At 33.8% G+C, this 121,708-nt stretch overlaps 14 protein-coding genes and 2 long non-coding RNA genes across 22 annotated transcripts; 11 read left to right on the forward strand and 5 right to left on the reverse strand.

The window, feature by feature from the left end:
- Window positions 1-816: 816 nt before the first annotated feature.
- Window positions 817-4,423, reverse strand: LOC144552045 (protein STRUBBELIG-RECEPTOR FAMILY 2-like). The gene is made up of 11 exons (XM_078300144.1): window positions 4,276-4,423; window positions 3,680-3,791; window positions 2,990-3,122; window positions 2,802-2,873; window positions 2,532-2,597; window positions 2,379-2,450; window positions 2,213-2,284; window positions 2,048-2,119; window positions 1,896-1,961; window positions 1,739-1,804; window positions 817-1,647 (listed from the first exon to the last, which is right to left on the reverse strand). The coding sequence occupies exons 2-11, from the start codon at window positions 3,780-3,782 to the stop codon at window positions 1,470-1,472; spliced, it is 900 nt and encodes a 299-aa protein (XP_078156270.1). The 5' UTR covers window positions 3,783-3,791; window positions 4,276-4,423; the 3' UTR covers window positions 817-1,469.
- An 11,129-nt stretch (window positions 4,424-15,552) lies between these two features.
- LOC144551222 (uncharacterized) lies at window positions 15,553-16,344 on the forward strand. Its single transcript, XR_013510784.1, has 2 exons — window positions 15,553-15,761; window positions 15,873-16,344. It is a non-coding gene; the product is annotated as an uncharacterized LOC144551222 (long non-coding RNA).
- A 3,233-nt stretch (window positions 16,345-19,577) lies between these two features.
- Window positions 19,578-22,113, forward strand: ABCI1 (non-intrinsic ABC protein 10). The gene is made up of 3 exons (XM_078298990.1): window positions 19,578-19,763; window positions 20,126-20,696; window positions 21,467-22,113. The coding sequence occupies exons 2-3, from the start codon at window positions 20,308-20,310 to the stop codon at window positions 21,750-21,752; spliced, it is 675 nt and encodes a 224-aa protein (XP_078155116.1). The 5' UTR covers window positions 19,578-19,763; window positions 20,126-20,307; the 3' UTR covers window positions 21,753-22,113.
- Window positions 22,114-23,625: 1,512 nt separating this feature from the next.
- On the reverse strand, window positions 23,626-27,121 carry LOC144551146 (Cobalamin biosynthesis CobW-like protein). Its single transcript, XM_078298987.1, has 9 exons — window positions 26,865-27,121; window positions 26,558-26,775; window positions 26,050-26,164; window positions 25,482-25,571; window positions 24,946-25,119; window positions 24,721-24,840; window positions 24,512-24,622; window positions 23,973-24,054; window positions 23,626-23,756 (listed from the first exon to the last, which is right to left on the reverse strand). Exons 1-9 carry the CDS (start codon window positions 27,000-27,002, stop codon window positions 23,695-23,697), a joined length of 1,110 nt encoding a protein of 369 aa, XP_078155113.1. The 5' UTR covers window positions 27,003-27,121; the 3' UTR covers window positions 23,626-23,694.
- Window positions 27,122-27,340: 219 nt separating this feature from the next.
- LOC144551147 (F-box protein At5g39250-like) lies at window positions 27,341-29,800 on the forward strand. Its single transcript, XM_078298988.1, has 4 exons — window positions 27,341-27,508; window positions 27,819-29,001; window positions 29,390-29,456; window positions 29,667-29,800. The coding sequence occupies exon 2, from the start codon at window positions 27,844-27,846 to the stop codon at window positions 28,600-28,602; it is 759 nt and encodes a 252-aa protein (XP_078155114.1). The 5' UTR covers window positions 27,341-27,508; window positions 27,819-27,843; the 3' UTR covers window positions 28,603-29,001; window positions 29,390-29,456; window positions 29,667-29,800.
- On the forward strand, window positions 29,227-32,918 carry LOC144551145 (uncharacterized). Its single transcript, XM_078298986.1, has 10 exons — window positions 29,227-29,456; window positions 29,643-29,891; window positions 30,210-30,414; window positions 30,514-30,604; window positions 30,699-30,844; window positions 31,016-31,259; window positions 31,340-31,444; window positions 31,557-31,739; window positions 31,827-32,031; window positions 32,135-32,918. Exons 2-10 carry the CDS (start codon window positions 29,645-29,647, stop codon window positions 32,620-32,622), a joined length of 1,914 nt encoding a protein of 637 aa, XP_078155112.1. The 5' UTR covers window positions 29,227-29,456; window positions 29,643-29,644; the 3' UTR covers window positions 32,623-32,918.
- Window positions 32,919-36,854: 3,936 nt separating this feature from the next.
- LOC144551148 (biotin carboxyl carrier protein of acetyl-CoA carboxylase, chloroplastic-like) lies at window positions 36,855-40,167 on the reverse strand. Its single transcript, XM_078298989.1, has 7 exons — window positions 39,859-40,167; window positions 38,999-39,046; window positions 38,645-38,799; window positions 37,868-38,207; window positions 37,594-37,665; window positions 37,233-37,298; window positions 36,855-37,113 (listed from the first exon to the last, which is right to left on the reverse strand). Exons 1-7 carry the CDS (start codon window positions 39,961-39,963, stop codon window positions 37,090-37,092), a joined length of 810 nt encoding a protein of 269 aa, XP_078155115.1. The 5' UTR covers window positions 39,964-40,167; the 3' UTR covers window positions 36,855-37,089.
- Window positions 40,168-56,417: 16,250 nt separating this feature from the next.
- Window positions 56,418-57,944, reverse strand: LOC144552042 (uncharacterized). The gene is made up of 3 exons (XR_013510934.1): window positions 57,075-57,944; window positions 56,860-56,964; window positions 56,418-56,663 (listed from the first exon to the last, which is right to left on the reverse strand). It is a non-coding gene; the product is annotated as an uncharacterized LOC144552042 (long non-coding RNA).
- A 7,881-nt stretch (window positions 57,945-65,825) lies between these two features.
- On the forward strand, window positions 65,826-68,911 carry UGD1 (UDP-glucose dehydrogenase 1). The gene is made up of 2 exons (XM_078298994.1): window positions 65,826-66,169; window positions 67,219-68,911. The coding sequence occupies exon 2, from the start codon at window positions 67,225-67,227 to the stop codon at window positions 68,665-68,667; it is 1,443 nt and encodes a 480-aa protein (XP_078155120.1). The 5' UTR covers window positions 65,826-66,169; window positions 67,219-67,224; the 3' UTR covers window positions 68,668-68,911.
- A 5,048-nt stretch (window positions 68,912-73,959) lies between these two features.
- On the forward strand, window positions 73,960-74,922 carry LOC144551152 (DUF1997 family protein, putative (DUF1997)). The gene has a single exon (XM_078298995.1). The coding sequence runs from the start codon at window positions 74,065-74,067 to the stop codon at window positions 74,770-74,772; it is 708 nt and encodes a 235-aa protein (XP_078155121.1). The 5' UTR covers window positions 73,960-74,064; the 3' UTR covers window positions 74,773-74,922.
- A 2,036-nt stretch (window positions 74,923-76,958) lies between these two features.
- Window positions 76,959-79,822, forward strand: LOC144551153 (uncharacterized). 2 transcript variants are annotated; one of them, XM_078298996.1, is made up of 4 exons: window positions 76,959-77,224; window positions 77,973-78,066; window positions 78,159-78,326; window positions 78,436-79,822. In XM_078298996.1, exons 2-4 carry the CDS (start codon window positions 77,979-77,981, stop codon window positions 79,581-79,583), a joined length of 1,404 nt encoding a protein of 467 aa, XP_078155122.1. In that variant the 5' UTR covers window positions 76,959-77,224; window positions 77,973-77,978; the 3' UTR covers window positions 79,584-79,822. The 2 variants fall into 2 exon arrangements, with proteins under 2 accessions (XP_078155122.1, XP_078155123.1); XM_078298997.1 differs by lacking the exon at window positions 76,959-77,224 and having other exon boundaries at window positions 77,848-78,066.
- A 4,493-nt stretch (window positions 79,823-84,315) lies between these two features.
- Window positions 84,316-88,477, forward strand: LOC144551155 (uncharacterized). 5 transcript variants are annotated; one of them, XM_078299003.1, is made up of 8 exons: window positions 84,316-84,546; window positions 84,923-84,970; window positions 85,240-85,342; window positions 85,419-85,923; window positions 86,416-86,551; window positions 87,001-87,168; window positions 87,249-87,442; window positions 87,856-88,164. In XM_078299003.1, exons 2-7 carry the CDS (start codon window positions 84,923-84,925, stop codon window positions 87,405-87,407), a joined length of 1,119 nt encoding a protein of 372 aa, XP_078155129.1. In that variant the 5' UTR covers window positions 84,316-84,546; the 3' UTR covers window positions 87,408-87,442; window positions 87,856-88,164. The 5 variants fall into 5 exon arrangements, with proteins under 5 accessions (XP_078155129.1, XP_078155125.1, XP_078155126.1 ...); XM_078298999.1 differs by lacking the exon at window positions 87,856-88,164 and adding an exon at window positions 88,189-88,477 and having other exon boundaries at window positions 84,318-84,546; window positions 87,249-87,359; XM_078299000.1 differs by lacking the exon at window positions 87,856-88,164 and adding an exon at window positions 88,189-88,477 and having other exon boundaries at window positions 84,318-84,522; window positions 87,249-87,359.
- Window positions 88,478-92,609: 4,132 nt separating this feature from the next.
- Window positions 92,610-97,080, forward strand: GAUT14 (galacturonosyltransferase 14). Its single transcript, XM_078298998.1, has 6 exons — window positions 92,610-93,047; window positions 93,865-93,923; window positions 94,023-94,178; window positions 94,586-95,173; window positions 95,556-95,858; window positions 96,302-97,080. The coding sequence occupies exons 1-6, from the start codon at window positions 92,798-92,800 to the stop codon at window positions 96,587-96,589; spliced, it is 1,644 nt and encodes a 547-aa protein (XP_078155124.1). The 5' UTR covers window positions 92,610-92,797; the 3' UTR covers window positions 96,590-97,080.
- A 4,800-nt stretch (window positions 97,081-101,880) lies between these two features.
- On the forward strand, window positions 101,881-104,262 carry MUB2 (membrane-anchored ubiquitin-fold protein 2). The gene is made up of 3 exons (XM_078299005.1): window positions 101,881-102,722; window positions 103,106-103,267; window positions 103,846-104,262. The coding sequence occupies exons 1-3, from the start codon at window positions 102,443-102,445 to the stop codon at window positions 103,893-103,895; spliced, it is 492 nt and encodes a 163-aa protein (XP_078155131.1). The 5' UTR covers window positions 101,881-102,442; the 3' UTR covers window positions 103,896-104,262.
- Window positions 104,263-105,270: 1,008 nt separating this feature from the next.
- On the forward strand, window positions 105,271-109,195 carry LOC144551815 (heparanase-like protein 1). Its single transcript, XM_078299926.1, has 9 exons — window positions 105,271-105,495; window positions 106,248-106,284; window positions 106,379-106,562; window positions 106,854-107,005; window positions 107,201-107,440; window positions 107,588-107,777; window positions 107,945-108,070; window positions 108,175-108,274; window positions 108,534-109,195. The coding sequence occupies exons 1-9, from the start codon at window positions 105,271-105,273 to the stop codon at window positions 108,858-108,860; spliced, it is 1,581 nt and encodes a 526-aa protein (XP_078156052.1). The 3' UTR covers window positions 108,861-109,195.
- Window positions 109,196-109,248: 53 nt separating this feature from the next.
- Window positions 109,249-119,567, reverse strand: LOC144551157 (SNF2 domain-containing protein / helicase domain-containing protein / HNH endonuclease domain-containing protein). 2 transcript variants are annotated; one of them, XM_078299006.1, is made up of 25 exons: window positions 119,075-119,566; window positions 118,177-118,533; window positions 117,700-117,832; window positions 117,432-117,607; window positions 117,194-117,267; window positions 116,955-116,990; window positions 116,779-116,869; window positions 116,625-116,684; window positions 116,332-116,521; window positions 115,879-116,078; window positions 115,659-115,760; window positions 115,159-115,269; window positions 114,977-115,042; window positions 114,779-114,877; window positions 114,598-114,667; window positions 114,349-114,467; window positions 113,939-114,058; window positions 113,659-113,766; window positions 113,246-113,551; window positions 112,224-112,408; window positions 111,659-111,761; window positions 111,393-111,538; window positions 110,826-110,905; window positions 110,620-110,747; window positions 109,249-109,568 (listed from the first exon to the last, which is right to left on the reverse strand). In XM_078299006.1, the coding sequence occupies exons 1-25, from the start codon at window positions 119,414-119,416 to the stop codon at window positions 109,467-109,469; spliced, it is 3,504 nt and encodes a 1,167-aa protein (XP_078155132.1). In that variant the 5' UTR covers window positions 119,417-119,566; the 3' UTR covers window positions 109,249-109,466. The 2 variants fall into 2 exon arrangements, with proteins under 2 accessions (XP_078155132.1, XP_078155133.1); XM_078299007.1 differs by lacking the exon at window positions 109,249-109,568 and having other exon boundaries at window positions 110,619-110,764; window positions 119,075-119,567.
- Window positions 119,568-121,708: the final 2,141 nt, after the last annotated feature.

Raw genomic sequence — 121,708 nt, forward strand, 5'->3', positions numbered from 1 at the left:
TCTTTTATATGTAAAGAAAAAACGATATATATAAAATCTTACAGTATAATTTGACTAAGATTTGTACCAATAGCTAGCGTTCACTTTCTATCCAGAGAAACATTTCTCCTAATATTAAGTTTCATTAAATCAAATAAAAATAGTTTATTTGAATAATGATAACAAAAGTTAAGATAAAAAAAAAGTACGAACGCATTCTTAAGAATACAAAACTAGAAAAAAAAATGTAAACAATAAAAGCCCTAATTTTTCAAAGAAAAAAGTGTAAATTATTAAAAAAAAAAACGATAAACAGTACCAACGATAGTTGATGAAATGTGAATCAATTATTAAATACTAACATTTAGTATCGAAAAATGAAGTAACAACGCATTAGTAGTGAACAATGTAGTAACATTTTAATTTAATTTTAGTGGGTTTAAATACTTTTATTTTTTGTCTTCATAATATCTTTATTTTTAAAATTATAACAACTTGAAATTAATTTAAACTCAAATTAATATCAAAATAAATTAATTGGGTTCATAAATGAAAAATATCTCTAACTAAGTTCTTTATAAAAGTAACTGCATTTCAAACAAACTCTACAAATAGAAACAGCAAAGCACAATTACAACTATTGCAAATGCAAATACCACCTCCTTCTCTATTCTACCGATCCCCACCGGCTCCCAGCTGACATGACAATAATCATAAATAACAACAAATAAAAACAACATAAAATGCAATAAAAATGAACCAAAAGAATCTTAAATATTTTTTACAAATCGTCTCTACTGTATGTAATTCTGCAATTTTGATGGTGTGAAGAACTATGTTTTTCATTTTTTCTCATTTTCTTTTTTGAGAGCTTGACAGTGGTTGTCAAGGAGTTTTTCATTTTTCTCAATTCAGTGATTCCTTTTTTTTGTTTGAAAAAAGTGGCATCTCAATTTACTGATTCAAAACACAAACCGCAATGTATAGTATGATTAAAGGAAATTAAAGAAATTACTGCTGATTATGGTGTTCCATTTTCAGACAAACACACACAATATTAACTGGAGGAATGGAAACACCCCCTTTTAGATTTCAAACATATTTCTATTTTATAGATTGCAGTTATACAAGAGACCCGTTTTCTATTTTTGATATCAAGCTGAAATATAATTTCAGTAAAAAATGTTAGAAGGGAACGATTTGCTTAATCCTTCTTATCATTATCGTTCATAAAAACATGTTCATTTTTTTCGATGGAATGAAAAAAGAGAAACAGAACCCCTCCTTTAAACTCGTTTTCGATTTTCTTAGCCGAAAAGAAACGGAAATTAAAGAAAATGGAAAATGTTTGCTATTCCGTTTTGTTTGTTTTCCTTTTCATTAGTGAATTTTACATCGATCATTGTTGCGATGCATCTCATTAATCTGGGTTGTAAAAATGTTTGCTATGTCCAACTAGGAATGATCTCGTCACTTGGTTATTGTTGTTCTTATAGTTCTTGTAGTTCTTGTTGTTGTTGTTGCTGTTGTTGTTGTTCATTGCGACCTGGTCGAATAAAGAAGCAAGCAGCATAGGTGGTTGCAAAGCTGACAAAAATAGACCTGAAAGCTGCTCCCTTCTTCGAAGATTTTAGATGAGGGGGGACAGTTTGGCTTCTGTTTAGGATCCTGAAAATATATTTAAATTACATATATTTAGACTATAATTTATGCAGATTGCGACTAACATATAATGTGTTTTAAATGGATTGAAGCAGACCTGAGTTCCGGAATGACCTCAAATTGTTTCGGAACATAACCACTGAAGTTGTTATTTTCGATATTACTATGAAAAATACACATGCTTAGTGAACAAACAAATAAATATTGAAAGAACATAAATATTTACAAATTAAAAGATAATAGAGGCGACATACAGATTTGTTAGAGAGAGATTTGTGATGAAGTTCACCGAGTCCGTGAACTGATTATGTTGCAAGTATCTAAAAGAGAAGGGATAGGAGGAGACAATGTAAGCAGATTAATTATTATTTAATTGAAAATGTAGACTAAAAGAGAAAATACTTACAGAGAATGAAGGTTTTGTAATGAACCAAATGAACTGGGCAGATCTCCTGAGAAGCAATTGAATGATATATCCCTGAAAGTATGTTTTACGAAATAATAGCATTTAGATATTGCAAATGAAAATGTAAAGTCTTTAGTCAATGAATATGTACTTCAAATTTCATACAATATCTCTAAACTTGTCATGTCTGTGAACGCATTGCCAACTACCTCGGACAGATTATTATAGCTCACATTTCTGAAATAAATAAAGATATAGATAAATGCATCTTAATAAAGAATCACATTCCTTCTTTTTTGATTGATACTTGTATTTATTTGATGAATCTTACAGGTATTTGAGATTCTTCAAAGAAGGCAATGACATAGGGATGTTTCCCACAAGCTTATTAGATGCCAAATTTCTACAGAGCAGTAGACTAATTAGAATATTAATTTTGGATGTGAAAATTAATCTACGAATATAACATAGAGCAGAAGCATACATGAAAATTGCATTTGGGGGTAAACCAGAAGGTATCTCCCCAGAAATATTGTTGCAGCTCATGTCCCTGCACCATATATATAAGAAGCACATAACAAATTAAGTTTGTCACATTCTGATTTTCGTTAATCACAACACCTTCAAAGTTTACGTATTTATAAGGAGATCATCCTTATGTTCCAAATGTGTAATGATAGTTTGCAAAACATTAAAGAATCCATATTTTTGGAATTATGTACACAAAATGAAAAATGCATGAAAATAGACTTACAGCTGAGTGAGTGAAAGCAAAGAGGAGAGCTGAGAAGTCATTGTCCCACCAAGTCCAAGCCCACTTATCTCACTGTTCGAGTTTCTCATATATTGAAACAAATCAATCAAAATATCTTAAATTGCTTATGTTGGATTTGAACTATATATCACTAGAGTTAAGTTAAAAGAAGGTATATTAATTATTACATGGAAGTGATAGAAGAACCAGAGCAAGAGACACCTGTCCAGTTCTGACCACATGGGTCCCCTCCAGCTGCCATCCAACCAGTTAACAGAGTTGTCTGGTTCAACAACCCATACAAATCCTCCATTGTTTTCACTAAACACAGCAATTTACAAAATTAGAAGATACACAAAATACTAGTATAGTTATACCTCATGTGTATATAATCTGCTTCTTTAATTGTGAATCTACAAATCAGGCAACAAACCCTTAAATAAACGATGCAGTTAGCTAGGTATAATTGGCTAGAACTTGGATACAATATTTGTACTAAAATATAGAGATTTAAATGAAGGATATGGCAATCTCACATCCTTTCTCATTAATTCACAATTTCATATATAGGTTTAAAAGTGGAAGAAGCTGCAGTCCACATGCATCTGCCTATTACAAGTCTCTAATAAAATACAAGCAATAGATTTTTTTTTTTCCGCAAACTTTCACACCCGTAGGCTTTCATTATCACATAATCAAATAGTTACACCTGATTACACAATGCATATATTTCAGCAAACACTATTTTAAAAATTGAGTTGGATACGAGTACCCAGTATACCCGTCTTCCAATTTACTACCCCCTTTTGCTAAATAATCGGCCATAACATTTTGATTTCGATTGATATGTATACACACAAATAGATATTAATTATTACCATCTAAGGGATCCGTGTAAGAAGATGCACAGGAGAAGAGGAGAACCACATTTGCATACAAGCACAGATATAGAAGATCACTTCTTTTTCTTGTAGACATCATTCCTGGATCCTGATTTTTTTTTTTTAAAAGATTGAATAAAAAATTAGTAAGAATTATCAGAAAATTTGCACCAGGTTTTCATCGAATTCTTAAAGGTAACAATTAATTAGTGTCTTACGGAAAAAGTGAGATAGATTCCCTAAAGAGACTTAGCCAAATAAGTCACAGTTGATAAAGGAAATACGGAGCAAAATAGAAACGAAACTGGATTCGGACAGTCGAGCCCTTTTCAAATCAAAATTAAGTTAATTTTCGTCAATTAACTAACAGGTTGATTAAATAGAACGGCAATCAGTAGAAACTGGATCATGAGCAGCTACAATTAGAAAAAGAACAGAGAAAAACAAGAGAGATTCAAACATTCGCCTCAAACAAAAGCAATTGAACTCAAACACAAACACAAACACAGAATGGTCGAGTTATTAACGCTGAACGGATCAAGATTGAAGACGTACTTCGAAATTAGAATAGATAGAGAGAAGAATAATCGCACCTGTATTATTCTCGGATTTCTCTGGGAGAGTGACGAAGAAATTAAGCTGCTATTTCATATATACTTCTACTTGTAAAGAGACGAATTCATCTCACCTGAGTTAACTCAAATTTTGATATTAGATACGGACCGTCCGATCCGGTACGTGCATTTCACCTCGGGCCTGATTGGCTTGGATTATGATCACGGAGAGTCGATGAATATTCGCTTGGTACGGAGGTGTGGAGGAGCCGTTTGGCAGAGCGGACACGTGGAGGCGAGGAGGCCTAATATTGTTATTTTGTGGGCCTGCCCCGATACTCACAAATATTCGCTTGGAAGTTGGAATGGTGAGTTTAGGAATTCATATCACCTGAGGTAACATAATATTTCTGTTTAGATCTGAACCTTCCAATCAGAATCCGAACGAATATCAAATGAGCGTCTGCATTCCACCTCGGTCCTGATTGATCTGGATTATGTCAGAATTTAAACTCAAAATTTGAGTTACTACAGAGAATTAGAACTCAAAATTTGTACGGCATGGACGTACGGAGAAGGACTCGGTGAAATTCCCCATATGAATCAGTAAAATCGTATTCATAATTTTTAAACATACGAATAAATTCAAAATATAAATATTAACTGGATAAAAATATGAATGTAAATATATTTTGACAAAAGTAAAATTTATTTATATTTTATAAAATCATTAAATTGATTATAAATTAAATGTTTTGATACAAATATTTATAAACAACAAATAATTATTATAAAACAAATGAAATTCATATTATTTATCTAATAATAAGAATGAATAATATATTTTTTATAATAAAATATAAAATTATAATATACATCATTTTAATTGGATATTCATATTAATTTTTAGAGCAAAACTAGGGTGCAATGTGCTCACCCAGAGAGGCCGGTGAGCACACCTCCAAAAGACTATCGGATTCACTTCGAACTACAAATTTAAACCGTTGAAATCCATTTACATCGTGAGTGGTGTGTGTACATGTAAATTTTTTAAAGTTTTGAATTTATTTAGCACATGGTCAAGCGATCAAAATAATGAACATTTTATAAATTATTTTTTTAATCATTTTATGTATTAATTTTTCATCATTTTTTGACCGCTTGACCATGTATTAAATTAATTCGAAACTTTAATTTTTTTTGTATGTACATGCATCACTCACGGAATACTTAAATTTCAACGGTTTAAATTTGTAGTTCTAAATCAATCCGATAATATTTTGAAAGTGTGCTCACCAACCCCTCTTGGTGAGCACATCACACCCAAGTTTTGCTCTTATTTTTAAATGAATGTGAATGATTACTTGTATCATTTTTTTAATTTAAAAATTATATTTAGATTCATTTTCGCTATATAATTTGAATATCAAATAATTGAATTTTAATTTACAGATTATAACTGATGTTTTTATCATTACTCTACGTAAACTTGTTTGATAATTTATATCTCCTAGCATCTTCATTTATGAAATTAATTAGCAATTTTAAACAACGATCAAAGAGTAAAAACAAATTAATTTCACAACTACTAGATCATGTAATTGGTTAGCAATTATTTTGAATGTCAGGGCAGCGAATTTGATTGAATGTGAATGAGTGAAAACGAAGATGAAAGTGTCAAGTGAGATTTAAAAATGCAAATCGAGATTTTGAAAGTGCAAATTAAAATTTTATAATTCAGTTTGCAAGCCATAATATAATATTTTAATTTAAATTCGGACCTCCGATCAGAATCTGTATGCGTATGAAAGGAGCTACGTGTACTCCATCTTAGATTGGATTGATTTAAATTTTAATCAGGTGGTCCAGATCTAAGCAAAATATGGCAAGTGGGTCCGGATCCCCATAAGTATCTCAAAATTTGAGTTTGAATATGGACTGTCCAACTAAAATCAGGATTCAGGATCAATCGAATGATTCTGATCGAATGATTCGGATATAAATTGGTGCATGTTCTGATCATTACTCCGCTGCTCTCTCTTTGTTTCTCCTCTGATTCAACTTGAGGCATCTTTGTATATTACAAAGGTAGAGCTTCTCCTTTAATTATAATCAATTAATCACAATGGTCAGTCTATTATCCATTTTCATTCTTTTTTTAGAATTAGTGGCAGACTTGCAGTAGCTGTCAGAGATTTGCATCCTACTATTCATTTCAGTCCATATATTGTCTCATATTTATCGTTTCAAGTTTGTTGCATTGAATTTGAGTGCAAACTTGGAGTAAATCTCTAACATTTGAGCAAGGCAATGCATAAACAACACCCAAAGTCTTGTTAATAAACTAATAAGTCTCAGTCCTCGAGAACTCAAAGGAGAGATTTTTGGGTAACTCGGAATTTTGCAAATTTCTAGTGAAGGATGCTCACTGGCCACCACGTACCATGCCAACCCCAACCACCCGGCTCCTCTTCTTTATTAATTCTTCTCTTCTCTTTCTCTGACCTCTCTTTATTTATTCATTTACTTACTTTTTTTTCTGGGCGAATCCTTCGAAAGAGCCTCGGTGTAATCGTGAGTGCACTCGCGATAACAGCAAGGAGAGGAAACAGAGAGAACGGGAAAAGCTATGGAAGTCGAGAGAGATAGACTTTTTTTTTTCAAAAATCGAGAGATAGACTCATTTGGAAATGATAGTCGTAGAGGAAGAACAAAAGTTAGAAATGATATGAGTGGAGAGAGAGGAGCGTAAGAAGGCGCTTGATTGTGTTACAACATTTTGTTTCTTATTTTTTCATTTAACTAGATTTTCGCCTACAAATGTGCATAAATTGGCTGTTGATTTTCTATCAAAACTTCCGGCCCAATCTGCATCGGAATAGCCACATATATCATTAGGATTATTATTTTTCATCCAAATACATTTGCCGGGATTATTTTTTAAAAATCTCAAAATTCTATTTACGGTCTCTAAATGTGGTGTTCTTGGTGAGTGCATAAATTTACTAATTTGACTTATGGGAAAAGAAATATATTGACGTGTAACCGTTAGGTATATCAATTTTCCTACAAGTCTTTGAAATTAATTTATGTCTTTTAAAGGTTCACCATCTTCACTATTTAATTTGCATTTGTTGTCAATTGGGGTAGAGGCCGGTTTACATCCTAATTTACCGGTTTCTTTTAACAAGTCAAGTGTGTATTTTCTTTGACAAATAAAAAGTCTTTTATCCGAAGTGGCTACCTCTATTCCTAAAAGATATTTAAGGTATCCTAAATCTTTTATGTCAAATTTTTCCTTGAGTTGTTTCTTAATGTTTTGAATTTGCTCGAGATTATTTTCGGTAATTATGATGTCATCTACATATACTAAAATAATAGTATTGAAATTGTCACATTTTGTAAATAAAGAATGATCGGTGTTACTGATTTTAAATTTACAAGAAATTAAATAAGAGCTAAGCTTGTCATACCATGCCCGTGGAGATTGCTTCAATTCATAAATTGATTTATTAAGCCTACAAGCCAAGTTAGAATTTATTTCTGTAATATTCTGAAATTTGAGTCATTATTATATTAAAATATTTAAATATATTAAACCGAATTAGACATTTAATTCTCTTTTTTCGAATTAGACATTTAATTCTCTCCTTTTTAATATTTTATGAAGAAAAAAAAATATAAAAATTGAAGAGGCGCCAGAAAGGCACGGTTTCAAAGAAGTTTTTATTGCATAACAATTTTTATTTAATAATTATAAGTTACGGTTTTCAGACAGTTTTGTATTTGTCATTAAAGTCCTGATAAATGCACCTCTTCTACTAACGCACCATTTCGATTTACACTTTCATTATATATACATATTAAAGCAATAGAATTGATAGACTTCCCTAGCTTCTCTCTTTGTTTTATATCCGAGGCATTTCCCTTCTCTCAGTTTGATATCCGAGAAAAGAAAAAAAAATAGAAGATATATTTTATTCAAGTTTGGCCATCAATTATCAATATCCGATTTGAATCCTGACTACGTCGCAGTGATTTTGAATTGTTGTTGCAAACCGATATGAAATTTTGAATATCTCGCTATCAGGTAACCGGACTTCTCTATAATTGTGTTTTCGTTTTGTATGGTTGATTTGAATATTGATATTGCATATTGGATTATGATGGCATATTTAACGGGATAGCGAGTCTGAGGTTGGAATTTGATTTATCCGACACACGGGGGGTGCTAGTCGTGGTCGGGACCGATATGCGGGGAATGCTAGTCGCAGTCGGGTTCGATGGTTGAAGATATGATGTGACTTGTTTTATGAATAACCTAGACCGACGTGCTATTGCCGGTTAAATATGCATGCATAATTTGATGTGTATTTGTGTGGATTAATCCGGCCTATTTGAATAGTTATTAAATTAAGTCAATTGTAGAGAAGTGCGTCATTAAATAACTGGTTACTGAGCTTTGTAGCTGACTCCGTTTTGTTATTTTGTTTTTCTTTTTGTTAGCGACGTAGGTTGACGGGCCAAGGAAAAGTGTGAAGATGCTTATATAATCACGTTCCGGATGGTAAAAATCTGGGGTGTGACAGTTTCTAATCTATGACCGGGTGGTAATGTCATATACACCTCTTCTTCAAGTGTTCCTTGAAGGAATGTATTTTTAACATCCATTTGGTAGAGGTCCCAACCATTGTTTACGGCAATAGAAAATAAAATCCTTACGGTATTCATTTTTGCAACCGGTGCAAAGGTTTCGTTATAGTTTATGCCATAGGTTTGGGTAAATCATTTAGCTACAAGTCTTACTTTATACCTTTCTATGGTTCCATCACTATTGTATTTGGTTTTATACACCCATTTACAACCAACTAGTTTTTTTATTTTTTGGTAGGGAAACAATTTTCCAAGTTTCATTTTGTTCTAAGGCTTTTAATTCCTCATCCATAGTCTTACACCATATTGGACTTTTAATTGCTTCTTGGTAATTTTTTGGTTCTAATACTTTTTCAATACTAGTGAGAAATGTATGGTACTCCGTTGAGATGTTGTTATATGAAATAAAATCTTCAATTGGGTATTGCACCGAATATGTCACATAATATCTAAGTCTAGTTGATGGTTGTCGTTCTCTAGATGATATTCTTCTAATCGGTAAATTTTCTTCCGTTTCATTTTCATTTATGTCATCATTAGTTTCATTTTCTTGATTATTTTCAACTTGATGATTATTTTTAGGAATGAAACTCAAATCATCTAAGTAAGGTAAAACTATATTGTCATTTTGATTATTTAAATATGGTTGATGAAGTATTTCTTTTTCTTTGAAATATGGTTCATTTTCAAAAAAAGAAACGTTTTTAGAAAGATATAATTTCTTATTAATTGGATCATAGCATTTATAGCCTTTTTTATAATATGAATATCCTAAGAAAATAGTTTTTTATGATACAAAATTAAGTTTGTCATTCCTTTTGATATGTACGAAACTTGTACAACCAAATACTCTCTTATGGTTATAAGTGATTTTTTGTTGATAAAGAATTCCTAATGGACTTTTGTTTTCTAAATTAACACTAGGTAATCTATTGATTAAATGAGTGGCACAAAGTACGGCATCCGACTAATAAATTTTAGGAACATTATTTTGAAATAGTAAAGATCGTGTCATTTTTAATAAATGTCTATTTTTTTTCTTTCCGATACACCATTTTGTTCAGGAGTATTTATACAAGTTGTTTGATATATAATACATTTTCTCTAAAGAGACTTGAAAACTTTCTATTTATAAATTCGGCTCCATTATCTGATCTAAAGATTTTTAATTTTGCATTAAATTGTGTTTCTATGAGACATAAAAATTCATAAAAACAATCAAATACTTCATCTTTAGATTTAAGTAAATATAACCAAGTTGCTTTTGTAAAATCATCAATAAATAAAAGAAAATATTTGAATCCATTATATGACTCTATTGGAGCCGGTCCCCATACATCGGAATGTATTAAATTAAAAGGAGCTTTACTTTTGCTAGTATAAAGAGAAAAAGTAAGCTTTGTTTGTTTTGCTAACTTGCAAATTTCACAATTAGTACAATTAAAATTTTTAAAATCTAAAATACTATTTAAAATCTTGTCCGAAGGATGTCTAAGTCTCTTATGCCAAAGATCAGAGTTAACGACTTTTGCGGAAGCATAGAAATTTAATTTGGAGTTCAAAAGATAATGTCCATTTTCTAGAAATCCTTCACCAATCTTGACCCCGGTTTCCCGGTCCTGAAATACAACGTTTTTACAAAAAAATATTGCATTACAATTTAATTATTGTGTTAATTTATTTACCGAAATTAAATTTACGGGAAATGTTTCTAAATATAAAACATTTTTAATTTGTTTATTGCATAGATTAATTTCTCCTACGCCATTTATTTTTGCCTTCATTCCGTTTGCAACCAATACAAAATTATTATCATTGGTCGAGTTGAGCTTTGATAGTAGTTGTTTATTCCCAAACATATGATCTGTTGCACCACTATCTATAATAATTTGATTAGAAAATAAATTTTTTGAGTTAGAAGCAATACCACATATGCTGGGAGTATTCTGATTGTTCATCATTGCACAAAACTGCTGAAAATAGTGCTGCATTTGATCTCCAGGCCTTGACCTGCTTGAAAATGACTCATTTGCGCCAAAATTAGCCTCTGACCTGTTCTAGAGTGACCCGTCAGCGCCTGACCCGTTCTAGAGTGACCCGTCAGCGCCTGACCCGTTCTAGAGTGACCCGTCAGCGCCTGACCCGTTCTAGAGTGACCCTCCAGCACTTGAAATGGAGAGTCCATTGGGGGTCTCCTTATTGGGTCCGCCAGGGTGGTAATTGGATCCATTAGTAGTTTGGCTAGTGTTATTGGGTCTGAATCCATTTCCAAACGAACCCACTAGCCCATTAAACCCTTTCTCTTCAACAGAAGCAACAAACCTTCTGTTTTTTCACCGTTTTTTTCAAAATTTTGATTTTGATCATTTCCTTTCTATTTTTTGGGTCTAAGATGGGGATAGAGATGCCAACATCTATCTTGAGTGTGACAATTTTTTTTTACAATGATTACATTTTTCATTTTTTGATTGATTTGGGCGATTTTGAAAGCTAGGGTTTTGATTAAAATTGGAATTTTTTATGGCTAGAACATGGGTCTCGTGTCCCTCATGGCTTACAATCTGACCATTCATGGCAATTCTCCTACTTTCCTCTTATTAAATTAAACTTTTAATTTGAGAATAAGAGGGAAGTGGTACCGTGGTCATGATTTGAGATCTTACGGCTTCATAACTCGGGTTTAGACCCGCGAGATACTGAAAAATATCGTCTTCCTCAACTCGTCTCTGAAGTGTGGCCAAATCTGTTGTAATCGACCGGTAAGATTGAAGCTCATTGCGTTTTTGCTCAAGGGCACTAAGGTACTCAGTATGACTTCTTGACCCTTATTTTTCTTGTTGGATTTTCTGCATAAGTTGATAAATGTCTGAAAAATTATTTTGTTGACCATACATACTCTTTACCGCTTCCCATAGTTCATGTGCGGTTTCAGCCAACGTGAAGAGCTCGGATAAGGCCGGTTCCATGGAGTTGAGTAGTAAGGTAACAATTCTATCATTTGTAGTTCTCCACTTTTTTGTTGCTACTGTTTCTTCGAGTGTTATCTTGCTTGTGTCTGCAATTTCTGGTTTCTTCTCTTCACCCGTAATGAATTCTAACATTTCTCGACCACTCAGGGCCCTGGATGCTGCCCCTCCCCATGACACATAATTTTTGCCATTGAGCAAGTTATTTGTTAGCTTCGAGAAGTTTGATGCTTCTTCTTGAGCTATTTTCTTTTGCTGAAATATGTCGCGCTTTTTTAATTTTTTGGTCACAGAGTTTTGAGCTCTGATACCATGTTAAAATTTGTAAGAGAGAAGAGATGTAAGAAAATAATTTTTATTATTGCAATCTTAATTTGAGTTTTACATGTATTCCTATTTATAGAAGAATTCAAAAACTAGCCATTACACATTAATTACAATTACCAACTACTACCACTAACTTCTATCTCCTAATTTATTTATTACAATACACAATTTTCTCAACTAGCCGTTACACACATCTCCCTAAACTAGCCGTTATAATAATAATTAGTTATTTATTTTCAACAAACAATCATATGAAATGATTATTACCAAACATACGAGATCTAACACTTACTGGTTGACCCTAAATGCCTAGCAGATGGTACGATGATCGATAACAAACAGACAAGATTTAATCATTTAATACCAATAGATAATAATACAAGGTAAAATACAAATAGAAATTAAATCAAGTGCAAGAAGTAATCATAAAATAAACATACTCAATTAAACATCATAGGAATTCAAGCTATAAGCCTTTACCCTAGAGATAAGGGTATTTAGCCCGGACAAATTATCAATCAAAAGAGATAAATGAAACATAATACAACTCAATTGAAGAAGGAAGATGAAAGGAGTACACATTGAGTGCTCCCTTCAGCCTTCAATGAGTTGTACTATGCCCTTTAGTAGATTTCTCTCCTAATTTGACTTATAATAGGCTCTACCCCTGTTCTAAAGAGTTTACTTAGTAAATAATTGAATGATAAGCCTGTCAATTGGACTATTTATAAGCATCCCATACGTTAGTGGCGGTTCTTGCTTCTGATTGGTTCAGAAGAGTAGTGGAGAGAGGAATGAAAGATTTCATGATGCGGCAAGGCGATAAATTCAAAAATTTTGACCCTCTTATAAGCATCTACCGATCTACTTTATTATGCTAATTTTATTCAAACAATTCATATGCACAAATAATTATCTACTCATTCATTCATCACAAATCTATCTACTAAAGGTGATTTGGATATACCTCTACCAAATATCAATTTGGTAAGTAGAGAGAAATCGAATTCTCTTCTAGGTCTCTTGGATACCTTCGTTTGTCGAAACGGCCTCCTAGTGTTCACCTTGAACTAAACAAGGATTAGAAAGACCTTACTAGAGGTCTTAATCTAATATAAACTTAGAACCTAGTTAATAACCCTTCTTGTTCTTCCAATAATTATTCATTAGAAAAATTAATAATATGAGAGGAAAATGGGGGCGGCGGCTAGGAGTGAGAGAAAGAGAAGGAAATAATTTTTCAGAAAATTATTTGCTTAGTGAATACCTTCTGTACCTCTCCTTATATACAAATATACTAGGGTTTCCATTGTGTAACCTTCATAGTATAATTCTCCTTATTAAAACAGCCAACTCTATCCGCTGCTACAGTAACTGCTACAGTATCAGTCTCAACTCATATTAGTTTTGGGTTTTAATAAACTTATGTTATAACAATGTTTTGCACATTATTATATTTATGTGTCATGTATATTATACTATATAATATGCACCATATTATACCAAGTAATATATATGCACACTTCTCATAAATTTATCTTCATTCTAAGCAGTCATGATATTTATTTATCTCATGTATAACAATATACATCATATAAATAAAATATCATTCTTGTTTCTCGTTCAGTTGGTGTGACCTATATGAAAAATCTGTGTTATGTTAACAATGGCATAAAATATTTTATTACCATAAACTATAAGCGATATTCTAGCTATACATTATAGTTACCTAAATAACATAGATGTAAAGTATCACTTTTACAATACACGATCCTTTAAAGTAACGCTACAAATAACATTACCTGTGTCCATTCCTTGCCACATGATATTATGAATAATATACAAAGTCGGACTGTGTCATCTTTGTATTATATTTGTTTCTTGGTCTCTCAAGTAAATTATAAATATATAACTACACTTCAGTTATATTGCATGCATTATAATTATACTTTACCAAGGGGCCCATAAAATATCATTACTCATTATAAATGAGGGGCAATGATACTATTGACATATAACTTTCTCCCGCACAAGTTATATATAAGGAACTAATATTTTTATCACCACTTATGATAAGTAGCTTTTAATACTAATTACATTATATATTTCTCATGTGAAAAAAAAATATATCTCATATCTTAGAATTCTGAGACACAATAAAAATATTAATGACACTAATATAACACATATAATATTTTCATTCGTTATATCTGTTCAATATATGAAACATTTCATATATTCATGTTATTAAATGATAAGCATTTATCAACATTTATAAAACTACAATGTACTTTAATCAACATGACAAACTTATCATGGTATATCAGTGTTCCATGCTAATAACCAAGTTTGTGAACATTTTAGAGATTTATGTTTGTCATCATATAGAGTTTTATGGTTCAAAACCAAGAGCATTTTCTTGAACACTTCTATAGATAAACATAAATTTTATGGAACAAAATGCATGTAACATCCAATTCATAAACATAACATGTAAAAGTGATCAACATAAGATAACTTTTAAAACACATATCTAACATAGAAATCACACAGATGTCGAAAACATGGCTGACAAGAGCTTCTGGAATAAACAACGATTATCTGTGTGACATAATGAAGATGCTGCACGAGGCACCGTATGGCGTGGCCAATGCCATACGTGTTGTGTACTTAGCTGATTTTTAGCTTCTCTTCTCCATGCCGCATGCCATATGCGGTATAAGATGTCCAATTCCATATAGAGAATTCGTTTTCATCGAAATGTGGTGTTTTGCTCTGTTTTTTTTCGTGAAATCACTATTTTTTCAAATCCGTCAAAATCACTAAAAATACAAAAGAATTGAAAACTTATGAAAACAACTAACTAAACTATTTTTTGGGTCATTTTCTAAAATAAAACATGGCTTTTTTTACTATAAAATCAAACCCTATCACAAAACTGTTAGATCACTTTCAAACTTACAAAAACCAAATTACTTAGATTAGTGAAAGAATATAACTTAATATACAACTGTCCCTGCAGATCGACACTTTCTAATGATTTCTGTTCACATACATGATAATACATAATCAAATTTAGACCATAATAGAAGAGTTTTAGATAATGATAAATTAAGTATTAAGAGAGTCAATATTATAATTATTGCTCTCAAATATAGCACCCTCCTATTTATCTATATTTGTAAGGGCAAACTAAAGATATATAATTCTCTTAACTTATAAAATGATTTTCTGATGAAATAGTAATTATCTCATTGATTTGAGAACATTGACAGAAGATTAATTAGGCATTCCCAATAGTTCAATTCTTGTTGTAAGTTTGTAACAGAGATGTGGTTGTGGAGAGAAAATAAGATTCATGCAGATGAACAACCAGATCGTATACCTCAGAAGATATCTTGTCGCGAGGTGATAATTAATATTATATTATACCTTGCAATATTTGCAACAGTATTTGGAGCAGTATCTGGTCCTACGATTTATGATAAGCTCACATCTAATGGGCCAGATAGACAAATTCGCTTCTCCATCATATCCATGCCAGTATCTGGACTTAATCCCAATGCCTCGTCATCTCCGGTACGTACTTTCTTTTTGTCTCCTAAAAGATCATTGTATTCATATATATTCATCATCTTAATTAGTGCCATTAGTTGTTGTTATTACTTTTTTTTTTTTGAAATTAAGTAGGTATTCAACATCATATTTCAAGCTGAGGAAGCATTCGAAAATGGTACAGAAATGTGCCTTGGAATGATATCAACCACCATCTCATATCATGGTATGAAAATTGCAAAAGTTGACGAAGACAAGTCCGGGTGTTACTATATAGAAGACTACCAGATCAACTATGTCATTTCTGTACCAATGCTTGCATCTGTACCGAGATACCTACAGAAGCAATTCTGGAAAGAGAGAGAGATTACCATGTTCGATTTGGAGATGGATTTCCTAGATAACCCCCGGAACTATCATGTCTGGTGCAACAACGTCACGCTTGGAGCTATGGATACTCCGATACCATGCAATGTAACCATGTAGATTATTATACTGGTATTGGAACATACTGAAACTGGATGATACTGACTTTTTTATATATTTTTTTTAACAAAGATATAATAGGAAGGGATATATTATTTTAAGCAATATAACCTTCATTTTTCCCTCTTATTCAATTCAATCTTAACTTTAAGGAACTTCTCCATTAGAAAAGAAGAGATATATTTGTCAATTAACTTTAAATTAACTAAATAACATATTTAATGAATAAAAGGAAATAGAAGAAAAAAGTGTTTAATTTTTATGAGTAAATTAAATATTAAGATGTTTTAATGGAAACACCAGTGACAACAGAGTGGATACGTTGGTCTTAGACGAGAGAGTGAGAGAGAGATGGGTCGGTTTAGGGTTTAGTGCAGGTTTTTCTTTGAGCGAGTGACAGAGGAAGGAGAAAAAGAAGAAAAGAGTGACAGGGGAATAAAACAGTGATCAATGTCTAGTGATTTATGAGAAAGGGGAGGTAGTACAATTGGCTAGGAATAAGTCCTAGAGTTGTTGTATCCAAAGGTCGAGAGTTTGATTCCCCCTCATGACTTCGTAGCTTCTGTGAAGATTTTCAAAAAAATGTCTAGTGATTTATGGATGACATCGATTAAAATTGATTAAATGTGAGGCTGAGATCTTATCTGGACATATAGACTCTTTAGTCTCCTCTATTTTAGCGTGGTTTTATGAGTAAAGATGATATGAAATTGGATTCTCTGCTGTGATGTCCCGTACTTCAACAATACTAACTGATTCTCTTCTTGGGCTTATTTTTTAATTTCTTTTTTTTTCATTCAACCAGAATGAGCTAATATATGTAAAATAATCTCTAATCTAAGTAAATTGTCTTAATTATGCTATGGAAACTAGATGAACGGGAATCCATCCTTTTACACTAGAGGGGTATGAAATGCTCACCAATCTGGAGGAACCGAAAGGCCAAAGCATTTGATATTCCTCTAGAAACTTTGAATTCGACGAGATCCAACCAAACGATTAAAAATATGGAGGACATAGAGAACAAAAAATATGTATACCAATTTACTTGAATTAAATTTATATGTATACCAATTTACATATATCTATATCTATTAGAATGCACATTGTATTCAGTAAATCTTCTTGAATTAAATTTATATGTATACCAATTTACTTTGTCAAAAATATGTTAGGTTGATGAACAAAAAATTTATTTATTTGTAGTAAAATTTCAAAAAAATAATTAATAATTTTCTAAATTGCATATTTTATTAATTTAAAAAGTTATGCCATTTTAAAAAAAATTGTTGATCCTATAATTGATAAAGTTACAAGTTTTTTTATGCTTAAATGGAAACAAAATTAATTGTTTATTTTACATTTCATAAAAAATGATTGAAAATAATACAAACAATGAAAAGTTAGGTCTTATATCAAAATGAAATTAACTACCTGATAAGATGGGTTAGTTTAGACCAATTTAAGCTAACACATAAAAGTCAGGTTATTCTATTTTAAGTATAACCTAAAGCTCTTATTCCATTATTTAGTCCACATAACCGCAAATTATAATTTTATTCATAGTACCTTTTATCAATTTAATTTAAGCATATGTAAAATAGAAAATTTTATAAAATGTCCTTCTTTGATAAATCTTCAAGCAAAATACCCTTCTTCTAAAACCTTTGACAAAATATCTCCGTGCATGGACCTCACTTCTCCATCCCATCCCCCTCCCTCTCCCTCTTGTTCCTACTCTTACTCTTTCTTCTTAAGATGTGTCTTCGATAAACATTTAATCTCCCGCTATTGCCTATTGACTTCTTTAAAAAAAGAAAAAAAAAAAAAACTCCCACTTTTAAAATCTTTTATGTTCAAATAATAATACATGGATTGAACTGTATAAATGTTCTAAACCTCTAATTTCCAAACGCTGGTATATATCGCTATTTTCATGACCCCAATATAACTTTAGAGCATGGCAATAACCTCTGACTTTTCATTTCTAAAAGCTCTACTTGCTCCTCTAATTAAACAATGAGATTTTGATATGCCCATTATTTAGTATCTAATGTGAATGTCGTAAAGCTAAAGAACAATTACCATGTCAAGTATCAATTGTAGAAAGTATATATTATGGCCATTACTAACCACCTGAATTGTGCATTTCTAATTTAACAACAAAAGGGGATAATTTGTCGCTTGTCCTACCTCTTTATATTTAAATTATGAAGTTTTCAAAAGCTATTGTCCTAATTATAGAACATGTTCATTTGGTCTAAATCTAATGTTTCATAGTCTTGTGCATTCTTTTTTATTAACAAACAACGCTCCAAATTTAGAATCATGTTTGCATAGAATAATTAGTTTGTACTGCATTCTGTTTTTGGCATTTTGAACCCTGTTTCAATGCATTTGATTTTAAAAAAAAAAAAAAAAAGGTGCGTAGATTGTAATGTATTGCCTCTGTTTATTGCTCTGCAAATTCGAAGAACAATGAAGCTTAGAACTTATCCAAACTTATAGAAAATATATGATTTCAATACCGGCGTTTCTTCTTCAATTCTTTTTTAATGGTCACGACGTAGGCAGCTAAAAATTGAATTATTAGCTTCGAAGCCCCACGGATTGAATTGAAGTCAAAAGATATTTGATTAGGAGAAATTATATTTACTAATTTTGATTTGGGATGAATTAAGAAATCAGATTGGGAGTAGGAGTAAGGGGGAAGTGTAGGAGGAAGGGGGAAGGGAGGTGAAAGTAGGGTTCACATGGGTATTTTGTCAAAAAAAATTAGGAGGAGGTATTTTGCTTGAAGATTTATTAAAGAATGGTATTTTACAAAGTTTCTCCATGTAAAAGTAAAACACACAAGGAGTGTGTATATGTGAATTTTGGTGATTTTGAGATCACAAATGAAGCCCAAATTTATGTTGTCTTTGGTGCTTTTAGGACTTCAAATGCAATCCTAATTGATTAAAATTATGAATAGACACAGAAAAATGCTTTAACTGCATTCATTAGATTTCATAGCAAAATAGTTTGAAATGATACTGGAAAAGAGAGTTTCGGGGCTGCTTCAACAGTTCAAACTTCAAACTAGCTCAGAAGCTCTCTGTCTTGATTTTTGTTTTTAGGTTTGTACATTTGGATGGTTGTTTTCGAAAAGTGACAGTTTCTGAGGGGTCCTAAATGGACAGAAAAGCCCGTGGACAAACGGACCGAGAAGATAATTAATTGATACTGGACGAGTTGTGATCTGAACAGAGCCCAAAGTTTGATCCATGTTCAAATTAATTTTTACATCCCAAGCAGATCTGATCGATTACTTAAAAGCCCATTGAGCAGTTCTTTCCTGTCCATTGAATTGTCCCGTTTGAGCAACTCAATCAATCTCTCGCTCTCGGACTCTCAGTCCGCCTCTCTGTCTCGCTCGCGCCGGCGCCGCTTCTCGTCCGTGGTGACACCTCTCCTCCGTCACTCCGCCTCTCCTCCGTCACGCCGCCTCTCCTCCGTCACGCCGCCTCTTCTCTGTCGCCACCGCCTCTTCCCCTCAAGGTACAAACTTTCCTTTTGAGTTCGGACATAGTAGACTAGTAGCGATGGTTTTGGTTTGCCTGCTGAGAATACGATGAAATGGATTCTGAATCGATGCTTGGGTATTGAGAATACTAATTCATATCATCAGAAATCAATAAATTTAGATATTTTCTTTGAAATTCCAAATATAGCATGTTAATACCATTTGTTTTACGAGTATTTTTTTGGGCCAATAAAGTTTTATTTTTTTAGATCTGATACAATTTACCTTGACCTGTACTGTTCCCGTTTATCATTTTGCTGATGCGTATTTGCTCCACTCGTTTTGAGAAATAAAAAGTTTGAACTTTTTTTTTTTGTGATTCTGAATGATTTGATAGGTCATGTAGTTTTTTGCGAGAATTCGTTGGATCAATTCTCTTCGAATTGCATCAAAAGAAATCAACTCCTGTCGCCGTGTGCATTCCGATCAGAGGATTTAAAGTTTCATCAATTCTATTTCTTGTTTTAAAGGAGGAATTTGATTTCCGATTTTAAGTAAATCGTGACCAAAACCCTAGAAATGCCACCGCTCAGACCGCCAGCACCTCGCATTCTCTTAAACAATGTTTCGTGCATGCGCAATGCACAAATCGTGCTTCGCAACATAAATGTGTCGATGCACGATGGATCGGCGCTGGTCTTAACTGGTGCTAACGGATCAGGTAAGAGCACCTTTCTGCGCATGCTGGGGGGTTTTTCGCGCCCTTCTGCCGGGGAAATACTGTGGAATGGGCATGATATCCAATCAGGTGGTGTTTTTCAACAGTATAAGTTGCAATTGAATTGGATGTCGTTAAAGGATGCGATAAAGGAGAAATTGACAGTACTGGAGAATGTCCAGTGGTTTGAAGTACTGGAAGGGAAGATCGGCAAATCTGAAGGTGCCATTGAGCTTATGGGTCTTGGCAGGTACTTTTACTTTTACATAATTTTTAATTGAAGTAAAAAAAAAAAACCAAAAAAGAAAAATAAATCGTAAACAGAAGCATTAGAAAATGGAACCTGAAATCTGCAGCAGATAGTTTGGCAAGTGTGGGACCTGGATTAGCTATCAATTTGATGGCCATATACTAGACTAGCTATTGTCAATCAGATTTTAGAAGGCAACCTGGATGTACTGGGCTATATCAGGTTGTACACTTGTACCAGTTTGGTGCTATTTTTATCAACTATTTTCATTTCTGTGTTTTCTGGTACTGCGGGTCCTTGTCTAAATTAATGCTTGGTATTGTGCTCTCAATCTCAGGGAGGTAACTGTAGAGGTGCCAGATGAGTGGCCAGGAGAGTTCAGGTCGGGTTAAATGGAAGCTCAGGTTAATTTCAGGTGGCTGATCTTGTTGATCAGGTCATTTTTCAGTTTGGATTATGCAGGACTGGGTTTGGTCATTGGGATTTTCAAATTCTAGTGTCAATCAGATTTGTTTTTAGGATTTACTAAGATTGGGTTACATTTTCATAGTTTTAGGCTTCAGGTTCTTCCCTGGTACCATTTATTTAGGATTTAGGTATTTTTTGGTGGTCAGTGTTTTTGGACTTGCAGCTGATTGGGTTCAGGTTTGGTTGGGTCTTGTTCAGGATTCAAACTGTTCCCCTTTTAATTTAGGTCAAATTTCCCCACTCTAGGTTCAGTACAAGCTCAGGATCAGTTTACTAAGTGCAGAACCTGTGGATGTTTTTAGGCTTATGAATGAGAAGGCGAGAATGTTGTCAATGGGCCAGAGAAAGAGACTGCAATTGGCACGCTTACTTGCAATTGATAGACCGATTTGGCTGCTTGATGAACCATCTGTTGCGCTTGATGCTGAAGGGGTGCGATTGCTCGAGCACATCATAGCAGAGCATAGGAAAAAAGGAGGTATAGTTTTTGTGGCCACACACTTGCCGATAGAGATAGAAGATGCAATGTCCCTTCGCCTTCCACATAGGTTCCCTCGAAGGAAGACTTTGGTTGATCTTGTCCACTGATTCTCTTTCGTTTTTGTCTACGTGTTGATATTTTGGAAGGTACAAGAAGGAATGATTTTTGTGATCACAAACCATACACTTGGCTTGGTGAGAAATAACAATACTGGTTTGTTCCCGCATTGGGCCGTTTTGGGAGAAAGTTTTGTGGATCTTGCCCATTTATTTAAATTGGCAAAAGAAATTTTTCCCACATTAGTCATGGTTTGTTTAGGTCGCTCATTTATGCGTTTTATATTTGTGAATTGTTTTCTGAAGCTAGAAGGATGCCATGCAAATTCTAGCAATAAACCAAAAAGAAAACTTCAACTATGCACTCCATTGAGGTGCATTAATAAAGCTTCAACTTGTCCTTCTGCTGTTCTGTAGATCATCTCGAGGGAATTGGTAAACGTTTGGTTCTGTTATTGCATTAAATGCTTTTGAAAAAGAAAAAATATGGTGCTCTATCTCAACGAACTTGGCTGTGACTTCTTGTATGAGAAACTGGATTATTTGTAGTTAGGCTTCAAATAACTTTTGTCTGTGGAGTATATCACAGCTGAAAAACGCCTGTAAATGTCTCTCGGGTTTAAACTAAACTCGGAACTTTTTTCTGCAAATCAGGTCGCTCCATTATCTCCATAAAAAAAGAACATGATAATGGAGCGACCTGATTTGCAGAAAAAAGTTCCCTTTCAACAAGTCTTTCACATTCCCTTTCAACATTCTGACCCAAGATAGGCTACAAATCTTTCACATTCCCTTTCAACAAGGTTGCCGCATGTGCAAGAACAGCTTACTCGAAACTGGTGTCCACCTTCTGTTCTTCTGTCCCTATGCACGACAGGTATGGGCATTACTTGCATCAAGGCTGAACCTTTCCATCTTAATCTCGGGTGTCCGAATTGAAGATGTATGGTATTGTTCAAGGGAAGGTAGAGGGAGCAGATCAACCAAAGAATGGTGTCTGTGGTTTTCCTGTGCTCTATAGCATATATGTAATGAATAAAAGATAGTGTTGGTAGCTCGATATTGTTACAGTATTAGCTGCATTGTTGGTTGGTTACAGGAATGATGTAATTTTTACTCTTTTGGGTCCTGTTCTGTAAATACTCTCATCAATAAGAAAACCTTTGGCAGTCACTGCCAATTTCTCAAAAAAAAGAAAAAAAGAACATGATAAAACAAACAAGTATGGAGCAGAATTTTACTGATCACTTGGAAAATTGGTGGGATGCACTAAAAATAAACTATTTCAAATCAAGCCCAAAATTTTACTTAAAAATAGTTTAAAGTTTATAAACATATTGTTTATCTTACTAATTGTATACCGAATTTCATAAAATTTATGATAAATGATCAAACTTACACCAATTTCATTATTTTTCAAGTGCATGATAGAAACACAGTATCAATCATGCTCCAAATATTGGATTTCAAAATTAAATCTTATTTTTAAGGATTGTCAAAATTATTAAGTTAATTCACTTTCAATGTCCCAAGTCCCAGCCCTTAAAAAATTCACCAAAAGTCACATACAAGGAAAAAAGGAAAAAATAAATAATAATATACAGTGTAAAGGCCGTTCAAGAAGCCGCAAGTGCAATATGGAAGGTAGGTATAGGTGTATAGCGCTAACAGGATAATCTCTATCACTGAAAGGAAAATGCAACCTCCAGGATGATAATACCAGGGAAAACATTGCCCCTTATACATGTTAGTAGAATTGTAACTACAATATCGTTGACGGCAATTGCAGAAAGTGGATCCTGGTACAGCTCTAACCATTCCATTTTAACTCCTAGGTCCACATGCTGTATGGCTGGGCAGGATTGTAATTTTAGTTATTGACACCATTACTAGCACAAGAGATCAGTTACATTTTTTTTTTCAAAAACTGCTACAAGCAAACTCAAAACACGTACTATAAACTACTCAGCAGTTGAAGTAGGTGTGCATGAAGTCATATTATGGTGAGGCATCCTCTGAAGCTATCTTCAAGATACTTCAAATCTAGATTCCGGCCTGAAATGAGAAAGAAGATTGAATGCAAGAGTGGATAAAATAGTAGTTGTAAGAGTGTTTCAACTCTAATTTGCAAAATCTTGCATAGTCCACATTTGAATCTAAATATGGACCTGTAAAGCCACATATGTTTGGTCACAGTTTAACGACTAATATAAAGTCAAGTCATTTTTTTATATTTATCCATACACTACTATGATTCATATTCACGTGTACCTATGAAGACAAGCTTATTAATCCGCTCCTCTGCCTCGCGCCACTCTCGTCCTGGCACAACCTCGTACACTTCTCTAACAGCCTGCTTTAGAGGAACAGATCAAAGTCAAAATATTGCCGCACTAATTCAGGAATACTATGGTTCTGAATTTTAAAAACAACACAGGCAGAGTATATGTCACACTTAGATAGCTATACCCCATCTCAACTTGACACTGCCTACATTATGTATTAACTAACAATATAGATACGATTTGACCATTAATAATGTATACATCTTAAACTTATGAAGAATTATAGATAAAATACTTCTTTAACCTAATGCACTCCCTTCCAACCAACCCAACTTCAAAAGTTATTCTAGAAGGAAAAGCCAATATCAACTATTACCCGATTTAAAAGTACCCAATCCAACCGGAACATGAACATCAGCACATCCCTGTGCCAGAACCCAACTGTAGAGTCACAAGCCAATAAAATAATAACAACAACAAAGTTCCTGTGTAAAAAATTGTGAGTTGCACAACACAAAAAATAACCTGTATTGTATGGATCTGATCTGAATTATGTACATCCAAAACACCTTTACAACGGTAGATGTCCATGCTAGATCTATTTTCCCACAAAAGATCTTCAAGCCATCTGTTGACCTGCAACAAAATATTGGACAACTCACTATAAGGTTCATTGCTTTCAACAATAACAAAACCACTTTAATGGAATACAGAAAGAAAGGAAGGAAGAATACTTTATTCAAATCAACTGGGTATGGCTGGTGAATGGACAAGGTGGATACACCAGAGTCATGCCGGCTACTAGATGGTAATAACTTGCTGTTCTCCAAAAGCTCTTCCAAATGAGTGTTACTCTAAAAAAGTAAAAGGAAAAATGCTTAAAAGTGTAAATAGACTGTGCTGTAGTTGGTCTAAGAAAGGGGAAACAAAAAAAAATCAAGTTCTATGGTTTTACTGACCTTACCACCGTAAGACTCACAATTTAGTATTTCATCTAAATCAACTAAACATCTTGTGGTACATATTATGGTTGCAAGAGAGTTAATGCCATGAATTTTCATTTTTAAGTCTTCCAACTCAGTTGTCTCCTTCTCATCAGAGATTAAATCAATTTTGTTCAAAATAACAATGTCCTGCAAAAGAAGGGAAGAGAGCAATCCAGAAAAATTAAAAAAAACAACAACATATCAATAGAAGTTAAAGAGAGAGTAGTTGTCGGTATTGCGAATCTGGTCAGCACCAAATCACATCATTGACTTGGAACTATTATAGTTACAAATGGACTGGTACTAGTACAGAACTGAAATTCTCTATTTTTTACACTTTTGGGACTTAGACAAGGCTCTAAAATTATCTAAAAATCAAACAAAAATAGGAGGATTGCAGTTTGATCCTCTAACCAGCCAGCTGGTAAAAAGTAATTTTCTTTTTCTTTAGATGATGTTATTTTAACTAAGGGCCATAAGAAACAAAATCATAATGGAGAAACACAAACCGCAAATGCAATCTGAAGAAAAGCTTCAGGGAAGGAACCGGAATCAACATGCTTGCTGATTTGAAGCTTTAAGTTCTTTGCATCAACAACCTATTTAGAGAGGTGTAGATATTATGATTATGGTCATGCAACTGAACTAAAGAGGATCTTAGTCAACTGACAGTTACATTTTTTATACACCAATATACCATAAACAGGCCTCGTAAAGGACTGACATTATTGAGTCAGTATTGGAACTTTTTGTTGGTACCTGTCCGGTCATGTGCTTCTCTTTTCATTCAAACAGTGGCAAACCTTGACCACTTTGTTAAGGGGACCCGCTATACAAGCTAAAAGGCTTTCTCAAAGTTTGACCCTGAGTTCTTGTTCTTTGAGTGTGTGTGGGTGGGTGGGGATGTGTGTGTGTGTTGATATAGTAAAATGTCCATGTAATAGTTGTAGAAGTACTTAAGCTTTTTTTAACAAAGAACACATCACCAACATATTTTATTTTATTTTTTGGGAGCGGAGGACCCCCCCCCCCCCCTCCTCCTCCTTTCTTAAGATCTAACCCTGCATAAGGACTCACGGTAATGATAGAATCAAGCTTAATAGCTGACTCTAGTTGATCATCCAGCCATAGAATGGACACAAGAGGAGCTGGGTCGGCTAAACCAGTAGTCTCTAGTAATATGTGATCGAGCCTGCGCAAGTGCAAACAGGATATGAAATTTACAATATTAACCGCAGCAACTTATATTATTAAAGAACACAATAGATAGAAAAAATAAAAAATAATGATCAATGGCAATTCTGGGTGAATTAGCCTTTGTTAAATACTTAAAATAAAGCCAACAAAAATAAATTTGTTCTGATGTATCCAAGTATCCAACTATCAATCTAGCATGGACTGAAATATTGGTCCATAGCCACAGGAATTGCTTCTATTTATGGATCTAGGCACTGGACTAAAAGTAGAAAATTGTTTTGTGAAAATAAAGAAGATAAATTTAGAATGAGACTCAGTATTTTGATAGTCACATAAAATCAGAAATCTGAAAATTGAAGCACAAAAAATACAAGGCCTGAAAACACACTTCTCTTTCCTCTGCACAAGTTGCTCTAGTGCTTGAACAAGGCTATGCTTGACCGTGCAACAAACACACCCATTGGCCAGCTCAACCCACTCTTCAACAAGTGCACCGCCTTGTCCTTCATTGATCATAGCCCTCTCCACTCCAATCTCCTCCCCAAATTCATTCAGTATCACTGCAATCCTTTTCCCGTGCTGTGCATTCAGTATGTAGTTAACCAGCTGGAAAATAAGAGACATTAAAAACCAAAAAGTTTGATTGGATTATTTGAGACTTAACCATGAAAAGTGGAGCTGAGAGAAGAACTTACAGTGGATTTCCCCGCGCCGAGGTAGCCGGTGATGACTGTGACTCCGACCGGAGAGTCGGCGACTGATTCCGGCAGCATTTCGTCAGTAACTTCGTCCATTGGAACAGCAATAGGAGGGTTATCGTCTTCCTCCTCCATGCCTCTTTTAGATTGAGGTGCTCTACGTCTCTACGATGAACTCAAATTTTGAGATGAAATTTAAGAATTCCGGTTTGGCGTACCTCCGTAGTGAGGAGAAGCTCCGTTATTTTCCTACTTTCTTCTTGTCTTGTTTATAATATATTTTGGAAAGTGTATGGGCCGGGCTAACTCTTTGTACAAATTTGTCTGGACAACATCCGGCCTCATATTGAATATCGGAAACGGGCCGGAAAAGGTGTCAGAAACACACAGCAAACACAGTGGCATTTTAGCGCCACATAATATCCGACACCGAAAAATTATGTATCTGTTTGGGTCGAAATTTAGTTCTTTCGTATCTGGCAAGTGGCAATTGATAGTCTCGAAGCCGGTCCCCGGAACAGGGAAGCAATCCAACTTTCTTCGACCAATCAATTCACTTTGTACAAACAGAGAGAAGCTTCTTCTACTAGCAAGAGTACCAAGTAATCTACGCACTTACGATTCCTCTCGACGAAATCGAGGTATGGAAGTTCTCTTCACTGAATAAATAATGGTTGCAAATAAATTCCCATTTGATGCACTACGAGTTCCTCTCTTCACCACAACAGTTGATCTTGTCTGTTCCCATTTGTTCCTTTTCATTCTTTATAAATTTTATTTCTTGTATATATATAGGTAATTGTACCATTCATGCCAAAGCAATTTCAGCGTGCCTTGTTTCTCCAATTGTGATTTGAATTCCTTATATAGATAGCACTAAAGTTCATTAGTCACAATGCGACCTCCCTTTATCTATTATCTTTGGCTAACTCTTCTGTTAATCTTTTTAAGGTTCACCGAGCTTAATCGATCAATTATGGACTATTGGTTCTACAATGAAGCCTTAAAGATTGTGTTCCCTCTTCTAGATGGCAAAGACCTCGCATCATGCCTGCTTGTGTGCCGTCAGTGGAGAGACATAGCATCTGACGATTATATCTGGAAATTAATCTGCACTCAAAAGTGGCCATCAATTGCCAGAAAGCCACCTTCTGGCACAACATACCACCGCCTTTTTACCACCTTCTCCAAGCCACCACTTCAGCTGCCTCTCCCCCTATCCTGCCTCTCCTTCAATGACCTGGTCTTCTACATCGACCTCTGGTCTGACGAAACACTAATTTTCTCAAATGCCATCTCAGCATCTGTGCTCCTTGTTGGGTTGAAAATTATCCCGGAAGGCATCTCTGATGTGCTTAGATCACATTTGGAAAGCACAGACTGCAAGATGCTGTTACAGGTGGAACCTAAAATAACAATCCCACAGGGGGTAACTGTTACTGCATCTGTTTTGGTTGCAAGAACTGACACCGATAAGATGGCATGTATAATGCACAAATCAATGTTTGACTATATAGATTTGACCACTTCTAGAGCAATGTCTTATGACTACTTGAACTTCTCACCAGGGCATCCATTTGTTTCTGACATACGTGCATGGGTGTCTCTGCTGATTTTAACAAAGGGGAGAATTGGTATGGACATGGACATGTTTGGTCTAGAGATAGACTTTTGTGATGCAGTAAACTCCGAGAATGAGATTTTATGGCTTCTGGACATGCTGGATTGGAAATGATACGGCTTTTTATGCTATTTTTTTATAATTTCTTGTGCATATGTTTGGATGGATCATAAATTGGACAGTGGATAAAAATGAGTATGCACTGTTTGTTAATATTTGTTTTTTCTTTTAAGATCTCAATTTGTCCAATATTATTTATTGTCAGCTAGAGCTGACAACAAACTTTTACTTTGTGCATAATAGTAGCAAAACCTTTTCAGATTAACACAGTTTGTCCTTTTTAATTTTTTGGTCGTCTTCAAGACTGTGTTCTACATGACACAGATAAAGAGGAAAGAAACATCCAGCCCTTCAGTTAAAGTTTGCAACCAGAAACAGAAAATTAATAACAATTATAATTTTTGTCCCCTTTAGGATATATTGTTCGGGTCAACCAACCTAGAGGAAAGAAAGGTATTTGCGTGGCAAGCCCTACAGCCAATCCAGCAGCAATAACAGAAGCGACAGAAATCAATGGATTCAGGAATAAAAAGGTGATTGATTTTTTACGAAAAAACAGGAATAAAAACTCATATTCTGTAAAATTCCCATAGCATGCTAGTTTTTTTTTTTATGAAAAATGGATTCAGGAATAAAAAGGTGATTGATTTTTTACGAAAAAACAGGAATAAAAACTCATATTCTGCAAAATTCCCATAGCATGCTAGTTGTTTTTTTATGAAAAAGGAGCACAGCGGTTGTTAAGCTGCATTATGAAATATTTATATTTGTTAGAATGGGGGAAAATGGCACAGGGGATGATAATGGTAATAAGTTGAACTAAAAAAAGTGAAAACAACAGAAGCAGAGAGAAGCTTTTAATATTTGAGCTGGAGCTGGGCCTGCACTTGAAGCCAATTTAAAATTAGGTATGTTTGAATAATCCAACGCAAAATGCGATCTACCTTAATTTATCAAATAAATTCATGTCTGACACTGCCTTCTAATCTTAGACATTGTTACCTAACTTTTGGGAGAGTTATGATCTCTGTTTTTTATTTTATATACATATATATATAAATGCAACCTTAGTTCCCTCCTTAACCATAACTCAGAAATGTCACCTTTGTGCACTACAGGAATGAAGGCTCTTCGCAATATAACAAGCTTTCTGGTAATACTACTATGCTGCTTCGTGCTGTCAAGCTCGGCCGAGTACTTGAAGTACAAGGATCCAAATGCACCACTTAAAGCTCGCATCACTGATCTACTCAGCCGCATGACTCTGGCTGAAAAGATTGGACAAATGTCACAGATTGAGAGGCTAAATGCTACAGCTGACGTACTACAAAACTACTTCATAGGTACAGAGCTTTTGAAATTCCCGTTCAAGGTGTAATAGTTAGTGCACTGGAATTGTACACCATAGGTAGGTCCAGTCCTGATACATACCAGCATGTTCTCAGTTTGGGATTATTTAATTTTAAATTGTACTGTTTGTTTGATGCATCAAGGAGAAAGTTCAACTGACACCCCAACACTGAAGTCTTGTCCAAATTTTGGGATGCCAAAACCAAATATTAGGAATAATACCAGTTTCTTGCTGTTCCTATATGTACTGATGGTATGATAATCTGAGGGTAATGCTTCCTTTCTTTAAGAAAAGATTAATTTTTTTCCAGGTAGTGTATTGAGTGGAGGAGGAAGCACGCCTTCACCTAACGCTGGGGCCAAAGACTGGGCTGAACGCATAGACACCATGCAAAAGGCAGCTCTTTCAACCCGTCTCGGCATCCCAATCATCTATGGTATAGACGCAGTACACGGCCACAACAATGTGTTGAATGCCACCATATTCCCACATAATGTTGGCCTTGGTTGTACCAGGTAAAGTACAATTCTGTATACCATTAAAATTAACAAAGGTCTCAAAAACCTTTTTTTTAAACAAAAGTTATGTTTTTTGTTTTTTGTTTTTTTTGTTAGAGATCCTGACTTGGTGAAAAGAATTGGCCAAGCCACCGCACTTGAAGCTAGGGCTACTGGGATTCCTTACGTGTTTGCTCCGTGCGTTGCGGTAATAAGAAATTACCAATCACTTTAGTTTTCTCAATTATGTGCACCTTAGAAATTGAAGGTAATTTCTTAGTTTTTTATTCTTTGTAACACAGGTTTGCAGAGATCCTCGGTGGGGGCGCTGTTATGAGAGTTACAGCGAGGATACAGAGGTTGTTCGCCATATGACCGAGCTTATCCCCGGTTTGCAAGGAGATGTTCCACCAAATGTCCGCAAGGGTGTACCTTATGTGGCTGGAGGGTATGATGCATCTCAAGCATCTTATTTTTCTCCCTGTAAATCAATTCATTACATACAAAAGTGGGGACGTTTTTAACAGATGTTTCCTTATCCATTGTAATGAAATCTCCCGGGGTTTTATAGCTTTCATTTTTCGAAACTTGACAAATAGCTTACTTTGTGGTGTGCCAGGAGATATGTTGCTGCATGTGCAAAGCACTATGTGGGAGATGGTGGCACACACAATGGAATAAACGAGAATAACACCATCATTGATTTCCAGGGGCTACTACGCACCCACATGGCTCCCTACTATAATGCCATCATTAAGGGTGTTTCAACTGTCATGGTCTCGTACTCGAGTTGGAACGGTGAAAAGATGCATGCTAACCACTTCCTAGTCACTGATTTCCTCAAGAACAGGCTTAAGTTTAGAGTTAGTATTTGCCTTGATTTTTACAATATTTGGTTATTTCCATTGAAATTTATAGAAGTTTTCTGGTTTTGCATGATTAGGGATTTGTGATTTCTGACTGGCAAGGGATTGACAAGATCACCTCCCCCATGGGTGCGAACTACACTTATTCAGTTCAGGCTTCGGTCAGTGCAGGACTCGACATGGTATGTTGCCTGATGTAGTAGTTTTCTTGTATTTTTTTTTTCTTTTTTTTTTGTTTCCTTGCAAGAAGCGGTTCATGATTAAATATTCCAACTACAACTGTATAATTTGCAGATAATGATCCCTTATAACTACTCCGACTTCGCCAACATTCTGACCAACTTTGTGAATACCGGTGTTATCCCCATGAGCCGAATCGACGATGCTGTGAGAAGAATTCTTCGTGTCAAGTTTGCAATGGGTTTGTTCGAGAACCCCTATTCAGATCCTACCCTAGCTGATCAACTAGGAAGCCAGGTTGATCATTTGAACACTTCATTTGATCCTCCGTTAGGCAATTTAAATTTAGTTCTTGTTTGAGACTTTTTGAATAAAATTTTACAGGAGCATCGCGAGTTGGCTAGGGAAGCTGCTAGGAAATCCCTTGTGCTCTTGAAGAATGGTAAATCACCAAGTGAGCCAATGCTTCCCCTTCCTAAGAAATCAAGCAAGATCTTGGTTGCTGGGACCCACGCTGACAATCTAGGATATCAGTGTGGAGGCTGGACCATCGCTTGGCAGGGCCTCAGTGGGAACAACATCACAGCCGGTATGCAAATGCTTAGTCCAAAATGACGAGAAATCTTTAATTTCACAAAGTTTATGACTTTATTCACATTATTTCACTAACAAGTTTGTAAATCTAATAATAGGTACACCAATCCTTCAGGCAATCAAATCGACAGTTGATCCTGCGACCGAGGTTGTTTTCTCTGAGAACCCAAGTGCCGCAGATGTGAAGGCAGCAAATTATGATTATGCCATAGTTGTGGTCGGTGAACAACCTTACGCAGAGACAGCTGGAGATAACACAAACCTTACCATCCCAGCTCCGGGCCCAGACACGATCCAAAATGTATGCACAAGTGTTAAGTGTGTGGTTATGCTCATCTCGGGGCGTCCCTTGGTAGTTGAGCCATATGTTGGTGTGATGGATGCATTCGTGGCAGCATGGCTGCCAGGCAGTGAAGGCCAGGGTGTAGCGGATGTCTTATATGGCGATTACGGGTTTACTGGCAAGCTGTCTAGGACCTGGTTCAAGTCGGTTGATCAGTTGCCGATGAATGTGGGTGATGTGCACTATGACCCTCTCTTCCCTTTTGGGTTTGGGCTCACAACAGAGCCTACTACGCGATCTTAGTTTTCTAATCATAGTTAAACAATTTTGGTGAAGATTAATTGCAATCTAGTAATTGGTTTTTCTAATTATAGTGGCAAAATATTGGTGATGGTTAATGGGGTTTTAGTAACTTTCTTTTTTTTTTGCTATTATTAACGGTAAGAATACAGCATTACAGCCTACTAGTGATTTTAGATTCTTTTAATTATTATTTAATGATGGCTAATTGAGTTAACTTAATTGAGTTAGCTAATTGAAACAAGGGTATTCTATTTCAAATTTTTCTGTAATTCTATTTCATCTCATCAGAAATAAAAGATTAGTGTCAGGGCTCTTAGCTAGGTTGAAAGCAGATAACAAATATTTTCACAGAATTTTGCATCCACAACCAAACAGAGCGGCACATGATTATTCCTTAGCCTCTTTTAAGTCCTGATTCCACCAATTTAATTGAAACAAATATTTGGTACAACACAATTACAATATAAGCTTAAAACTGTTTTTTCCTAGTGTATAGTACTGGCACCTAAACTGTCTCAGAAGCAATAAAATCCAATACAAGCACTCAAAAGTGAGGTTACAGTACTATGCATAGAGCTTATTGGTCCCTACTTTAGTACTTAGGATTAATATCTTAGTTTATAAAGTCCAAATAGTAGATTTGAACCATTCGATATGATCACCGTTTGAAAATCTACCTTTAGATCAACTTCACATTTTTTCCAATTTTTTTTACTATTTATTTAGATAGTACAAAATTACTAATTTTTAATTTTTTAGGTGGCAATCTAAATCCGTTCATGTTATCAATTTCAGTTGTTTAAAAATTTTAACTATTTCAAAAAAGATATTACAAAGGATAAACCTTCAAGGCTTCAAAAAGAAAACAGAGTATATTTAGTTTTTATATTCTCGTCAATTTTCCTCGCGTGCAGCGATTTGTTCGCAAACACATTTACGTGCCATACAGCACCATTATTTTATGAAAAAATAAATAGAAAGATCTGGCGATTTTGAACTGAAGAACTCAATTTTATAAAAACTTTCGCTATCAAAGTAGATGATCATTATTTTTTTATTCTTAGCACGCTGACTGCATCAGTGCATAGAAGTGAAACCCTATTTGCTGATAAAGTTAAATTAGCTAAGAAAAAAGTTCTAAATCTAGAAATGTTGATTACTCAAAGATCGATTCAATTTTTCCTCCCGACTTTACATTATCCGTAAAGATTTTCAAAAAAAAAAAAATATTTGTTTTTACCATTTAATAATTTTTCAAATTTTTAGAGATTGTTGGTTCAAAATCCGAAAGAAATATTTTTTTTTTTGATATTAAATAGTCGAGTGGCTTGACCTCCAATCTTTACTCAAAAAAATTCAAATTTTCATAATATATCTTAATTTTGTATACAAACTTATAGTCACGTTCCTGCGAATACAAAACAGAGAAATTATACCACGGCTGGGATGTGGGGCAGATTGATGTCCGATCGGAGTACTTCAATTCACATCAAAATTCGTGCACACTTGATCCACACAAATCTTGATGCGGATCTGAAGAACTCCCAGATTAGGTACAAGTAATATATGATTCTCGTACAATATATATGGCGGTCTAGAAAATAAAATATCATAATTGGATGGAAATAATAGATAATTATGTAAATATATTGCTGTCTACATCTTTTAGAGCCACTAGACAATAAAATATCGGTATTGAAGTTGCCTACAAAAGATGAGTTGGTCAACTAATCACTACAACCTTCGGTGATTATAGCGCAATTTTAAGTAGGGGAAGAAAGTAAGAAACAGTTGACAACAGCTTATAATAGAATGATTTTCTAATAAAGCACATTATTCATACAATATACCTGGATGTGATTCACAAGCTATGTATTTATTTAACATTCAACTATTCGACTTCCAAAAATAAAATAATAAACCTACTGTTTTTTTTAGTAAAGGTTGGAGGTCAAGCCACTCAACTATTTAATACTCTTGTTATTACAACAAAGGATTTTTCCCATCCGGGTTTCGAACTCATGACCTCTCACATAGAGACCATGTGCCTTAGCCACTAAATCAAAGGCTAGTTCTTATAATAAAGCTACTGTTGTTGAGAACAACAGATAATTGTAATAATTATATCCGAAATTATCCGATGGTTGTTGAAAACAACAGGCAATTATTGTGCGACTTATTTTCATAAAAGAAAAACAAAACATATATATATTGCTACATCGTTGAAAACCAATCCGTGAAAGGTGACGCATTTGAAATTCAAATGAAAATGTTTTATGAATATTAAATAGTTGAGAACTTTGATACTTAACTTTTTCTCAAAAAAAAAAAAAAAATATATATATATATATATGCTGTGGCTAATTTGCTGCCGACAGCATTTCTGCCGGCAGTGCTGCCGCCCATTTTTCTGTTTTGTGATGTCCAAACAACACATCCAAACTATTAGATATTTAATCTATATTATAATCTACTTGGAGACCAAATTTTACATTTTTTGGAATTTTTTTACTATATATTAAGCTGGTTTGAAAACTGCTGATTTCAATGCTGCAGAAATTTACTGAAATCAGCGGTTTTCAAACCAGCTTAATATATAGTAAAAAAATTCCAAAAAATGTAAAATTTGGTCTCCAAGTAGATTATAATATAGATTAAACATCTAACGGTTTGGATTTGTTGTTTGGACATCACACGGCTAAATATAGCCCCGGCAGCACCTCTGCTGAAATGCTGCCAGTAGCAATTTAGACAGACCCTATATATATATATATTTTTTGTTGAACAAGTCAACACTCAACCTTCATGCTATTCAGATTGAAATCAGATCGAAAGGGAAGGGACGAAGAAAGAGATAGAAATCAGATTGAACGACAAATTTTAACGGAAAAAAATAGTTTATTTTTAATTTATTGCTGATGTGGTGTAACATAAACTCTAAATTTAGTTTTAAATATGTGAGAATTTAGAAACTTTCGAAGGCTTTAGTTTTTAAAAAGTAATTAATAGTTATTTAGAAACTCCAAGAGTTTCAGAGATATAATGCTCTAAGAATCAACTCTAGAATTTGATCATTAAGGACTTGTTCGGCAACAAGGGATTAAGCCTCCTTAGGCTTAATCCGCTTTCTTTAGCTTCCTTAACTACTTAATCTTGTCGAACACCGGTTCCTTAGTGCGGATTAAGAATACCTCATTTAACTTCATTTTGCCCGGATCTTAATCCTTTACCCGAACCTTAAGACACCTCTGCTCCTTCCTTTAGCTTTTTTGGCTTTCATCCACAGATTAAGACAACCGAACATTGATTCTTTAGCGCTTCTTAAGTTCTTAATCCTTCACTCTTAATACTTTGTTGCCGAACGGTCCCTAAATGAAAGAGAAGGGAGGCAAGGAGAGAAGCAGTCAGACTAGATCTGACCAGAATTGTTCACCTGCTCTGAACAGAAAAATCAGAGAGGGAGTAGACTTAGAGAAGAGAAGGGACTGTACAAAATTGTTTTGTCACCCTAAATTGAAACGTAGAGAGAATAAATTACGCTGACACCTTCCTTCCCTTTACGTGGTGCTATGGAGCACGCCTCCAAATTTGATATTACCAGCATCTGATCCACTATTCAAGATCAATGAAGATTGTTTGCAAGATGATGTTTTCCTAGTGCTTTAATGTCAGTATTGATTTCTACTTGAGGTCTTGAGCAGAGGTTTCTGATTCAAATGTTCCATAAATTATGAGTGTGAGTTTTGATTTCACGTTCTTGCCTGTTGGTTATATGTCCAAGCATTGGTATCGGCCAAGCGCAAAACCAAGTGAAAACAACCAAAACCGATCGGGCCATTTATGAACGAGTTAAATTACATACAAACAAGCAAATGAATCGTGCAAAACGTAGCATTCACAATATCCTCAGAGATTATAAATACTTGAGGAGCAATATCATATTAGGGAGCGGAGCTATTTTCATAACAATTTTCATTTTTTTTCACTCACGAAAAACAAAGTTCAAATAATGAAGTGAAACTGCTATACTTGGCAAACGCCACATTTCAAGTAACAGAAAAAGTTGGAAGCTTGTTGACACATTCAATGCAAATTTATACAGCACTTAAATTTAATCTATCTCCAAGACCTACGAGATGACGACCCATAATATCATACCAGGAGTCCAGGATAATTGCGCATCTTCACATTGCGGTTGCTGAAGATGAACCAAACGGAAAACAGAGCAAACAGAATCTTAAACTAGTATTTGCATGCTCACAAAGTCACAAGATTACAAAATTAAAGTCCGACAACTCTTAGATTAAGATTACAAGACCTGACTTTCTCTTCCCCACACCAGTCTTATTTCGCAGAATACAAACAATATGGGTATTGTTTAAATAGAAAAATTAAGCAGGCAGAACTTGCAAACGTTAGCCTTCCAAATTTGCCTAGTTATGCATCTCATAGCACAGCTAGTACCTTTCAGGGTTGAATAGTGAGGAGAGGCTGCAAAAGAAAAGAAAAGAAAAGAAAAAAAACAATTTAGGAGAGAGCAGTGAGAAAATCTGCAAAAGGAAAGAAAAACAAAATAGGTCGGGGGAAAATAAATTCAACAAGAGATTTACCTTGCCAAAACCGACTGGTTTAGCATCTTCTACTAGGATTTCCACAACCGTTCCATCTTTGTCAGCCTGAGTAAAGAAAGTACATAATTAATAACTATAAGGGCAATTTTCTTAAAGGATTCAGGAACAATTATATAATCTCAAGGTGTTGTTGGGTTTTCAACTATGTGCAATGAATCGAATTGTAAAATGGTCATAAAATTGACTTTTCAAGAAGCAACTAATTTTGCAAAGCTGCAGTGGCCAGTCTTAATACAATGTATAGCTTTATGGTGCAATACAGCAATAGCAACCAACAGTGACAATATTATAAATATTAAACTGATTTTGTTAAAAGGAATAAAAAAGAAGAGAATTGTGCCTCAATCTCATTCATCAACTTCATGGCTTCAATGATGCACACCGTCTGCCCTTTCTTCACCTTGTCTCCGACCTAAATAAAAATATATTGAATCAGTAACTCCCCTTTTTCATTTTTAATAACATAAAAGATGCTTAAAATTCCAGGAGAAGTCAACGGAAAAGAAGAAAACCAGAGCTTAGAACAGGAAACTATGGCATAGGCCAGGTTTAACCTTTGTTGCAATCCACAAAGAAACTGAAAATAATTTTAAGTTACTTTTTTCCCTTATTACCTTGACAAAAGGAGGGGCATTAGGAGCTGGGCTACGGTAAAAAGTGCCGGCCATGGGAGACTTGAGGGGAGGGAGGGACGACTTGGCTGGACCACTCGGAGCAGGCAGTGCAGGTAGACCCGCAGCAGCAGGTGGTCCTGAAGGAGCACTCGCCACAGGATCACTGGCAGCTGGTGGAGGCGGTGGCGGCATTGCATACTGCGGTGGATAGTAAGGAGGATACTGGACAGGTGCAGGTGGAGGGGGGGTGGGCTGGGCCAAGGCCTCTTTTTTTCTTATCACCAACTCAAAATCGTCATGCTTCAGTTGGAGCTCTGAGACATCGCTAGTGTCAACAAGCCTATTGCAGGGAAAAAGATGCATAAGTAGCACGAACTGTGAGCGATTGCCATGGTGAGGTAGCAGTGAGATATATCAATACCGGTAGAATTTTTGTTAAGCCCCCAATGACGAATTAATTTAGCCACGATCCAACCAAAAATAAATAAATAAACCATAAACGAGAAACAAGAATACTGTTACTGCAGAACAGGACCTGACTTTATGTACTGATATCCAAGAGCCAAGTCCGTAACGTACAGGATAAGTAGTTTGCCAACTTCAATCAAAACTTCATTGGAAAAAAATAGAAAAATCGTGACAGGCTTAAAAATTGACCAATTGAAGAAACAATCTGTCACAGACATTGGATATTTTGAATCGAACATGCAAACATAATTAGCTGACAATAATACAATATAGCACATTAAATACAAACGTCAAAGAAAGAATTCTTACATGATAAGTCGGGTAGCCTCATCCATGAATGCAGATATGGCAGCTTCAGATACAGGCTCTTTAGAGGCCGGTTCCTTTGGGACATCATTTTTGAAAACATCTTCCTCGGTTTTCTTATGATTCGTGGTGGAATTCAATGAACTGTCAGTGGAAAGCTAAAAGCGAACAAATGAAAGATGGTCATGCATAAATCACTGACAAATAAATCGGGCTTAGCATACCACTGTGTACAGCCCCAGTATGGAGCAGTACCTGTTCAACCTCAGTTTGCACAGAGGCCAATTGGTCAAGGCCGAAGACCCATTTCAGTGTATCTTGAACAAATGAGTATAATTGGTGATAGATATGCAGTACCTCTTTTACATGTGCCTTAAGTACAGGAAATCTTCCACCATCACGTGCCTGTATTTAATACAAATGTTAAAATGTGAAATTATCAATTGTTACGAGGTCCTTGTATTACATAAGTTAAACACATAAGTACATAACTATAGGGATATACATGTAAGTTAGCTCTGCAGCTTGCATATTTGGATCACTTTAGCTGCATATGAAACAAAATATGATTATGCGCATTTTGTTCAACTTTCTATTATTATATTTTCAAGGATTATATCCAGCATTGCATCACAACTTGACTTCTGAGAATAGAAATTGGTCGTTTTTTTAGCACATTAGTTGACCCCCTCAACATGTAAATCTCACTACTGGTCCTAAATGAAGTCAATTGTCATAATTAATAGAAATTACAAAGTGACGTGATATGCTTAATAAAGCTTGTGTGATTATCCAAGTTATTTGTGAGGTTTATACAAGGAATTCATTTACATAAACTCTCCTGATATTGTCGATAGCAGTTAAAATAAAATGCAATAGCTGGAGACTAAAATCCATGCATGGGACTGTAGAAATTGGTAATCATTCCAGCACAGGTATTCCTTTTCAAGATAACTTTTGCTGTCTTTTCCAATCAAGATACTAGATTGTGATCAAGCAAATTCATTAGTGTGTTTGTCGAAACAAATGGAACAAACTTATTAAAAAATCCCTACTCATAGCAAGATCAATAAGCTCAAAGCAATGAACTGTTGCATGTGCGAGCTTATACGCAAAAGGTAGTCCCAATTTAACTAAGAGCAAAATCAGATTACAGCGATAGCCTATAACACCATTAACATATAACAAAATATTATCAAAATAAAAATAAAGCTCACCGGGCAGGAAGCGGAAAACCCTACAGATCCAACCAGGCAGGGTCCAGCCTTCAAAATCCGAGGAACGACGGCGCACTTGGGGCAAGGGAGCGAAATGGACGCCATGAGAGAGCAACAAAGGCGTAAGAGTTCTCGCGATATATCGAAGTCGGTACCCCTAATCCGAGCTTAAAACGGAGAGAGAGAGGCCTAGTTAAAGAAGGAGATGTGAGAGAAGGTGATAGGCCACTAGGCGGAGAATACGAAGAAAGGGTGTGAACTGTGTGTTGTTTCTTTTTTTCTTCAACGAGATGACGAGATGACGAGATCATAGCCGTTGATTTTGATAGTAACGGTAGCGGAGAAAGCAACGCACAATCACGTTCACTTCTAAAATGTCACAGTTATTTACGTTCAAGTACGTGGAATTATTTAATTGATAACCTTTTCAATCAGGGGCTGACGTGTAATTTCGTGAAACCTGAAGTGAGTCAAAACGAGGCCAAAAGTACAAGTTTGCACGTGGGTCCCATAATTTAGTGAAATAAGAGCATTCATCGCTCTAAGCAGGGTGCATGTAGAAAATGTTTGTAATGGATGGGATAGGGTCAAAACGGGAAAGGACCCACCCACCTGGCACGACGAACTCCTCCCTCTCAGTTCCTCTTACTGGGAGTCTGGGACTCCGGCTGGGGTGACACGTGCCAATCCAAATCACCAAATGTAAGAACACTGGAGTCCAGTCTCCAGACTCCGAAGACCGGACAAGTCCGCATCGTCTGCATTAACTCAGAAGAGTATCTTCTCAGCGGTATGATTTTAAACGGAGTCAATCCGACCATAGTTTATAATTTAGAGTTCTTATTATTAGTGGGATCTAATCTGTACAGATCTTAAAACGGATCGGACGGTCCAGATATATTAACTCAAAAGATTCTTTTTTGAATTAATGCAGAGGATATCACATCCAATCGGACTGCCGAGTGCCGACTGCAGCTTCTTTTTTTTTTCAATCACATTTTTTTAACTTTTAATCAAATATATCTTATAAAAGATCAATTTGAAGTAAAAAAAAAAAACAATCTAAAATAATTGATCAAATTGCTGTACTTCTACCTTTCTCAAAAACTTTCCTAAACCCCCTTATTTGATTGTAAGTTATGCTTCTTTTTTTCCATTTTTAAAATGTCATTTAAGAATACAGATCACAGTAATTCTTGTAATTATTAATTTTGTTGTATGTCATTTAAGGATATAGATCCACACATAATAACAGTAAGAATTACATATCCACATTAATAGTAGTTGTACAAATTTTCATGCGACAAAACTATAATAGAGTGATAAAATAGTAAAATAACAAATTGCAGTATTTTTGTAATAGAAAATACAACACAAAATCAACGTACTTGTGAATTAAAAGTTCTTCAACTTATGTTCTATAAAATACTGAATTCTAGATATAGTTGCTCTCTTATAATATGTCCACTTTCAAATATATTTTACATTCATTCATAGATTTTGTTGAATAATTATTCTTTTTATTGATGTATTTTTTAATAAAAATATATTATTTTTTATGAAAAAAATATTTTTGTTCTCTTATAACCAAGGTTCTAAATAGCGATTATAGCGGCATAACGGGGAGACAAAAAAAAAAGCTATTGCAAATAGCGTAGCTATAGCGGAAGCTATCACACATAGCGATTTTTCCTTTTCAAACTTTATATTCTATATTTCTACTAATTATCAACATAATTAATATTAGATAATTGATGTAACAACTAAATGACAACTAATCTAAGTCTATACTTTTTATCAATTATGCAAATAAGAAAGAAAAAAAATCTAAAAAGTAACATTATTTAATAGTTTATACTTCATGGTATTACATATTATAATAGACAAAGATCAATTAATTTTATAAGGTAAATGAAGTCAATATACATATTTAAACATTTTATAATTATAATAATAATCAAAATCAGCTTTCAATTGAAACGAACGATAATAATTTTACAAATGAATACTATAAAAAGAGTAATCAAAATAAAGAATTAATATTTGAATATTTCTCGATATAGAATGATAGAATAAATCACAAATAAAAATAGAAGCATATAGTTTGGTTTAGTATACTTATCGTAGAAGACCATGTAGTATTAGAAATAAGAATAGAAGTACAGAAGTTCATATAAATTGCAAAAAAAAAAACCGTGTAGCATAGCGGTAGCTATAGCGGGTCTCATATAGCGGTAATAGCGGTCAGCTATTATAACTATAGCGGTCGTAGCTGAGTTAGCGCAATTTTATCTCATAGCTTAGTGTTTATGGTCCGGAAAAGCTAGCTAGCTATTTAGAACCCTGCTTGTAACATGTGTCCGCTGTAACATATGAATAAGATACTAATTTAAACTATAAAGGTTCATTTTAAAATTTGTGCAAACACTTGTCTGGATTTAATAGGTCAGAATCGGATACCTGAATTGATCTTGCTTTATCCGACTTCCTTGGGGTGATGGGGTCGCCGAGTTGCTACCCATTTTTATATTCTGATCTCAAGTGACAAATTTGAACGGTATTTTTTGGAAATATAGATTGGGATCAAGCAATTTAATATATTTCAAATTCCTATATATTAATATCGTAAATTTCAAATCTATAATCTCTTACATAAAAGTCATGTGTAATAATAAAAGATAAATTCTTAATTTGAATGGTACTTGATTTACCGGACGAGTCAAACATCATACGTTTCAGAATAGTAGCATTTAAAGCTCATTTCGTGTAAGGTCAATATGGAAACTATTGAAACATCAGCATGCCAAAATAATTAATTAATTAACATCTTAACTTTTATACATACAAAAAATCACAAAAAAAAAAAAACTTAGAACGTAAGTATTTGGCTCGTAGGAGTAAATCAACATCTATATTTAAATCTATTGGTTGAAGCGAATTTGATGGTTCGAATTCATGAACTTATAAATTCATACATGTTTTTGTTTGAAACAAATGTTTATACTTTTCTCGTGCGGCAAAGATAAATATATATCAACATTATTGGCGGATTCAGGATTTTCATCAGAGGATAAAAGAAATAGTGAATCGGATTTATGTAACTAATCAGATTCAAACTTATTAACTAATCGGGTACTAAATAAAAACAATGCTTTAACTTAAAATTTTCAATGTTCTGACTTATAATGTATGATGCTCTGACTTATAATTCTAATTATCAATCATAATTAAAAAAATATTTTAATTTTAACTCTAAATTTAACCAATTACAAATCTGAATTCCAGATAGAGCAAAAAAGAATTCAGAGGTGAGAAGGGATGAACAAACTCAGTCGGAACCGGTAAATATCCATAAAAATTCAAAACATAAATCTGCTCCTCCGATCCGATACGAGTCTGCCCCTGATCATACGACAAATTACAAGTATACAATTAACAACAATTCTGCCTACGGGCGTGATCCAAAGAAAAAAATTATTGACAACAATTCAACTGATTGTAAATTAGTAGGGTCATGATATTGAAAATTTATAAAAAGAAAAAAACTAAAATTTATATACTGAAAATTTACAATATCTTATTTTTTAGGTTCAAAGGTATATAGAGTGAATTCAACATACATACTGAAAATTTATATAAAAAAAGTTCTATTTTTAATAGAAAAAAAAACTATTAAAGTTTTCCAGACATTTTCGATGGAAATAATTTTCCATGTTGAAAAATAGTAAAAATAAATAAAAGATGCAAAATTTTGATTCTCAATAAAAAAAAAATAGTTTTTTGTTCGACTGTTTGATGAACTTTTTTCATAAACCATAATTGAAAAATGGATTCTTAGGGAACCAATATGATTACAACTTTTTTTTCAAAAACCATAAGAACCGTGGGAACGTCACGGTCTGGCATTTTTTTTTTCCAGACCGTGTGCTTCTCACGGTCTTGCCAAAATTTTTTTTTTTTTTTTTTTTTTTTTATTTAAAAAAACAGATTTTTTTTTCAGACCGTGGGGTTCCCACGGTCTCAATTTTTTTTATTTTTTTATTTTTATAAAACAGAATTTCTTTTTAATTTTTTAATTTTTTGTATTAAAATATTAGAAATGTTGAATATGTTTCTTTGAAAATAGATGAAATACAATATAATTTGATTTATTAGAAATACTGCAATAAATAACCCGGATCTATATTTTTCAGGTCGGATTTTTTGCGGCTGTAAGAAAAATTAATATATTTATTTATGTGTTATTAGAAAAAAATAAAAATGCTTAGATTCTGAGTTATTGATCCCGGTTCAAAAGTCACTTCTAGGTAATCCAGAAAATATTGTGATCCCTTTAGGACATTTAATTTATAAAAAGTTATATCTATTTTGAGAATTCTTTTTGAATAACAATTATTAAATAACTTAAAAGTTATTATTATTTTCAAAAATATATACAACTTTTCATAAATTAAATTTACTAGAAAGATCACAATATTTTATAGATTACCTAGAAATGACTTTTGAACCGGGATCAATAACTCAGAATCTAAGCATTTTTATTTTTTTCTAATAACACATAAATAAATATATTAATTTTTCTTACAGCCGCGAAAAATCTGACCTGAAAAATATTGATCCGGGTTATTTATTGCAGTATTTCTAATAAATCAAATTATATTGTATTTCATCTATTTTCAAAGAAACATATTCAACATTTCTAATATTTTAATAAAAAAAATTAAAAAAAATTCTGTTTTATAAAAAAAAAAAAAAAAAATTGAGACCGTGGGAACCCCACGGTCTGAAAAAAAAATCTGTTTTTTTAAAAAAAAAAAAAAAAAAAAATGCCAGACCGTGAGGTTCCCACGGTTCTTATGATTTTTGAAAAAAAAGTTGTAATCATATTGGTTCCCTAAGAATCCATTTTTCAATTATGGTTTATGAAAAAAATTCCTGTTTGATGGGGGCGAATCTTGGCATGGACGAGTCCAGGCTTAAATTGAAAAAATAGTTATTAATTTATGGTTTTATTCTAACAGGCCTGTATATATGAAGTCCATAATAAAATTGAGTCTGGGCCTTTTACTTAAACGTTGATGGCTATTTTGTGTCTTAGCTTCCTTTTTTTTCTTTGAACTTTGAATTTAAGGGTTAATTTTTCTTGTGCTCTTTGGTAGTTGTTGAATTTTTTATTTATTCTTTTATTCTTAGTTATATTTTACATGCCTCTCAACTCTTATTTTTCTTTTCTATTTACTCTTTAAATTAATAACTACTATTAAATATTGTCTAATTTATTTGTTTCTCATTATAATCTTATTTTTTTTCTTTGATAAATTTTGCAAAGGTCACTATTGGTGCGCATCGTTAATTCGTCATGACTCTTTATTTCATCAAAAAATTTACTATTGAGTTTTTAGTTTTGACTTATTGATTTGACTCTTTTGTAAATAAAATTATCTCCTGCCCTTGGAAGGATTCATAATTCTGAACCACACTTCCATTGGTCCACTTAATTAAATTTTATTTAAAGCTGACTATTAGTGTTTAATTTCATCTCCGGTTTGTCCAATTAGTAACTACATAAAGCACTAACAGTCAGGGGCAGAATCAGGAGGCATTTATTTGATAAGTTTGGGGATGCCACATAAACATTACTTCTTCGGTGAACAGTATTTTAATTAAGCAAATCAGATTTTATGGGAGGTGTCTGGCCCCTACTCGCACCCCCTTGGTTCCGCCACTGCTAACAGTTATTCACAACCCTTTAAACAAATTTTAGTTAAGTGGACTAATGGAGGCATGGTTCAGGATATATGAATCCTTTAAAGGGCAAGAGATAATTTCATTTATGAAAGAGTCGAATGGAATCAACAAGTCAAAACCTCTAACTCAGTAGTAAAATTTTAGATGAAATGAAGAGTCGCGAGGATGCGCAGCAATGGTTCATTTGTAACATTTAAATCAAAGAGAAAGAATAAGGATATAATGAAAAAAAAATAAATTAGACAATATTTAATTATGGGTTATTAATTCAAATGATAGATAGAAAAGAAAAATAAGAGTAAAAAATATGTAAGATATAACTAAAAATTAAAGGGTAAATAAGAAATTCAATAGCTATTGAAGAGTACATGAGAAATTAATCCTTGAATTTAAACAATTGAGATGTGAAAGATCTGAATAATAAAGACGCGGTATTTTTTTTTTATTCAGATTTTAAACCTACAACCTTCTATATAGAGAGTATTCTCGGCCATTTTTATTAATATCCCTAAAAAAAATCAAAATTTTAAAAATGCCCCTGTCTCCCATTTTTTTTTAAATATGCCCTGACCGCCAGAATTACGGGCGGCCCATTCCTCTAGTGAGGCGCCATCCCCTGGGGCGCCCCACTAGGCCTGTGAGGCGCCACCCCCTGGGGCGCCCCATGCTATTTTTTTTTTTTTTTTTTTTAAGATCTTAGTATTTTGATTTGAATAATTTTGTGAAAAAAAAGTTTTCTTATTTAGAGTGTATGCCAAAAAATAAAATATTTGATATATTTATGAAGTGATGTCGTAAATATTTATAACTTTGAATTTTTTTATTTTTATTTTTTTGGTGAACTTTGATTTTATTTGTCAGTTGGATATTACAAGTCTAAACAGCCGACACTAATACTCAGTTATTAGTGTCGCCTATTTATAAACAGCCGACACTAAAGCTATTCCAATTTCATTTTAAGTCCCGCGCACCTCTTTCAAATGCACGCCTGGGGTTTAAAACATCTCATTCACTTCGCTTCACGCTTCTCTCCGATCTGATCTTCTCAAACCTAGCCGCTTCTTCTAGGCGAATACCAGAAGATATGATGCAATATGGTATTGCGCATGCTTCACGAAAAGGGGCGTAACTTTTGATCCGTCCGTCGGATCGGGCTGAAATTTTGACTGGAACTCCACAGCCCAAAATCCAAGCTAACTTATTTTCCAGCCCGATCCGACCGTCGGATATAGATTTTTCGCCATTTGCGGGCTCAGATTCGCGATCCGAGTCTTCCTTCATGGACTTTTGGACCTTTCTTTATAATTTGTGAGTTTTTAGGGTCTTTTATGTATCTTTTATGTATCTTTTATGTATTTTCTGTTTTAGGGTTTGTATTTAAACAGACGTCATGTCTTTTATGTATTTTCTGTTTTAGGGTTAGCACAAACCATTTATAAGAATAACAATAAATGAGCAATTTGGATGATATTTTATTTAGTGAGCGTCATTTGTAAATTAGTGTCGGCTTTTTAATAAATAGCCGACACTAAAAGTTAGTATTAGTGTCGGTTATTTAATAAATAACCGACACTAATGCCTTACTTTTAGTGTCGGCTATTTACAAAGTATTAGTATCAGCCCGATTAGTGTCACCTAATGTCCGACACTAATACCCATAAACAGCCGACACTAATTCCAAGTTCTCCACTAGTGTATATATATGTGTATGTGTATGTGTGTGTATGTATATGTTTGTGTGTGTATGTTTGTGTGTGTGTGTATGTATATGTGTATATGTGTATATTATACATATATTATAAAAACCTTAATTAGTGTTATATTTAGACTTGTGATATCCAACTGACAAATAAAATCAAAGTTCACTGAAAAAATAAAAAATAAAAAATCATAGTTATAAAGAATTACGACATCACTTCGTAAATATATCAAATATTTTATTTTTTGGCATACACTCTAAATAAGAAAACTTTTTTTTTCACAAAATTATTCAAATCAAAATACTAAAATCTTAAATAAAAAAAAATAAAAAAAAATAAAAAAGCATGGGGCGCCCCAGGGAGTGGCGCCTCACAGGCCTAGTGGGGCGCCCCAGGGGGTGGCGCCTCACTAGAGGAATGGGCCGCCCGTAATTCTGGCGGTCAGGGCATATTTAAAAAAAAATGGGAGACAGGGGCATTTTTAAAATTTTGATTTTTTTTTAGGGATATTAATAAAAATGGCCGGAGTATTCTCTTTGTCAGTAAATAAAAAACTGATTCTCGCAAAGGCGCTCATGAAGATGCAGTATTGTTCAATCAATATTAATCATTCGAGATTAAAAATAGTATTTGATTATTAATAACTAGCAAGCAACAAGCAGAAAATGCATAAATCAGATTATATTACCCGATACCATATTTATATTAAATTAGACCACCAACTAAAGAAATTACATTCATTTGTTATCACTTATCAGTAAGCAATCAACTCCTGGTGTTAGTTAAAGATATTGATATATATAGTTATTTTGACTTTATATAAATTACAATTATGTATTATCAATAAGCAATCAACTTCTGATACAGGGTAAAGATACTGACATCGCTATTTTCATTTTACACAACACATGATTAATATAGACAAAATGAAAAACAGTATATGACTGAAGCTGCATGAAGTCAAACAAGCTCTATTGTCAATAAGGAGGGTTCGTTTTGAGATTTGTGTAAAGTTAAAAACAATCCGAATTTCTTAATTGTACTCCAAATAACTTAAGGGGATACAAATTCAAGCTAATATATAGAGTTAACAGAGAAATTTACCTAAACCGGTTGAAATAGCATAAGAGATTGATTTGATTAAATTAAGAAATGGTTTCGGAGTTTAATTATTAGATCAGGAATTTAATTATTGGTTTAAGAATTTAATTATTAAAATATAGAGATATTAATAAAATAAGTAAGTTTAAATAGAAGAATAACTAATTTGAACATTTTGATGAGTGAATACCTAATATATATAAAATTCTCATGTTTAATAGGCATCTTAATTTCATATCCGCAAATTATTCTTTACATTCTTAATTATTGTTAAGGATCTACTAAATATATGTACAGTCAAAAAATCAAATATGATGGTTATCTGTAGTTGGAAACACATAGTAAGAGCATTACATTGGTAAATTTCAATCCAATTTCAAATTCTATGTGGCAGGATGTATGATGATTTCATAAATAAAAATAGTCTTTTTTTTAATGAAAATTACTTTCAAAACACGATGTTAGCAAAAATATGAATTCTTATTCGTTCATCTATTTCAGAAATTAATTGTTTAGATGTATGAGAATTTCTTTTACAATCTATGAATGCTAAAAGTAATTAAAATTAAACTGTATTACCACAGTTTTTTTAAATTAACTTTAAAATTAATTTTAACAAGTTCAATCATAATTTCATAAATGTAAATGTTCTAAGCAGTGTTGTAAATAATGGTATGCAGTCATTGAACAGATAAGATATTGCTAAGCGGTTAATTGGAAATAATTGGTCATACTCAGGTATAATCGTCTCATTGGTCGAAAAAATCAATGACAGTTTGATCACCGTCAACGACTAATCGGCCAATTAATCGACCTAAACGGACGTTTTTTCCAACACTGGTTCTAAGAACCATCTATAGATGATTATGCAATTATAAAATTTTCGAGGCCTAAAACAACAAAAAGGAGACAAAAAGTTGTTTTAAATATGTAGTCTTCACGCGTCCATCGTGATCATCATGCCTTTTCATTGAGCTCCATCTGCTCTCCAGTTTACGATAATCCAAAAATAAGAATTGATACAACGGCACATCTGGAATTAATTTTTAAAAAAAAATATTACATCAAAAAGATATATAAAGTCTTTTAATCCCGGAGAAAAAAATTTCTATACATTATTACATGCACATTTTTTACAAGGCACATTTTTACAAGGCACGTATACATTACTGGTACTTATGTTTTGCCTATGCAGATCAAATTTAATATTTTTTGAAATTTTTTTACTATTTATTAAGTATTTAACAAAATCGCTATATTCAGACTGTTGAATTTTTGTACCCATCTTAATAATTAGTAAAAAAATTCAGAAAAATATAAAATTTGATCTGCAAGTACATTTTAACATATCCAACAAGTTGAACGGTTTGGATCGACTGTTTGAACTTTGTAAACATAGCGTGTATTCCAGTATCACCAAAAAAGAATGTAATCAGATCCCTCTTCTCATAAACATAGTTGCAAAATTCTCAAATAATATTTATATTATATTTTATGTTATTTTCAGTATTTCTTTAAGAAAAAATTATGTATTTGACAAATTGTACAAACAATGTATTATTTATCTCATACAAGTTTATAGTTCAAGAATTATTCGAGTAACTCTAATGTTCGTGATTAAGATATATGACATAATATTTCGTTATTATTATAATAATACAATTTATTAGTATACGGATATTTTCACAAGTAATGAGTTCATTATTTCATGATAATTTATAAAGAAATAAAGTATATTACAGTCAATTCATAAATAATTCGCAACGGTTGTTAACGGGTCTCGGTGAGATATGTACATGTTCGGAAATGCAAAAAAGAAATTGATCCACTTTACTTTCGTATTTCATGCTAAATTATTGTGCTTCTTAATTCTCGATTCTCGATGAATATTTGATATTCTGAACTCAATTTTTGCAAGATAATACATGTATTGTTCAGCAATTTTGTACTATGCTTATAAGCACTATTGCATTGGAGGTGCTGTGATATTATTTGCTTTTTACGGTATAATAAACACTAAAAACCGAATTATCGGAACTAACTTGAGAAATTCCCAGAATAACCGGAGAGTACCTCCAGTATTTTTAAACTGGAGAGAATATGGTTTCTTTTTATAATTGTTTGTTGTTAGGTGAAGAACAGGTGGCGTTTCACAATCCAGAATTCGGTCTCAAGTTCATTTTAAAAAATTTCCACAAAAAAAAAAAAAGTTCATTAAAAAAAAAAAAAAGAATGATAACATTCCGAGATCCACGGATTCGCTTGCTTTTCACTCAAAACCTTTTTCTTTTGACCGGTAATATTTTGCTCTTTTGGTGCTTCCAATCGTGTAGCGAGTCACCGCGTCATTAACTTTTTGTTAGACTTTTGTTAATGCTTTGTTAATTCGTGATTGTTAGATGATATAGTTCATGACAATAACGTTAAAGCAATCGGCGCAGTTTAATTTGTTATGTATATTTACTTCTTTTTTTCAAGCTAGAATAAATTTGAATATAAGAATTCAAATGTTTTTTAATCACGTACTGTCAAAAGATTCTGATCTGTTAAGACTTTAGTCGTGAATTTTCTGTCGTGATTACTATTTAAGTTCATGCACCAGCGTTAATAGTTTTGCAAACAAAATTTTTAGTGTTAAGATAAAAAAATTTGAGGGATTGAAACATAAAATGCATAATATATATAGTTTTGTAAATAAACTTTATTTCATACTAGATAAATGTCAAATCTATGATAATTAGTTAGATGTGTTTGTATTTTTACTAATTTATCTAATATAAAATGAGCTTCAAAAATCATAAATTGTACGTTGAAGCATTGTTCGCGAAATGAAAATATAAATAAATATGACCAGAAGTTCGGCATTTAGATTTTTAAATTTGAAATACAAATAAAAAAAATTTAAGTTCGTGATATTTGGTAATAGTAATAGCATGTAGCATTAATCTCTCTGATATTTGTTTAATCATAATAAATAAATATAGTTTTTAAGCGCAAAGCACTACATTATTTATCACATGATCTTTAATTGTGTGGTTGGATGTAAATACTGGATAATTAGAAATTAAACTGAGTCGGTCTGGTTCAATTATTTGTTTTTAAATTTCAAAAAGTCGATCTAAATAAATCAACATAATATTAATATGAAAATGTGCTTTGGGATCAAATTTTATATATTTTTTGAATTTTTTTTCTATTTTTTTAAAAGATAAAAAATCACCTAATCTAAAGATGATGGATCATTTAAAAATAATAATTTTCTATATATTTAAAAATAGTAAGAAAATTCTAAAAATATAAAATTTAGTCTCCAAGTACACTTTCAGATGAAGACCGTATTGAGAAGTTCAGATTGACATTTTAAAAACAAAAATATAAATTAAATATGACTTATTCTACATATTACAAAGTAACATAGTCTCACTCATTAAACTTCTACCCTGCCCTGTTCAGCTGCGTTACTGTTTTCGTGGGAAAAAAAAAATTCAGTTGAATTGAATTTTTTTTTTCTCACAAGAACAGTACTTTTCAGTTCAATTTCTGTACCCATACTCATTTCCAATTGGAGGCCGAACAGTCCTATTATAGTTATCATGTTGTTTTGTGCACAAATCGGTAGAACCAACTACCAATCTGCTTTAATTAAATACAACCACTATTCTTAATCATCCATGTCCTGGCATCAATTGACATCAAACAGACAAACAGTCTCAAATAAGCAGTAAAGGTGAGCATCCATGCTTCAACTTTTTTATTTTATTTTAGAAATTGAAAAACTAATTTGTTAGAAAATAAGTTAATTGGCTTTTCTTTAAAAACAATAAATATTGAATAATTGCTTCGGTCATCCCTTACACCTCTGCATGGTCGGGCACACAGATTTGGTTCTCTATTTTGAACCGAACTATTAATTTTATGAATGAGTTTTTGGGTCTAGATTTTGAAATCATATGTGGACCAAAAAAAGTGTGATAGAAGATGGACAAATTATTGATTCAATTATCTTTTAAATTATCTTTTATCGAGTTTGGCTAGTATGACATTAGTGTCATATGACACTAATTTCAAAATTGATTGAATAGACTTCAAATGATTAATTCAAACCGTTCAAACTGATATACTTTATGAGTGATGCGTTTATATGCAAATTTTTTATATTTTCGAGTTATTTTTGTATCAAATCAAGTGGTAAAAATGTTGAAAAATGAATGTATTAAAATTAACTTAAAAACTCACTCATTTGACTGCTTGACTTGATACTAATAAGTTTGAAAATTTATAAATTTGCATATAAACGCACAACTAATAAAGTAGATCGGTTTGAACGGTTTGGATTCACCGTTTGAAGTTGATTCGATAGATTTTGAAATTAGTGTTATATAGGCTTAAAATAACACTCATGTTATACTAGTCATACTCCCTTCTATCTGAACCGAATAAATAGCTTGATTCTTGTTATTTTTGAATTAAAAAAACCATCAATCTGTTTTTTGAGAGATTGATTTTTTAATTTCTAAAATAAAAATGTCCATGCTTGAATCTTGATTGATAGAGTGACATTAACGAATTTAGTGGGCAGCATGTCTCTCTCTCTCTCTCTCTTTATAGTTTTTCATTATTTTTTATTTTCCCCAATTTTCCTAAATTGCTTTAAATGCGCGTATCCTACCAACTTAAAGTCACGACAACATGGCTGTTTAATAATTGGAATCAGATCTCGTGAGGGGTGGGCCCGGTTACTGTTAAAGGATTTAGGATTAAAGTGATTTTGAGTTTAGAGTTATATGGAGGCCCACTCTGCAGTGACTCTGGGGACAAAAATTTCTTGCCCCCAGGGGGCAGATGATTCGGTTCCTTAATAATTGGTGCAGGAAACATGAAGAGAAACATTATTTTTCTAAATTGCTTTTCGGATCCCTGTTAATTAGTCAACTACATCCGGTAAAAGGAGTATCCAGTTGAGATTAACTTCAAATCAGTTAATTAAATAAATATCAATGAGGTTATGATAATATGCATATTTTTTTCGTATATTTATGTGCAAAGTTTATTCAGTCAATCTGAAATGTTAAACATGGTCTCTATATAAAAATGAACTGTTAAACAAAATTTTATATTTTTTATAATTTTTCAACTATTTTAATTAAATAGGAAAATTACTTGATCTAAAAAATTATAAACCATCTATATACAGGTACATTCTCATATATGGAGATCATATTGAGAAGTTTAGGTTTGCTATTTGAACTGTAAAAACCGAGATACAAGCCTGCCACCCCGTAATGTACATTCTCGTCAAACAACACAGGAACCTGTTATTCTAATCTCATCCGTTAATATTGATTTAGATGCGCATATGAAAAAGTTATTTTTTTATTGAAATTCACACTTAAAAAGATATGAACGGATGAAATTGGAATCGCAGGTTCTGTTATTCCTCAAGAATAACAACAGATTAACATATTTGTTTCCGAGATATAGAAATTGAAAGCTAATTAATGATTTCAAAGTTTTCAACGGTGTATTACTATATTAAAAACAAAAGACTTAAGTCGGACGTTAACTAAATATGGAATTAAGACCGTTTGCAATTTTTGTGGTGCTGGTCATGTTTCCTTTTCTAGTGCTTCTTCGGTTCTTCCTCTTCTTTCTAATTTAATATAATTTTAGTTTGGAACCACTAATTTTATTTAGTACGGTCAATACTTCGAATAAAAAAAAAAAAAAAAGGTTTGAATGTTAATATAAATTGTTCCTTGACATTCCATTTCAATAAAAAAAATTGACACTTTATTTAAAAATCACAAAACTAATTTACTTTAAAAATTTAACGAAAATTTAAAATTTTACATGTTTTATACTTTTGGTCATTTCAAACGTCAAAATTATTTAATAATTTATGTCAATTTAAAGTTTGTGAAGACAATTTATTTTCTTTTGGTCAACAATTACTAATGAAGTTGGAAATTCATCAAAACGGTAATTTGAATGGTTATTTTTGTCGCAGGACGAAGTGATTTCATACATGTTTAAAAAATGGAAGCAGTTAATAGTCCCCCAACTCTAGTCTCCCAAAAATCCCCCAGATATTTTCAAAGATCATGTAAACTAATGGAGCAAATTTGGTAAACTTCAATACTAAATCCTGTAAACTAATTCAACGAATCCTGTCAACATAAAAACTTCTCAGTTTTGTGTGGTCCCCAATAACTACTTTAACTTCCCCTTCAACTACCACTTGAACTTCCACTTCAACTACCACTTTAACTTCCACTTCAACCTCCACTTTAACCACTTTAACTTCCACTTCAACCTCCACTTTAACCTCAACTTCAACCTCCATTATTTTTTTCCAAATTTTTTTTAAAAAATTTCTTTTTCAAAAAAAAATTTTCAAAATTTTTTTTAAAAATTTTTTCCAAAATTTTTTTTCCAATTTTTTTTTTCAAATATCCTTCTAGATACTACTTTCAATTATTTTAATTTCTGTAAATCTTATCACATAACTCTGTAGATAGTTTCATTGAATCCTGTAAATTGATAAAAAAAAAATTCAAATTTTAATTTTTTTTCAAATTTTAATTTTTTTTCAAATTTTAATTTTTTTTCAAATTTTAATTTTTTTTTAATTTTACATCTAAATGATACTTTCAATTGTTTTGAATTCTGTAAACATATTCACATAACTCTGTAGATAATTTCGTTGAATACTGTAAACTAGTAAAAGAAATTCAAATTTTTTTGTTTAAATTTGCATCTAGACGCTACTTTCAATTATTTTGAATTCTATAAACCTTATCACATAACTCTGTAGACAGTTTCATTGAATACAGTAAACCACTAGAAAAAATTCAGTTAACAGTCCCCCAACTCTAGTCCCCCAAAAATCCCCGGATATTTTCAACTAATTCTGTAAACATCAATACTAAATCCTGTAAACATCAATACTAAATCCTGTAAACTAATTCAACAAATTCTGTCAACATAAAACTTTCAATTTTGTGTGGTCCCCAATAACTTCCACTTTAACCACCACTTTAATCACCACTTTAACCACTTTAACTACTTTGACTGGGACCACTTTTAGACCTTTGATCAGGACCACATCTAAAAGATCTCTAATAGCTTTTCAAAACTAAAAACTAACCATGACTACATTAAAACTTTTTAAACGGAAATATGTAAAAAATATTCGAATTTTTTTTTCAAATTTTTTTTTTCAAATTTTTTTTCAAAACTTTATTTTCGAAATTTTTATTCGGAATTTTTATTTTCCAAAATTTATTTTCGAAATTTTTATTCGGAATTTTTTTTCAAAATTTTTTTGTCTCCTTCTAAATACTACTTTTAATTATTTTGAATTCTATAAACCTTATCACATGACTATGTAAATAGTTTCATTTAATCCTGTAAACCGGTAAACAAAAAATTTTAATTTTAATTTTTTTCAAAATTTATTTTTTAAAAATGTAAAAAAAAAATTCGAATTTGTTTTTTCAAATCTCATTCTAGATACTACTTTTAATTATTTTGAATTCTGTAAACATGATCACATAACTCTGTAAACAATTTTGTTGAATACTGTAAACCGGTAAAAAAATTTCATATTTTTTTTAAATTTGCATCTAAATGCTACTTTCAATTATTTTGAATTCTATAAACCTTATCACATAACTCTGTAGATAAGTTCATTGAATCCTGTAAATGACAAAAAAAATTCAAATTTTAATTTTTTTTTTAAATTTGCATCTAAATACTACTTTCAAATGTTTTGAATTCTCTAAACCTTATCACATGACTCTGTAGACAATTTCGTTGAATACTATAAACCAGTAAACAAATTCAAATTTTAATTTTTTTCCAATTTTTTTTTTTAAATTTGCATCTAGATACTACTTTTAATTGTTTTGAATTATGTACATCTTATCATATCACTCTATATAAAGTGTTGTTAAATACTGAAAACATAACAACTAATCTCAAAACACACATGCTATTACATCTACCAATGAGACATCATTCTTATCACTAAACAAAATAAATTACCTATAAATAACATAAATGTTTTCCACCAAACATAACATTTCATACAAATCAAAACAAACATGAAGAAGTATAATATAACACTACTTATAAAACATAAATGTTTTCAAATTTTCTCCCTCTTTGATTCTAAGATAGAGTGATCGATGAAGGTGATACACTTTCGACCCTCTGGCATCAACATCATCACCTCCAGATAGCCATCAAGAAATTCTGTAAACATAATACACGAATTCTATAAACCTAAGATAATCTCAAGTTTTTAAAACCCAAAATAACAGGTCAAGAATTCTGTAAACCTAAGTCACCAATACAGTAAACCTAATATATGAATTCTATAAACTTCAAATAAGACAACCTAAGATGAGGCATGCTCAACATGCTTCAACCCCAATTTATAAGTTCATACCCGACAGTGTACCAATGACACTTCTCTTTTGAAATGGGGAACATTTGCTGAGGTAACAAGACTGTAAAGACCCAAGGGTACCATGAGATGTAGTGGCAGCCATTCCTATTTGACAATAAAAGCAAGAGCAAATTAAAGCGGCAAATTCAACTAAGTACTTCAATTTGACATAAACTGATTCAAATCAATAGAAAATATCAATGTAACAAGCTTACATCTGACAAACTGTCTAATCGAAGACCTTCATCAAATCCATGGCTCAAAAGTCGAGAAGACCTTCATAATATTTAAATCATAGAGTTACTCTCTATGAATCCTATAAACCTAATTAAAGAATTATGTACACTGGTAGTTTCCATCCTGTAAAATATAAATCTCACCTCATGGTGCATGCGGTACTGAAACATAAAATACAGGTACATTAGGCACAAAAAATAGCCCCCCTAAATAGCATGTGCACGATCTGTTCAGTCCTAAATAGCCCCCCTATAACTCGAATGAAACACTGAGCCAGCACCCAACTCAAATACAGGTACATTAGGCACAATGCTCATATAAGAAAAAACTCAAAAGACATTCTTTGGAAACCAGAACATGACAGACTGATACAAAAAATCAAATCAAAAATCTAACTCTGCAGTTAAATAAAGGACTAAAAAACAAGCAAGTTAGGATTAAAATTTACATTTGTAGTATTTTTCTATAATTTATTAGCTATTTTTTATAATTCAAAATTTCAAAATACAAAAACTACTATTATTTTTCTGCACAAATTACCATAGATGTCCCTACATTCAAGCATCCGTTAAACATAGCTAAAAAATTATAAAAAATCTAAAAATTAACACGCATATAGCTTTGACTTTCCTCTACATTTCCACAAAAAGAACTAAAAAGTTGGTTCAATGGATCTCTCAGAAATATAATTTGAATTTGGCCTGACAGTAAATAAAGAAAAAAAAAATGGCATTCATCCTTGTAAATAAAATAATGATTAAGAAAAGATTCATCTGTTCACTAAATTAACTTACAGCATGCATTGCCATAATGAATGCACTTACAGTGCTACCATAAGGAAGACGGTAACCTACCATAAGGACGGACAAATCGTGGTTTTAAAAGGGAAAATATACAGCCAAAACAGGCTGCTTCTTGTGTGTGTCTCGTGTGCTTTGTTTAGTTCAATTAATGTTACGCTAGTCATCTACTGTCTACACTAAACATTTTAATATCAACATTCATAACAAGGCCAGTGTATACCAGTTAAGACATACCGTCAGCGAACTGATGGTATTATTTACTGGCAGCAACTTAGAATCAAAACTGATCATGACATCCACTGGTACATTATAGATAAAAAAGAAGGATACAGACAAGGATGGCACGTGAATATATATATGTGTGTGTGTGTGTGTGTGTGTGTGAACTTACCAAATGGACATCAAGACAAGTTATTTTCGTACCAGAAGAAGCATTGACAAGGTCATGATTTCCTAGAAACCAATGCAGGATTAGCAAGTTCACATTAAGACCAGTAAGGGAATAACATGTAACGATTTATAATTAAGGTTCTAATAGCAAAACAATAAGTCTGGATACAAGACCAGAAATCAATGGATATGCTAAGACGCCCTATTTCATCTTCAGATTCAAAATCTAAACAGTTGTACAAGAAACCATCTTCAGATTGAAATTTAGCTTTGCTCTAGTGAAAAACCTCACTGCAGCAGCACATGTTTTGGCCCTGATGCATTTGTACAGACGGGATGGCAGGTCATAGATGAACTGTAATTTTGTAAAAAGGAGGATTTGATATCGGAGTCCACAAAATACTAATGGTGTGGCTTCATCAACTTCTTCCTGACAACCAATAACGCATTTTAACCCCATACGCATTTTAACCTTATGTACTTTAAGCTGTTCCTTAACAACCTATTAGTAGAATATTAGTTCTGAAATATAAAATTTAAATCATAAACTTACTCTCCATGAATCCTATAAATCTAACTAAATAATCCTGTACATTGATAGTTTCAATCCTATAAAATATAAATATCACCTCATGGTTTGGATAAGATTTCTGATAACCTCCCGCAAGGAAACATATACAAAAATCCGATCTAATAATCCCCCGGAAATCCCCTGGAAATCCCCGGACTAATAATCCCCCGTCTAATAAAAAAAAGGAGCATTGGTGGTACTGTATTCTAAGTAGGAGCATTGGTGGTACTGTACTAGTCGGTAAGTTGCAGTATTGGTGGTACCATACCGGTAACCGTAGTTGCAGCATTGGAGTGTACAAGCCAATTAACATGCCAGTACACACAAGTAGCAGGGTTGTATTAAGATAAAAAAGAGAGATTGAAATCATTGATATCCATACTGTAATGTCTCTTTGAGACATTTTATCAAGCAACTTACGTGCACACCCAAAAACCCCAAATTACACATAATCTGTCTGAAATTCACTCACTTAAAGATTCACATACAGTCAAAGGAAATGAACAAGTAAATGCAAAAATCCTCTCATTAATCAATGAAAATGAAACAAAATAACTCACTGCTCCTTTTCCTTCGTGTCGAATCATCACAAATTCATTCTGCTTGTTGTTATGTCGACCATACCTGCATCAGATTTGGACTCATGGGATGCCTACTTGCAAATTTACCTAAAATAACCTGAATTTTCGTCAGTTAATTATTCAACCATGAATTTTGCAATTGACAATCCGTTCAACTCAAATTATGTCCTTTCACTCTCAATTATACAGATTACCTGATCCTTGAGAGCTTGTATTTCTATCTCGATCTCGTGCCTCATCTCTGCACCTTTTATACTACATCTCGTGCCCCATCCTTGAGAGCTTGTATTTCCATCTTGTGCCTCATCTCATCTTGTGTCTCATCCTGGCCAATGCCTCACGGTACTAGTCTAATTCTTCATCCGTACGATCAAGGTCATAGGAATAAGAGAAATTAAACACAGATTGATTAGCGCCAAAGAATTACAGATTGTGCAGTAGAGAAGGGGCCACGAAGAGAGGAGGGAGATCTGATCTTGGAGACCGACTCCCATAAAAGATAGAATCATCGATGAAAATCAGAGATCGTCAAAATTGGAATAGGAGATCGTCAGATTTGGAAAGAACGTATGAGAGATTGAAAACAACGGCAACTCAGAAACTTCGTTTATATAAGGAAAGTGGGAGGAACGGTCGAACCGTTAACATCAGTTGAAACTGCGTCGGCGGACTGTTGAAAACGCGTGAAAATAGAAGGCGGGGATTTTCCGGGGACTGAACGTCGGGGGATAATACCTTTTCTCTTAAAAAATAGCAAATATAGTTTATTTGTATAATATCAAGACCCTTACAAATGAATAATTTTGTCATAGTAAATTTCGATGCATTGATAATTTTCATCATGTATATGAGCTTCAAATTTTTTAATTCTTTTTTTCGTGCATTTCTCCTTGGTGAAATACAACAATTAAGAACATAAATTCAGCCTTTTCAATCTACTCTCAAAAACTTTTAGTGACATTTTCTTTCCAAGTAAGAAGTTTAAGAATGTTATACTCACCTAAATACTTCCGATTGTATTAAAAACAAATAAATAGACAAGTGTTTATTTTTCTATGATTAAATGTACATTATCTTGTAATTAGTTACATGGGTAATAATTAATTGTGTATTTTAAGAACAGCTCGAATAATAATTCAAAATAATAAGTGTGGATTTGCAATAATCAAGTATGCATTTTTTTAATTTTAGATAATAAGTCTTGAAGTTAAAACATGCCAAAATATTTTTTTTGGCTCAATTGATACTAATGATAGATATTAACGACTATATAAAAAATGTAATAAATAGGATGTATTTTATAATGAGGATGGTTAAAATTAAAATGCATAGCTGGTTTTGTGCTACAATCATATCCATATCTTTTATTTTTGTTTTCAAAGTTTAAACAGTTAATTTGAACCGCTCAATATGATCTACATATTAAAATGTAATTAGAGACAAAAAATTTATATTTTCTGAAATTTTATACTATTTTTTTAGATAGGTACAAAATCATTACTTTTGGATCATTCAAAAATAATGATTTTGTACCTATCTAAACAAATAGTAAAAAAAATTAAAGAAATATAAAATTTGATCTCTAAGTATATTTTAATATGTATATCATGTTGAAGAACGGTTCGGATCGACTATTTGAACATTAAAAATTGAGATAGAGATGTGAGATATGGTTGGAACACAAAACTAACAGTGCATTTTAATTCTACTATTTTATAATATTAAGTACACATTTGATAGTTTGTATCAAAGATTTAAATAGTGTATATCACGTCATAGCGGAATGATTAGAAAAACGACACTATGTCCATATAGCGCGAAATAGTGCTAATAGTGTCATAGTTTTTATGGTCTAAAAACGCTATAGCGCCATATTCAAAATCTTGGTTTTTATCAAAAAAAAGAAGAAGAAGAAGATACATATCATATTTTTTAGTGGTCTAGAAGTGTAAATGGATCAGATATTCTTCGATTTAATTCGGATCCGAATCCGAAAAATAATGAATTCGATATCGTCGGATCCGAATAATTTTTGAACGGAAATACAGATACGGTTTCAAATATGAGTTCAGATAATTATCTGCATCCGACTTTTTCTTTTTAATCGGATGATCCAAATTCATCCCCAAAATTTAAGCCGTATCAAGATTATCACGCTGATTCGGAAAAATGATGAATTTGAATATTGTCGGATCCGAATAATTTTTGAACAGATACATATGCGAATACGATTTCAGATTTGGAACCGGATACGAATCCGGTTTCGAATAATTATTTACATCTAAAACCATCTGTATTTATATAATCAGTGTCCGATTTACACCCCCTATTCGGTATCCGATATGCATTTATTTCTCTTCGTATTTATTATTGTTCTGCTTGAGACATAAATTGCACGGAGGATTCTAACTTGTACATTCCATTTATTTCTCTTCGTATTTATTTATTTATTTATTATTCTGCTTCAGACATAAATTGCACGGAAGATCTTACATTTTTTTCAATTAAAAATTGGAGATCAAAACCGCACAACTATTTAATACTTTCATTATAACAACAAAAAATTTTCTCTATTTAAATTTTGAATTCATAACCTCCCACGTAAAAATTATATGTCTTGACCATTAGACTAAATACTAGTTCTTATTTTTTTATAATTGTGTTATCCAGTTTAGTCCAATTTAGCTTGTTTTGCAGCTTTGGAGAACCGAAATTTTAATTTATACCATAATAAAAAAATAAACCAAAACATCCTCATTTGTTCATAATTCGACAAATATCCAGGCTGCTGGGTAGGGGTGCAAACGGGTCGGATATTACCCGTTCGAATCCGAATCTGTATCCGAATTTTTGCGGATTCGGATATTCGGATACGGATAGTTGCGGATTCGGATTCGGATACGGATACGGATTTTTTTTATGCGGATTCGGATACGGATACGGGTTGAGTTTCGGAATCGGATACGGATAATTATCCGGATCCGGATATTTTAATTTTTCGGATATCCGGATATGTTAAGACTTGAGAGAATTTTTTTTGTGTCTATTTACCTTTTGTATTAGAATATCTTTAAAGATGATCTTTTGTGTTGATATTTTTAATTAAAGTTATATTTATGTTGGTGAATTTTAGTTAATTAGATATATATTTTGTAATGGTGTAACAAGTTAATTAGATATATATTTTGAATTAGAAATCCGAATTATATCCATATCTGTATTTGTATCCGAAAATATCCGATCCGTATCTGTATCCATTTACTATCCGATCCGTATCCGTATCCGAAAAAAAAATACGGATACGGATATGGGTTGAGCACTATCCGATCCGTTTGCACCCCTACTGCTGGGTCATTCTGCAGCCTAAAATAATGGGGTTAGCACAACTTTCTACGGTCCCAGTTTGGGGTTCGCACAACTTTCTATGGTCCCAGTTTGGGGTTCGCAAAATGGTTTTGCGGCCCCAACTTTTTCTTTGAGAAAATTTATTAATAAAAAATAAAAGCATATGGGACAACCACTGGCACAAAATGGTTCTGGGTTCCGTATTCCCTCCGCACAAGAACCGTTTTTTTTGTTTTTTAGTTAATAAATTTTCTAAAAAAAAAAGTTGGGGCTGCAGAATTATTTTGCGGACTCAGATTAGAGCCACCTATGCGGACCTCAGTATTTGAGGCCGCAGAATGGCCCAGTGGCCTGGATAATTCTCAAAATACTCAGTATTTGTTTTTTTTTTATATTAGAAATAAAAATTTCGGTCCGGACGATAGAGGAACTTTTTTTTTTTTGTTGTTGCTGAGATCAATGAATTATATCTACTTTATGAGGATTGAGGAGAATTTTGGAATAAAAATAATTGAGGTTTTTTTAATTACTGCGCACACGGTTAATTATCTATTTTTTATTTATTTTCTATCATACGTAATGCTTATACGTAGCATAATTTTATTGACCATCCAATACTGTAATGTCAAATTAATATATATATATATATACATATTAATTATTTGGCGTTTGCTTATAGAAGTGGAATTGAAATCCGATGGTGACATTAGTTATGTTAAAAAAAATATTTATGAATATTTATATTCATTATAATCATTCATGTATCTGAATATCAATAGAATGACAATATGCTAAATTTACATCGTTATATGCATTAATTAATGAAATATTGCAGAGTAAGTGATAGTGCAATCTAGCTAGTTCTCAGAATTGATCCGAGACGCTCAATTCTACACATCAAAATTTTATACGAAATTAAATTTCTACATATATTTTTAACCTTTTCTCTTTTCATGGAATAGGAAGAAATTCTTTAAATTTTGCAAAAAGTTAGACCGTCCGATATAATTAGTCTTTTTTTGTATGAAGATCCTAAAAGTAAAATTTAATTTCTAATAAATTTTTGATATATAGATTAAATTGAGTGGCTCGTAATTAGGGGTGTCAATGACACTCTTTTATTCGTTTATCCGATCCGTATCATATACGAAAATACGGATAAGGGTAAGATTTTTTTTTCGTTAGATTATCGGGTATGAGTAAGAGTAACGATTTTTGTTCGTTATCTTACATATAAGATAATTTTTAAAAATAAAATTATATATATAGATATATATTTGTATGAAGATGATACATGATACAATAAAACTTTATATTTTGTTAAATTTTCATAATACAAATTAGTTGTATTCATTATTTTTTTTTCTTGTTTTGAAAAGTATTATATCGAAAACACAATTTAAGATGTCAATAGTATTTTTTTATCCGTTTATCCGATCCGTACCGTATTCCAAAAGAAGAGTAAGGGTATTTTTTTGTTTTTTTGTTATCATAACGGATATGGGTATGAAAATGCCTCCACCCGACCCGTATTGTACCCGTAGACACCCTACTCGTAAACGTGTGAATATTAAAAATTGAGATTTTGAAGTAATCAAATCAGCTAATTGGTGTTATGGAAATTGATGCTTGGCGCATAAACGAATGAAACTATGCTGATTATGTTCGATAATAGCTACTGAAATTGATGAATTCTTAATAGTATTATACTATTATTTTATTATTTATCATAATATAAGGCAATGAATATATATATCAGTGGTCCTATATGCATTCAAACATCATAAATTTACTAAATAATAATTGTTATCACATGAAGAACACATGATGTCTAACAACTTTATAAGAGAATCTGTTTATAAGAGAGAGACTGATAATGGTTATGTTTGATTGTGGAGCAAGTGATTGAGTAAACTGTCTACTTCACTTTTAAGGAGTCAAAATGAGGAGTAAATTTGAAGGAGTAAGATGGAGTAATATTCGAGTTAATTCGGATTAAGTTACTCCATCTTTTTAGGTGGAGTAACTTACTCTATCTGTGAATTCCGCGGTTAGAGTAACATTATATTATAATTTTCTCTCTTTTCATGAGTTTACTCCACCAAACTCCAATCAAACATGATTTTTTTAATCTACCTTAACTCGGAGTAAGAAATTTCATCTGGATTAACTTTACTCCACAACCAAACATGACCAATATGCATATTGTGGATTAATTCTTACTATGAATTAATATCTTTATTTTTAAAATTTAAACAGTGTTTGAAATTCGGATAAGGGAAATTATTTGTTGTAATAAAGCATACTAACACAATTCGCGAGTTATTCGTGTTTAATTCACGTTTAATTCGTTTATTGATGTTTTCGTACAGAACATCGAATAAAATGCAAAAAAACATATAATACATTTTATTAGCGAATAAAATGCCAAAAAACACGATTTTTTATTTTAATTTTTTTTGGTCTTTTTGGTTTTTTTTTGGCTTCCTTGTGGTACCGAATAATTTCTGAATTATAACTGAATTATTCCTGAATTACGAACTTTTGACCCCACTGAACCAAACCCGAACTATTCATTTGTCACTATGTAATAAAGGGGTATTAAATAGTTGGATAGCTTGACCTCCAACCTTTATTAAAAAAAACTTCAAACAGTCAATCCAAAATGTTACATATGATATCTATATAAAAATATATCTGGAGATCAAATTTTATATGTTTTTAATTTTTTTTATTATTCTAAATAGATAGTCATTTGATTTTTAAAAAAAATAGACCATGCGAAATCAATAATTTTCTACTTATTTAAATTAAAAAAAATGTATTCAAAAAAGTAAAATTTTGTTTTCTAATATATTTCATAGGGAGTTTAAATTAACTGTTTCAACTTTAAAAATAAAAATAAAAATACGTAAACACGGATCAATATTAGGAATAATATTCCAATTCGTAGTACGTATATTAACATACCCTCACTTTTATTTAAAAAAAAAAAATATATATATATATATATACACACACACTAATGTACACGTGTGTCGCGCCATTTTACCATCCAATAAAATAAAGAAAAAAAAGTGGCAGAGAGCCAGAGACACGGTATTTGGTGAGTGAATAAGTCATTGTTACAGAAGAACTAAAAGCATTGGAGCGGATCCAGCTCAGCTCAGCTGTAATGTAACGCCCTCTCTTGACTTTTATTTTGGCTTCGTGAACGGTGCGACGACGGAGCGCAATTTTAGATCTCACACGTTCCTTTTCATTTTTTGTATATAAAGAGTGCCTCCCCCCTCTCCATTTCTCACGACTTGTCTCTCTTTCTCTTTCTCTTTCTCTTTCTGTCTCTCTCTCTCGGGAACCACAAGCGTCAACGCTCTTAGAAGGTAAGCCCTCTGATCAGATCTCAGATCTCGATTTCTTTTCTTCCTTCAACAGTACTGACCTTAAGCAATTTGTTAGAATTAAATTGTCACTGAGGAATTTGATCACATTCAGGAGATTATTGCTAATAGATCTGCTGATTGTTGTTGTATTACGTCGGATCTGATGATTTTTAGTTCGAATTTGAATATATTTGTTCGAGTTTAGATCTTGAGCTATCATTTTATCGTATGATCAAATTGACCTGGCTGTCCCGGCTTCCTAGATTGACGCGACAGCCTCAGTAAAAAAAGATACTAAATTGGATCTTCATGAGTGTTTTTTAAAATTCAACATAGATTGTTTTTAGAGGATAATATGTTAATATTGGTCTGATGAGTTTGTTTATCAGTGTTCTGTGTTACAAACCTGCTGATTTATGTTTATGTATAATTTTATCCTTTTTATAGCCGTTGTTCCAAAAAATTTCTTGACTTCATATCAGAGCAAGATAAACTCATTTGATTAAAAGCCTACGCCTCATGGCATATTCCGGATCTTGCTAGCTATCAAATTGAATCTATTGTTTTTATGTCATGCGAGGGATGTTCTTTTGGATCCTAGCATAGAAATTCATTGGCCCATTAATATCTTACCTTGCTAGTGTAATATTGATATGTGCTGCAATAACCAAAGGGGTAGCGGTTTTCATACTTCTTTATTTGGGAAGTGTGAATTTTATTGGGTAGGTCTGTACTTGAGCCAATAGTTTTTGTTACTCTTAGAAAACAACTATTGAAGAGTCCCAAATCAGTTTAGCTGACCATTCTGGGGCCATATTTCTGAATTGAACAAAAGGACAAATATATCTTTTCTATGAAGTCAGACATTGAATAATTTAATCTTTCAACAGACATTCTAGGTTTGGTCAGAAAGTAGCTACAAAAAATACTTGCAAGTTACACCAGTGGATCAGCAAAATCATAGTTCATGCTGAGATAGTACATCAGAAATTACAACTGGCTCCATTTGTCAATATTTAACAACTCTTTTTCTGCAAATCCACATTCAGGTCAAAATGGTGAAGATCTGCTGTTTGGGTGCCGGTTATGTGGGCGGCCCCACCATGGCTGTGATCGCTTTGAAGTGCCCAGATGTTGAGGTCGTGGTGGTCGACATTACTGCTGCTCGCATTAACGCCTGGAACAGTGATGTGCTCCCGATCTATGAGCCTGGCCTTGATGATGTTGTCAAGCAGTGCCGAGGCCGCAACCTCTTCTTCAGCACTGACATTGAGAAGCACATTGCTGAGGCTGATATCATCTTTGTCTCTGTCAACACCCCCACCAAGACCCGTGGTCTTGGTGCAGGAAAGGCTGCCGATCTGACCTACTGGGAGAGTGCTGCCCGCATGATCGCTGATGTGGCGAAGTCTGACAAGGTCGTGGTGGAGAAGTCCACCGTCCCAGTGAAAACTGCTGAGGCCATCGAGAAAATTCTGACCCACAACAGCAAGGGGATCAAATTTCAGATCTTGTCGAACCCTGAGTTTCTTGCTGAGGGTACAGCTATCAAGGATTTGTTCAACCCTGACAGGGTTTTGATCGGTGGTCGGGAGACCCCTGAGGGACAGGCGGCAGTTCAGAAATTGAAGGCGGTTTATGCACACTGGGTACCAGAAGACAAGATTCTAACCACCAACTTGTGGTCTGCTGAGCTGTCCAAGCTCGCTGCCAATGCCTTCTTGGCTCAGAGGATCTCCTCAGTTAATGCTATTTCAGCTCTTTGCGAGGCCACTGGTGCCAATGTCTCGGAGGTGGCATATGCCGTTGGCACGGACTCTCGTATCGGACCCAAGTTCTTGAATGCTAGTGTTGGGTTCGGAGGGTCTTGCTTCCAGAAGGATATCCTCAATCTGGTTTACATCTGCGAGTGCAATGGCTTGCCAGAGGTGGCTAATTACTGGAAGCAAGTGATCAAGATCAATGACTACCAAAAGAGCCGTTTTGTGAACCGTGTCGTCGCTTCCATGTTCAACACTGTCGCGAATAAGAAGATTGCTGTCCTTGGATTTGCATTTAAGAAGGACACCGGTGACACTCGTGAAACTCCTGCCATTGATGTGTGCAAGGGGCTTTTGGGAGACAAGGCTAAGATCAGCATTTATGACCCTCAGGTCACCGAGGATCAGATTCAGAGGGACTTAGCGATGAACAAGTTTGACTGGGACCACCCGTTGCACCTTCAGCCAATGAGCCCAACAGCTGTGAAGCAGGTGACAGTCACATGGGACGTATATGAGGCCACCAAGGATGCACACGGTATTTGCATCCTGACTGAGTGGGATGAGTTCAAGAACCTCGACTATGCCAAGATCTACAACGGGATGCAGAAACCCGCATTTCTCTTTGACGGCCGTAATGTTGTGGACCCCGAGAAGATGAGAGAGATTGGGTTCATTGTTTACTCGATCGGTAAGCCGCTCGATGCATGGCTCAAGGACATGCCGGCTGTTGCCTAATTTGGAGAGATGATACGAAGGCTCGAGATTCTTTTATAGTTTTTTCTTCTTTGTTTCTTTTAGCTCCAAGGATTTGGTATTTCCAGTAATGTTCTGATATGTTGCTTTTGAAAGCACTTTAGATAAGACTTGAGATCGGTCATTTGTGTCATTTATGTTCTTTTTGGCTGTTTTTACTGTGTTTATACTACTATTTTAGGTACTTGTTTTGTTCGAATTAATAGAGGATTGGATATCTTGTTTATTCTCTTGATTATTTACTCATACGAACACGAGCCAATAATTCAGTTTGTTCATTTAGTAATATCATTGCCTTGTATTGTGTCATCTCACACGCTCCTTTTTTTTTTTTACTGTGTCGTTTCACATACTCCTTTTTTGAATGAATGAAGAAATTCAAATTGTAAACATTATTGTGGTAACGTAATTTTTGCGAGGTTTTTATTCGGATTCCATTGTGCCATTGCTGGATGTTAAGAGATTTGGTTACCCCAAGTACAAAATCTAATTGTACTAAAAATTGAACCTTCTTTTCAGTGTCGACCAGATTTTTATCTGGCTTATTTAAATGTCTAAACCGTATGGTGGGATTTAAATGGTTTTGTTTTGAGAAGTAGGCATGTGCGAATAAAATCTGGTAGAAGTCATTTTCAGGTTGGTTTCAGTAGCTATCTGTTACTTTCTTCAACGAGGATTGATGGTTGGTTTTATAGCATTAATTGCCAACTTTTGTTATTTGAAGTTCCTGCGGTGGTTGTTATATACTTGGTTCAGTGGCGCTCAAACAAAATTTCCCAAATAATAGTGTTCATACAAATCGAAACGGAAAACTGGAATAAAACTCTAGTGATCGGATGATTAAAGTTTCAAAGAGTTGGCATGTTCATTTTTCTTATAACAATTCTCTATCAGTCATCAGATGATGCAATTGTTCCATAACATGGGAGCACATGATTGCATCTCTATCGTTTCATTATTGATGAAGTTGCTAGTTGCAATGTCGGTGCTCTAGTTGAGTGTCATGTGTCATACGTAATTATGCTGTCTCGTATCAGAGCAACCAACTCAGTCTTCTGTCAAATTTTTTTTTTTCTTTAATTGGTGGTTGACTAATTTGAGAGCTGGGAATGAATTTCAGAGTTGGTGTTTCTGTTGTGATGTCCCATACTGTGGTCATGTGGCTCCCATGTTCATTCCAAGTTTTTGAGACTTGTGTATTCCAAGATTGAGTAAGGCTACGGTGCTATGGGTTGCATAGAGGACTACGGTGCTACGGCTCAATATTTGAGTTTTCAAAATTATAACGGTTGATCCGAACCGTTCATTTTGTTCTTCATATTAATATGTGTTTGGAGACCAAATTTTACATTTTTTGGAAATTTTTTATTATTATTTTAGATAGGTAGAAAATCAAATATCTGAATGGTGCAGAATTTTTTAGATCAAATGATTTTCTACCTATCTAAAAAAATAGTAAATTTTTTTCAAAAAATATAAAATTTGGTCTCCAAACACATATTAATATGGAGAACAAGATGAACAGTTCGGATCAACCGTTATAATTTTGAAAACTCAAATATTGAACCATAGCACCGTAGTCCTCTGTGCAACCCATAGCACCGTAGCCTTACTCTCCAAGATTACGCCTCTAGGTGTATAAAGAAGAGGTATAATAATAATATACCCATGTGAGTTGCCTCTCCTGTTGTCTGCCGACAGAAACTAACGAAATGGTCCTTTGTGTGTGTTGTTTTCAGATCAAGCAATTCAACTAGTTGGATGACGAAATTACAAAATTTAAATTGAAATACTGAAAAATCATAAAAAAATCAAATGTAGTGTAATTTCATTTTGAAGAGGGTTCAAATACCTCCATTTTTTATACATCTATCATGCCTCCATTTTTAAAAACTTTAATAACTTAAAATTTAAAATTTAAAAGTCAAAATAAAACCGTTAGATATGATCTACATTATTTTATCTATGCAGTGTAAAAAATCATGACATGTCAACTTTGTTTTGGTTGTCATCAAGAACTTGTAAAAACGTATTAATGTGGATCATTTCTAGACGTTGATTTTTCAACTTATTGATTCACATAAAAAGAAAAGCAAAATGTGATTTCTTTTTTGAGTACATAAATAAAATAACATAGATCACATCTAACGGTTTTATTTTGACTTTTAAATTTTAAATTTTGAGTTATTAAAGTTTTTAAAAATGGAGGTTTGGTGGAGGCACAAAAAATAGAGGTATTTGAACCCTCCTCTTTTATTTTATAAGAAGTTGAAAAATATTAATACATAATACATATAAAATTGAGGAGGGTTCAAACGCCTCCATTTTTTGTGCCTCGATCGTGCCTCGATCGTGCCTCCATTTCTAAATTTTTTAATAACTCAGAATTAAATCTTAAAATTCAAAATAAAACTGTTGGATATGAACTACATCATTTTATCTATGCACATGTAAAAAATTATGGCATTTCAACTTTTGTTTTGGTTGTCATTTTGTGCTTGTAAAAATGTATACTAATGTGGATAATTTCTACACGTTGATTTTTTAACTCATTGATTCACATAAAAGAAAAATCGAAATGTGATAATTATTTATGGGTACATAAATAAAATAGCATAGATCACATCTAACGGTTTTTATTTTGACGTTTAAGTTTAAAACCTTGTGTTATTTAAGTTTTTAAAAATGGAGGCATGATGAAAGTACAAAAAATGGAGGCATTTGAACCCTCTATAAAATTTATAAAATTTAATGAAAATAATTTTGGATTTGTAAGAAGACATGGCATTTTTTTTTTCAAAAAGTATTTTCTGTCTTTGCATTCAACTATTTAATATTTACAGATATCTCATATTCTGATTCAAACATACAACTTCTCATAGCTTCTGTCATATTTAAAAAAAAAAAAAAAAAATTCTCATATGAATGATATTATCTAGATCATCATATCATATCATATCATGTGCATTGCAAAGGATTTTCCATTTTGTGAGTTTTGAACCCAATAAAAGGACCAATGTTTTGAACATGAAATATTCATTCGCATCAATTTTGACAAAGAGTTTGTTTTTTCATTAAAGGGTGCCGGTAACTTTGGCATCTCTCGGGTGTATTTTTGAAAGTCAAATATGCACTTCTTTGCAGAGAGATGAAACTTGTATCATTGTGCTAAATTTATGATTTTTAAGCAAAGATTTTTCATTGTAGTAAAATGATAATTGCTCATCTCTACTGATGAAAAATGAATTTATAAATTATAATTTGGGGTTTCGATTGGAGGATTAAGGGATGACATGAAAGAAATCAAAGAATATATATCGCAGCGAAATCGCAGTGATAGAGTCATGAGTTCCAGCCGAACTATATTTCCGACGAATTTATCTTAGATTTATACACTCTTTTAAAATTTAAAATTTCTGTCAGATTAAAATAAACGGTTCAGATCTCATTATACACCCTACGGTACCTCACTGGACCCGAATTCCTCTTTTATTAGTGAAACTAATAAGGTGATGAATGACATCTTGTAATTTTTTATTTATTTAGTTTAATAAAATTTTGGTAGATCAAACTTATATACTTGAAAAAAAATACAACTTGGTGCTTTTGTATGCCAATGCTTGTTTGTCTACCAAAACAAGATTAATATATGCTGTTCTGAATAAAATGTTGTATAAAAAAAAATACTTTCCCTGTGAAAACCAGCTTGTTCGAAATTCAGTGTTTATATTAAGTGTGATTTGAGGATTTTTTTGTTCTCATATTATAATATTTAATCCATGATGTATATATATAAAAAAAAGAGAAAGCACATTCATAACAGTAGCCTATAGATAAAAATATAAAATATATTTATGCTTTGATAAACATAGTAAAATGACAATCAAATGCTAGTCAGCAACTCAGTATAGCTAATTTCAAAATGCCAGTATGAATTTTCATGCCCTAACGCAAATTTTGATGCATAAAAATAATTTCAAAATATAAATTATACATAAGTACAAATTTGTACATATTTTTCACTTAATAGAAAAATTATATATAAATCATACTTAGTAAACTTTGATCATGTTCAGTCAGATATCAACCAAGCAAAATTCAATCATCCAAGGAACAAAATGTACCTTATAAAAAGAGACGATATCGTTAAGCAACTAACTAAAACGTGCCCAATTAAACGAAACTGTAAGGATTATTATGCATTCCTGATAATTGGATAAATATATTTGTCTCACTTAGTAAGCAATAATGAACTATTACAATGTCATTACACAAAATATAAAAAAAATACGTGAAAGTAAAAATAATTGAAAAGAATCATGAGTTATTATGTATGTACGCAATTAAAGTACCTACTAGCGAATCATACAGATGGAATTTGAACACAAGTTTTCTCACAACTACACAAGCAACTCTAACCACTAGACTATAAACAAATATTTAATATTTTATTAGGGATCTGAACTATATAAAAACTTTAAAAAAAGAATGTTCAATTAAATTTTAATATACATAGTTAAAAAGTTTAGAATCATATGGGTGGCTTATTAGCACCTTTGTAGTACACTAAGATACATCTCTGGTTTAAATGTTTCATGTCTTTCATGTCTTATCGTACTTACGTATTTAATTTTTTTTTTTTTAAATTTAGCCTCCAAGGTTCAAACACATTATAATATGGACATCATGTTGATCAGTTCTTCAGTTTTGTTTAGACTTTGAAAAAAAAATGAAGCAGGATGGGTTACAAATTTCTCTATTAGAGGAGTAATCGCTATTCTATGATATTTGTTAGGAACCTATATCATTCCCAAGACACGGTTCTTAACTCGGGTCTGTTTGTCGGAGTCTTTGGGAAAGAAAAAGGGTATGAGTTGTAAAAAAATTGAACGAACTTTTACTGTTTACGTGAAAAAAAAAATTCAATCCCGCGTAAACAGTAGAGACTGAATTTTTTTTTCTCACGTGAACAATAAAGTTTGGAGCTGTGGCCGAATAGGCCACCTAATGGTTTGAATTTTTAGTTTTAGATCATCTATACTTTTATGAAGCGACTGATTGATTGAATAAATAACTTTAATGGATTAGATTTATTCAGTTATTCCTTTATGTATCTGCAAATTTATCAAAATTCAGACCATTAAAAGTTAGCTGCAATTTGCAACTATCAACAACATCGGGGTCTTTTACAAAAACAGTAACTTATCAGGTCTCATTTTGCATAACAATATTAAAATCCACATGTCAATCCCAATTCCCAGGCTCTCTGCTCTCACATTATCCACACGCGTTTCGCCCCTTCTTCCTCCGTGAGATGAGATCCCAGTAATCCCAGTATCTCTTGTGTGCAGTTTTGGAGGCTGGGAAGGAAGAGATGAAATGAACACCTTGCAATTTCATCAGTGTCGCTCTCATTCATTCCCCCGGTATTTGCCTCTCCGATTCCGACGGCTGAGAGTAAAGGCTGAGAGCAGCGAGGAGAGAAAGCAAGCGAGGATTTTAGCTAGCCGGAGGGAGGCCATGTCTTTCCCAATGGCAACTGATAACAATAGATTAAGCGAATTTTTCAGGGATACAGCTGGTGTTGAAGCTCTCTTGAACACCCGTGCGCTTCATTCCTACCATTCCTTGTCTTCTTCTTCTTCGCCCTCGGCTTGCTTTATGTACAGGTGCACATTATACAAGATCCAGTTCTTCAATTTTGAGGTTACTCCCGTGCTTGACCTGTGCGTAACCCCAACCGATCACGACTGCACCGTTGAATTGCTCTCGTGCAAGTTCCAGGGATCCGATGTAATAGAGCAGCAAAACGAACTCTTCTCAGCTTCTATGAGGAATTATATAACTTGGCAAGAAAATGGCGGCGAGACGCTCTTGGATTTTGATGTCAATTTAGAACTCGTACTGGAGCTGTACACCAGGCCTTTCTCTTTGCTTCCTTTGTCAGCTGTTGAGAAACCTGGGAACCTAGTGATGCAAGGAGTGTTAGATAGACTGGTACCATTGCTCGTTCAGCAGCTACTTCAAGATTACAACTCCTGGTTCCAACTCCAACAGCGCCAAATCCAATCATCTATTGATGATTGATGATTCTTCCTTGTAATTCTGGTTGATTTGCTGCTCTTGTTTTGGGCATGTTCATTGCTTTTGGGGGATGTTGTGATGTGTTGCGATACATTGTAGCCTCTTTATATGTAGTTGCCAAATCACCCCATTGAAAATATTTTCTTGTAGTCAGATTACATATTGTTTGTTAATTCCTCTGATAAGGTACAGCACAGATGCCGAGCTGCTGCAGGAATTCATATCACCTAAGGTAACAGAATATTTCTGCTTAGAACCAGAACGTATGATCTGCACAAATATTGAAGGGGGTTCTGAGCTGAATTGGCCTGGATTTTAAGACGGTTCGCAAGGGTGGATCTAAGGGTTAGTTAAAGGTGGCGAAGCCACCCCTTGCCATCCCTATGATTTTAAAATTTTAATTATACGAATAAAAATTTAATTGAATTTTATCTTTTTTTAAACTTTTTTATAGTCAAGCGACCCTCAATAAATAACATATGTTTAATTGTAATCTAGTGGTTAAAACTCTATTTTATAGTTGAGAGGTCTTGAATTTAAATCCCAACATTTTAATTTTTAACCACCTCCATTAAAATTTTTTAGTTCATAGACATAAATGTTATGTTACCTCATAGGATCGGAGAACAAAAAATTATTCTAGAGACCTTTCCTCTGTGGGCATTTTCTTACAACATGCTTACACAACATTTGACTTGTTTTACTAAACAAAAGAAAAGAATAGCAAAAAGCAGGGGCGGACCCAGTTAAGCCCAGAGGGGGGCAGTTGGCTCCCCCTTCGGATTTTGAAATTATGTGGAGAATTACGGGCCTGGATCAATTCTACTCCTTCCTGGATTTTATTTTGCGCCTCCTCTGAAAAGTCCAAAATTATTTGCTGAAACTCAGTTAAAAAAAAAATAACGGACCAGCATTGAAATCTTCCCTGTAATGTTAACAGGCTTGCTGTTATTTCTCTAACTGTTCTCTCTTTTCTAGCCTGTTTAAAATTTTTATAACTGGCGACTCTTATCTCTCTCTTTCTCTCTCTCTTTGACTCTCCGCTCTAAAAAAAGAAAGAAAGAAAGTCGAACTATCTGACTCGCCTAAACAAAAAGAAAATCCCTCTCGTGCTCTCTGACTATATAATTGCATTTTTGTTCTGAAAGGTGGCAATCCCATGGAGGTATTCTGTCTCTGTTCGAGATCAATTAATTCTTCTTTTTGCTAAATCAAAACTTAAAGACTCAACTCAAGCTTCTTAATTGTGCAACAACAAATGCTCCAACTTTGTAATTGTATGAATTTGATAATTTATTCATCAGATTTTTATTTATATTGATATTTGGTATCAATTTATGGTGTATTCAATTTAGAAACCTAATTTATTTGAATGCTTTCAATTAAGATAAATTTAGGGAAGTAAATTAGAATAATGATCTTTAAGTACCCGATTAGCTAATGAATTTGAATCCGATTCTTGCTCCTTCCTGAAAGAAATCCTGCGTCTGTCCTTGACAAAAAGATGCATAGATGATGAAATATTTTGTTATGGCACCTAAGAACAAGAAGCATAAACTAAACAAGAGAATAAAAATATTATTCCACAGACCATCCGTTGTTGTCATTTCTTACAACAAGCTACGTAACATTGAACTTCTTTTGCCCAAAAAAGAGAGAGAAGAGAATAGAAAAAAGTGCGAAGGTGATGAAACATTTGGTTATGGCCCATTAGAATACAAAGCCCATGGGCCATCTTACCAAATTTGAGCGTCTGAAAGGAATTTCTTCCTTTCAGACCCAACGGGATCAAACGCCGAAACGCGTATTGACTGACTCGAGATCAGAAATTTCCAATATCTCACGTGGTCCACATGTTTCCTTCGTAGCTTAGTCTCAACTCTCAAATGTACCCAGGACATATTCGTATCATATATACCGAGACGAAAAAAAGATTGATTAAGCATATTGGTCCTACTGTCAGTGATATAGATATAATTGTACGATTGTCAACCGGGTGTGATTTAAAATATTCTTATTGCGTGCGCCTACACAATTCGGCCGCCAAGTTGGACAACCAAATGAATCGTGGACATTAAAATTAGATCGAACGGCAGAATTCTAAAATAGGACTCGAGGGACCACTTTTGGTCTCTCCATACAATTAATATAAAATTATATTCCAGTCCTTACTGGATTAAATTTCCAATTTTACCCTCACATGGAATCAATTATTGCTAATATAAAACGCCTTTTCTGAGGTCGCCTCAAATCATCCAGGGATTTATTAGTAATCTGATATACTCTGGCAACCCGACCCTAAAATAAAATTCGAAAGAAAGTCAAATTTAAGGTCGACAGATCTGGTTTTGCCCCCATTCTGGTCGATTTACGATCGAGATTTCCTTCGGATTCTTCTATCAGTTCTTCAAATTAGCTTTCGATTCGTTTCGTTCTCATCTCCTGCTTTCGATTGGTATAGATTTTTTCCCTTATTGTTGCTTCCCTCAAATTCTAGGGTTAGGGTTTCGTACAAATTCATTTACGAGTTTGACCTTGATTTCAATCCCAATCCGTCGAACAGGTTAGGGATAAATATTTCATCGTCGTTTCATTACCTTTCCTTGTGTTGTCTAAGGTCAATTTTATTATATGGCAAACCCTAACCCAGAATCAATTTCCCTCAATTTTTTAGTTTTCTATTTCTCTACTAAATATTCCATGAAGAATGAATTAGGGTTTAGTATATTAAAATTTCATTTTTACATGAATTGTTACAAGGGTTTAATTGCTGTTACATCTTGTCCCCAAATTAATACAAGGGACTTCACTTTTATTAGGTAGAAGTCCTAAGGTTTCCTGTTTACTATTTTAAATATTTTCTGATGCATCTTATGCTATGGTGTCTATATTTTGTGGATGTCTATTTCAAGTCTTCACATAATCTGAGTTATATTGTAAATGATAGCAATGTTTTTTATCCTTAGTACGTCTTGTGACTAAAAACAAATGAAAATACATACTATTAAATTTAATTATGAATTGCCTTGTTTATAATTGACAAATGAAACTATGTTGTACTTACGGATTTATTGAGGTGATTAGTGACATGTGATTGATATCCGTGGAAGTGCATGCTCAGAGTTGTTAATTGATAGGTCTTCTATGACCTATTGCGCTCGCATAGAGGACTCATTTTTATTGGTGTTTGATTTGTTATCCAGGATAATATGGTGAATAACCAAAATGAGCCTTCTTTCGCCCACAATCATACCGTTGGCTATGTGCAAAAGGCTCGTGGCACATCACATGTTTCAGGTAGAGATATACCATTATATTTTTTTGGCCATATTGAATCAGTTGCTATTTGGGTCCTTAGCTCATTTGTTCTTGTCTGAAAAAAAAAAAAGATTGTTCAAGGTGTGATGTCTTTGACACCTCTGGGGAAGAGTTGACATTTGATAATTTTAAAGAGAATGGGAAGCGATTTCCCTGTGATGTCAGCTCTGACAATGCTGGTTGCAAACGCGCAAAACAAATCGATAATATGGATTCATTTCAAGGATCACCTTCTTCAGGTTTGAAACATATCTTTACTCTTTTGCTCTTTTGTTTAGCTTTCATACTGTTAAACATTAGATATATTATACCGAGTACTAACTGCTTCTTTATTGTTTTTTCAATTAGATGAGGTGGCATGTAGTGATTCCTATGACTTGCCTTGGACGAATTTGGGTTCACCCATCTGGGTTCCCACCTTTCCTAATTACTGTGACTATCAGACGGTAACTCGATGTAGTAAGGCAAAAGAATTATCCTCTCCAGTTTGTGAACCCTCTCTAGTTCATGAATACCCTTCCCACAGATCTGTTGTGATTGGGCCCAATCACCAAGCTCTAATTCCTGACTGGAACCCACCTTCAGCAAATGATAATGATGGCGACAGTGAGAAGTGGATTAGGTATTGTGTTTCACCACTGCACAATGTGGACCCTTTTCCAAGTCACAGTATATGTTGTGATTGCCCTGATGAGGGTTCCATGAGATGTGTCAGACAACATATAGCAGAGGCGAGAGAGGATATCAGAAGGGTGTTTGGGCAAGAGAAATTTGAGTTGTTGGGATTTTGTGATATAGGAGAAGAAGTTGTGCTGAAATGGACAGCTGAAGAGGAAAAGTTGTTCCAAGAAGTGGTATCATCAAACCCTAAATCGATGGATAAAAATTTTTGGGATGATCTGCCATGTGCATTCCCAAATAAGTCGAGTAAAGATTTGGTCAGCTATTACTTCAACGTTTTCATTTTGAGGAAGCGGGCTGCGCAGAACAGGTGGGACCCCACCCACATTGACAGTGACGATGATGAGTGGGAAGAACCTGACAGCAAGTCACATGTGGATGAAGAGGAAGAAGAGGAAGAACAAGAAGAAGATGAGCAAGAAAGTGAATCTGCTATTGAGTCTCTGTCAGATCGGGACGACTTCATGTGCAATAACGTTTATGTAAGAGAAGACAGGAGCGAACAATCGGCAGAAGATGAATATTACCGTAGTGCCGTTGTGGGAGACAGGGAGTGCAAGGAGTGGTCTTACTTTGATTTTGGAGTCCTTGGTGAAGATGGAAATACCGACTCGTGCACGTCCTTTGATGAAAGCCTCCATTGTGTGGATGCAAATAGCGGATTCAGTGTGGTATCAAATCATGGAATTTTTGATGATTTGAGAGTCTGCGATATTGATTTTCCAAGTGGAAATGGTGTAGATGATTTTTTATCTACGTATAATGTTGTTGACGGGTTTCTAGGGATGGAGGCTTGGGATAACTACGACATTTGAGGAGATGAGGCCTTCTAATTTCTGTAGCTATAATAACAATATGTAAATTCATCAATTTTACATCATGATTCTCCTTGTAGTTTTAGTATAGCAAATTTGATTTTGTTACAACGTTTTGTTGTAATGGTTCCTTGTAATCTTTTTTGTTATGAATATTGTGAACCCAAAATTAATTGTAATTGTAAATCTTTTCAAAGAGCGGTACAGAGGTCAATTTTTTCTTGTAGCGGATAAGGAAACTAAGCATGCAACTTTTGGTTCGGTTGTGTGACCTGATTGCCCTCATCAAAATGTAAAAAAATTGCTTCGAGTGCTTCATTTATGCAGAACGTGTGGTTAATACAGTATGTTTATTTTTCTTGGAGAACAAATTTGTTGGAGTTTTGTTTTTTTTTGGTCATGTTAAGAAAAACAGAACCTTAAAACAATTATATTTGAACTTTGAAGGCATATGAAGCTAAATATATATAATTTAATCGATACATAGCTCATGAACCTTGTCCTGGGACATGATTTACCAGTATCAGCAAACAAATTTCGAATTCTGTTATGGATTTTTAACTCGGTTCTTATTTGTTTGTTTTTTTCTTTTTATTCAAAGTCTGTGTACTTAATCAATTAATACTTTAGAAAATTAAGCTTAATTTCATTATAGTATCTAAAACATAACATTTATTTGCAAATCAGACTCCAATTTGACTTCGTTCATTGTTTGACCTCGTGTTTGGTAACTTGGTCTTCCTCTCGTATTTGCTTCATATAAGATTTGATCCACCTCAATTAGCAGCCCCACCTGTAAATTGTAATCTCCGATAGTTGGAGAGAGCGTCTGTAAGACAATACGAGCTGATAATAGAACAAGCTTGTCTATTAAGAAAGAGGAGAAGACTATTGTCACATATGCTTTTATCAAAATTTTGTCAAAATCTTTTCCAAAGAGCATGTATTCTGGTACAACATTAATCTATCAGCTCAAAATCATTGTGCTAGAGAGGAATTCGGATCCCCCAGGTACCTGGGGTGCAATAAGTAAATATCGGACCATTCTTTTAACTTGGCACAAATTAAGTAAATTCAGAACCCCTATAATTTCTACAGGCTCCGAATTGAGTTTGGCCCGGCTGGAATTAATCTGAACCATTGATTTCCTGTGCAATAGCCTCAGGTACCTGATGGGATACGGACTCGCTGGAGAGCCCATTATTCTGTCCACTTAAATATTGTAAGCATCAAAAGAGAAGAAAAAATAAGTATCAAACACAATGGTACTCCAAATTAATTTCTGTTGCGAAATTCAGTTTTTTTTTTTTTATATACTTCGATCTCTGAAACTTTTGACTGAGACTTTTCAGTAAATTCTCTTGCAGACCCGTCAAACTCTGCACCCATATCAGTACAATGCGTACCAGTAGTGGCGCACCGGATGATGTCAATGGGGGTACGACAACTAGAGATATGTATGACAAAATGTGTTCTTTAATTGTGCCATCTGAAGGCAAGGTCTGAGAGCCTTGGTTTTCATCAATATTATCAACTTTTATCCTATATACCACTGTCGAAGTTCGGTTTATAAATTATGTCATGTAAGTGCCAGTGGATATGAATCCTTAACATTGATTTGCTCTTTATTTTTGTACAGTTTAAATGCTCAATTTGACTTTTCTTGGTTAAGGCTCATACATTTTACATATTCTAATTCGTTCCATACAACTGCAAGCTTGTAATCTTATTAGGCTAATGTCAAACTCAATCACAATAAAGTGCACTGGTAAAGATCAAGATAAGATAGCATTGTTGGTGCAGCAATGGTATTGATATCAGTAATAAGATCAACAGCTATTGAACCAAAAGAGATCATATGTTTAATTTTTGGGGAAATTGTGAGAACACCACTACAAACTTTGAAATTGTGAGATTGCCACTACAAACTTCAAAATTGTGAGAATGCCACTATAAAACGTTCATAATTGTGAAAATGTCATTAACAGTGTATTTTTATAATATTTTTATCAAAAAATAACTGAAAAATACTGTTTTGATATACATAATTATGTATTCCGATTATACCCTTCATACAAAAAAAGTAACACTCCAGTTGATATCGCCTCTTCAAATTAATTTTTGATAAAAAATATTATAAGAATACACTGTTAATGACATTTTCACAATTATGGACGTTTTATAGTGGCATTCTCACAATTTTGAAGTTTGTAGTGGCAATCTCACAATTTTCCCTTAATTTTTGGGCATCTAAATTAGTTCATTATGGAAGTATAAAAATAATTTTGCACTGAGATTTACAAGAACCTGAAAGAAAATTTTAGCTATTAGGTGTAATTACGAGATGAATATCAAATTGCATTCTCTCTACTTTATTGCCATAAAAATGCTAGCTGCAAATTATCTATCTATATTTTTTCTGCAAATGTACTCTTTTCTGGAAATTTTGTGTTGTCACTTTGATAGCAAGAGTTAACTAGGAATAACAAGATTGCTGATATAACAATAGTTAAGCATATCCAGTATTCCAGTACTGTCTCTTTAGTATAATTTGAATTTGATATTGTTGCCTTTTTGTTCTGCCACTGTTAGTTGTTGCCAAGTTTTCTGAAAAAAAAAATAATAATACAATGCTGCCATGATATATTATTGTAGCTAAATATTTTTCTTGAAATAAAAATGAACTTTGATTCAAATTGATCATAAATTTATGTCCACCATAACATTTTGCTCTATGATGAGCATATAATGTATGAATAGTTATTACCATATCTATCAAAAACTTCTAAACATTCAATGATTCCATCAGATTTTAAAAACCATTACTTATTTTCTCACTAAAACCAAAAACCTTTCTCACTTTTTTTTCTTTAATTTAATTTTAAATTATTATTTGACTTATTATTAGTCTTTCATTTTAAGATCAAAGGATTAATTTACTCTTCTCTTCAAACAAACACATTCTTTACTGTCCAACTACAATCAATATTCTTTTGCATTCTAATTGATATAATCAATCAATTGTTGAATGCTAATATGCAAGTTTACCTACTGAATTTGTATTGATAGAAATTGATTTACAAACTGGATAAATTTTTGTAGCCAATTTAGCATCAAATACTTTCCAAAATGAAACTTAACAAGGAAGAAGACGTCACTTCTACCAATACAAACACAGTTTTTTTGTATCAATAAAATCCAGTAGGTGAACTTTCACATTAGCATTTATTATTTGATTGATTAGAATACAAAATAATGTTGATTGTAGTTTGATAGTAAGAATGCATTCATTTGAAGAGAAGGATACTAAACTCAATAAAATAAAATTTTAAAATTAGATTAAAGAAAGAAAAAAAAAATAAGAAATGTTGTTTTTTATGGGAAAATAAACAATTTACATAAAATTGGATATTTAGAAGTTTTGGTCAATATAGTGACAATTACTTCAAAGTTCAAATTGTAACTAGACCGATCACAAAGGACACCCCCTCCCCAAATCCAAAGATTCGGTAGCACAACTTTTTTTTTTGAAAAGTCTGGTAGCAGCTACCAGATAAATTGATTAACTAGAAATTACATCCTGCCCACTTCATACCCTTCTCTCACCACCGTTCCTTCGGTAGCACAACTTGATGAGAAAACCTCCAGTAAAATATAGATACACGAAGAAATTGTGCCTTTGGTCAATCAAAAGACTCTATTCGTGAAAGGAGATTATATATATATATATATATATATATATATATATAGACTAATGTGCATTCGAATGTATATGGGCCGAAATACATATGATCCAAATTCGATTTTATAAAATTTAAACGGTCGATCCGAACCGTTCATCTTGTTCTCCATATTAATATGTACTTGGAGACCAAATTTTATATTTTTCTGAATTTTTTTTTCTATTTATTAAGTATTTTATAAAATTATTGATCCAACAGTGGCTTAACAAAACAGTAAAATCAGCAGCCACCGTTGGATCAACAATTTTGTAAAATACTTAATAAATAGTAAATAAATTCAGAAAAATGTAAAATTTGGTCTCCAAGCACATATTAATATGGAGAACAAGATGAACGGTTTGGATTGACCGTTTGAATTTTGAAAAGTCCAATTTGGACCGTATGTATTTCGGCCCATATACATTCGAATGCACATTAGTCACTCTCCCTCTCCCTCTCTCTCTCTCTCTCTCTCTCTCTCTCTATATATATATATATATATATATATATATTCATCATGTTATTATAGGAATAGTAAGGTTTGGATGCTATGTATAGCATAAGGTTATCGGTGTTACGGCCTCAAAAATTTATCGTATAAACTTTAAACTTCAATTTAAGTAACGCAATAAATTAGTTATATAATAGACTTGTAGAATACTAATTTTTACTATTTTTGAAACTTTTTTTACTATTATTTTATGATTTATGAAAGATGATAAAATGACCTAAAATATTGACAATTTTCATTTATTTTTAAACTATTTTTGGCCATCTTTCATAAATCATAAAAAATAGTAAAAAAGTTTCAAAAATCATAAAAGTTAGTATTTTATAAATTTATTTTATAACTAATTTAATTAACTACTTAAATTAAAAACAATTAATTTATTAAATTACTTAAATCAAAATTTAAAATCTATAAAACAAAATTTTCAAACCATATCACAAATAACGTTATGCGGCCAGCCTTGGAAATAATTTCCACATTCTAAATCGCTTACAGCGCTCCACCCCGTAGAAGTCCGAACCATATTACCAAAAGGCGAAAGCTATCTGGTCTAAAATCAAATCCCTTCCGTGCTCCCTCGCCATTTCAAAGGCCACATCCGCCGATTGCCACCTCAGCCCCGCTCGGAGCCATTCCTGGAGCAGATTATTTCTTGAACTACTGTGTCCGTACGGCACAGCGGAGGAGTTGAACACCACCTCCTCCGGTCAGTTCTCCATCTCTCACAACTGTAAGATTGGTTCAGTCATTGCATCTACAGCTTTGAATATTCTTGATCTGTTTTCTCCCATTTAGTAATGCCTCTCCCAAAGATATGTTTTTTTTTTTAATCCCGATTGATTTTCAGTTGTATGGAATAATCTTTGTAAATTGCTATCTAGGTATGCTATTTAATAGCTTCAATATCAATCCGATTTTGCTTAGGCCCTTGAATTCTTTTCTTAGCTTTAATTGAACTTCTGTAACAATGCTCGATTTGTTACTATGTGGAATTATGTGCATTTCTGAACAAATAATTTAGAACCTTTTTCAATGTATGTGCATCAGATCCTAAACCCGAGTAATTACTGCACAAGTTTCCTATAATTCTGCATAATTTTGTGCAGATGGCAAGCACATCAAGTAATGGCTGGGGTTCGCAGATGCATCACGTGGTAACCAATCACTAAGAATTTTGGACTCTATTTTCTGCTATTATTTATTCTTTATTATGCTATCGATATCAATCAGGATTCCTAAATTGTAACTGGAACATGGTTTATTAATCTGAACAACAACACAACCAAGCCTTTAGTCCCAAACAAGTTGGGGTAGGCTAGAAATGAAACCCAACTGGATTCACAAAGTCGTGTTTTATTCATCTCAATTTAAAAAAAAATATTTCTTCTGATCTGACCAACCATTGCAAATCAAATTCAAACAGAAAATGGAGTCTGATGGAATCCCAGCAACAAGACCCTGCCAAAAGGATAAAAACTATATTGAGAAATTGGAGAGAGAGCTAAAAAACTGTTATCAAGAAATAGGTAAGAAATCAATGCAAGGGGAGATACATTTTTTTTAATATACATTAGTTCCACTCGCTGAGAAATTAAATTGCAGATTATTTGCAAGATCAGTTAAATCTCAGGACTTCAGAAGCTAGTTTCATGGGAGAACATGTACACAGCCTAGAAATAAAACTGCGGGAACTGGAAAAATTAAATGACAAATTGAGTCTAATAGAAAATGAGCTACAGCAGTCAGAATTGCAATACTTGGGTGTGATGCACGAGTTAGAGTACAAGGAAGAGGAGTCACAGAAGTCAGCGTTGCAAGTACAAAAGCTCGAAGTGGTATATTTGGATTCACAATGTGAGATCGAAAGTTTGAAGCTTGACTTGAATGAATTGGAGCAGAGATTATTTGAGTCAGGGGAATCTATTAGGCAACTAGAGGCAGAGAATAAGGAATTGCATTTGTATAGGTTAGAAACTAGAAGATTCTTTTCCACAGCTGAGGCACAACTTGAAAATTTGTTAGAGAAAATGAGGGTACATTTGGGTGGTCAAATTGACCAAGTGATGCTGCTCGAGAGGGGGGGAAATTTCTGCTCAGATTACATGCGGTAAGTGCATCATGTCTGTCTAATACGTTTTACATGAATAAGTCAATTATTATCCGAAGCTGTGTTAAAAACAAATTTGAAATAGCAGAGTTCATTAGCAGTATGGAATTAGTTTACTTTGGTGTATTCTCACTATCTGTTAGTACAGAAATCTTTTGAGCCAGTTAGTTGGTAGTTTTGGGTCACTTAGGGGTTCAATTTTAAATACTAAATTATATGTTATATTTGTTCTTAAATTTAGTTAATCATGAATATAAAGTTTTTTCCAAAAGGGGACTAGATAAGCTCATATATGATTTTTTTTTTGTAGATTTATTGTAAATAATGTTTTCTAAAATCCTGTAACATATTTCTTTTTTTTTTTTAAATTTCTGGACCTTTTCAGAAATTAGGAGGAGACTTGACTGAGCCCATAAGCCCAGCCAAATTTTTGCGCTTTCTATTTCTACTATAAATTCTCTCGATAGTACTAACATTCTTTTATTTCTGAAGCAGTTCCGAGGAGTCTTTGAGCTCGCTTGTTTCAAAACTTGCAATTGTTGCCAAATATGACCAATATGTAGAAGTTGAGATGAAAAAGATGAGGGACAAGGTCCAGGAATCTGAAGTTTTGGTTAAGCAACTTAAGGTTTATCTCTTTTACAACTTCATGGATTACAATAATTTTCACCTATATTAGATGGTACATATTGCAATGCTTAATGGTACTCAAGTTTCTACATTTAGTTATTCCATTTGAAATTTTGGCAAGATAAATATGTTTGAAACTTTATTGGAACTAATTCAGTCCTGGACAACCAAATGAAATAAGAATGGCATCTGGTGATACCAAGTAGTAAAGTAGCATTCAAGTAGAGGCCATTACATTGCTGCAGAGTTTCACACACATCAAGACACAAAACTCCTGACAAACCAAATATATGACAATTTACCATGCAAAACCTTTTTATATTTAACAAACCTATCAGGTACCACACTAACTGGTTAATTATTTAATCTCACTGGTACAGCACCACAGGTTTCAAACTAATCCTTACTGGTTTGATAATGTCTGTCTCACATTCTATTATGGGCTAGGAAGAGCTTCAAGATGAGAAGAGAAGGGCAAATGAAGATGCAGAGGATCTGACTCAAGAAATGGCCGAATTGCGGTACCAAATTACAGGAATGCTCGATGAAGAATGCAAGCACCGAGCTCTTATTGAAGAGACTTCTATCAAACGAATTAAAGAACTTGAGGATCAGGTAGTTAATCATTAAGCCTCTTTCCTTTGCTAAAAAATATTTTGTTATAAAGTACCCTATTTCTTAAATCTATGTATCAGGTGATGAAGGAGCATAAGAGAGCTACTTCAGCAATAAAAAGGTATCAAGAAGCCCATGAGTTGGCAGAAAGGCAAACTCTTGAGATAAAGAGATTGAAGAGTGCGATAGAGGTACTTGTGTTCATCATTGTCCTTGAATTTTCTTTGCACTCAACTTAGTTTGTGTCATTGCATCTATTACTTCTAAATTACTAGTTATACAAAAAAATAAGAGTGAGTCTATGGTACTATGCATATCACGGGTTGTTACCGTGCTACGGCTCTATATTCGAGTTTTCAAATCCTAACGGTCAATCCGAACCGTTCATCTTGTTCTCCATATTAATATGTGTTTGGCGACCAAATTTTACATTTTTTGAAAAATTTTTACTATTTTTTTAGATATCTAGAAAATCACTTGATCTGAAAATTCTGGACCATCCAAAAATAGTGATTTTCAATAAATCTAAAAAAATAGTAAAAAAAATTCAAAAAATGTAAAATTTGGTCTCCAAACACATATTAATATGGAGAACAAGATGAACGGTTCGGATCGACCGTTAGAATTTGAAAACTCGAATATAGAGCCGTAGCACGGTAACAAATCGTAATATGCATAGTACCATAGACTCACTCAAAAAATAATATTGTCAATTTTTAGTTCTGCAAAAAGTGAACTAGGAATGGGTAATCCTACCACCTGATCTGTACTGGTTATTGTCTTTCTTTAAAATCCTAAACTAAGCAAGGCATTTATCCAATTTAACCTCTCGCAGAGAGAAATTTGAAGCATGATAAAACTAAAAGTATGGTTAGTGTCCAAACGAGAAAGCTTTGAGACTACAGTGAATACCTTTACTACGGAACATATGAAATCTGCTCAAATCTTTACAATTTATATTAGGAAAAGGTTCAATACATTTATTTATAGTATTCAATCTTATATTTTTCCATACATTAGAGACTTCATTCCGAGGAGAATCCATGTAGAGGTGAGAGAATTGAATCTTGCACTTGTGGCTTCTGTGCAATTTTTTCAGAACAGCTTGATTCTTCGTCAGAAGGGCCTGTAAGTTCCGAAGTTGCACGTACTCTTTTAGAATGGCATTCTTGTGCTAATTCTGATTGTGGAGTAGATATAAAAAAATAGTGTAGGTCAAAATGTATATAATAGCATTCTGGATCTCCTTTGATTTGGGGAATCAAGATTCTTTTCTTTTATATATTTCTTAAATTATTTGTTGAGATTCTGTGTGTAGTCCAAGGTTTAGTTAAAATTTGATCTTCTTTATTGACGGGGAACATTTGTTCAACCTTGTTATACTTTTATCCTCATTATGATAAGATTTTTTGGGGAAATTCGTTTCTTTATGTCCAGTTTTTCGCAGTTCCATATGGACCATGTCTATACATAAATTATTGGGTGAAATTTTCAGTCGAAATATTTCTAAATGAAACAGTTTTGATAAACTTGTTTTCTGATATTATTTGAGCCGGCACTATTTGTCTTTTAACATATTATTTGAGCCGGTACTTTTTGTTTTTCATAATATTTGATATATTAAGTGAGGTAATGATACTATGCATAGCGCACATGAATTTATATCCTCTGCATTAACTCAAACTGGAATCTTTTCAGTTAATACACCTGGACCATTCGATATGTTTTAAGATCCATGCAGATTAAATTCACACTAATATTAAAGCCTCCCTTGAATTATAGGTTGTAGCCGTATGAATCCATTTAAAATTAGATGGCTGAGATGCATTAACTCAAAAAAAATTCTCTTTTGAGTTAAATGCAGATGATACAAACTCAGCGCACATCAGTCCATACTATTGATTCATATCTCAATTTTCAAATTCTAATCAGCAAATCGAACCGCTTAATACCATTTTCATATGAAAATGTACTTGGATGTCAAATTTTACAAAAAAATTTAGAATTTTTTTAGTATTTTAGTATTTTTCTTTTTGCATAGATTCACTACGTCCATTTGCATTGAAATATGTTCAAATTCAATCTAAAGAAAATTCTCCATTCAAATTTACATTGCAAATCTTGGCAAGATGCATCCCGCTCGGAACAGAAACAGTACTCCATCAAAATCTAATACCTATAATATAACCTCGTCAGGTTTCAACTTTCAACTTTACGCGGATGTTATATCACTTGTTGCCTCCTATGAAATAATCTTATATAGAAGTCATGCTTTTAAGGCATCATTGCTTTGAGCAAAAGAATCGAGCACGAACGAGCTACTTCTAGCGCTAACTTAATTTGTTTATTAGCTAAATCGAATCGAACTCAAAGTTGAGAGTTCGTTAAACTATTGAGTACAAAATAATTAAAATTTTGAATCGAGTTCAAGCTCTAAATAGGGTAAACTGGTAATTTTTTTTAACTTAATATTATGTATTATATTAAAAATAAAGTTCAAAATAATAAATATTCATTCCCTGTAAATAAGATTTACTTAATATTTGAGAAATTGTTACATTGATATCTAAAAAAAAAGAGCATTTTGTGTTATATCAGTAACTATATCTATTAAATTAATTTAAATACACAATAAGTCGAGCTTGAATGAGTGAACTCGAATGATTTCGATCTCAAGTAAGTAACAAATCTAACACGAACAAACCTGAGCTAAATTTATAGGCCTAGTTCTCTTATAGTTGCCTAAAAAACATTTTAATCTGTCAATTGAAACGTACAACTTTTTTATCTAAATGTTAGGGTTTTATGAAGAGAATAAGGTTGGGGGGTGGGTGGTGGATTGTAGGGGAATTTGTATCCTCTCAGGTATTGTAGAGGATTATTCTCACTCTACGGTTTGAGATTAAATCTCAATCGGTTTGGGATTCGGGTCACCATAGGGGCAATAGTTTTGGACTTTGAGATTCGTGGCAAGTTAAAAAGAACTGTCCAGATTTAGTAATTGTAAAAGATTCCCTTATCAGATATTGGAGAGGATGTGATTTCGTTGTGTGGGGGTGGAGACGAGAAGATAGCCTGCACAAATATGAGGAACATGTTTTAATCAAGTCATTGTCAACACTCAGCAGTTGGTGGAATAGTTAGAAACCGACACCACATTAGTTTCAAAGCTAAAAAGCAAGCGATGCTAGCAGATTGGCTGTTTATCATTTTAACAACTATCAGCATTTTAACCCATTTTCTAAATCCTTCCAAAAGGCTTGATTATTATTTTTATTTAACCTTCTCTTTTGCTTAAAAGTTCGACACATATAATTACTCTTTATTAAATTCTCTCCAATGAAAAAATATGGCGAAAATCTAAATATGATTCACCCGCATCTTAATTCAACATTACTTCAGCCAACAACCACTAACACAACCAACAGTCTAACACATAGGGCGTCAATGAGTACAATACGGGTTGAGCGAGCATAAACATTTTCATATAACATAATGTTATATAAAATGTGTATAAATTAAAAGATATAAATTATTAATAAAATAAAATAATATAAAATGTCTATATAAATAAAATTTTATCATAAATTACTAATTAAAAAACTATATAAAATATTGAATAAATTGACTTTATCATAAACTACTAAATAAGAAAAAATATATAAAATATAATATAAATCAATTTAATCAGAATTATACAAGAGGGATCTACTTACAACATTTGTAAGTTACAATATCTTACACCAATTCAGTTTTGTAATTTTAAAATTCCAAATAGTCGATCCAAACAGTTCAACATGATATCTATTAAAATGTGCTTGGACATAAAATTTTACAAAACTGTTGTTTTTAGACAAATCTGGACCACTGAAAAAATGACATTTTTGTTAATTACTTAATAAATAGTAAAAAAATTCAAAAAAATGTAAAATTTTATCTCCAAGCACATTTTAATATAGATATCATGTTGAACTGTTTGGATCGACTATTTGGAATTTTAAAATTACAAAACTGAATTGGTGTAAGATATTGTAACTTACAAATGTTGTAAGTGGATCCCTCCTCATTAGGGTTGCAAACGAATTGACCCAAATCAAACTTATCCCAGTTTGAGTTTGAGTTTGAATAATATTCAAACCGAACTGATTTGATTTGTTTCAGAACGAACTTGGTTTCCTTTTATCTTTCACGAATTCACACTGATGAATTATGGGATAATCCAAAATTTTCTTACCTTTTACGCTGCTGGATTGATTAAAATCACGGCGTTGACCTAGTCAAAACATATTTCCATTGTTAATTTGTTATGCTGAAGCATTTTTCTATTATAAGTTACTATTATATTAACAATTTTGAGCAATGATATAAATTTGGTTCCAGCATTATTAAAGATCAATGGTTGAAGGCTTGAAGCCATTAGTTGCATTTTTTGATATTCAAATCTAAATAGTTCACTAACCAATTTCGAACGAACTATCCAATTTTGAGTTTGAGTTTGAATAAGATTAGAACCAAACTGGTTTGATTTGTTTCGGAATGAACTAATTTTGAATCAAATTAATTACAAACTTTTTCCGAATCAAACTCAAATCGAATCACAAACTACAAACTACGAACTTTTTGTGCAACCCTACTCATTATATAATTATATACATATACAAATAAAAAATTATCATATATAATTTTATATTTATTAATTATTATATAAAATAACGAGTATAAAATAGTTCTTATTCATAAGGGCTATAATAATAATAAAAAGAAGAAGAGTGAGTCTATGGTATTATGCATATTACGATTTGGCACCGTGCTACGGCTCTATATTTGAGTTTTCAAATCCTAACGGTCGATCCGAACCGTTCATCTTGTTCTCCATATTAATATGTGTTTGGAGACCAAATTTTATATTTTTTAAAATTTTTTTTTACTATTTTTTTAGATATTTAAAAAATCACTTGATCTGAAAATTCTGGACCATCCAAAAACAGTGATTTTCAATAAATTTGAAAAAATAGTAAAATTTTTTTAAAAAATGTAAAATTTGGTCTTCAAATACATATTAATATGGAGAACAAGATGAACAGTTCGGATCGATCATTAGAATTTAAAAACTCGAATATAGAACCGTAATACGATGCCAAATCGTAATATGCATACTACAATAGACTCAATCAAAAAAGAATATTATTGTAACAGGCCTTCGAATAATGATATTAATAACGCTGATGTGATTGATACGCGTAAAAGTCAAAACGAAGCGTCAATATCTTCCTTTCTTTGTCTGTTTACGGTTTACCTTCCAACTGCCGAATTGCCGAGTCAGCAAAATGCTCCAAAACAGCAAGCAACAGGATCTACTTCATTACTTTCCCAATCATATTACACGTGTCTAATCCTAACATCTGCGATTGTTCCTCATTCCTGTAAAAAATTTAAGAGGAAAAAACCAACAAATAATAAAAATTCCTCCGTCTTTCCACCCTCCCCATTTTTGCAAATTGCAAATGCTCTTCCCGCATCCGATTTCCCAGCTTGGCCTCCTCCAGCTCCGCTTCCTTTATCCCCTCACCGCCACAATTCACCTTCCATCACCGCCGCCGCCGCAGCGGCGCAGCCAGCGGAGAAGAAGATGCAGCTGCGGATCTCCCCCAGCATGAGGAGCATCACCATCTCCAATGGCTTCGTCGACTCCATGAAGCTTCGTGTCGGCCCCGCTCCTCCGCTGCTGCCACATCAGCCTCCGCATCACACCTCCGCTTCCTCAGCCTTCTCGTACCGCTCGTTCTTCTATTTTGTCCTCTTCTGCGCCTGCCTCCTCCCCTTTGTTTTCATCCGGACTGCTCTTGTCACGCTCGAGGGCCTCGAGTGCTCCTCTCTTGGTGAGTACGCTCGAATTGAATTGTATAAGCAATCCGTTAGCTCTATGATAATCGCAATCACCTCTAACATCCTGTTAGTTCAAAAATGATAATTGGGTTATTAGGAGATATCTGGGCTCATTTTAAGCTAACCATTGCCTATGTCAAGCTTCTAAAACTGTTACTTGGCCCCAATCACAATTGTTCATTTGAGATAGGAGAATTCCAAAAGGAAAAAAAAAGATTCCAAAACTGCAGTTCTTTGCAATTGTTCATTTGGGATTGGGTCTCTCTATGGTGAGTGATTATTTTCAGAAGTTGGATCATTTTTCCATGTGTAATGAATTGTTATAGCTTAGGGCTTGTTGAACACTGAAGGCTTGCATTAAAGCTTCCTTTTTGACAATTTCACTGACAATTTTCACGTGTGCCCCTGTAAAATCCTGAATGCCCCTGCAAACGTGAATTATTGTGGATATCCCAAAAAAACACCAATATATTATAGACGACCCTGCCAAACTAGTAGTGGATCATTACCCTACCACTTGGCGAACAAATTTTGTTAGCTTAATAGTTAATATCATTTAAAGTACTTTGTGTTTGTTGATAGCCAAATATAGTTGCAAACAAAGAGAAGAAAGACAAAACTGTTTGACCCTTGCAAATAATTAATTATAATGTATGGGACAGTGCTGAAGAGGGCACAGGTCATTCTTTGGTGGCTTTGTACTTCCGAACATGATATTTCAGGTTTCTGTAGGGATATACATGATATTTGAGGCTTTGCAAGGTTACATTTGAAATTGCACTGATTGATTTTTTTTTTTCTTCCTTTAAGATTGTTTCAAAAGGCATATTGGACCTAGCATCTTTGGCAAGAGCAATGGCAATTCTAAGGTACAGAAAATACAACAATCTTCAATTAAACCTTCTATTTTTTTTGTTCAACTAATTTAGCAAATTAGATTTTGGTTAATGTATGGATTTACTGAGCAGAAACTAGTGAAAGAACTGTATGAGGTACTTCATAAAGTTGACAAAGAGGATGCTACAATTTCAGAAAACCTACCTGATACATTCCATGAGTTTATGTCTGAAATGAAGAACCACAAATATGATGCTAGAACCTTTGCTGTGAGGCTGAAGGCTACGGTATGAACATCCTCTTTAGTTGTTATGTGAATTTATTGGAAAAGTTCTAACCACTAGACTACAAGTCAACATTTGATATTTTATGAGGGGGGCTAGACCGCTAGACTATATAAAATGTTATAAAAAATAAAATAAAATAAAATTTTAATGTATACATAATTAAAAGTTTGAAATCATAGGGGTGGCTACGCCACCCCTGGCTAACCTTTAGATCTGCCCCTGCGTTTATATAAGCACAGGAAGTGGAACACTGATTTTACCAGAAAAAGGAATTCAGTAGGGTACTGACCATCTTACCAGTACCAGCATCTTACCAACCAAAATGCTACTAATTTTGGGACTCAAATCCTTGATAAAATAATGTAAAGCAGCCTCATATATGATTGTTTACTATTGTCTATCTTCAGATGGAAAACATGAATAAAGAGATAAAAAAATCTCGACTCTCAGAACAACTATTCAAGCACTACGCCGCAAGTGCAGTACCAAGAGGTATCCACTGCCTGTCTCTTCGTCTGACAGATGAGTACTCCTCCAATGCACATGCTAGGAAACAACTACCATCACCTGAGCTGCTCCCGATCCTCTCAGATAACTCGTATTACCACTTAGTCCTTGCCACTGACAACATCCTCGCTGCATCTGTTGTTGTATCATCGGCCATTCAGTCTTCAGAAAATGCCGAGAGATTGGTTTTTCATATAATAACTGATAAGAAGACGTATCCTGGGATGCATTCATGGTTTGCACTGAATCCCATCTCGCCAGCTATCATAGAAGTGAAAAGTGTACACCAGTATGGTTGGTTGACTAGAGAGAATGTGCCGGTTTTGGAGGCCATGGAAAACCACAATTTTGTGAGGAGTCATTATCACGGGAATCGTGCTTCTGCAATCAGTGGGGGTGATAATCCAAGGGCCTTTGCTTCAAAACTCCAGGCCAGGAGCCCAATGTATATATCTCTTCTCAATCATCTGAGGATATTTCTCCCTGAGGTACCATGATTTTTTACTATTTTTGCAGTATGTATGTTTATACTTGTCATGTCAGATGTTTGTATTAGGGATAGGTGTGCCACTGGTTCACAATTATGAGACCTTTACCTTACCAATATCTAAATATTTTGACTTTAAATGGGAACCTGCCAAGTGTACTAAGAAAGCGTAAATTTCCCTTTTTTATATGGAATTAATTGCATGTCAGTCAAAGGGACCAGGTTTTACAGAGAAGTTCCAAGTGGGTTGATCTGTTTCTCTATTCTCACCTGCAGTTGTCTCTAATGGTTTCTATTCATGCATTGAACCCATGTACATGAGAATGTTTCAAATTAACTATGTTGATTGACGCTAGACCTATTCATGTTTTACATTGTTACAGCTCTTTCCAAACTTAGACAAGGTTTTATTTCTTGATGATGATGTGGTAATCCAGCATGATTTATCACCTCTGTGGGAGATTGACCTACAAGGAAAGGTCATGGGGGCAGTGGAGACATGCAGAGGGGATGACAAATGGGTCATGTCTAAACGATTTAGAACATATTTTAACTTCTCTCATCCTCTGATAGTTGCTAATCTGGACCCTGATGAGTGTCCATGGGCTTTCGGGATGAATATCTTTGATCTGAGTGCCTGGAGAAAGACTAACATCAGAGAAACATTTCATTACTGGGTTAAGGAGGTATTGTTTAAACTTTTTTCCTTTTACCTTTTAAGTTTATAGATACTTGAATAGTCGCAGAGTGTGTTAATGGGTTGGAAAAAAAAAATCAAATTATACATGTTGTTTTGTACCATTAATAATTTAATTAAATAATTTTCTTTGTTTTCTTCAGTTGCTCTCAAACTAAGGGTTTGTTCCAGCTAAACAATTTGGAGCTTAATTGGATTAATTGGGTTGGTTTGGGTGCAGGGAGGGGGAATTTACAGGAAATTATTAGCAGGAACTGTGATTATCTAAAGTATTCACTAAAGGCTTGTTCATAGAACTTCATGTGTATTAGGCCTATTATTACATTTGTACCACTGGTTTATCAGTAATCAGAGATGGCCCCGTGCAGACATGGTTTACTAGTATTACAATATTGACTGCTTGTAACTTCTCTTATTTCTCTATGCTTGTAGAATATAAAATCTGGCCTAACACTTTGGAAATTCGGCACATTACCCCCAGCTCTTATAGCATTCCGTGGTCATGTGTATCCCATTGACCCAGCATGGCACATGCTAGGGTTAGGGTACCAAGAGAACTCAAAACTCGATAATGTCAGAGAGGCTGCGGTGATACATTACAACGGCCAGTGTAAACCTTGGCTCGACATAGGCTTCAAACATCTTAAACCATTCTGGATGAAGCATGTTAACCACTCGAATGATTTTATAAGAAACTGCCACATCCTCGAGCCCCTTTAGGGTTGTTGTTTCTTAGTTGCATCTCGCACTAGCTCAAAATTACATATGCACCATGTGATCTACTGAGTAGTTTGTAGATATATTGGTAAAGATGTAACTCTTTGCCGTTTTGTTTATTGTTACTGAAAGTTGTCAATGGGGAAGGTTCAACAGTATTTCCTCCGTGTGGCAGATGCTGATACAAGTCCAGAAATTAGGGGCAACTGACACCTGAAGAATTATTTCTTTTACCTCTATGGGAAACTGTAGGTTCGATTTGTTGTATTTTTTTAATTATTATTTTCATTTTTTGTCACACATTTGAAGGACTTTTTTTTTTTTTTTTTTTGGGGGGGGGGGGGGGGAGATGGGTTTAGTGTAATTGTGAAGAGCCCCATTGATTCAATTGTAACAATACAATAGGCTATCCGATACCATTCAATTCTTGTAACATGCACATAATTTATAACATTTGTATCCTAAAAAAGCTATTATGCACTTGGATGGTAAATATTCATTTGATAACTTTCGTCTTCTGTATGAGTGGAAGGCTAAATGTATATTTGCCTATTTTGGGAGCATTTTATGATCTGTTGTCGTACCATATATTGTGTGTTTTTGCAAATTGTGGCATCTTTTAACAGTGAGTGCCCTTCAGCACTAACTTTTCACAGAAAATTTTGGTTTGCTGCAAATGAAGAGCTACCAGCCTACTGAAAAAAAAAACTGACTATCAGTAATGAGTAAGGCTACGGTGCTATGGATTGCATAAAGGGCTACGATGCTACGGCTTAATATTAGAGTTTTCAAAATCCTGACGGTCGATCTGAACCGTTCATCTTGTTTTCTATGTTAATATGTATTTAGAGACTAAATTTTACATTTTTTGAAAAATTTTTACTATTTTTTTAGATAGGTAAAAAATCGCTTGATCTAAAAAATTCTACACCATTCAGATATTTGATTTTCTACCTATCTAAAATAATAGTACAAAATTTCCAAAAAATGTAAAATTTGATCTCTAAACACATATTAATATGGAGAACAAGATGAACAGTTTGGATCGACCGTTAGGATTTTAAAAACTCAAATATTGAGCCGTAGCACCGTAGCCCTCTATGCAACCCATAGCAACGTAGCCTTACTCATCAGTAATTATGGAAAATCTTATTATCTTTGACTGTGTGGGGACACAATGTCACGATGTAAATATCACTAAAACAAGATAAAGGTACACGAGAATAGTACAGAATTAGTTCCCGGATTCTGTAGCCAGATCACGCACTGACCCATACATTAGACAAAAGCTCTGACAAATGGGCCGTAAACCTGATAATGTTTAGTATTATAAAAAAAGTTCATAACAATTTGGAAAAATCTCGAATCATAGCACAAAATGTGTTTGCATTTTTTTAAGTGAAACGTTAGCACAACTTGTGTTCTAGTATGACAGAAACGCAAGTATAGGATGCATTTCTTTTGGAATAAGACGCAAGATGTGCTTACGTTTACTTCGTTATAAATTAGTGTGGGGTTGCTGAAAATTTGGCCTTACACCATGTTTTATTACTGTTCATCTTATTCAATACAAAATGTAGACCAAATCAAATATAGATCAAAATGTAGACCAATTTGAGATTAAATTGTAGATCACATATCGACCAAATGTACACAAATTATAGATTACAATCCTTAACTAAATTAGAATTTTGGTATTTTGTTCGCAATTGATGGAGCTAGTTCATCTTGAGTTACTCTTGATGTGGTTGCCAGCACTTATGATAGTGCTTCAGCAGAACTGGATCATGATCAAGATCACACCATTAGCCTGTTGGCTGTTGTTGTGGATGTCCCATTCGTGACACAAGGTGTTGGTTGCTGCCAGCAATGTAAGGTATCTTATATGAGATGGGCTATGGTGCATTGCAATGTATAAGTATTTTTGTGCATTGGATTATAAATCACCGATTCAAAGTTCAAATGACCGATCCAAACGGTTCATCTTGTTCTCCATATTAATATGTGTTTGGAGACCAAATTTTACATTTTTTTGAAATTTTTTTACTATTTATTAAGCCACTTTGAAAATAGCTGGTTTGATCAGCGATTTTCAAAATGTCTTAATAAATAATAATTTTTTTTAAAAAAATGTAAAATTTGGTCTCCAAACACATATTAATATGGAGAACAAGATGAACGGTTTGGATCGGTCATTTGGACTTTGAATCCAGTGATTTATAGTCCAATGCATAAAAATGCTTATGCATTGCAATGCACCATAGTCCATCTCATCTTATATTTGTTTATATTTTCAATTTTAGTAGTATTTAATTTTATATTTATTATTGAAGTTTACATAATAATTTTATCTATGTAGTGAATGGGAGTCAATTGACCCCATTCATTTTCATTTTTTTTTATTTATACCTTATTTTTAATATATTTTAAAGTAATATATTATGGATAGTGTGAAGAGGAGGGTTCAAATGCCTCCATTTTTTGTGCCTCCACCATGCCTCCATTTTTTAAAACTTTAATAATTCAAAATTTAAAACTTAAACATCAAAATAAAACCGTTGGATCTGATCTACATCATTTTATCTATGCACATGTAAAAAATTATGACATTTCAATTTTATTTTGATTGTCATCAAGAGCTTGTAAAAAATGCACTAATTTGGATGATTTCTAGACGTTGATTTTTGAACTTATTGATTCACATAAAAATAAAATTGAAATGTGATAATTTTTTATGAGCACATAGAAAAAATAACATAGATCACATCTAACGGTTTTATTTTGACTTTTAAGTTTTAAATCTTGAGTTATTAAAGTTTTAAAAAATGGAGGCACGATGGAGGCACAAAAAATGGAGGCATTTGAACCCTCCTCTAGTGTGAAATTGACCTCTATTCGTAGTAGAAAATTTTTATATACTTGACCTCCATTTACATTTGATCTCCATAGTCTGAAAGTCTAGCTCGGCCCGTGCATCACCGTCTATGCGAGACGACAGTCGCACTACATGACGTCAGTTGTCTGTGGGGGTACGTGATCTTCGACCAGTGATGTCAAAACAGCAAGCCCCTCTGTAAGCTGCATACACAAATATTATTATTTACTTCAATAAAACATAAAAAAAAAATATTGCTAAAATTGAAAATATAAACAAATATAAGATATCTTATATTTTTAGCAGCAACCAACACCTTGTGTTGCCAATGCGGCATTCACAACAACAGGCTAATAGTATGATCATGATTATCATATCATGATCATGATCTTGCTGAAGCACTACTGTAAGTGCTGACAGTATCGTCAGGAATAACTAATGATGAACTACCTCCATCCATGCTAAAAAAATAGCAAAATTCTAATTAAAATAAGGATTGACTATAATTTGATCTACAGTTGGTTTGTATGTAATCTAAAATTTAATTTAAATTTGTTGTATATTTGATCTACATTTAATATGTATAATAAAAATGGTGTAGGACGGGATTTTCCGTACCTCACACATGTTGAGTTTGTGCTACGATATTATATTTTGCCAATATAAGACGCTATTATAAAAACAAAAAATTGGGCTGTAAATAGTGATAGGAGTTTTTTTTTGGTGGGGCTTCAAGGGAAAGCGTTGGCGTTTTGGCAAATACTTGGATACTATATATGTATATATATATAGAGAGAGAGATAGAGTAAGGCTTGCAAGAGATGGATATCCAGGAATAAATGGAGTTCCTATTTCTTTGCAGTTTGTTGGTTTTTATGGAGGGCACGCAATAAAAAGATTTTCGAAGAGGGTGAAACAGACCCAATTTGGATTGCACATCATGCCAATAAAGAAGCCAAGTTGTGGATGAAATTTTGTTGAGTAGTGCAGGGAATTGAGGGGTTCTTTGTCTAGTAGTTTTCTGTTTGATTTACTGTTTCTCATTGCTGTAATTGCCGTAGGAATGTTTAGTTGTTTTATGGTGTATACTGGTATATTGTAATTCTGATAGCCACTATTGGAAATTTTCAAAAAAAGAGATAGAGTAAGGCTTGGGTGCTATGGATAGCATAGAGGGCTACGGTGCTACGGCTCAATATTCGAGTTTTCAAAATTCTAACGGTTGATCCGAACCGTTCATCTTGTTCTCCATATTAATATGTATTTGGAGACCAAATTTTACATTTTTTGAAAAATTTTTACTATTTTTTTAGCTAGGTAGAAAATCAAATATCTGAATGGTGCAGAATTTTTTAGATCAAGTGATTTTCTACCTAGCTAAAAAAATAGTAAACAATTTCCAAAAAATATAAAATTTGGTCTCCAAACACATATTAATATGGAGAACAAGATGAACGGTTCGGATCAACCGTTAGAATTTTGAAAACTTGAATATTGAGCCGTAGCACCGTAGCCCTCTATGCTATCCATAGCACCCAAGCCTTACTCATATATATATATATATAGAGAGAGAGAGAGAGAGAGAGAGAGATGGGCTATGGTGCATTGCAATGCATAGGCCATGGTGTGCATTGGACCATAAATCACCAATTCAAAGTTCAAATGACCGATCCAAACCGTTCATCTTGTTCTCCAGATTAATATGTGCTTGGAGACCAAATTTTATATTTTTTGGAATTTTTTTACTATTTATTAAGCCACTTTGAAAATCGCTGATCCAACGGTGACTGTTTGGAACAGTAAAATCAGAAGCCACCGTTAGATCAGCGATTTTCAAAGTGGCTTAATAAATAGTAAACAAATTCCAAAAAATATAAAATTTGGTCTCCAAGCACATATTAATATGGAGAACAAGATGAACAGTTTGGATCGGTCATTTGGACTTTGAATTGGTGATTTATGGTCCAATGCACACCATGGCCTATGCATTGCAATGCACCATAGCCCATCTATATATATATATATATATATATATATATATATATATATATATATAGAGAGAGAGAGAGAGAGAGAGAGAGAGAGAGAGTCATTTTAGGTGGTTATTTAGAGACGAATGATGTGATATTGAATGAAGCTATTAGCTATGTCGTCTGGGTCTTCGCTATGTATCATCTCCCAACTACAATTAGTGTATTTCTTACATAATTTTTTAATTTATAGAAATTTTTAAAATAAATATTATTGGAGATTAGATAGATTTCATATATATTTCGATTTTGTAGTAGGAATCGATTATTTGTTTTAGTTCCCATACCAGCGTCGCAAACTGCACAAAATGTCACACCAAAATTCTAGTTCCTTTAGAAACCCTGAAGGAATTTTGGTGTGACCTTTTGTGCAGTCAGAACCAAAACAATTAATCAATTCCTTCTATGGGATTGAAATAGGTATGCAACCCATTTAATATCCTATAATATTTTCTTAATAATTCCTATTAATAAAAAATTCTGCTTTTTTTACTATTGTTTTCTATATTAGCCTTCTTATTAGCCAAGTTCTGTATGCTATTTTTACATAGCAATTTGTGCCATGCAAATGAAAAAACTATTCATAACAAAATTCCATATTTAATGTCATCTATATTTTTACTATTTCTAATATTATTCAGTGACGATTTGTAGAGCGGTAAGAATCACTGATCTTGCTCCGACTTTAACTTGAATTTATTTTTTTCTTGCTTCTCTTGGTTTATAGAAATCGGATGAACACAGAGAGAAAGGCTGGTGACGGGAGCACTGGCCCCCCCTTGAATTAAAGTCCATTTTATATCTAATTATATAGGTTTATTTATTCGAAAATTTAGGAATGACACTTTGTGTATAGCTCAATTTACAAAACAGAATACATCTTTTCATTTCGTGTTCAAATTGAAAAATATGCTAACTGCTTGCCATAAAATTTAGCTGTGTCTCTGATCAATGGTACATTCTAGCTTCATCTCCAGTCAGATATCTATACATTCCCGATTAAACCCGCTACATTCTTTTAAGATGAGTAGAGGAATACGTTGGAAGGATGAGGAAGCACAGGTGGATGGAGACGATGTAGGGAAGAGTGGAGATGAAGAGATAAGAAGAGAAGAGAATTTTCATATCCAATTTCACTTGCATGATGGATCGGACATCGGCCCAACAACACATTCAGTTGAAACAACAATTGGAAATCTTAAAGAAGCGATCCTTCCTCAGTGGCCTCCTGGTCAGTGTTTTTTCTCTCAATTTTTTAGTTTTATTTCCATGTAGTAATGCACATCATGATGTGAATATGGAGTATTTTATTAATATTTTGAATACAACTTCAAGGCTTCATTTTTGAAATTATTTTGTCCAGTAATGAAATCTCAGATCTGGCAACTAAACCCAAATAAAGGATAAAGAAACATGAAGAAGAACCATTTGAAAGATCAGAGGATACTATTTTGGGCGAGTATATATCTGCTCTGACTGGTATCTTGCATAAAGATCTGTGATTAAGAGCATTTCCCCTGCAAAAAATAACAACATGCTGATATGCTATAGTTCATCATAAATGTCCTCGTCACCTAATTTGGTTTATTTTGATTTTTCTTTTCTATTCCAAAGGTCTTGTAAATGCCCCTCAGTCAGTAAATGATTTCAAGTTTATTCATGGGGGACAGGAATTGGAAAATGGCAAGACATTGGGGGAATACTTCAATCCACCCTTTGTTGGTATTACAACAATCCATGTGGTCATGAAGCCTCTATCAGGCTTTAAATTATTTCGTAAGTTCTATTGTATTTTCTCAGTGTAGTATATAGTAATACTGTTGATCTGATAGAGGTCAATACCAGAACTGCACTGGTTCATCACTGAACCAATTATGTAAACTGTTTATTTGATTTCATGTTTACTGATTGGGTGGTTTAAACTTAGAAATGTAGACAGATCCCAGGAAAAATGTGATAAAAGAAATGTAGGACCAAGAATATAGATTTCATCTGAGCACAGGATTTCATTAACTTCCATCACTTTGAGCATAAACTAAACTGCTCTATTCTTTGAAGAGATATGTGAGAAACTGTAATTTTTCTTAAGCTGAATTAAATGTTTGCGTTTGCATTGCAGTCAAGTAGAGAAGTATAAAAATGTTCAGACTCAAGTTAATCCTTCACTTGTTTTTTAAAGGGCCTCCAGTTAAATTAGGATATGAGTAGTTTTTAATAATTGAAACTTAATTGTGAAGTTCATGTTTTAATATTGTGGTCAAATAGAGAAATAAAAAAAGAATTTTTCAAGACTCGAGACATTTTTTTAAATAAATTAAGACATGAATTGATTTCTCTTGTCCTATGTTTCGCAGAAATGAGACTTGTGACAACAGCTAGAAGATTTGGTTGTGTGATCCTGTGAAAATATTAGTGAATCCTCCGGGCGACAAGAACTCCTAATGATGTCTATTTCAAGTGCCACATACATCATTGCTGAATCTTTTTAAAACCTCTTTCCGGCTGAATGGGTCAAATTGTAATCGATGCAAAGCTTGTAATTTGATTCATGTTTTCATGATGAAGAAACTTTTGACGAGTCTGTGATCAAGTGCCTCAGATTTTGAAAGACTGGGAAGTATTCATGTTTTGTCTTTGCTGTAAAAGTCCCGTTGATTTATGTGAATGCATCTACATTTTGTAATTTGTGCAAATTTTGGGTTTCTATGAATTTCTGTTATGTACTATACAATCTTGGTAGCCACTACCAAGACTTTCAAAAAAAAACAAAAGAATTCCTTATATCTAAACAATAATGAGTGTTAAGCATTCATTATTGTTTTGTAAGAAATTTTCTGTGGTAGAGAATTAATCTGTCCAAGCTGATTGTTTCGTTTGTAGGGTTGTCCTTCATATTTTGATCAGGAGTCATTGTCTTGTTATATAGTTTCTCCAAAATAGGAAAATGGTAACTTGAATTGATACACTAAATAAACTGTCGCTGCTCGACGAATTTGAAATCTTACGTATTGCATGGTACACCAAAAAGAAGAAGTGGTTTTAAGTTGAATTGTTCTTTTCTGCACTGAAATACAATTTGAGTTCATTTGCCTGGAAATTAACTTCCTTGAAATTGAAACGGAATATAAGAGAAATTACAAGTTATAAGAACGATTAGAGTCTTGCTATGATGTTCTCTTTGTTAAATTTCTTATAGTATTTCTCACCATAGTAGTTGTTGATTTTTAATATAAATCTAGAATATTGATTTGATAAATGACAAAATAGTCAAAATATAACCATATTTAATACAGAAAACAGATCCTCTTCAAGTTGTAGCTATTACTCTGATAACAATTATAGTGCTGTAATTTATACTTCAAAATAATTCATAACAGATGGTTTCAAATTTTTAAATCAAACTAACCTAAATGTTCATCAGGAACTAATTATCCAGCTAAATTCAAGCTCTTAAGAGATAAATCCCTATTTCAAATTATTAGTTCACAATAAAAAAATAATTCTGTTATTAGATGGTACTTGAAATATATCTTACTTTTCTCAGATATAGTAAAAGTTTCAGATATAGACAAAAAAATTTCAAGAAGCAAATATGTTGTCCCAATGGGTTAAATTTAAAGCTGATGCAGATTATAAACAGACTATTTCTATATTTAGATAACCTTATCTTAACCTTATCTCAAACTAAAAATAACAGCATAACTATTTCAGCTTATGAGTTATAATTAATGCCCAGTAGCTTGCTGTTCATTTCTAAATGCACTTTGTTCTGTGTTATCATGGCTTGTAAATTGGTTGCATTCTCATTTTTACTTTTCTCATCTCTTCTTCTCACCATTAGCGCTTCACTGAGTCTAGCAGATAACGTGACAGTTACTGTGAGAGCAGTAACTGCTATACAGGAGACCGATGGTAACTTGGTATGTGCTACTATTGATTGGTGGCCTAAAGAGAAGTGTGATTACGGCTGGTGCCCCTGGTACAATTCCTCTATTATAAACTTGGTAAGCTTGGTACTTGATGAACTTGTAAGGTTTTCATGATATCTGCACTCTAGTATGGTTCATAATTTTTTACTGAGATGTGTTGTTTGTTGGACATTACTCTTTTAGATTAATATGTTTAATCAGTAATTTTTTTTTTTTTTTTGACATAGTTGTGCTCAAGGGTTACAAAGTATAGGAGCGGTAATATTGCGGGTTGGGTATAAGGTCATTATTTTATTTGCTATTGGTAGACAGGTAGGATCCAACTCCACCTGCTAACAGGTTGAGAATATCAGACCTGCACCAGACCTGATGTGATGGATCAGCCCGACCTGTTAAAGCGCATTTTTTAAAATTATTTTTCATCAAGTGACACAAGAAATGAAATTTACTTGTTTTGAATGCCAGCTGCAACCGTACTTAATTTTCACTTTTTTTTAAATTAAAAGTGAAAAACAGTTTTGATCAAGTCACTACTTCTTGATTAAAACCCGATCGATAACAAGCCAGAAAAGGTCATAATGGCACATCCAACCCACTAATCCATTAAGGTTATATTTATTTGTGTAATTCAGTTCGAGACGGATATTGTGATCCATAGTACTACAATCATATATTGTCTTCTCCCACAAAATGAAATAAATCTAAATATATTTTAAAACAAAATGCATTTTTTTTTAATTTTCTTTGCTGCGTGGAATAACGTCAACTTGTATTTGTTCAATTTTCATGCATTTTATTGAGAAAGTTGTGTGTTGTACTATTTGCAGGATCTAACAAATCCCATCTTGTACAATGCAGTCAAAGGTAACCAACATAGAAATCTATAACTCAATCTCAAACTTACAAACTTGTAATGCATTTGGATGAAACATAGAAGGGAATTTCTTTATCCATGCAGCATTTAAGACTTTACGAATAAGATTAGGAGGGTCACTACAAGACCAAGTTATCTATGGAATAGGGAAGTACCGGAAAGGTTGTGAAGACTTCAAAAAAGATCCAAATGGCTTGTTTACATTCTCATCGGGGTGTCTTACCATGAGCCGGTGGGACGAGATCAATGCCTTCTTCAGTAAAACAGGGTATTGTGTATTCTTTCTATTTCATGAAAAATGTAACAGAAATATCCATACATTGCTATAGTATGTGCAAGAGAACAAAAATTAATCAACCTAATTAATTGCCATATTATCTGAGCAAGTTGTTGCGATAGCAAGAAGAAAACATGCTTTTAAGCCAACCTTGGTACAGTCAATAGAATTATGACTTCAATGACCTTACACTACAGTGTAAATAGAGATGATTCTCGGAATTGCTTTTCATTTTTCCTTGGAATTAAACATTTTCACATCCTGTACTGCTTATATTGACAGAGCAATCTTAACATTTGGATTAAATGCACTTAATGGGAGGGAACGGGCCATTAACAGCACAGAATATGTCGGTCCTTGGGACGCTACCAATGCACGCCACTTCATCAAATATACTGTTTCTAAGGGCTACAAAATTGAGTCTTGGGAATTTGGTATGTAAATTCGCATGCTTTGGTCTACTAAAACAATCTTTATCTTCTCAAATACAGTGTTCTATCCAGCAACATTTTACCAGATTTGACACTTCAAAAAAAAAAGGGAAGTTAAGACTCGATCGGTATAGTACAATTCTTCAGTACAGTTAACTATTGGCGCTGCCTTTATCTTAAACTTGGCAACTATTGTAGGAAATGAGCTGTGTGGAGATGGGGTTTCTGCAAAAGTAAATGCCACTCGATACGCTATGGATTTGATCAAGTTGAAAAAGATAATTCACAGAATGTACAGGGGTTTTAATGCACAAGATAGGCCGAAGCTATTAACACCAGGAGGCTTTTTTAACATGCCATGGTTTGCTGAGATGCTTCAAGTCTCTGGTCCTGATGTTGTCAATGTAGTAACTCATCACATCTATAACCTCGGTCCAGGTACTTCATCTGAATTCATGTTCTCAAAATTCAGTTTTACTATTTTCCCAAGGAAAGAGCTCAAGTACTTAAAACTTTTACACTTAAAAAAAAAGAAAATATTTAAGTGCTTAATTTCCTTAATTATCCTTCTTATTTATTTTGCAGGGAATGACAATAGACTAATAAACAGGATCCTAGACCCATTTTACTTGTCTCAAGTAGCTAAAATGTACAAGGCTGTTCAGTACGTCATCAGAAACTTTGGTCCGTGGAGCACTCCATGGATTGGCGAGTCTGGCGGTGCTTATAACAGTGGTGGTAAGGGTGTCTCGGATTCTTTTGTCGATAGCTTCTGGTGAGTATGATTTGATATAATAACCTTATTTTTTTTTTTCTAAATAGCTTTCATTAACACTCACTGTTGCTCTCCTAACAAATAACTAAATTTTCTTCAAATTTTTACAGATGTCCTTTATTTATGGTTTGGAAACACAAAAAAATAATTTTGTTTTGTCTTACTAGGTACTTGGATCAACTTGCCATGGTCTCTGTATATGGCCACTCAGTGTTCTGTCGACAAGCCTTGATAGGAGGAAACTATGGTCTCCTTGATCCAACAACCTTTGTTCCTAACCCTGACTACTACAGGCAAGTATGATCTAAAAAGTACTACATATTACAAAGGCAACGATTTTGTTGATAGAGAGTTTTACTAATTGATTTTATTAATTTTATTTGTTGTTCTTGTGTAGTGCACTTCTCTGGAGCCAATTGATGGGAAAGCAAGTCCTTCAAACCACTAATAATGGCTCCCCGTACTTCCGATCATACACTCATTGCTCGAAGAATGGGGTAAGCAACTAGCTTGATTCATATTTCAAAATAAAATGACACCGGTGAACTTACAAAATCCCGTAACAGCATTTCACACCAACTAAGAAACACAAAAAGAAAAAAAAAAAAACAGTGGAGCAAGATCAACCTGTTATGCTCCAAAAAGAGAAAGAAAAGAATGCACTTGGCTTTCACACTAAATAAAAAATTTACTGCAACCTTTATATAATTACTTGAGTATAATTCTGTTCTTCTTATGATTCTATCTCATGAGCAGCAAGGAGTAACCTCATTGTTCATTAACCTCTCAAACTCAACTTCCTTCGATGTTTCATTTGTTGGCGACTACAATATTTACCCTGAGAATGCATCATACCAAGGCGAAAGAGGACCAAGGGAAGAATATCATCTTACCCCAGAAGGTGGCAATCTCAAAAGCCGTGTCATGTTACTGAATGGTCAACCGCTCAAACTCACAGCGGATAATCAGATCCCCGAATTGAAGCCTTCAATTGTAGATGGTGACACACCACTGAGAATTGCTCCATATTCAATAGCTTTTATTAGATATAGGAACTTCAATGCTCCTGCTTGTACACCATGAAAACTTAATATAGTGTTCTTTGGGGAAACTTAATGATCTCATTGCAAGTTTTTTCATTTTATTGCAATCTGCAAGTTCCCAGTCTATTCACTATCTGATTTTTTATAACATGCTATGCATCCACTACAACGATACCAAAACACTCACAGGTATATTAATTGATCACAACTAATACTCACGGCAGAACGAATTTTCCTTTAGTCTCAATTTACATAAATCTGGCAGTCTTAAGGTATCTAACAATTTCAACTTGATAAAATTCCATATGTACGATTTTTGTTAACTCGAAATTAAACTTTGGTGGCATTGTTATAACGCTTGTACATTTTTTTGGTAAACTTAACGTCTTTATAAACATAGAAAAAGGTATAAATTCTCTCACAATATCAAAAAGGTATTGGCTTAACTAACATTTCTATAGCCATGGAGATCAAACCAGAAAATATTCTATTAATCAACACATATTACTCAACAAAAGCAGAAATATCCAAGTGGTGAAATCAAATGACACAATTACAACTATTGCCACATTATCCAACAAAAAACAAAGATTGCACATTTTACCATCTTCTAATGTATAAATTAAAGTGGAACAATTGGTGAATTTTATTTGTCACTGATCGTAGAAACATCAGTTTCTCTTTCCGAGTAAGAACTGCCAGGAACCGAAACAAGCAGATCCTCGTCATCTTCTTCCTTTCCATTTTCCTTGAGATAAAGGAAATATTAAAACAAAAATACATATGTCAGTAGGCAGCTATTCTTGAAACAATCAGTTCCTAAAATATTTTTGTTTCAAGGAATTAGGAATTAATAACTAAATTTTCTTCCCATGAAACTATTGAAAATTTCGTTGTTCATGTCATGCTTATAATCATATTTACGCAGTGGTTGGTCGTACCAATAATGTTTTTGGCATATTAGGAATTTATCAAGGAGATAAAAGGTAAAATGTTTTGATATAAGCCCAAGTGCCATTCTTTGGAATATCTGCAAGGAAAGAATCAGGTGTGTTTTGAAAATTTCAAACTAAATTAACTCAACACTTTACATTCCATAATTAAGCTGACACATATCTGGCTTGGAGGCTTAAGAGATATCTGGGTAAAAGGAATATACGAAAGAAGAAATCCCAAATACGGTAGAAATGCTGCCTGTGCAAGTTGAAGATCGAGTCCAAGATGGAGACCCAAAGTGCAGAAATTAGAAGGGTGGAAAGCAGGGAAGCAAGTGGAAGAGAGCTGATTGCAGCATGTGATATATATGGATTGTAAATTAGTTAATGCTTGCTGTGATAGGGTAAAGTGCTGTGCAATGATTATTGATGCCGGTAGACACTATCTTATCATTAAATTGGTTCTTTACAGGAAGGATTGAGTTTTATGGCGTATTTTGTGTTTTGCTCATTGTCTTAACTGAGTCAGGAGGGCTGGAGGATGTGAAATTGATTACGTTTTTTGTTGGTTGAGGGTCTGTATTTTAGGTTGTTTTGTATTTTATTTTTCTGTTTTTAATGGAATGTAACTGCTGCTTTTTCACATATACACTGACACAAGCAGCACAAGAAACATACATAACAATGATGGCACAACTAGGTGGTAAATTGTACAAATAGAAGCACGTTTACAGGGATCCTAGAACAAATCTAATCAAATTAAGAGCCCATCTAAATTTATGTCAGTTGCACTTTCCTCGACAATAAGAGTAGCTACAGACAATAAAAAGATGATCTTAAATCTAATTTAATTGTTTTGAGTACCTTGCTTGCATTCTTTAGAAGTTCTTTGGCTCTCTGCTTAATCAACTTCCTTTCATGACATTGAGCTTTAGTTACCTCATAATGACATGCAACACAAAGGGTTCTCAAGTTCTCCAGAGTGCACTCTCCTGCAATTTTCAAACCACTAAATCATGATTTAATATTATTAGAAAAAAGACATTAGGAAGAATTAAAAGGCATCTCACCTCCCCCTTGATAGACTGCTACTTTATGGTCTGCATGCCAAGAGTTCCCTTCAGTTGGTTCATTTGCTATTTTATTGAGGCTGCAGTGGAAGTAAAGCAGGTTTATAAAGGATATTGCAAAAATAATGTTCCAAAAGACTACTATTAATAAGCAAAAAAAAATAATATCAAATAATTATGGAGCTTTTGCGGTATAAAATTTTTACTTAACATTTTAAAATCAAGGGATCACTATATACAGGATAACAATACATTACTGGCAAATTATATTTGTTACATACCAGTTCAATTTCATGCTGATCAGCAACTTACATACCTTGGTTAACCAACAGTTTGATCTTGAGTCGCTTTGATAGATTTTTGGTTACCTGATTTTTGATGTGGTGTTTAACCCATTTTTATAGGATTTGTGAGAGGATTAAATGCAGCTTAACATTTATGTGCAGCCAAAAAAAACAATGTAAAAGTTGTATCATGCTGGTAACATACAGAACCTATTAGGTCAATTCCAGCATGTATGGTGCTATCTACATTTGAATATTAATTGTAAAAAGAAAAACACTTAACAGCTTCTTTTTGGCAGCTATATTAGGTGCAAACTGCTTGATATACTCGATCCGCCTCCTCACAGACAATGGTCTCAAGCATTTAACAAGTGAAGAACAATCCAACTTGCAATTATCACATATACCATGTTCTATTTGAAACAAAGCCTGCAAAAACCAATTCTCCATTGAAGAAAACTTAAAAACAATAGTTTGTTTCTTGGGCTAAACCCTATAATTACTGAAACATAGAAAAGAGAATAGAGGAGAAACAGCACATGTGCAGACCTGTCTAAGGGCACTTTGGCTGGTCCTTATTCGATACTCCTGAAAGCAGGTTAGGTTGCAGAATAGATCCTCAAAGTATTCAGGCGATTTTGCGAGCTTCCCACTAATAGAGAATATGATTTTAGTCTTTTACGTAAGGATAAACAAAATGAGAGATAACCATTGCTTGCAAGCAACATTTCAAGTGTGGTTTCTGTTTCAATTTAATTGGATCAGAGAACATAGAACTAGTTCACCTCCTGTTACTGAGATATTGCCTTCTTCTTGGACCAATATCATGCTAATTTGATAGAGCCACTAGGGCACACAATAAAAACACAACTGCGTTCTAAAGTTCAGCTAAACTAAATGATTTAGATAGAGATAATAACAATTCTGTTGATTATTTTCCATCAAGGAGGTTTCTATGGCAAGACTTTATGGTACTTGCTTTTTGTTAAAAGTATTTTGGAATCAGCGAGAAGATTGCTCTTTATTTGACGAAGAAAATCGTTTTTAAGTTAAAATATAGTGTATGAAGATAAATCATAAATGAGTCGAAGGACTTTTAAGTGAAGCTGCTTACTTGCAAGGCCTTTGGCAAAGCTTGCATAAAGGCTGTTCACCACCAATCCAAGCCTGAGTATATTCCCATTCCTTGCTGGGCCCACCGCATAAAATGACCTTCTTCCACTCGGCATTTTCTGGCAAGGAATTGCTTATATCAGTATGAGGTGTCACGCGCCTATTACTACCACCTTTTAATAATCCCTGACAAGGAAAAAGAAAAATGAACCAGCAGATTCAACATGTCATGAACTATTGCTAAAGGACCACTGGTCCGTTTTTAAGTATCCCAAGTAATTATGGTATTGTTTTCAACCATTTGCTCCATTTAGATTACGCTTATGTTGATTGTTATTTCTAGGCTTATGTACCTTCCTTTTTGCCATTTGTGTTAAGGTTCATATATCTGTATGTCATTTCTGTTTGCTAGGGAATGCAGAGCTGGTAAAATGTGAACTGATCCAGAAGACATGCTAACAGCCATCTGTTGGTGAGATCATTATCAAAGAGCCAGGTCCAGTGCTATCCAAACTCAAGCAGACCAGAAAACCCAACAACCACCAAAGATCAGCAGCCTCACAACACAAGAAAGAAAACCCAACTCATCAACATGACACCCATCCAAACTTGTAATCAGATCTCTCCAGGAAGTAACCAGGCACAACTTCAATCAATTTAGTCAGGCATGATCCTAGAATGGCCTAAATTCTAACCCAACAAACAGGAAGTAAACCAACCAAGAACCCCCAAAACCAAAAGGAGTTGAAACCCAAAACTGCCCAGATCTGTAACAAGTAACGAATTTAACTCAAAACCCAAAAATGATTTAACTGAAGTGAATACCTAGAATCCAAGGAAACCAAACCTGAAACAACCCTATCAAATTATCGAAGGTCCAAAACCAAAACACAATTCACCCAAACACAAGCAACCAACCTACCTGTTAACTGCAGTTAGGTCTGTAATTACAACAAAGACCATGTAAAGAAACCATACAAAGACAAGAGCAAAGGGCTCGATTGAGGTTAGAAAGGCACATACCTGGGAGGTATGGTTGATACTTTCTTTCAAGTAACACAGCTCAAAGCTTAAGGGAAGCTGTAATGGCTTTCCAAGGAGTTTGTTCCTTTCAATAGGCCTCAAATTACCCCACTCTGAAAGGAACTTCAGTAAAACATGGTGAAATTTAGTATCACTCTTTAAGAGGAGAGTAGTGATCAACCCTTTGACAGAAGAAATAGGGGACTCTAGTTCTTCAGGTCTTAAATTCTCATAAAGCGGCCGGGGCCTCGAATCTCTTTCAGGAATGCACACATACAGGTGAATCCGACCAGTGTGTTGGCTCACCTAAGGAGAACAAAATGCATTTAAAAAATACAGATATTTATGCAATTTTACGAAAATAATTGTTGTGTTGCACTAACTGTGGAAAAAAAGAATAAGATCTTTTTTACCTCAAAACGCAAGTACTCAGCACGAATATCACCTACTGCGTCAAGTTCCCCACACTCCGAAAAACTGGCACCCTCGGAATTACTAGTGCCTGCTGAAGACTTTATTCTCTACAGACATGATAAATGATTTATCAAATGGAAGGAATAACAGGTGAACCAACTTATGTATAAAAGGGCAAGTTGGAAGCATAACTTTATGGTACCACTATATGAGCTTTTCTTTAAAATGCATAATGGAGCCTATTATAGAGAAAAGAAAAGAACTAAGCTAAATGCTTACTTGTTTGGATTTTCTTGAAATACAGGATGACTCTCCGTCTAGTGAAGTAACTGAACCGCAATTTTCTACATTCACATCCATTTGAGCCTGCTCTCGCAAATGTGAGTCATGATCCTTGTCCTATCAGAAAATTTACCAATGACATACAGCAAGGAGAATATTTTAAGAGAAGTCGTTCTAATTATAGAACTGTTAGAGCATTGGTTTACGTATCATAGTCATTATTCATTTTATTCTTGTTGTTACATGTCATTTACTGATTGCTGACAAAGCAAGACCATGTTTAATGTGGAATTCACATTTGAGTTATTTAGTCAAGGAGTTGCAAGGCACTTGATGTGGAGTTCAAATATTAAATTGTCAACAGACATATTAATAGGATATCCAGAAGTTGGGTAGTGAGTTTTCACCATGACAATAAAGGGCACTGTACGGATAAGGAAATCTTCATTAATTTCTTTCTGGTCACTGAGCGTGGCTCCAGGTTCTTCAATTACTTGTAACCTAGATGCACTTGAAGTCTTCTTAGCTGCATAGCAAATAGAATACAATATAATAGAATCAAGCCAACTCCTGTAACAGTAGTAATGCTAAATCTTTATTGAAGTTGGTCCATTCATCTAATATGTTTATGTTTAAATAAAAATGCTTCAATTAACCTGTGCTGTCTAATTCTTCAGTTTGCATTTGATCATCACTGCCTCTACTAAAGCTAAACACATCATCAACCTGACAAAATATATTAAAATGATGATGTGTTAAAGCACTAATGAAAGCACTACACAAAAATCTAATAAGAAATTTTCAATCAGAATAGTGAGCGCCAAAAGTATTGATCACCTCAAACTCGTTTATAGCATCCTTTTTGCCATTCATGACAGAAGAAACAGAGAACAAATTCTTGTTTAGTCTCGGCCAATTCAATTCATCTGCTGTCCCCTGCCAGATTAATTTGGAAAAAAAAAAGAAATGCAACTATCGTAAATGAAAATCATTGCTTCCGTCATACTTATTATGGTGATAGTGAGTTGCATCTACCTTTGCACAAAAAATGTATATGTTCACCGCATTCTTTTGACCACGTCTATGAGCTCTATCCTCAGCCTAAAAGTTAGATTTGAAAGACTTTACCTTAGTCCTGGGAGAAGCCCACAAGATGGCGCATAAAGTATTTAAAACACAAAACAAATTCTACAGAAGAAATTAGGAAACAAAAGCACCTGTAACAAATCTGAAGCAGTCTTGGGCAGCTCAAGAAAGATGACATTTCGAGCCGATGAAAAGTCTAGACCAACACCTCCAGCTGTTATTCCAATTATTGCAACTTTAACCTGATCAATCAGAAATCAAACATATTTCAACCAAAAAAGTAGAAGCAAGACTCAGTTGCCGCATGACAATGATAATAGAAGTCGAAGACAACCTATTATGGGTTACTTTTCATGTCCAGACATGCTGCTAGCACAATTAATTGATCTGTTTAGTACTAAACTCTCCATCACAACCAAACATTACAGCTATATGCTTGGTTTAATTATTGATTGTACTATTTTTAAGTTATGGATTTAATATATTTCTTTATGTTTTTGTTTGGAATTAATCCAAAACCTCAGTATTGTTCAAAAATGGGATTCGTGTCAGCAGGTATGGCTAGAAGGTACTACATAGATTTGATATCTACAATAAGTATTTTCATTAACAAACACTAGAAGGTTTTAACCTCTGAAGATGAACGAAAAGATTCAACAGCATTTTGCCTTTCTCTTGGAGTTGTGCTTCCATCAATTCGGACAAATTTGATCCCATTGTTAGAGATAGATGCCTGAAAAAATATACGGTCAGCAGCTCACATAGATTTCAATGACAACACATGTTAAGAATCACTCCCACCTAACAGAAATCAAATACAAAATAGCCAAGGTCACTAAAAGAAATGCTACCTGTATGCCGTCTAGCACCTTCAAATGGTGGCCAAAAATAATTGTCTTCTGAGGACCATACTGCATGTCAACATCAACATCACTATCTGGTTCTTCGCTTGTAATACAATTATTAGAAAACCATTCACTAAAGCCAGAGAGCTTCGCAATACCAATTTCTTGGGGGGACAGATCCTTTAGCAATTTCTTGCAACCATTACCTGTGTAAGAAATAGCAAAGTAAAAGATAAATATAAGAACTGCATTATAGCGAAAGTATGTACATAAAGGTTTTTTAGCTCAGTCTTGAGTATTGGCCAATATATTGCGGCAACAGTGCGCCAATAATGATCGTCCCTACTGCCTATGTTATGTGTTCATATACAAGGCTACAAATCATTGTAATATCTAGCATTTAATGTGCTTAAAATTCAAAATATTCAGTTATACCTAACTAGAAAGGTTTAGGGTTACCTCCTTGAGCATCAACTTGGTCTAACCCCTCACAATGAGTATTTGGGTGTTGGGAATAGCATATATCTGACCTTCTCTCTTTACATGCTGTGCTTGCTAGTTGAATATCAGCAGCCTTAAGCTTTAACCTAATAATTTGTCGACGCTTCGGTGGCAGCTGATCTAGCACATGCTCTTTTAGGCGCCTTATCTGTTAAAAAGGATCATGCAATTTGTAAGATCGCCAGAACTAAAATTGATACCAACAGTCCGTTGAAAAAATAAAATATGATTGTACAATGTCAATGACAAACCATGAGTGTTTGTCTAAGCAAGACATTTAACTCAGATAGTCGAGTGCCCTTTGAGAAATCCTGAACATGATAAGATTTGGATAACAACATATTAGTAAAAAATATTTAAATACTAAATCAAGTATGACATACTTGAGGAAATAATTTCCTAAACCTGGTATAACTTTCCTTGAGAGCCTTTGACGGCTCCCAACAAGCAATAGTTCTTTGCAAATTCATACTTGTTGCTTCCAAGCAACTGCGGCCTAAATATGGAAATTAGAGAAAACACTCAGTACAATAGATCTGGAAGTATTCAAATTGCTCAACAAAAGATTTAATTTGACTCACCATAATATGTTAATTTGATGATAAATATCATAAGGCCTGTATCACCTAGAAGAAAAAAAGCATTATTACTGCAGATGATATTAAACCTCATTGCAACATATAACATAATAGTATCGAATTCATGTTACAGAATCATAAAGTGTTTTTTTTAAGGATAGATAAGACAGAATTTACAAGGAGAAAAAGAGTAGGAAGGGGGGAGAGAGAGAGAGCAAAAAAAATGTTATGTTCCTTACAACCTTGACAAGGAAGGTGTGCCAGAGAGCAAAACAATACGCTTGATTGTTGAAGCCAGTTCAAGAATTGTTTTTGTCTACCAAAGAGAAAAAGAACGACCAATTAGTTAACTTATAATATAAAACAATTGACATAGGTTAAATTTCAAGCGATGGAACTACTGTAAGAAATGTGATACAAATTCCCCACAACACTGACAAATGAAAAAACAAAATGGCAAAAAATTACAGATCCATGTACCTCATCCTTCTCTGCCTTCTTTTTAGTGCAACGAATGTTGTGGGATTCATCAATGATCATGAGGGCCCAGTTCTTGTCAATCATACTTTTTTTAAGTCGACTCAGCATTCTGTATGAAATAATAACCACTTTCGGGCAGTGCTCTAGATAGTGTAGACTATTTTGATGCCCAAAAACTGGGGAAACACAGTTATTAATTAGATCAACAGAAGATACTCAAAAGAAGATTCTTGATAATAATTTTGTAACATGGTGATTTTTTATGTACCAAGATGAATATCATTAGGAAGAAAAATGGGAATCCAGCGCTCCAACTCCTCGGCCCATGAGTACCGCAGTACAGCTGGACAGACGATTAATATTGAGCCTTCACTCCTGAAGCAACAAGCAATTGTGATTGCCTGCATTATGGATTACAGCAGGACACCAAATCTAGTTAAAAAGTATTCAACTTTTCCTCTGAACAAGCCCAATTGTGCTCTACAAAAGATAGTTTCCAGTAAATGACTTAATGATCAATTCCTTTCTGGTTTCTGGAATTTAATTAATCCTTTTAAAAGATACCTTTATTCGAAAATAGAAAAAAAAAATGTACTTTTAGAATCAATGAACAAACAACAGATTCCAAGTATCACTTGGAAGCATGCGAGCATTAGAAGCAAAAGGAGAAAAACATGCCCACAGTACAGAACCAAAGAAAAGACCAATACAGTATCAGAATTAACACGCTTTGCAAATCACTCACCTGTAGTGTCTTTCCAAGTCCCATCTCATCTGCAATAAGGCAACGACCACCTCTTCTGAGACCAAACCTCACACCTTCGAGCTGAAAAGGTAATAGTGCATTGCGCAAAGATGGTGGTATGTTACTGAGTAGATCTTCGACCTGTTCATCAGTACAATGACCCTCCATCAAAGGAATCCAACTGGTGCCTATACATGGCGCAAACTTTTGAACAACCAAGCGAGTTTTGTATGGTATATCTTGAATCTTGATCTGGCGAAGCTTCTTGAGGCACTTGAAGACCTGGTCGTAGTCAGAGAGCTTGAAGATAGATGAGAGACGGCCATTCTGACTTTGAGTAAGGGAAAATGGCACGACCTGATAAAAAAAACATGTTGCTAGAAGAGTTTAATGTGCTCTATCTAATGCGTACATAATAAGGAAAGGATTTGGCAAAGCATTGTCTATTTTTTTTTTGTAAAGACCTCCAGAGTACTATAAAGTAGTTGGTACCTTGGTTAACAATTTTACCTTCACCTTTGTTCCCATTATTTTACAACATGAACTTAATAAAATGTACCAGTTGGAAACTTCTAAACATAAAAAGAATTTGGCAAAGAAGATACAGGTAAATTGTGAAAATTACAGTTTATAAATGTAATTTAGAAAACAGATAAGATTGCTAATGAAAAGCAAGGGCTAGCTCCCCTCGAATAAAGAACCCTCGGAATTGGTCAAGAGAGATTAATTTTTAGCAACACATAGACAACCACATAGAAAAAAAAAAAAAATTCTCCCAATGGCATATTACAAGAAAGGACTCCTTTTGCACAGAACAAGCTCTCAAATCTCTATTGCTATTGCAAGACAAAAGTGGGGAATTTTTCTGCAAAATAGAAAAAGAGAATTAGAGGCAAACCGAAAGGAGACAGTTCTCAATGGTTCTAAGGCATTCAGTCTCCCCAGGGAAAGGCGACTCATCCAAGGGCTCAGGAGAGACCGAGAACTCATCAGGCGAGCATATCTCTAACACTACACTGAAACCAGGCAATGGTGGTGGAGGAGGTGGAGGAGGTGGAGGAGGTGGAGGAGGTGGAGGAGGAGGCTTCTGGGCCGGAGGAGGGGCAGGAGCAATCTTTGGGCACTTGAAGAGTCTCCACACGTCTGGTTGTTGGCTGGACTCGGCGGCGCGCTTCCGCCTCTCAAGGGCCGCGAGACGGTTGGCCTCCGCCCTCCGCCGCTGTTCCTCTGTGATCTCCATTATAAATGTAACAGAAATGAGTGTAACAGAGATAACTTTCGCGGACTAGGTTTCTATTCCGGACGAGGGTTTGGGAGCGACCGTGGAATGGAAAATGGGCGGGAAGAGTACGAGGCGGAGCTGTCAGCCGCTGAAACGGAACTTTACGGAGGGCGTTAGAAAAAGTAAAACATAGTCCAGTTCTTTCGAAAAAAATAAATAAATTAGGTCTTTTGGGCAATTACTACGCAAGCAAATTTGGGTCGGACGCCATACGGACTCAAATTGAGTTTGATGGTTTGTCTGTCTGATCCGTATAAGATTAGATTCGGGTATATATTGATGTGCACGACTATTGAAGCAATACATACGAATCTCAAAACAGATCAGATGGATAGGAGACATGATAAAGCAATAAAGAAGAGAGATGAAAATAATACACGTACGCCCGATTTTTTTTTTAAATAGAATTAATGAAAATTGATTCGTTGAAACAAGTCTTGTTTGGTTTGATTTTCCAAAATTAGCCTCTACCGATCCCTAGTATCGGTGGAGCAAAAAAAATCAATTCTACACCGGTCCTAGGGATCGGTGCAGCCTCTTTTGCACCTGCCACACATGGCTGCACGAAAAGCCACAAATTAACCCTACACCGGTCCTAAGGATCGGTGGAGCCCCAAAATTATCCCTACACCGGTCCTACGGACCGGTGGAGCCTCAAAATCGTCCCTGCTGTATTTAGGTTTATTTCAGGTGCCAACCGCACCTTTCTTCTTCTCTCTTCTTCACTTCCTAGCCGCCATTCTTCTTTCTTTTTTTTTCATTATTTCGTTTTTTTCAAATTCAATAGAGGAGTTGCCATATGAATAGATCGCCACCACCATTGTACTTAGCGTCATCTCTTGATTATTATTGTGAGTTTTTTTTTACTCATATGTTTATATTTAGTGTTGTAAAATTAAAAAATATTTGGAGTTAATTTAGTGTTTGATTTTTGTTCAGCAAAATGTCACTGCTATTGATCAATGTGTATTATGGTGGTAACCTCCAAAGCACTTCAACAGGTGTTGGTTATGACATAGGGGCTGCATTTACCTTTACTGTATCTGATTCTACCAGTTTTGCTATTATAAGACGACAAATATACGTTGGACTTGAATTGCTTCCGAGTCGAGTCAAATTGACAATCAGGGTACGTATGAACACAGCACAGTCCGGATCGTACCATTTCTCACTATTTCGGATAGAAAATGAGGAAACTTGGGATGTCATTAAACAAACTGCAGCTCAAGTGGCTGGATTTAAAGTTATAGAATTGGTAGCTGAGGCGCACCAGGGTAGAAACCAAATCAGTTATGATCCGTGTCCAAATAGTTTGCCTGGAGGTAGTAACACACCGTCGGTTCAGACCGGCTTTCATCCTAACTCAAGCAGTGTACCTGTACCTACCTACACACCTCCAGTTCAAGCCGGTGATGACCCTTGTGAGCAATCAGATCAAGACACAGAATCTGATAGAAATTCTTTTGATGATGACGATTCGGCTGAAGAATGGGACGCAGATATGGACGAAGCGGGGGCTGAAATGAACGACCGAGAAATATTGAAGGATTGGCACAAGTCGATCCCATTCCTCAATCGAGGACTTAAGCATCCATGTTCATCATTCCATGATGAATTGTGATATTGCTATATCCGACCTATTGATTCGACCAATTTCAGTACCAAAACATGTATTCTAAGCCATCAAATAACGTCTATTATAGTGATTACATGTAGAATTGGGTACTGCTGTGCTTTCATTCTTACTTTGCAGGAAATTGGTGAAATCGAGAGAATTTCTGAAGTTCAGAGACCTTGATGCGACCCTCATCAGGCCTAACGCGAGGCGCATCAGCCACTCAGAGTCGCACCAGCAGGTCGCAGCACCATCGCATGCGAAGCGCATCCATCACACTCCAATGCGGGTCGCATCGCGAGTTTCCAGAGCAGACATCAAAGGCCCAATAAGGGCCCAGAATTGAAACATTCGTTTTGAAAGGTCTATAAATAGACCACCCCTGCCACCAGAGAGGGAGTTCCGAATTTGAAGATTCAAAACCTCAAGAATTGGAGTGTTGATCAAGAAAGAAGGGAAGATCCTTGCTAGATTGCTACATTGGGTTCTATCATGATCTCTTCTCTTCTCTCTTCTTTTATGATGTTGTTTGAGTAGATCTTTCTTTGTTTCTAGGGTTGATGTAGTATAAAGCTTTGATTGTATGTATTGAATTTGAATTTGAGTTGTTCTTGTGATCAATTGATTGAGTATTA

The sequence above is a fragment of the Carex rostrata genome, chromosome 3, assembly GCF_964058835.1.
Source record: "Carex rostrata chromosome 3, lpCarRost1.2, whole genome shotgun sequence".
Lineage (NCBI taxonomy): Eukaryota > Viridiplantae > Streptophyta > Magnoliopsida > Poales > Cyperaceae > Carex > Carex rostrata.

Excerpts from the sequence above, each read along its gene's own strand:
- LOC144551157 (XM_078299006.1), bottom strand. The coding sequence starts at position 119,416 with ATGGAGATCACAGAGGAACAGCGGCGGAGGGCGGAGGCCAACCGTCTC. Across the intron at positions 118,534-119,074 it reads TTGAGAACTGTCTCCTTTCG|GTCGTGCCATTTTCCCTTAC; the intron begins GTTTGCCTCTAA and ends TTTTTTTATCAG. Across the intron at positions 116,079-116,331 it reads CCAAGTTGATGCTCAAGGAG|GTAATGGTTGCAAGAAATTG; the intron begins GTAACCCTAAAC and ends TTTCTTACACAG.
- LOC144551152 (XM_078298995.1), top strand. The coding sequence starts at position 74,065 with ATGAACACCTTGCAATTTCATCAGTGTCGCTCTCATTCATTCCCCCGG.
- ABCI1 (XM_078298990.1), top strand. The coding sequence starts at position 20,308 with ATGCCACCGCTCAGACCGCCAGCACCTCGCATTCTCTTAAACAATGTT. Across the intron at positions 20,697-21,466 it reads GAGCTTATGGGTCTTGGCAG|GCTTATGAATGAGAAGGCGA; the intron begins GTACTTTTACTT and ends GGATGTTTTTAG.
- GAUT14 (XM_078298998.1), top strand. The coding sequence starts at position 92,798 with ATGCAGCTGCGGATCTCCCCCAGCATGAGGAGCATCACCATCTCCAAT. Across the intron at positions 93,048-93,864 it reads CCTCGAGTGCTCCTCTCTTG|ATTGTTTCAAAAGGCATATT; the intron begins GTGAGTACGCTC and ends TCTTCCTTTAAG. Across the intron at positions 94,179-94,585 it reads CTGTGAGGCTGAAGGCTACG|ATGGAAAACATGAATAAAGA; the intron begins GTATGAACATCC and ends GTCTATCTTCAG.
- LOC144551146 (XM_078298987.1), bottom strand. The coding sequence starts at position 27,002 with ATGGAGGAGGAAGACGATAACCCTCCTATTGCTGTTCCAATGGACGAA. Across the intron at positions 26,776-26,864 it reads TCGGCGCGGGGAAATCCACT|CTGGTTAACTACATACTGAA; the intron begins GTAAGTTCTTCT and ends CTTATTTTCCAG. Across the intron at positions 26,165-26,557 it reads CTTGTGCAGAGGAAAGAGAA|GCTCGATCACATATTACTAG; the intron begins GTGTGTTTTCAG and ends GCACTTGCGCAG.
- LOC144551155 (XM_078298999.1), top strand. The coding sequence starts at position 84,923 with ATGGCAAGCACATCAAGTAATGGCTGGGGTTCGCAGATGCATCACGTG. Across the intron at positions 84,971-85,239 it reads GTTCGCAGATGCATCACGTG|AAAATGGAGTCTGATGGAAT; the intron begins GTAACCAATCAC and ends AAATTCAAACAG. Across the intron at positions 87,169-87,248 it reads TTAAAGAACTTGAGGATCAG|GTGATGAAGGAGCATAAGAG; the intron begins GTAGTTAATCAT and ends TCTATGTATCAG.
- LOC144551148 (XM_078298989.1), bottom strand. The coding sequence starts at position 39,963 with ATGGCGTCCATTTCGCTCCCTTGCCCCAAGTGCGCCGTCGTTCCTCGG. Across the intron at positions 37,666-37,867 it reads ATGCCCCTCCTTTTGTCAAG|GTCGGAGACAAGGTGAAGAA; the intron begins GTAATAAGGGAA and ends ATTTTTATTTAG. Across the intron at positions 37,299-37,593 it reads AGTTGATGAATGAGATTGAG|GCTGACAAAGATGGAACGGT; the intron begins GCACAATTCTCT and ends TTCTTTACTCAG.
- LOC144551147 (XM_078298988.1), top strand. The coding sequence starts at position 27,844 with ATGGACTATTGGTTCTACAATGAAGCCTTAAAGATTGTGTTCCCTCTT.
- LOC144551815 (XM_078299926.1), top strand. The coding sequence starts at position 105,271 with ATGGCTTGTAAATTGGTTGCATTCTCATTTTTACTTTTCTCATCTCTT. Across the intron at positions 107,006-107,200 it reads AATTGAGTCTTGGGAATTTG|GAAATGAGCTGTGTGGAGAT; the intron begins GTATGTAAATTC and ends CAACTATTGTAG. Across the intron at positions 108,275-108,533 it reads CTCATTGCTCGAAGAATGGG|CAAGGAGTAACCTCATTGTT; the intron begins GTAAGCAACTAG and ends TCTCATGAGCAG.
- MUB2 (XM_078299005.1), top strand. The coding sequence starts at position 102,443 with ATGGTACATTCTAGCTTCATCTCCAGTCAGATATCTATACATTCCCGA. Across the intron at positions 102,723-103,105 it reads CCTTCCTCAGTGGCCTCCTG|GTCTTGTAAATGCCCCTCAG; the intron begins GTCAGTGTTTTT and ends TCTATTCCAAAG. Across the intron at positions 103,268-103,845 it reads ATCAGGCTTTAAATTATTTC|AAATGAGACTTGTGACAACA; the intron begins GTAAGTTCTATT and ends TATGTTTCGCAG.
- UGD1 (XM_078298994.1), top strand. The coding sequence starts at position 67,225 with ATGGTGAAGATCTGCTGTTTGGGTGCCGGTTATGTGGGCGGCCCCACC.
- LOC144551145 (XM_078298986.1), top strand. The coding sequence starts at position 29,645 with ATGTCACCTTTGTGCACTACAGGAATGAAGGCTCTTCGCAATATAACA. Across the intron at positions 31,260-31,339 it reads AGAACAGGCTTAAGTTTAGA|GGATTTGTGATTTCTGACTG; the intron begins GTTAGTATTTGC and ends TTGCATGATTAG. Across the intron at positions 32,032-32,134 it reads TGGGAACAACATCACAGCCG|GTACACCAATCCTTCAGGCA; the intron begins GTATGCAAATGC and ends ATCTAATAATAG.
- LOC144551153 (XM_078298996.1), top strand. The coding sequence starts at position 77,979 with ATGGTGAATAACCAAAATGAGCCTTCTTTCGCCCACAATCATACCGTT. Across the intron at positions 78,067-78,158 it reads TGGCACATCACATGTTTCAG|ATTGTTCAAGGTGTGATGTC; the intron begins GTAGAGATATAC and ends AAAAAAAAAAAG. Across the intron at positions 78,327-78,435 it reads TCAAGGATCACCTTCTTCAG|ATGAGGTGGCATGTAGTGAT; the intron begins GTTTGAAACATA and ends TTTTTCAATTAG.
- LOC144552045 (XM_078300144.1), bottom strand. The coding sequence starts at position 3,782 with ATGATGTCTACAAGAAAAAGAAGTGATCTTCTATATCTGTGCTTGTAT. Across the intron at positions 2,874-2,989 it reads GGTTCTTCTATCACTTCCAT|TGAGATAAGTGGGCTTGGAC; the intron begins GTAATAATTAAT and ends AAACTCGAACAG. Across the intron at positions 1,962-2,047 it reads TTACAAAACCTTCATTCTCT|ATACTTGCAACATAATCAGT; the intron begins GTAAGTATTTTC and ends CTTCTCTTTTAG.